Genomic DNA, 144,179 nt, shown 5'->3' on the forward strand with positions numbered 1-144,179 from the left:
TCAATGGATTAATTAATGGACTATGATATCACAGTGACTGTGTTCAGAACAAGTGTTTAATGGATGAATTAATGTACTATGATATCACACTGACTGTGTGTTCAGAACAAGTGTTCAATGGATTAATTAATGGACTATGATATCACAGTGACTGTGTGTTCAGAACAAATGTTTAATGGATTAATTATTGTACTATGATATCACAGTGACTGTGTTCAGAACAAATGTTCAATGGATTAATTAATGTACTATGATATCACAGTGACTGTGTGTTCAGAACAAATGTTCAATGGATTAATTAATGTACTATGATATCACAGTGACTGTGTGTTCAGAACAAATGTTCAATGGATTAATTAATGTACTATGATATCACAGTGACTGTGTGTTCAGAACAAATGTTTAATGGATTAATTAATGTACTATGATATCACAGTGACTGTGTGTTCAGAACAAATGTTCAATGGATTAATTAATGTACTATGATATCACAGTGACTGTGTGTTCAGAACAAGTGTTCAATGGATTCAAATAATGTACTATGATATCACACTGACTGTGTTCAGAACAAGTGTTTAATGGATGAATTAATGTACTATGATATCACACTGACTGTGTGTTCAGAACAAATGTTCAATGGATTAATTAATGTATTATTATATCACACTGACTGTGTGCTCAGAACAAGTGTTTAATGGATTAATTAATGTACTATGATATCACAGTGACTGTGTGTTCAGAACAAGTGTTCAATGGATTCAAATAATGTACTATGATATCACACTGACTGTGTTCAGAACAAGTGTTTAATGGATGAATTAATGTACTATGATATCACACTGACTGTGTGTTCAGAACAAATGTTCAATGGATTAATTAATGTATTATTATATCACACTGACTGTGTGCTCAGAACAAGTGTTCAATGGATTAATTAATGGACTATGATATCACACTGACTGTGTGTTCAGAACAAATGTTTAATGGATTAATTAATGTACTATGATATGACAGTGACTGTGTTCAGAACAAGTGTTTAATGGATTAATTAATGTACTATGACATCACAGTGACTGTGTGTTCAGAACAAATGTTCAATGGATTAATTAATGTACTATGATATCACACTGACTGTGTGTTCAGAACAAATGTTTAATGGATTAATTAATGTACTATGATATCACAGTGACTGTGTGTTCAGAACAAATGTTCAATGGATTAATTAATGTACTATGATATCACAGTGACTGTGTGTTCAGAACAAATGTTTAATGGATTAATTAATGTACTATGATATCACAGTGACTGTGTGTTCAGAACAAATGTTTAATGGATTAATAAATGTACTATGATATCACAGTGACTGTGTGTTCAGAACAAGTGTTCAATGGATTCAAATAATGTACTATTATATCACACTGACTGTGTGTTCAGAACAAATGTTTAATGGATTAATTAATGTACTATGATATCACAGTGACTGTGTGTTCAGAACAAATGTTCAATGGATTAATTAATGTACTATGATATCACAGTGACTGTGTGTTCAGAACAAATGTTCAATGGATTAATTAATGTACTATGATATCACAGTGACTGTGTGTTCAGAACAAATGTTTAATGGATTAATTAATGTACTATGATATGACAGTGACTGTGTTCAGAACAAATGTTTAATGGATTAATTAATGTACTATGATATCACAGTGACTGTGTGTTCAGAACAAATGTTCAATGGATTAATTAATGTACTATGATATCACACTGACTGTGTGTTCAGAACAAATGTTCAATGGATTAATTAATGGACTATGATATCACACTGACTGTGTGTTCAGAACAAGTGTTTAATGGATTAATTAATGGACTATGATATCACACTGACTGTGTGTTCAGAACAAGTGTTTAATGGATTAATTAATGTACTATGATATCACACTGACTGTGTGTTCAGAACAAATGTTCAATGGATTAATTAATGGACTATGATATCACACTGACTGTGTGTTCAGAACAAATGTTTAATGGATTAATTAATGTACTATGATATCACAGTGACTGTGTTCAGAACAAGTGTTTAATGGATTAATTAATGTACTATGATATCACACTGACTGTGTGTTCAGAACAAATGTTCAATGGATTAATTAATGGACTATGATATCACACTGACTGTGTGTTCAGAACAAGTGTTTAATGGATTAATTAATGGACTATGATATCACACTGACTGTGTGCTCAGAACAAGTGTTTAATGGATTAATTAATGTACTATGATATCACACTGACTGTGTGTTCAGAACAAGTGTTCAATGGATTAATTAATGTATTATTATATCACACTGACTGTGTGTTCAGAACAATTGTTTAAAAGATTCAAATAATGTACTATGATATCACACTGACTGTGTGTTCAGAACAAGTGTTTAATGGATTAATTAATGTACTATGACATCACAGTGACTGTGTGTTCAGAACAAATGTTCAATGGATTAATTAATGTACTGACATCACACTGACTGTGTGTTCAGAACAAGTGTTTAAAAGATTCAAATAATGTACTATGATATCACACTGACTGTGTGTTCAGAACAAGTGTTTAATGGATTAATTAATGTACTATGACATCACAGTGACTGTGTGTTCAGAACAAATGTTTAATGGATTCAAATAATGTACTATTATATCACACTGACTGTGTGTTCAGAACAAATGTTCAATGGATTAATTAATGTACTATGATATCACAGTGACTGTGTGTTCAGAACAAATGTTCAATGGATTAATTAATGTACTATGATATCACAGTGACTGTGTGTTCAGAACAAATGTTTAATGGATTAATAAATGTACTATGATATCACAGTGACTGTGTGTTCAGAACAAGTGTTCAATGGATTCAAATAATGTACTATTATATCACACTGACTGTGTGTTCAGAACAAATGTTTAATGGATTAATTAATGTACTATGATATCACAGTGACTGTGTGTTCAGAACAAATGTTCAATGGATTAATTAATGTACTATGATATCACAGTGACTGTGTGTTCAGAACAAATGTTTAATGGATTAATTAATGTACTATGATATCACAGTGACTGTGTGTTCAGAACAAATGTTTAATGGATTAATAAATGTACTATGATATCACAGTGACTGTGTGTTCAGAACAAGTGTTCAATGGATTCAAATAATGTACTATTATATCACACTGACTGTGTGTTCAGAACAAATGTTTAATGGATTAATTAATGTACTATGATATCACAGTGACTGTGTGTTCAGAACAAATGTTCAATGGATTAATTAATGTACTATGATATCACAGTGACTGTGTGTTCAGAACAAATGTTTAATGGATTAATTAATGTACTATGATATCACAGTGACTGTGTGTTCAGAACAAATGTTTAATGGATTAATAAATGTACTATGATATCACAGTGACTGTGTGTTCAGAACAAGTGTTCAATGGATTCAAATAATGTACTATTATATCACACTGACTGTGTGTTCAGAACAAATGTTTAATGGATTAATTAATGTACTATGATATCACAGTGACTGTGTGTTCAGAACAAATGTTCAATGGATTAATTAATGTACTATGATATCACAGTGACTGTGTGTTCAGAACAAATGTTCAATGGATTAATTAATGTACTATGATATCACAGTGACTGTGTGTTCAGAACAAATGTTCAATGGATTAATTAATGTACTATGATATCACACTGACTGTGTGTTCAGAACAAATGTTTAATGGATTAATTAATGTACTATGATATCACAGTGACTGTGTGTTCAGAACAAATGTTCAATGGATTAATTAATGTACTATGATATCACAGTGACTGTGTGTTCAGAACAAATGTTTAATGGATTAATAAATGTACTATGATATCACACTGACTGTGTGTTCAGAACAAATGTTTAATGGATTCAAATAATGTACTATTATATCACACTGACTGTGTGTTCAGAACAAATGTTTAATGGATTAATTAATGTACTATGATATCACAGTGACTGTGTGTTCAGAACAAATGTTTAATGGATTAATAAATGTACTATGATATCACAGTGACTGTGTGTTCAGAACAAGTGTTCAATGGATTCAAATAATGTACTATTATATCACACTGACTGTGTGTTCAGAACAAATGTTTAATGGATTAATTAATGTACTATGATATCACAGTGACTGTGTGTTCAGAACAAATGTTCAATGGATTAATTAATGTACTATGATATCACAGTGACTGTGTGTTCAGAACAAATGTTCAATGGATTAATTAATGTACTATGATATCACAGTGACTGTGTGTTCAGAACAAATGTTTAATGGATTAATTAATGTACTATGATATGACAGTGACTGTGTTCAGAACAAATGTTTAATGGATTAATTAATGTACTATGATATCACAGTGACTGTGTGTTCAGAACAAATGTTCAATGGATTAATTAATGTACTATGATATCACACTGACTGTGTGTTCAGAACAAATGTTCAATGGATTAATTAATGGACTATGATATCACACTGACTGTGTGTTCAGAACAAGTGTTTAATGGATTAATTAATGGACTATGATATCACACTGACTGTGTGTTCAGAACAAGTGTTTAATGGATTAATTAATGTACTATGATATCACACTGACTGTGTGTTCAGAACAAATGTTCAATGGATTAATTAATGGACTATGATATCACACTGACTGTGTGTTCAGAACAAATGTTTAATGGATTAATTAATGTACTATGATATCACAGTGACTGTGTTCAGAACAAGTGTTTAATGGATTAATTAATGTACTATGATATCACACTGACTGTGTGTTCAGAACAAATGTTCAATGGATTAATTAATGGACTATGATATCACACTGACTGTGTGTTCAGAACAAGTGTTTAATGGATTAATTAATGGACTATGATATCACACTGACTGTGTGCTCAGAACAAGTGTTTAATGGATTAATTAATGTACTATGATATCACACTGACTGTGTGTTCAGAACAAGTGTTCAATGGATTAATTAATGTATTATTATATCACACTGACTGTGTGTTCAGAACAATTGTTTAAAAGATTCAAATAATGTACTATGATATCACACTGACTGTGTGTTCAGAACAAGTGTTTAATGGATTAATTAATGTACTATGACATCACAGTGACTGTGTGTTCAGAACAAATGTTCAATGGATTAATTAATGTACTGACATCACACTGACTGTGTGTTCAGAACAAGTGTTTAAAAGATTCAAATAATGTACTATGATATCACACTGACTGTGTGTTCAGAACAAGTGTTTAATGGATTAATTAATGTACTATGACATCACAGTGACTGTGTGTTCAGAACAAATGTTTAATGGATTCAAATAATGTACTATTATATCACACTGACTGTGTGTTCAGAACAAATGTTTAATGGATTAATTAATGTACTATGATATCACAGTGACTGTGTGTTCAGAACAAATGTTCAATGGATTAATTAATGTACTATGATATCACAGTGACTGTGTGTTCAGAACAAATGTTTAATGGATTAATTAATGTACTATGATATCACAGTGACTGTGTGTTCAGAACAAATGTTTAATGGATTAATAAATGTACTATGATATCACAGTGACTGTGTGTTCAGAACAAGTGTTCAATGGATTCAAATAATGTACTATTATATCACACTGACTGTGTGTTCAGAACAAATGTTTAATGGATTAATTAATGTACTATGATATCACAGTGACTGTGTGTTCAGAACAAATGTTCAATGGATTAATTAATGTACTATGATATCACAGTGACTGTGTGTTCAGAACAAATGTTCAATGGATTAATTAATGTACTATGATATCACAGTGACTGTGTGTTCAGAACAAATGTTCAATGGATTAATTAATGTACTATGATATCACACTGACTGTGTGTTCAGAACAAATGTTTAATGGATTAATTAATGTACTATGATATCACAGTGACTGTGTGTTCAGAACAAATGTTCAATGGATTAATTAATGTACTATGATATCACAGTGACTGTGTGTTCAGAACAAATGTTTAATGGATTAATAAATGTACTATGATATCACACTGACTGTGTGTTCAGAACAAATGTTTAATGGATTCAAATAATGTACTATTATATCACACTGACTGTGTGTTCAGAACAAATGTTTAATGGATTAATTAATGTACTATGATATCACAGTGACTGTGTGTTCAGAACAAATGTTTAATGGATTAATAAATGTACTATGATATCACACTGACTGTGTGTTCAGAACAAATGTTCAATGGATTAATTAATGTACTATGATATCACAGTGACTGTGTGTTCAGAACAAATGTTTAATGGATTAATTAATGTACTATGATATCACAGTGACTGTGTGTTCAGAACAAGTGTTCAATGGATTCAAATAATGTACTATTATATCACACTGACTGTGTGTTCAGAACAAATGTTTAATGGATTAATTAATGTACTATGATATCACAGTGACTGTGTTCAGAACAAATGTTTAATGGATTAATTAATGTACTATGATATCACAGTGACTGTGTGTTCAGAACAAATGTTCAATGGATTAATTAATGTACTATGATATCACAGTGACTGTGTGTTCAGAACAAATGTTCAATGGATTAATTAATGTACTATGATATCACACTGACTGTGTGTTCAGAACAAATGTTCAATGGATTAATTAATGGACTATGATATCACACTGACTGTGTGTTCAGAACAAGTGTTTAATGGATTAATTAATGGACTATGATATCACACTGACTGTGTGTTCAGAACAAGTGTTTAATGGATTAATTAATGTACTATGATATCACACTGACTGTGTGTTCAGAACAAATGTTCAATGGATTAATTAATGGACTATGATATCACACTGACTGTGTGTTCAGAACAAATGTTTAATGGATTAATTAATGTACTATGATATCACAGTGACTGTGTTCAGAACAAGTGTTTAATGGATTAATTAATGTACTATGATATCACACTGACTGTGTGTTCAGAACAAATGTTCAATGGATTAATTAATGGACTATGATATCACACTGACTGTGTGTTCAGAACAAGTGTTTAATGGATTAATTAATGGACTATGATATCACACTGACTGTGTGCTCAGAACAAGTGTTTAATGGATTAATTAATGTACTATGATATCACACTGACTGTGTGTTCAGAACAAGTGTTCAATGGATTAATTAATGTATTATTATATCACACTGACTGTGTGTTCAGAACAATTGTTTAAAAGATTCAAATAATGTACTATGATATCACACTGACTGTGTGTTCAGAACAAGTGTTCAATGGATTAATTAATGTACTGACATCACACTGACTGTGTGTTCAGAACAAGTGTTTAAAAGATTCAAATAATGTACTATGATATCACACTGACTGTGTGTTCAGAACAAGTGTTTAATGGATTAATTAATGTACTATGACATCACAGTGACTGTGTGTTCAGAACAAATGTTCAATGGATTAATTAATGTACTATGATATCACAGTGACTGTGTGTTCAGAACAAATGTTCAATGGATTAATTAATGTACTATGACATCACACTGACTGTGTGTTCAGAACAAGTGTTTAATGGATTAATTAATGTACTATGATATCACACTGACTGTGTGTTCAGAACAAGTGTTCAATGGATTAATTAATGTACTATGATATCACAGTGACTGTGTGTTCAGAACAAATGTTCAATGGATTAATTAATGTACTATGACATCACACTGACTGTGTGTTCAGAACAAGTGTTCAATGGATTAATTAATGTACTATGACATCACAGTGACTGTGTGTTCAGAACAAGTGTTCAATGGATTAATTAATGTACTATGACATCACAGTGACTGTGTGTTCAGAACAAGTGTTTAATGGATTAATTAATGTACTATGACATCACAGTGACTGTGTGTTCAGAACAAATGTTCAATGGATTAATTAATGTACTATGATATCACACTGACTGTGTGTTCAGAACAAATGTTCAATGGATTAATTAATGTACTATGATATCACAGTGACTGTTTGTTCAGAACAAGTGTTCAATGGATTAATTAATGTACTATGACATCACAGTGACTGTGTGTTCAGAACAAATGTTCAATGGATTAATTAATGTACTATGATATCACAGTGACTGTGTGTTCAGAACAAATGTTCAATGGATTAATTAATGTACTATGACATCACACTGACTGTGTGTTCAGAACAAGTGTTTAATGGATTAATTAATGTACTATGATATCACACTGACTGTGTGTTCAGAACAAGTGTTCAATGGATTAATTAATGTACTATGATATCACAGTGACTGTGTGTTCAGAACAAATGTTCAATGGATTAATTAATGTACTATGACATCACACTGACTGTGTGTTCAGAACAAGTGTTCAATGGATTAATTAATGTACTATGACATCACACTGACTGTGTGTTCAGAACAAGTGTTTAATGGATTAATTAATGTACTATGACATCACAGTGACTGTGTGTTCAGAACAAATGTTCAATGGATTAATTAATGTACTATGATATCACACTGACTGTGTGTTCAGAACAAATGTTCAATGGATTAATTAATGTACTATGATATCACAGTGACTGTTTGTTCAGAACAAGTGTTCAATGGATTAATTAATGTACTATGACATCACACTGACTGTGTGTTCAGAACAAGTGTTCAATGGATTAATTAATGTACTATGATATCACAGTGACTGTGTGTTCAGAACAAATGTTCAATGGATTAATTAATGTACTATGACATCACACTGACTGTGTGTTCAGAACAAGTGTTCAATGGATTAATTAATGTACTATGACATCACACTGACTGTGTGTTCAGAACAAGTGTTTAATGGATTAATTAATGTACTATGACATCACACTGACTGTGTGTTCAGAACAAATGTTCAATGGATTAATTAATGTACTATGATATCACAGTGACTGTTTGTTCAGAACAAGTGTTCAATGGATTAATTAATGTACTATGACATCACAGTGACTGTGTGTTCAGAACAAGTGTTTAATGGATTAATTAATGTACTATGACATCACAGTGACTGTGTGTTCAGAACAAATGTTCAATGGATTAATTAATGTACTATGACATCACAGTGACTGTGTGTTCAGAACAAATGTTCAATGGATTAATTAATGTACTATGACATCACACTGACTGTGTGTTCAGAACAAGTGTTTAATGGATTAATTAATGTACTATGATATCACACTGACTGTGTGTTCAGAACAAGTGTTCAATGGATTAATTAATGTACTATGATATCACAGTGACTGTGTGTTCAGAACAAATGTTCAATGGATTAATTAATGTACTATGACATCACACTGACTGTGTGTTCAGAACAAGTGTTCAATGGATTAATTAATGTACTATGACATCACAGTGACTGTGTGTTCAGAACAAGTGTTTAATGGATTAATTAATGTACTATGACATCACAGTGACTGTGTGTTCAGAACAAATGTTCAATGGATTAATTAATGTACTATGATATCACACTGACTGTGTGTTCAGAACAAATGTTCAATGGATTAATTAATGTACTATGATATCACAGTGACTGTTTGTTCAGAACAAGTGTTCAATGGATTAATTAATGTACTATGACATCACAGTGACTGTGTGTTCAGAACAAGTGTTTAATGGATTAATTAATGTACTATGATATCACACTGACTGTGTGTTCAGAACAAGTGTTTAATGGATTAATTAATGTACTATGATATCACAGTGACTGTGTGTTCAGAACAAGTGTTTAATGGATTAATTAATGTACTATGATATCACACTGACTGTGTGTTCAGAACAAATGTTCAATGGATTAATTAATGTACTATGACATCACAGTGACTGTTTGTTCAGAACAAGTGTTTAATGGATTAATTAATGTACTATGACATCACAGTGACTGTTTGTTCAGAACAAGTGTTCAATGGATTAATTAATGTACTATGATATCACACTGACTGTGTGTTCAGAACAAATGTTCAATGGATTAATTAATGTACTATGATATCACACTGACTGTGTGTTCAGAACAAATGTTTAATGGATTAATTAATGTACTATGATATCACAGTGACTGTGTGTTCAGAACAAATGTTCAATGGATTAATTAATGTACTATGATATCACAGTGACTGTGTGTTCAGAACAAATGTTTAATGGATTAATAAATGTACTATGATATCACACTGACTGTGTGTTCAGAACAAATGTTTAATGGATTCAAATAATGTACTATTATATCACACTGACTGTGTGTTCAGAACAAATGTTTAATGGATTAATTAATGTACTATGATATCACAGTGACTGTGTGTTCAGAACAAATGTTTAATGGATTAATAAATGTACTATGATATCACAGTGACTGTGTGTTCAGAACAAGTGTTCAATGGATTCAAATAATGTACTATTATATCACACTGACTGTGTGTTCAGAACAAATGTTTAATGGATTAATTAATGTACTATGATATCACAGTGACTGTGTTCAGAACAAATGTTTAATGGATTAATTAATGTACTATGATATCACAGTGACTGTGTGTTCAGAACAAATGTTCAATGGATTAATTAATGTACTATGATATCACAGTGACTGTGTGTTCAGAACAAATGTTCAATGGATTAATTAATGTACTATGATATCACACTGACTGTGTGTTCAGAACAAATGTTCAATGGATTAATTAATGGACTATGATATCACACTGACTGTGTGTTCAGAACAAGTGTTTAATGGATTAATTAATGGACTATGATATCACACTGACTGTGTGTTCAGAACAAGTGTTTAATGGATTAATTAATGTACTATGATATCACACTGACTGTGTGTTCAGAACAAATGTTCAATGGATTAATTAATGGACTATGATATCACACTGACTGTGTGTTCAGAACAAATGTTTAATGGATTAATTAATGTACTATGATATCACAGTGACTGTGTTCAGAACAAGTGTTTAATGGATTAATTAATGTACTATGATATCACACTGACTGTGTGTTCAGAACAAATGTTCAATGGATTAATTAATGGACTATGATATCACACTGACTGTGTGTTCAGAACAAGTGTTTAATGGATTAATTAATGGACTATGATATCACACTGACTGTGTGCTCAGAACAAGTGTTTAATGGATTAATTAATGTACTATGATATCACACTGACTGTGTGTTCAGAACAAGTGTTCAATGGATTAATTAATGTATTATTATATCACACTGACTGTGTGTTCAGAACAATTGTTTAAAAGATTCAAATAATGTACTATGATATCACACTGACTGTGTGTTCAGAACAAGTGTTTAATGGATTAATTAATGTACTATGACATCACAGTGACTGTGTGTTCAGAACAAATGTTCAATGGATTAATTAATGTACTGACATCACACTGACTGTGTGTTCAGAACAAGTGTTTAAAAGATTCAAATAATGTACTATGATATCACACTGACTGTGTGTTCAGAACAAGTGTTTAATGGATTAATTAATGTACTATGACATCACAGTGACTGTGTGTTCAGAACAAATGTTCAATGGATTAATTAATGTACTATGATATCACAGTGACTGTGTGTTCAGAACAAATGTTCAATGGATTAATTAATGTACTATGACATCACACTGACTGTGTGTTCAGAACAAGTGTTTAATGGATTAATTAATGTACTATGATATCACACTGACTGTGTGTTCAGAACAAGTGTTCAATGGATTAATTAATGTACTATGATATCACAGTGACTGTGTGTTCAGAACAAATGTTCAATGGATTAATTAATGTACTATGACATCACACTGACTGTGTGTTCAGAACAAGTGTTCAATGGATTAATTAATGTACTATGACATCACAGTGACTGTGTGTTCAGAACAAGTGTTCAATGGATTAATTAATGTACTATGACATCACAGTGACTGTGTGTTCAGAACAAGTGTTTAATGGATTAATTAATGTACTATGACATCACAGTGACTGTGTGTTCAGAACAAATGTTCAATGGATTAATTAATGTACTATGATATCACACTGACTGTGTGTTCAGAACAAATGTTCAATGGATTAATTAATGTACTATGATATCACAGTGACTGTTTGTTCAGAACAAGTGTTCAATGGATTAATTAATGTACTATGACATCACAGTGACTGTGTGTTCAGAACAAATGTTCAATGGATTAATTAATGTACTATGATATCACAGTGACTGTGTGTTCAGAACAAATGTTCAATGGATTAATTAATGTACTATGACATCACACTGACTGTGTGTTCAGAACAAGTGTTTAATGGATTAATTAATGTACTATGATATCACACTGACTGTGTGTTCAGAACAAGTGTTCAATGGATTAATTAATGTACTATGATATCACAGTGACTGTGTGTTCAGAACAAATGTTCAATGGATTAATTAATGTACTATGACATCACACTGACTGTGTGTTCAGAACAAGTGTTCAATGGATTAATTAATGTACTATGACATCACACTGACTGTGTGTTCAGAACAAGTGTTTAATGGATTAATTAATGTACTATGACATCACAGTGACTGTGTGTTCAGAACAAATGTTCAATGGATTAATTAATGTACTATGATATCACACTGACTGTGTGTTCAGAACAAATGTTCAATGGATTAATTAATGTACTATGATATCACAGTGACTGTTTGTTCAGAACAAGTGTTCAATGGATTAATTAATGTACTATGACATCACACTGACTGTGTGTTCAGAACAAGTGTTCAATGGATTAATTAATGTACTATGATATCACAGTGACTGTGTGTTCAGAACAAATGTTCAATGGATTAATTAATGTACTATGACATCACACTGACTGTGTGTTCAGAACAAGTGTTCAATGGATTAATTAATGTACTATGACATCACACTGACTGTGTGTTCAGAACAAGTGTTTAATGGATTAATTAATGTACTATGACATCACACTGACTGTGTGTTCAGAACAAATGTTCAATGGATTAATTAATGTACTATGATATCACAGTGACTGTTTGTTCAGAACAAGTGTTCAATGGATTAATTAATGTACTATGACATCACAGTGACTGTGTGTTCAGAACAAGTGTTTAATGGATTAATTAATGTACTATGACATCACAGTGACTGTGTGTTCAGAACAAATGTTCAATGGATTAATTAATGTACTATGACATCACAGTGACTGTGTGTTCAGAACAAATGTTCAATGGATTAATTAATGTACTATGACATCACACTGACTGTGTGTTCAGAACAAGTGTTTAATGGATTAATTAATGTACTATGATATCACACTGACTGTGTGTTCAGAACAAGTGTTCAATGGATTAATTAATGTACTATGATATCACAGTGACTGTGTGTTCAGAACAAATGTTCAATGGATTAATTAATGTACTATGACATCACACTGACTGTGTGTTCAGAACAAGTGTTCAATGGATTAATTAATGTACTATGACATCACAGTGACTGTGTGTTCAGAACAAGTGTTTAATGGATTAATTAATGTACTATGACATCACAGTGACTGTGTGTTCAGAACAAATGTTCAATGGATTAATTAATGTACTATGATATCACAGTGACTGTGTGTTCAGAACAAATGTTCAATGGATTAATTAATGTACTATGATATCACAGTGACTGTTTGTTCAGAACAAGTGTTCAATGGATTAATTAATGTACTATGACATCACAGTGACTGTGTGTTCAGAACAAGTGTTTAATGGATTAATTAATGTACTATGATATCACACTGACTGTGTGTTCAGAACAAGTGTTTAATGGATTAATTAATGTACTATGATATCACAGTGACTGTGTGTTCAGAACAAGTGTTTAATGGATTAATTAATGTACTATGATATCACACTGACTGTGTGTTCAGAACAAATGTTCAATGGATTAATTAATGTACTATGACATCACAGTGACTGTTTGTTCAGAACAAGTGTTTAATGGATTAATTAATGTACTATGACATCACAGTGACTGTTTGTTCAGAACAAGTGTTCAATGGATTAATTAATGTACTATGATATCACACTGACTGTGTGTTCAGAACAAGTGTTTAATGGATTAATTAATGTACTATGACATCACAGTGACTGTGTGTTCAGAACAAATGTTCAATGGATTAATTAATGTACTATGATATCACAGTGACTGTGTGTTCAGAACAAATGTTCAATGGATTAATTAATGTACTATGATATCACACTGACTGTGTGTTCAGAACAAGTGTTCAATGGATTAATTAATGTACTAAGACATCACACTGACTGTGTGTTCAGAACAAGTGTTCAATGGATTAATTAATGTACTAAGACATCACACTGACTGTGTGTTCAGAACAAGTCTGCCGTCCAAAGGCTAAGCGCAGTAACTACACATTTGGTCAAAATTGAGTTAAGATTTGAAATGGGCTTTGTGACATCTGTTCTGTCTTGTGACAAAGTTTGCTGGTTCAATTTTGTCCCGTTTTAGAGAAATGAGAGTGTCAAAATTGCAGTAACTACAAAATCCAAGCCAATACCAAGGCAAACCGCAGTAAGTGAAGTTACTGCGTTCTAGCTTTGTTTCCCCGTTTTTGACACCGCAGATACTGCGGTCTGCCTTGGTAGCCTTGTCACGAAGGAGATTGTATGCGGTTTGCCCCGATCGTAACACACAGAAACAACAAGCCAACCATGGCACAATCCCGCGGCCAAATGATGGTTGAACTCGCGTTAAAACGCAAATATTCAAAGACTGGTAAGGATGATAGCAAAATAATAACTCATAGTAAGGCAACTGACAGCTTTATAATCAGTTAACATTGACTAGCCAGCCAGCAAATTTTGACTTACCTGTGCTGCTCCATTGAAGGCAATATCCTCTGACAATGTAATGATAATCCGATTTAATCACGTTGGTGTTTGTTGATTCGGATATCTCTCCGTTTCAGGCAGCTAATCCAATTGTATTGACAGGGGTTACTCCTTCAAAAGTTAGCTGGGTCTGGTAAAGTTATCTTGTTAGGCAAAGTTACGCTAAAAGTTAGCGGCGCCAGTCAGCAGGTGACAACCGGACGTGCGCAGCGCAGCCGGGTCGACAGCAAGCACACTAGGTGAAAAAGTACACTTCCATAATGTACTGAAAGTGCTCTATTTTCACGCACTAATTTTGTAGGCTACTTAATGTACTAAAAAAAAAGTTAAGCTTCGTACTTTAGTACTTTGTTAAGCTAAAAGCACATCTTATTTCATATTCATGATGTCTCAAAATAGTATTCAAAATAGATATTCTTAAGATTAGCTTAAGAAGTAGGCTAACTTAGGAAGAATTTTTTGTATATTAAGTACAACATTAGTGTGTGAAAATAGAGCACTGTAAGTACATTATGGAAGTGTAGCCTACTTTTTTTTAATATAGGTAGTTTAAATTTCTTTGTGTTCAGCAGAACAAAGAAATTCATACAGGTTTGGAACATCATGAGGGGAAAAAATAATGACAGAATCTATTTTTTTTTTTGTGAACTATCCATTTAACATATTCAAATAAATAAACTAAATAGGTTACTTGATAAGGCTACTAATTGTAATACAATCACATTCATCATTCATGATTTATTGCAGGACATTGTGAGGAAACTACTTCAAAAAATCCTAGAACAGAAGCAGATAGTGAAGAGGAGAGGATGAGAAAACTACATCTGGAGGAGTTGTTTGCCTCAATGGATGCAGATGTTCAGACAGGCAGTTACACTGAGGAGTTAGATAATAATAATAATAATATATTATTAGATCATAGCTTCTGTCTTCAAGAATCTGTAACACAATGGAACGAGCAGGATGAGTGCAGGGTGATGAGGGCTGATGACAGTGATGAGGAAGATGATGTGGAGGATGATGATGTGAGGGATGCTACCTATGTACCGGAGGATGAGGGTGATGAGGAAGATGATGTGGAGGATGATGATGTGAGGGATGCTACCTATGTACCGGAGGATGAGGGTGATAATGATAAAGATAGTGAGGATGTCCATAGCAGCCACATTGGTTTTCAAGAGCAGTCTGAAGCTAGTGAACAAAGACAAAGTAAGATTCCACAGATGGGGAAGCCTTGTGGTCCAATGTGTAGGAAGAAATGCATTCAAAAAATAACTGAGGATCAAAGGAGACAAATATTTACAGCATATTGGAACATGTCCTACAGTGAGAAAAAGAGCTTTATTTTCCACATGGTTTTACAGTGCCAGACCATGCGCCACACCTCAGCTGTTCCTAGCAGACGAACCAGGTCTCTCAAGTACCATCTGAATGATGACCTTGGCCAGCATCAGGAAGTCTGTAAAACTACATTTTTAACAACTTTGGGCTATCATCCAAAAAACGATAGACTGATAGTCACTGTTATTGGAAATACAATCTCCTCAAGTCTAACACCACCACAAGAACGCAGAGGAAGGCACACTCCCATCAATAAAATTGACATGGCTCCAATATTTGAACACATTGAATCATTTAATCCCACTTCCAGCCATTACAGACGTGAGCATGCCCCACATAGGAGGTACCTGCCGAGTGATGTCAGCATTCAGTTAATGTTCAAAGATTACAAAGAAAAAGAGGCTCTCAAATGTTCCTATGAAACATATCGGAAGGCCGTGAAGGAGAGGAACATTAGCTTCACTAAGCTGGGTGAAGAGGAGTGTGAGAATTGCTTGAGGCAAGATGTCCACGTCAGAGCAGAGCACCAGAATGAAACCGGCATTCAGGAATGTCACTCCTGTCAAAAGTGGGAGGAGCACAAGAGGAGAGCAGAGAGAGGAAGGCATCACTACAGGTTGGATGCAGAAAGGGAAGATCTTATTGACCTCTCAATTCGCAGTGTTGACCTCCAAAAAGTCATCATGCTGCCCCGAATGCCTGGGGTAAAGACTGCAGTCTTTACCAAACGCATCTCAGCCTTTCATGAAACCTTCGCCAGTGTGGGGAAAAAGTCATCTTCCAAGAAGAATAGTATTTCAGTGATATGGCACGAAGGCATTGCTGGAAGGAAGGCAGAGGAGGTGACATCTGCTTTTGTCACAGCACTTAATGAGGAGCGGGATGTAAAACATGTAGTTTACTGGGTTGATAATTGCACTGCTCAGAACAAAAACTGGTGCCTCCTTACATCCTTAGTCTGTGTGGTGAATGACCCGATGTCCCCACTTGAGTATATAACTTTAAAATACTTCGAACCGGGGCACACCTTCATGAGTGCAGACAGTTTCCACCATGGAGTGGAGAAAGAAATGAGGAAGCGACCTGGAGGTGCTGTCCTGGATTTTGAAGATTTCAAGAACGTCATTGCCTCCTCCAACTCTGGGAAAGTCAAAGTGGTGGAGATGAAGAGTACCAACATCTTGGCATGGAGGGCTGGCCACTCACAGGTTAAGATAAAGAAGGCACCAAATTTGTCTGGAATGGCTGTTATTCAACTGAGGAGCGGGTCAAGAGCAATGTACTTCAAACTTTCGCATGATGAAGAGGAGTTTACACAGTTGGACTTCCTCATGAAGAAGGTAAGAGAGAATAAGAGCAAGAGTACATTTTATTTGTCACTTACAGAGTTATGACAGTGTGCAACTAGCAATAAAATGTAAATTCTGGTTGACTCAAGGTGACACTGGAGTATCCAAAAGAAAAGCGAGCTGTAGACAAAGGGATAGAGAGGGAGAAGAAGTGGGAGATAATCTCCAAACTTTGCCCAATGATGCCCCTGAACCGCCGTCAGTTTTGGGAGAACCTGGCTGAAGAGAAATGAAGGAGAACTTTACACACACACACACACACACACACACACACACACACACACACACACACACACACACACACACACACACACACACACACACACACACACACACACACACACACACACACACACACACGTATATCTTACTTACCTACTTGTTGTTCTATTGCTTTTGTTAAGATGAATGGTTAAAACAAATGATTTTAAAGCATTCTTGGTCTGAAGAAACTGATATCTCTGCCCGAATCTACTGTTAGTTGTGGGAGAACCTGCATTTGGGAGAACAACTTTGTTGTTCTTCTATTTTTTTAAATTGTGTTAATTTTGAACTACTGTTTTTAAAGCAACCTTGGTCTAATGAATTATTTTTTAAATAAAATGAGCAAAAAATTATTTGTGGTAAAAGGAGCATTTTTAACATTCACAACATGCAAACATCAATAAAAGTATTACAGTTATTAAAAACAATCAACATGTATTAAGAAGCATGAAAAAAAGTTGGATGAACACATTAAGTTTGTAGATACTGCACTTTGCCTTTGCAATAGTGTTTTAGTTGTTTAAGGTCATCCAAAGGCAGAGTGCAGTATCTGCATTTTGGGGGTCAAAGATCACATTGGTGGTCATGGTTTCTATCTATAAAAAATTTCTTCCAAAGAAGGCAATACATGAATGCATTACCTCTAATCTACCCACAACATGTTTGACTGGCTGGTGTAAAAACTTTAAAGCCATTTTTCTCAGTTTCAGTGTTTGCGTAGTTACTGCACTTAGCCTTTGTAGGGCAGAAGTGTTCAATGGATTAATTAATGTACTTTGATATCACAGTGACTGTGTGTTCAGAACAAGTGTTTAATGGATTAATTAATGTACTATGATATCACAGTGACTGTGTTCAGAACAAATGTTCAATGGATTAATTAATGTACTATGATATCACACTGACTGTGTGTTCAGAACAAATGTTCAATGGATTAATTAATGTACTATGATATCACAGTGTCTGTGTGTTCAGAACAAATGTTCAATGGATTCAAATAATGTACTATGATATCACAGTGACTGTGTTCAGAACAAATGTTCAATGGATTAATTAATGTACTATGATATCACAGTGACTGTGTTTTCAGAACAAGTGTTTAAAAGATTCAAATAATGTACTATGATATCACAGTGACTGTGTGTTCAGAACAAGTGTTTAATGGATTAATTAATGTACTATGATATCACAGTGACTGTGTGTTCAGAACAAGTGTTCAATGGATTAATTAATGTACTATGATATCACACTGACTGTGTGTTCAGAACAAGTGTTCAATGGATTAATTAATGTACTATGATATCACAGTGACTGTGTGTTCAGAACAAGTGTTCAATGGATTAATTAATGTACTATGATATCACAGTGACTGTGTGTTCAGAACAAGTGTTCAATGGATTAATTAATGTACTATGATATCACAGTGACTGTGTGTTCAGAACAAGTGTTTAAAAGATTCAAATAATGTACTATGATATCACACTGACTGTGTGTTCAGAACAAGTGTTTAAAAGATTCAAATAATGTACTATGATATCACACTGACTGTGTGTTCAGAACAAGTGTTTAAAAGATTCAAATAATGTACTATGATATCACAGTGACTGTGTGTTCAGAACAAGTGTTTAAAAGATTCAAATAATGTACTATGATATCACACTGACTGTGTGTTCAGAACAAGTGTTTAAAAGATTCAAATAATGTACTATGATATCACAGTGACTGTGTGTTCAGAACAAGTGTTTAATGGATTAATTAATGTACTATGACATCACACTGACTGTGTGTTCAGAACAAGTGTTTAATGGATTCATTAATGTACTATGATATCACAGTGACTGTGTGTTCAGAACAAGTGTTTAATGGATTAATTATTGTACTATGACATCACACTGACTGTGTGTTCAGAACAAGTGTTCAATGGATTAATTAATGTACTATGATATCACTCTCAAGTCATTATTTTTGAACGAACACTGTCTCCATAGCAACCAGAGTTTTTAATGCCTGCTGAGATGACGCAAGGACTTTACCAATCAGCTATTGGCTCTTCTATTTAGAAGGCGCGAATCGCACGTTATACAGGTGTATCACTTTGAAGTCATTATTTTTGAAAGAACACTGTTTCCATAGCAACCAGAGTTTTTAACGTCTGCTGAGATGACGCGATGACTTTACTAATCTGCCATTGGCTCTTCTGTTTAGCGCAATATCCATTAGCACTTGCCATTGCGCGTTATACAGTGAGTGCACTTTCTTTCACACTTGGAAAAGGAGTGTGTGAAATGAGCAAAAATGTCGGTTAATTGTCCATCCCTGTCGAGTTTTTCCACTGATTAAAGGTCCCGTTCTTCGTGTATTTTTGAAGCTTTGATTGTGTTTACAGTGTGCAATATAACATGTGTTCATGTTTCGCGTGTAAAAAAACACAGTATTTTTCACACAATTTACTTATCTGTGTACTGCTGTTTCCACTGTCCTAAAAACGGCTGGTGATTTCCTTGTGCTATGAAGTCCCTCCTTCAGAAACACGTAACGAGTTCTGATTGTGCAAGCGGTTCCTGTGCTGTGATTCGACCACAGTTTAGCGCACGTGAAAGCGGTTCCTGTGTTGTAATTTGACAGCAGCTTAGCGCACGTTGGAAAGGTCACGCCTCTTAACGGAGAGATGTATGCGTTCAATAATCTCTACAGCGTCCCTGGGAAAGCCAAACAAAGGTGATTTGACTCCTGGATGAAAATAACAGCGTCTCGATGACATGGCGATAAACACACTCAACGCAACAGTTTCTTTTCTCCACGCGACCGTCTGCTTCTCCACGTGGGACAGCAACAAGACCGCGCCCCCTTTTTCGCGTTTCTTTGTGGGCGGAGGTTAGTCTGTTCTACTGCTCTACTGACGTAATTAAAGAAGGAAGTACCAGGATGTAGTCCAAGCCAGCCGTTCGCTGTAGGCTTTGAAAGGGAACTTCTGTTAAATAAAATATCTCGCTTGGCATTGAACTTTGAGCTTTATAATTTTACAGGTATTATTTATGCTCTAACAGCAACATTACACACTAACTAAAGTTTGAACAATGGAATCGTGAAGAAGGGGACCTTTAACTAATTCAGAAAATAATTGAAGCTGGAATACAGGTTAACGAAGATGAGGCAAGGAAATTCAGGGGTAAGTAACCGAATCTTGATTTTTCTGTTCATGGTATGCTACTGTTAACTATGATAACATTACAAGCATAACGTTAACTTAAACGTCTCGGTTACGTATGGTAACCCTCGTTCCCTGAAGGAGGGAACGGATACGTATGTCGGACGTACCGACGAATTGGGATCACTTCAGGGAGCCCCTATCAGCTTCGAGATATAGAGAACAGGCCAATGGGCCATTGGCGTGCGAGATTTGCATCTCGCGCTCCGCCCCGCGCCACGGGTATAAACAGGAAGCGAGAGCGAATGCACGCTGTTTTTCACTGAGGAGCCGAACTTAGTGGCTCAACCTGCAGTGATGGTACAGCAACTGTATAATAACTACCGCTTGCGGTAGGTCACCTAGAACCTCTGCGTCCCGTCCAGGGACCAGCCATGGAATTTCCAGAGGTCTGGACGCAGGTGCCATAGGGTGCCCCGTCTCTGAGTCAGGAGGTCCTTCCTCAGAGGAATGGGCCAGGGAGGTGCTGTCGCAAGGAGCACTAGTTCCGGGAACCAAGTCCGGTTGGGCCAATATAGAGCGACCAACAGGACTTGCTCCTCGTCCTCCCTGACTTTGCACAGTGTCTGCACAAGAAGGCTCACTGGGGGAAACGCATACTTGCGTTCTTCCCGGGGCCAGCTGTGGGCCAGGGCATCCGACCCGAGGGTTCCCTCGGTCAAGGAATAAAACCACTGACAGTGGGTCGTCTCTGGGGAGGCAAACAGGTCTACCTGTGCGGCCCCGAAACGACTCCAGATTAGCTGGACCGCCTGGGGATGGAGTCGCCATTCTCCCGGAAGCACCGGCTGACGTGACAGCTCGTCGGCTGCACGATTGAGCAGGCCCGGAATGTGAATGGCACGAAGCGACCTCAGATGCTTCTGACTCCATAAGGGGAGATGGCGGGCGAGTTGTGATATGCGACGAGAGCGTAGACCACCCTGTTTTTTGACGTACGCAACGGTCGCAGTGTTGTCCGTACGGACCAGAACGTGCTTGCCTCTGAGCGGAACTTTGAAGCGGCTGAGTGCAAGACGAACTGCTAACAACTCGAGGCAATTGATATGCCATTGCAGTTGAGGCCCCGTCCACAGACCCGAAACTGCAAGCCCGTTGTACGTGGCACCCCAACCCGTGGATGAGGCATCCGTGGAGACAACGGAGTGCCTGGACACTTGTTCTAGGGGAACTCTCGCCCGTAGAAACAAAGGGTCCGACCATGGGCCGAAGGTTTGGCGGCACCTCGGAGTCACTTGGACACGGAGGGAACCGCTGTGCCACGCCCATCTCGGGACTCGATCGTGTAGCCAGCGTTGAAGCGTTCTCATATGAAGCAATCTGAGCGGCGTTACTGCGGCTGCGGATGCCATATGCCCCAGGAGCCTCTGAAAATGTTTCAGTGGTACCGCTGTCCTGCCTTTGAACGAATTCAAGCAGTTCAACACTGACTGGACGCGCTCCTCGGTGAGGCGCGCTGTCATGGCGACCGAGTCTATCTCCATACCGAGAAAAGAGATCCTCTGTGTGGGACAGAGTTTGCTCTTCTCCCAGTTGACCTGAACTGGCTGAGGTGACTGAGCACCTTGTCCCTGTGTTCGCACAACTGCTCTCACGACTGGGCAAGGATCAGCCAGTCGTTGAGGTAGTTGAGAATGCGAACACCATGCTCTCTCATGGAGGCAATGGCCACCTCCGCAACCTTCGTAAAGACGTGGGCGACAGGGACAGGCCGAAGGGCAAGACGCGGTACTGACATGCCCGTCCTTCGAACGCGAAGCGCAGAAAGGGCCGGTCGAGGGGAAACGAGAATGAAAGTACGCGTCCTTCAGGTCGATCGCTGCAAACCAATCTTGGGGACGGACGCACCTGAAGATGTGCTTCTGCGTTAGCATTCTGAACGGCAGCCTGTGAAGGGACCGGTTCAAGAATCGCAGGTCCAAGACCGGCCATAACCCGCCGCCTTTCTTGGGTACAATGAAGTACGGGCTGTAGAACCCGGACCTCATATCGGCTGGAGGGACCGGCTCCATCGCGTCCTTCGCCAGTAGGACTGCGATCTCCGCCCGGAGCACGGGGGCGTTCTCCTTCGCTACTGGGAAGTGAACGCCCCCAAACTTAGGGGGACGCCTGGCGAACTGAATCGCATAGCCGAGTCTGATGGTACGGCCCCGAGACGGGCTGGGAAGCTCTAGCCAGGCTTCCAGACACCGAGCAAGGGGATTAACCACAGACGTACCCGCAGCGGGGCAGCGACGTGGAATGCAGGGATCCGACTCGGACGGCATGGAGCGGCCCGAAGTGGGATCTGAGTGTGCTGTGCAACACTTACCTGCGTCCGCGGAGGGGGCGTGCGAGTGTGGGGAGGCCGCTTGAGTGCGTTCCCACAGCCGGCGCCCCCTGCCTGCGAAGGGAGAGGCGTCTGAGGGTGGCGAGGCATGGGAGCGTCGACCACCGCCAAGCGCGCTCCCAAATGAAGGAGGGGCTGAGCGTGGCAAGGCTTTGTGGCGTTGCGCACGGCCTGCCTCACCTCCTTCCTCAGCGGGGAACAAGAGTGGCGAGGCATAGCGTCGCGCACTGTTGTCCACGCACCGCTGAGAAGAGGGGAATGAGAGTGGCGAGGCTTTGTAGCGTCACACACTGTCATTCTCGCCCTCTTGTGGGGAGGGGAATGAAAGCGGCGAGGCTCTGTAGCGTCACACGCTGCCATTCCTGAACTCCCGAGACCCAGAGGTATTGGAACTGCTCTTTTTTTTTGTTTTTGGGTACCACTGGCTGTTTTTAACATCAGTGGCGGAACAGAATTACTAATGGTTTTCCACCCGGCCCTCCTCCGGGGAAGAACAGTTCCAGACCAAATCCGGGTCAATTATGTTTCTGGACCAGGGTGGACATCGTCTAGCCAAGGGCCAGCGCTGTGCGCAGCTCAACCTCAGCTCAGAACTACCCTCGTGCACTAAGCGTTCAGCGCGGAGGTGGCCTGCCAGTGGCACTGCCACCCCACCGATGAGGGTAGTGAGAGAGAGGAAAACTTTATACAGATTATGGCCCTATTGGTGTTCCATATTTTGGCACCAATAGTTCCACAATGCCAAAGCCTTCCAATGCACATCCGAAAAAAGGCAAGGGGCAGGCAAGGCGATTTACGCGTTGCACTATGCCTCAGCCATCCGGGAAAGCATGGCTGTCAAGTATGAATCTGATTCAGCACGAGCGCCCACTATTACGGTGGGAATCTCAGCATCATCTTCATTTTCAACACATAACAGCCCTCTCTCCGATGCAGCGATTGACATCTGTCCTCTGCTAGAGCCCCAAATGAAATGCTAGGTCCCCTTCCAAGGACCAGCAATCCCATCTGTAAGCTACCAGCAGACACGTGAGACCGTGGGCGTGGCCGTGAGACGGCACACGGCGCGCTGAACACTCAAGCCCTTATGAAAAAGGCAAGACGAACAGCGCGCCGACGTGGCTATGCTCTCATGAGAGAGCATAGACCACCCACGAACACAGTCTCAACATGCTTGCGATGCGATAGAGGAGTGAGGGGCCCACAGAGATGTACGCGGCGGGGAAGCCTCACTGTAATCCTCAGGCCACCCAGGCTTATCAGCCAAAATAGTCCCCCCTCTGGTGCACCAGAAAAGAGACTAGATCGGGGTATAAGCGAAGGGACTCAACCCCGTTTGAGGCATCATAGTCTCGACCGTGCATCGGAGGCGCTGAGTGACGCGCGCAGAGTTGCCGTGGCAACCCGCGCTGTCACCCGGCAGCCAGACGGCACACGGCGCGCTGAACACTCAAACCCTCACGCGGAAGGTGAGATGACCAGCGCGTCGACGTGATCCCGTTCCCCTGAGAGAACATGGATCACCCACGACACAGTCTCAACATGTTTATGCGAGAGGGATCGTGGCCGTCAGGACAGGAAACAACCGCATCCAGAAACGCACGAGTGGAATGACGTCTTGAAAAAGACGCAGTGTCACACCCGTGTTGCTCTTTTGTGAGGAAACGCTCTTTAAACAGTGCTGAAGCACCCAGGGGAAGACCGCGGCAACACACAGGTGGTAAGTGCAGTCCTGTGGTGCACTCACTGAAACAAACGCCCTCACCAAACCGACAGTTGCTGTGAGAACAGCAGTTTGTTATGCTGATGCAGCGGTGAACATGCGGTCGCGCTGATTGTGCCTTTTCGCCAACACAGAGCGTCCTTTTCGTTCTCTGGCAAGTAGAGGTAACTGCAGGCTGGAGCAATGGGCGTGCCATAAGGTCGGAAAGGAATGGGGCGTGCCATGAGGAATGGGGCGTGCCGTAAGGTCTTTTCAATTGGACGCGAAAAGCTTCCTGATCCGCATAAAAGCGAGCCATAAACTTAATCACTATAATTACACAAATAATTATACAAGACAAAATACATTTCTTTAATTGAAAAAAAAAACCAATAATGATATTGAGAATACATTCAAAAGTATGTTACCTTCGAAACCTTCTGTATGGCGCGGGTTACGTGACGTCATCACCACCGCGACTTTTTTAGGATCAATCATAAAAAACATTCATACTGTTTGTGATAAATGCACTTTTTGTAACACATCACTTGAAGATTTTAAACATTTATTTTTGTATTGCCCTTTTTCTATTTCATTTTGGACTGACTTTAAAATAGATATTCTTAAAAAAGAAGTTCCTATTAGAATTTAGAACCTCTTGACATTTCCAAAACCCATATTTTTCTGAAAAACAAAATATAATTACATTTTGCCGAAGTTTTATATGCATGACACAAATAAAAGAAACCCTCCTATATTACCTTTAATAAGACTGATCTCACAGTATACTTTGAAACCCTTTCAAACATGAGATCACAAAACATTTTTCTACCTTGATTCATAAACTTTTATTTTTGTATTTATTTGTATTGTTCATTTTATACTTGTTATTCTCTGATTTATACATTTTGAGCTGTATTTACAATGCTTTGTATTCATCGTTTTTATTGCATTATACTTGAAATGTCTGTAATAGTAAAATTAAAATAATTTGTTTTTTAATTATTTTTTTAAGATAAAAATGTCTCCTGACACTATTAAAGTCATACTAATTTTGTACTTTCATTTAAAGTACATACAAACTAAAACTAATGTTATTTGTATAATAGTACAGCAAATGTTTTTGTTGTATAAAGGCATATATATATATATACGTGTTTGATCAAACACTCACCATATAATTATAAAATGAAGTAAAACCAGTTTAATAAACTTCTTTTGAGTGACATTAATCAATTAAGCAAAACAAAGACCATTTTATCCAAAAAACATTTATTCACAAGTCATTTTTACTTGAATTTACATGTAATTTGTCATCAAAGGCTTGTGTTTGAAGTCAAAACTCATTCCTTCACGGATTCATACTATAGTAGCAGTCCATTGAACAGAAGCCATCAAACTGTCTATCTGAATAGAACGCAGTGAAGACCCCCTTCACACTGCCACAATATCCAGTGGTGTTTTTATAGAGGACTCCGCAGGCATCACATCTGGTAAGCTTAAACTCCACCCTATATTCCTCCCTCACATCCGGATTGACTGACTTCCAGTCAACGATACCTACAAGATAAAAGAAAAAAGGAATTTTTAATGCAAAAAAATTATTTAATATATTAGCTTAACTTGTTAGTTTCATAAAGTACATACTGTCCAGCCAGGCAAAGTGAGCTGGACGGAAACCTGGACGGTGGACTGTTTCATTAAACTTCTTGCACACTAGTGACAAAGTGTGAATGGCTTTGTCTCCTTCTTCATAAACAACATCAAGAAGAATGTGACTGAGCACCTCTGGTGGTAGCTGGAAATGAGAATACAGAAAAACTATTTTAAAATATTACTTTACTCCAATTTGTTTAAAAAAAAAAAAAAAATTCAACAGTACATCAGCAAGGCCTCTTGTTGGGTCCATGGCTGAAAGAAAAAAAAAAGAGTTAATTTTCACTGGCCATTTTTTTTACGTGTTATTTCAAACGGTTTACCATACCAGTTTTGACTTCACATGGGCCTTCAACCTCAGCGTCTTTTCTGTGCCTTTTCTGATCTGTAGGAGACCTAGAGAGAGAGAGAGAGAGAGAGAGAGAGAGAGAGAGAGAGAGAGAGAGAGAGAGAGTGAGAGAGTGAGAGAGAGAGAGAGAGAGAGAGTGAGAGAGAGAGAGAGAGAGAGTGAGAGAGAGAGAGAGAGAGTGAGAGAGTGAGAGTGAGAGAGAGAGAGAGAGTGAGAGAGAGAGAGAGAGAGAGAGAGAGAGAGAGTGAGAGAGAGAGAGAGAGAGAGAGAGAGAGAGAGAGAGAGAGAGAGAGAGAGAGTGAGAGAGAGAGAGAGAGAGAGAGAGACTTCCAAAATGCTAAAATGTCATTACTTTATATTTATATTAGAATTAGAATTTACCCTGATTCTTCAAGTAGCAGTACACACCACCATTTCCTTATTCTTGACATATTAGCCTTGAAAAAACAAAAAAAACATTACAATGTTTAAAATTGTTTTTATGCTGGCTTGCAAAACAAATGTGTTGAACAAATATCAGAAGACTCACCTCTGAAAAGTCAAAAGCCACCCCCAGAGAAATGTACAGGCCATACTGAAATTCAAAAGCTTGTTTAGACCTTTTATTATTTTGTTTCTAAATTAAACTGATGTTACTGTCATATAAAAACTCACCATGAGCACAAAGACTCCACAATTATTGGACAAATGCTGCATTGGAATCTCCTGGATAAGGTTTGCAAGAAAATCAAGAAATGGAAAAAAGCAAGTAAGCAAGAAAGTAATGAATTGAATTGTGTGCTAGAAGAATAAGTGATGAATGATTCAAAAACTTACTGGAAGATCCTTACAGGAGATCTCAGTCCAATGGCCAGGAATAACAGTCTGAGCAACCCTCCTATTAAGTGATTTTTAGAAGTTGAGATATGTTGAAATTCAAAATCAACAAAAAACACCCCTTTTCAAAAGTTATCTCACTGTCATCTGTCTTTATAACTCTGCTGCTAAACTTATGAACACACTACATAACAGTCCCCCATTTTGATTGTGTATGCCCCTTAGGCCTACTGTTGATTGGTTATAAATGTTTTGGTACTTTCAACGTTACTAAAATGACCTCATATAATTCACATCAGACATCAAAAACACGAACATCACAAATGAAAAAAAATGAAAAAATGAAAATGCTGAATGGTTTAGAACTGAACCACCATACAGCAGCTGAGAACATTTGAACAAGAACTGTTCAACTGGAACTTCTGAAAATTAACTTCTGAGCTATGTAAAAGACCTGTACACTTGACTGTATCTTCCATCACTCAGACCACTCGGGCAGAGTGAATCAAGAAAAAACATCCGTTTCAGCTTTGGACGCAAAATCTGAAAATGGTTGTTAAAAACAAAATACAGAAATCAATTTGACATGGATAAAAATGTCTTGATGACTTACACAAAGCATCCAGTGTGACTCGATCCACGATGGAAATAGAATGCAGTCTTTTGTAGAAGCATCAACCTATCACAAATAAATATAATACAAAATGGTACACAATGTTTATTTTGCTCTGTGAAATCTTTTTGGCCGCTTTGAAAGAATGCTAACAACATCGAAACAGTCAATGAAATCCAAAGTATGCATGCTAAACAATAAATCATAACTACAATATTACACTGTTGGAAAAATATATATAATTGCTTACAGGGATGTGTAACATGGGATCTACACAAAGTGGTGGAATCAGCGTTGCATTCACATAGCTGTTAGATGTCCAGACTTGGATGCCCTAATTACAGAAACATACACATTTATTCATAATAGCTTTTTACATTTTATACAAGCAATGACATTTTACCTGCAATTTGCTGAGGTCTTCAATTTTCTTGAAACAGCAATTCAGAATCTGTTAAGATATCACAGCTTCACTTAAAAACAGGAACATTTTTGAAAAGTAAATTGGATCAAAGAAATTTAAGATGATCCTAACTGTTGCCTCCACATTGCGTTCCAATCCCAAGGTCTGAAAATCTTCTCGCATCAGGGTTGTAGAATAAACACGTGCCACATGTTCACGCTCATTTTGCTTTGTGTCTAAAATATGTGTGAGCTATTTAGAAAAAAAAAAAAAAAAACATTATCAACATACATTACAAAATGTTTGAGGCTGCTTGCAACTCGTATTAGTCAAGGGAATAACAGTTTAATATGAAAAAGCGGTGAAGTATTCCTTTAAAAGATTTCAACCTTCAAGGAGCAAATCACCTTTTCTTCGCTGAATGGCTGCTCCCATCCAGTCTTGTTGGGCATTACATCCTTCAGCCATGTCACAGAGGCCTTGTCTGTACTTGGCTCATCATCCATTTCGACTGTGCTTTTACTTAAAGTCCCTAGCAATAAAGCATGTGAGTCATCTAACCCCAGTGTCAAATAACATTTCTGGAGAACCAAAATAATGACATTAAATTGCATTATGAAAAATTAAGTTTACCTGCAAGTGCTTGGCCATGCTCATCCAGGACAACCTGAGTGCAACCAACAGCCTTGGTAAGCTGTTCTGTAAACCTAGTGTTAATTGCAACGTTGTAGTGGTGCAGCAGGTTTCGCATAAGAAACAAGTGATTTGTTGGCTTCATAACATTTAGGAAGTAATTGTTTTTTCTCATTTGAGAAAACAACTGCTCCGCACACTGAGAATTAACTCTTCCAGCCAACTCAGACACAAGCTGTATTTTACGAAGTTTATCACGGGGATCCTTTGTGTTATTTTCATGGAATCTGTCAGAAAGTACATAGTGATCAGATGAGCCAGTTAATGGATGCCCATTCACATCAGCAGGTATTTTCTTCTCTTTGAGCCATTCCAATGAAATTTTAAGTCTTCCCTCTTCTGCTGCTGCAATATTGGCATCATTTGGCTCCAAAAGACGACCCTCATGTGGGCTGAAGGGAATCATGTTTGGACTACGGAGATTTGCATGAGTGGAAAGTCCTCTTGCAAAGTCATAAATTATTACGTTGGGAAGGTGTTTCCAGGACAGCAAAATGTCAGTGAAGTCCCTTGGACTTTCAGCTCGCACCAGGACTTTAATGCTGTTAACGACCCCGCAGGGGCACATAACAACTGCCCAGCCACCTAAGTGATAGATTGTTTAAAATTAATGATTGCAGCACTTTAAAAAAAATAAAAAATAAAGAAATGTGTTTTCTATTATAAATTAAGATATATCTGTGCATACAAACCTGATGCACCCCAAACCTTTTGAAAAATTTTGTCATATGCTGATCTGTTTTGCATTTCACTCCTCAGTCTCATTATTAGGTCCATCTTTGATCCCTTGTTATCTAACCCACATGATGCACATAACTGTCGGACAGCAGCCACCTATGAATTAAAACAACAAAAAAACTCAGAATGTATTAGAAATAAACAATGACAATAGAATACTGTTACAAAAACGTAAATAAAACAACACTACACCTTCAGTGACATCAGCTCATCAATAAGCCTTTCCTCAGTTACTGGAACTTCAGCTGCAGGATTAGGATTTGATGAATGTACTTTCTCCCATTCAGTATTTAAGACAGAGCCAGACTTCCTAGTATTTGGTCCAATCCAGGGAGCCCAAAGGTGATAACTTGGTTTAACTGCAAAAGGATTGGAGTTTCCAGCTGCAAAAACAAAACGTTAAAGTTGTTGCCAGTGATAACTTTTATTTCTTAAGTTTAACAACAAAAAGTTATACATAAATAAAAGTTAATTATTAGGTAATAACTGATAATGTCATGAGATACACTCATAGCAGTTGTTTCTGGGATGTTTTCTCAAATTTGTGTGTGCATGTGGCATCCATGTGTAATGTCTCCCAGTGTAAAAGTTTAGGCATAATACAAGATAAAACAAATGCCCGTGTCTGTGTAGTACTTTGATCCAAATGATTAAAATAACTTACTCTCCACAAGACCTCTAGCAATAATCTCCAATCGCAGTGAATTCCAAAAAGCCTCCACATCCACCTGTCCATCAAAGTTTGCTGGTGGTTCTTCTATTTCACTGACTAAACAAAATAAAATTACAAATACAGTGCCAAATCAAAACTTATGAAACATCACTATTTTTAATGCTTTGAAGAAAGTCTCTTATGATCATCAAGTATGCATTTATTGGAGCAGAAATTGCAATTTAAAATTATGGCATTCTATTTTAATATACTATCAAAAAATATTTCTGTGATGCAAAACAATTTTCAGTGTCAGTCATCAGTGTCACATGATATAAGTATAATTTATTCTGACTTATCAACGTGAAATTATTTTTAATAACCTGTGATACTTTTTCAGGATTATTTGATGAATAAAAGACAGCTCAACTAAAAACTTCAATTGATGATTGATTCTAATAAGTTACATGCAAGTCAGGATATTTCAAATTGTAATTAGATCTGTATCATACCTGGCATGCTAAAAGCTGCTTTTCGATGAGCATCCATGATAACAACAGATGGATGGAATCCACACTTTAAGCAGGAAAACAGGTAGTTGTGATCAGTTAATGCTTCAAAGTGCAAATAAGCAGAAAGCACTGTTTTACTTGGGTAAACCACTCCATTGGATATTGAAAGAGCTTTACAGACTCTTTCAACAGCGGTGTGAGACTAAAGAGGACAAATTACGTATTAGACATTGTTGTGACAATAACATTAAACACTGTAAAGCAGGGGTCGCCAATCCTGCTCCTGAACGGCCACTATCCTGCAGAGTTCAGCTCCAAACCTAATTAATAAAGTCTGGTCCAGCTGATCAAGTTCTTACTAGGAATACAAAACACTTCCTGGCAGGTGTTTTAAGACAAGTTGGAGCTAAATTGCAGGACAGCAGCCCTTCAGGACTGAGTTTGGACAACCCGCAATAAATAAAGCAATCCACAATACCTGCAAAAAACTGCGAAGCATAAGACAAAATTTCAAACTGAGTATGATGTGGTCATCATAGTTATGCACACCAGTGCTCCATTCTTGATAGCGATATGCAAGTCCACACACTGGGCATGTCTTGCAATAGGTTTCAACACCTAAAAACAAAAACAAACAAAATAAGCAGCTAATCTTAACACACATTATTGAAGTAAGAATTTACTAGTAATAAATAAATACCAACCTTCAATTATTCCAACTGTTGTGACAATTTTAGCTTTATTAGAGATGAGCAAAGGATCACTAAGGGGTTCCGAACACGATGAACAGTGCATTTCATCAGGAACCAAAACTTTTGGGAATTCCTTTTCATCTAAATTGGTTGCTGAGATGGGTAGGGAAGAAGGTATTGTTTTCTTTGAAAAGATATATTGCACCATTTTCTTAAGGTTCTCAGTTTTTGGAGAGTACACAATGTTCTCAGTATAATCTTTTTCTGAATCAGAAAGTCCAGTGTCCACTGGCAATGGAGTCTTACAGGTCAAGTCCACCTCTGTGCTCTTCACTCTTTGGAACATTTTTCTGTTGGTTTGGAAAAGATACCATTTGCACACAGCCTTGTGTATACAGGAGCGTCTTGGCCGAGTACAAGGGCAATGCCATGTGTTGTTTTTTGCATTATAAACAACCATGATTCTTTCCAATCGGTTATAGAATGAAACTTTTGGCTCAAAAACAGACACATAGTGCATATAGGATGGACCACCAAGAGTCACATAGGACGCAAAACACACATTTTGTTCTTCAGCTTTTTTCTGAGCATTTAAGCACTGTCTTTTGCGTTCCTCTGAAAACCATTTGTGCTGTACCATTTCTCTTAAAGCCTCTTCATGCAGGACAGCATTTCCAGCATCAGATCTGCAGTAATCCACTGATTTTAAGTGTGTACACTGACAAGATCGCATGCCACTTCTTCTTTTAAAATCCATTACAGAATTGCAAACATCAAGTTCACAAGTCACCTTGTGTGAAATGCCCCATGTTTTATTGATAACATGAATGGGTATACAAGGGCCTTTAGATGATTTTGCTACAGCAAAAACTCCATTTTTTGGGTCAATACACTGACTTTGAAGGTGAGACTGTGCAGTGATATCAGGTTCAATATTCAAGTGTGCCCTTTGTATATGTTTCTTGAGTTTTTTTTTTAAAACGCACAGATTACAGTGGGGACAACATAATCTTTTCCCCTGTTTTCTACGAACACAAAGAGGTGCAAAAGACACCGTTTTTGTCACTTGCGGAGCGGTGTTGTCTCTTTGAGCAGGAAAACTAACTGACTGGACCGGTTTTGGAGCTGCGTCACTACTGGGAGGAGACAAAGATGCAGACTGGACCATCTTTGGAGCTGTGTCACTACTGGGAGGAGACAAAGACGCACACTGGACCGGTTTTGGAGCTGCGTCACTACTGGGAGGAGACAAAGATGCAGACTGGACCATCTTTGGAGCTGTGTCACTACTGGGAGGAGACAAAGACGCACACTGGACCGGTTTTGGAGCTGCGTCACTACTGGGAGGAGACAAAGATGCAGACTGGACCATCTTTGGAGCTGTGTCACTACTGGGAGGAGACAAAGACGCACACTGGACCATCTTTGGAGCTGTGTCACTACTGGGAGGAGACAAAGATGCAGACTGGACCATCTTTGGAGCTGCGTCACTACTGGGAGGAGACAAAGACGCACACTGGACCATCTTTGGAGCTGTGTCACTACTGGGAGGAGACAAAGATGCAGACTGGACCATCTTTGGAGCTGCGTCACTACTGGGAGGAGACAAAGATGCAGACTGGACCATCTTTGGAGCTGTGTCACTACTGGGAGGAGACAAAGACGCACACTGGACCGGTTTTGGAGCTGTGTCACTACTGGGAGGAGACAAAGGCACTGTCTGTTTGACTACTTTGCACATATTTATGTGCTTTATAAAATCAGACTTTTTAATTAGGGTTTTTGAGCAGTGGAAGCAGTGGAAGTGTTTGGTTTGTCTGCATTCCAAGTGGCAGTCAAAGATGATCAAACCTATAAGAATCATACACATCAAACACAATAAAAAAAAATCATATATAAAGCAAAACATGTTTGTCATAAATTTCCAATTATGATACGTAACATCACCATTCACGTTAATATCTTTAACCTTAAAAAGTTATAACATGCTTGCATATCACAACTTAACTTATACTTACGTTCATGGCGAACCGCGCGAAGTCTGTGGCTTTGCAAATGGCTGTGTATCTTGTGATATTCACAAGGTCTAAAAACACTGAGAGCACAGAACGGACATCGATATAAATCGCCGACTCTGATGTCTTCGATGCAAATGCAGTCATTGATTCTTCTCACTGTAACATGCGTCTGTCAACAACAATTAAATAATTACCAAAGCGGAAAAATGTCAAGCAAAGAGACCAACAAATTATATCGCACATATATTACCCCCGTCATCTTTTTTCCTCCTAAAGGAAATAACGATTTTTTTTTTTAGCTAGAGGAAATTACGTATAACTATGGTTACTGCTGATTGGCCAACGCAGTTGCCAGGAGGAAGCTCCTTTGACCAATGAGAAACCTCTTACCACGCCCCTACCTCTTGCCACGCCCATTACTCCAAGCTGCAGCTACCCGTGTCTCTTCTCTGGAGCATCTCTCTTGCAGATAGGCTCTCTTTTAGAAAAGCAGTCTTGCTTCATCATCGCCGTTCGGCTCCGAAGTGAATGACAGCGTGCATTCGCTCTCGCTTCCTGTTTATACCCGCGGCGCGGGGCGGAGCGCGAGATGCAAATCTCGCACGCCAATGGCCCATTGGCCTGTTCTCTATATCTCGAAGCTGATAGGGGCTTCCTGAAGTGATCCCAATTCGTCGGTACGTCCGACGTACGTCGAACGTGACCGACTGAATGGGAACTATCGTTAACTACACTAAGCATGTTATGGCTTGTTGCTAGTTGGGTTACACACGTAACAGTTAGTTATTTTGTTCATTTAGTCAAGTAAAGCTGTGTAAAATGCTGTTTCTTGCCATCGCTATTTAGCCCCTGCAGACTTTTGCTGTGCAACCCATTTTTTCCTGCGTCGTGCAGTCTGCTGTGGAATATCGAAGTCTGCTCAAATTAAATAACATTTTTCACTTTAGCAACATCTTACATGACCTGTCCCATAAATGTTGCCTCTTATGCTCAGCGTTTAAAAAATCAGTCTTTCAGGCTAGACCATCACATTGCATCTTTTGCAGCCTCTTGCAAGAGAGTACAGCGTTTTTATGCTGCCTTCAAGTGCTATATGAATTGGGTTAAATATTAGTAACTTAACTAGCTTAGTTAAAGGGTAACTAAACCCCTGCTCAGAGCTTAACTCCACCCACTGGCAATTTTCAAAAAATGCTGGAAAAGTGGGCAGAGCCCGGCGGACACAGAGGGGACGAACCGAGGGCGGGGCTGAGCGGAGGGTGTGCACCTGAGACCCGCAGTGACGGATTGTTTGATAGCTGTCAGACTCGCGAGTCGCAAAGATGTAGAATGACTGGAGTGACGCCAGCTTTGCAACAGAGCGGTCGTTTCTCCTACCTTCACCTGAAGTGGAGTAGGGTGGATTGTCTGTAACAGACACAAACCCGGAGCCTTATCAATGCGAGCCGCAGCTCAAACTGCGTTAACTCCCGATGCCGACGATGCTAGTTTTTTTTTAATGTTTTTTTTATTTTTATTTTTTATTGAAAGTAAACAAATTTACATACAAAATAGGCATTAAACAAGCAGTAACAATTAACACATTTCCAAGAAGCAGACATAGATGCAAATTACATGTAACAGCAATGAATTCTCAAATCAAACAATCAAGAAAGGTCAGAAAAAATAAATAAATAAATAAATGAATAAATAAATAAAGAAAAAAGATTAAAGAAAAAAAAACAAGAAAAAAAAACAAACAAACTGACATTTATAGAAATAAGTAGGTTCTTGCAAGGGATAGTTACAAGGAGCTATATTGTACATAGCTCATTTAAGAAATCAGCAACTTTGATTGCTTTTTCATTTGAAAGTGTATGAAGTGAAGTAGCAAACACTTTAAGTTTGTTAGTAAAATGAGGGAAAGAGGGTGGGATTTTCAAAAATCTACATTTATGAATGAAGTGTTTACCAAGTTCAAACAGGTTATTAATCAAAAAATATTGTGAACAATCTTTTTTAAGTACACCAAATTTAATTTGCTTGTATTCTAGGGGATTTATACATGTAATAATACATGACAGTTTACTATATAATTGAGACCAAAACAATTTCGAATAATTGCAGGAAAAAAAAATGTGCTCAGTGGTTTCAATATCAGTTTCACAAAATTGACAGGAGTTTTCGTCAATATTAAATTTAGATTTGATAAATTCTTTAGATGGGTATATATCATTTATTATTTTAAAATGAAGTTCTTTCACCTTAGGGACACATGGAAAAGCAAGATAACTCATTCTCAATTCCTTCAATTCTTCCGGGTTAATCTTTGAAAATGTAGTAACGTTTAATTCTATTCGGATGAAGCTTATCAATGAAGATATTTCTAATATATTTATTGTTACATCTATAATCTTTAATAGATAGTTCACCCAGATAAGGAGAGGGAAGAGAGAATGATACAGAGTAGTATGAAAGAATCCCTTTCACCAATAACACCAAGTTTTTTGGTATGGCATTTACAACTGTGAAAAACTCTTTAGGATGACATACAAATCCATGTTTCAAACAAAAATCATTGTAATTAAGAATATTACCATAATTGTCCATCATATCCAATAGGGAAAGAATGTTATATTGAACCCAATTTGCATAAAATAAAGATTTATTATGGTGTAAAATAAAGTGATTGTTCCAAATACAAGTTTTGTGTGGACTGAAATTGTGAGAGAATGCTAATTTCCAATATAAGAGAACTTGTTTATGGAATGCAGATAATTTAAGTGGTAATTTGGACAACTCAAAGTCACACCTAATCAAAAACTCCAAGCCACCTACTTTCCCAAATATTGAAGAGGAGATCGTAAACCATAGGCTATTTGTATTGCAAATAAACGATCTTAACCATTGAGTTTTTAAAACACTATTCATTATTTCTATGTCAATAACATTTAATCCCCCTTCTTCATAGCTGTGAATTAAGTCATTTTTATTAATATAATGATGCTTATTTTTCCAGATAAAGTTAAAAATTGCAGTGTTGCATTCTTTTAGTAGGTGGGGTGGGATAGGTAAAGAGAAGGCTGGGTAAACAAATCTAGATAGAAATTCCATTTTGGTTAACAAAACTCTTCCAAAAATTGAGATATCTCTTTGAATCCAGCTATTGAGAATAATTTTTGCTTTTGAAAATTTTTTAACAAAATTCTCTTGGACACTTTGATTGCTGTCTCTAGTAATAGTTATCCCCAAGTATTTCACAGATGTTTTTATTGGTATGTTACATAAAGAGTCTAATTCACTTCCATGAATTGCAAATAGTTCACATTTATTTACATTTAAGTGCAAACCTGAAGCTTTGGAGAATAAGTTAATTAATTGAGTGGCTTTACTAATTTGATATTGGTCTTTTAGAAAGATCACCGTATCATCAGCTAATTGACTAATACCAACTTGCCTTCCGAACACATTCAATTTATCAAAGTTGCTGTTTCTATCTATCAAGATAGCAAGCATTTCTACTGCTAAGATGAATAGAAAAGGGGAAATGGGACATCCTTGTCTTATTCCTCGCGAGATATTAAATCTTTGGGATGTACCAAAAGACAGTGAAATAGAACTATTGATATCTTTATATAACATTTTTATCAAAGAAATAAATTTATTACCAAAACTAGGGGTGCACCGATCCGACTTTTTCAGTCCCGATACCGATACCGATGCCTGGGCTTTGTGTATCTGTCGATACCCGATACCGATCCGATATATTGTTGAATTAATAATAAACTGTATATCTTCCACCTTATACCTTCCTTGAAGAGACTAAAGGCACCAGACTTTACTAACTAAACATAACTAAGACAAAATAACAGATGTATGTAAGGTGTTGAATTCTTATTTATTTAAAAAACAATTGTGCATTCAAATCTAAAATAGAATGTAATCTAACTTCTTTAAATAAATAAAATGTAGCAGTGGAAACAAAAAACAGTGTATTGGTCAAACATAAATAGTAATCTGACAGTTACCAAACATTTTTTACACTACAGATAATTGTTTTGGTATATAATCATATCAATATTAAAAAGTAGCATTACAAATTAACAAATAGTCTAATTTTCTACCATATGCAATTTAATAAAAATTTTCAGCTAGCTAATAACAACTTTGTTCTGGTTTCACCTCACTCCAGATTAAATGATTGTAGGCTAGGCCTATTTATTTTACTACACATTGTCAACAGAAATAAGATGAAATACTGTTGATAATTAAAAATAATTCTTACTACCCACTCTTGCTAAAATGGGTAAGCACACTTGTGTTCTCATTTCAGTTGCGTTCTGAGTAAATTAATAAACTGAGTTCATGAGTTCAGTGTTGGACAGATCAGTTCTGGCCAGTCGTTAAAATGATTCGGTTCAAAGGAGTCATTAGGTCACGAATCGGACATTAGCAGACGCGTTGTGTGCGAATCCCGTCTGTTAGAACATCGCGAAAGATGTCAACACACAGAAAACACTTCATAACTGGATATAATTTGTCTCCCGCTTATTGAAAGTATGCTTTATGTCAGCTGGTCAGAGAAGAGTCAATGTTTTTTGAGCGCAATTCACACCCAGTGATAATTCAAGGACAAAATTGTCCGAATGTGTCACGTGCAACATGGTTTCGGTCTTCCGAGCTTTTGATTTGGATTAATATGTGAAATATGAGAGCGAACACTGATTATTTTGAAGACCCAGAGAGTGTGCGCGGGGGAGGAATTCTCAGATCGGTCTCTCTGTCACTCAGTCACAAGCGCAGCATCTGTTCTACATCACTCGTAAATCACAATAACTCCTCAAATTAGGCTTTGGCCGTCAAAAAAATGTCAATGCAGGAAAGACCCTGACTTTGCAGTAATACCCTCGAAACAGCGACGAACTAGTTGGCGTGGCAAGCGTGAAATATCTCCTCCACACAGCCGACTCTCTGGCTCGCTCCCTTCTAGCATGCGACACACGTGAAGCTGACGAATGACGTAGGTTCTGCTGCGACGGAAAAAAACACCTGGATCGGCTTGTGGATCTGTTAATTTTTCCGATCCCCGATCCAGCTATTTTGTCAGTATCGCGGCCGATATCCGATCCTAATATCGGATCGGTGCACCCCTAACCAAAACCAAATTTTTCAAGAGAGCTAAATATAAAATTATGTTCAATCGTGTCAAATGCTTTTCTAAAATCTAGAAAAAGAATATAGCCATCATCCTCAATCCATTCACAATAATCCAAAATGTCTAAAATTAATCTGATGTTATTATGTATTGATCTGCCTTTTATAAAGCCAGATTGTGATTCACTAATTATTAGATGTAAAAAATGTTTTAATCTGTTTGAAAATATATGAGCTAAGATTTTATAATCACAATTAAGTAAAGTGATGGGGCGAAGGTTATCTATATGTTGTGCATCTTTACCTGGTTTGGGGATGAGAACAATTAATCCTTGTTTCATAGTTGAAGACAGTGAATTATTTTGGATACACTCGAGAAAGGCTTGAAACATTAGTTCTCTCAAATCTTCCCTAAAGAATTTATAGAATTCAGAGGTGAGGCCATCTGGGCCTGGGGATTTCCCTGAAGATAATTTATCAATTGCTTTATCTACTTCCTCTATTATAATGTCAGCTTCACATAAGTCTCTAAATTCCTGGTCTAATTGTGGTATAGTGTGTATATTATCAAAGAAAAAGTTGCAGTCTGATACAGAGAAGGATGAGCTTTATAAGGAACTATAAAATTGAAAAATCTCTGAAGAAATCATTTTTGGGCAGGTACTTATAACCCCATTCACATAAAGAGAGTTTATGGCATTTTTTTCTTGCCGCCTTTTTTCAACCCTAACCCTAATCAGCATTAAATTTCCAGTAACTCTTGTTATGCGTTTCTCTTTTGCCTGAGTAGAAGGATATAAAAATGCAACAGTGATCTGTTAAAGGTGCTGCAGATATGGAGACATCTTTGATAAAGTCAATTAGGTTAGATGAGGTTAACCAGTAATCAATTCTCGATTTGGAAGTCCCATTGGGTTTGAACCAGGAACATTGTTTAAGGTTTGGATTCCCAGCCCTCCAAGCATCCACTACATTATTATTCAAACAAAAATTAAGAAGGTTAAGATTGGGGTGAGAAGTAGTAAATTTAGGTGGGAAGCGGTCTAGTGCTTCATCTATAACCATGTTGAAGTCTCCTCCTATAATAATATTATCAGTTGGATACACAAGTTTCAATTCAAACAAAGAGTCAAAAATTTCAGACAATAATTTGTTGTTTAGGGGAGCACTATTGTAACCATATACATTGAATAAAATAAACAAAACATCATCAATGTTCAGAACAACTGAAGCCCAGTGGCCATTTGAATCTGTCTTTACCTTTATAATTTTGCCTGGCAGGTTGTTGAACAATATTGCAACTCCTGCGGAATGTGTTGAGGCATGGCTGAAGATGATTTTGTCCCCCCATTGACTCGTCCAGAACTTCACGTCATCGGGGTTAGAATGCGTTTCTTGCAAAAATACGCAATGTGAGTTTTTGTTTTTACAAAAAAGAAATAGAGCTTTTCTTTTGACAGAGTTACGAAGACCCCTTGCGTTTAAAGAAATACAGGAAAAAGACGATTTCACTGAGAACATTTAACTGATAATAAAGAAAGAAAATGAAAAATTAAAATAGATGTGTAAAATAAGAAAATCAGTCAGAAGAATAGTAACCGTGCTCTATAGAACTCAAAGCAACGTCTCTCAAACAGAGCACTGTAACGAGATCTCGCTCAACAGCAAAAACATCCCACTGTCTTTGCAACGCAATAGGAGAACGAATGTGTGCGACGTCGTTGAAATCAGCCGTCCTTAACGATCCGGGTACCCTCTATGTAGCCATACGGACCACGGTAGTATGCTTTCTTCCCTGCAGCTCCAGCCTCACTAATCCTCGGCCATAGTGCCGCGCGGGCTTCTCGATCTGCCTTAGATAAATCTTCGGTGAACTTTATTCCCCTGAATTTACAGACTTCCGAGACTTTGGTGGAGCGCCAGAACTCGTCTCTGTATTTCCGCATGCAGAACTGAATGATCACCTGCCTGGATTTATCCTTCGTTTTGGGACCAATGCGGTGCACTGTGTCCACAATGTCTTCAAGTTTGTGGTGCAGGTGAGGAGCAATTTCGGCTAGCAGCGAGACGATTTCTCTTCGGATGTCTTCACCTGCTGTTTCTTTCATTCCGATTACTCTGAGGTTCCATCTTCTTTTATAGCGTTCGAGCTCCGACGTGCGGTTTATCAGATCTGAGTGCGATGTGACAACAGAGGTGAGTTGTTTGTCGAACAAGTTCACTTTAGTTTTACAGTCCTTTATTTCCGCCGCATTGAATTCCACAGCTTTTGTCAAACTGACGATCATGAGACTGTTCTCGGTTATCTTATGCTCAATGCTGCTCAGCTTCCCGTCTTGTAGGTCAAATCTGGCAACTAAGGTTTCCAAAAGAGCAGCATTGGAGATCTCGGGGCTATCATTACCTTTCTGTTTTTTGGCTGTGGCTTTAGTTGGGGTGTTCTGTGACGAGAAAGATTCTTTGCGTTTCTCATTGTGATCATCGTGGTCGACTTCCATGACGTACTCGTGTTCAGCAAGAGCACCCAAAGTTTTTACAGTCATTCCTTTTTGCCCTGGAATGACTATTTTCGGGTGATTAGAAGCTTTTTTTGCTGACATGGTCCAGATGGTTGTTGAAATGCAACAATTGGGATGGTAAAAAGACGAAAAATAATATAAACGGCAAGATTGCTGAAGAGCCGAGAAAATTACATGTGCTTAGCCCACCATCTTGTTGCCTCCATATGCCGACGATGCTAGTGAAGCAGCCGCGCAAGAGAACTGACCTAATCTATCTGCGTCCGCGGCAACCACTTGCGTGTCAGGGTTTGAAAGCGCGTCTCATGTATGAAAATTATCTGTACACATGTAGGGCGGCAATAATATCGCAAGAAAAGCCTGACGTGTACTGACAACTGCATTATTTAACCGTATTTTCTTCAATACAATGTTATAGCTTTCCTATAGCTCAAACAGTAGAGCATGGCGCTAGCAACGCCAAGGTCATGGGTTCGATTCCCAGGGGAAGCAAGAATTGACAAAATGTAAAATGTGTACCTTGAATGCAATGTAAGTCGCTTTGGATAAAAGCGTCTGCCAAATGCATAAATATATAAATATAAAGCAAGTGTCAAGTGAGTTTCATTCATAATGTTTACTTCATGTAATATGACAGTTCATACTGGAGTGAAGCCGTTCTCATCGTGTGATTGGGGGAAACATTTCTGAGGGCGTGGTGAACTCGTGTCAGGGGCGCGGATAGTGAGCCGTTGGAGGTACCATCCTACGTCATGATGTACCACAACGTCCAATAGGAAAATTCAACTGCAGTAGCCACCGTTCAACCTTAAGAGGGCAGCACTTTGGCGGTTTTACACCATATTTTATAGAATTAAAACACTTTATACTCAAATGTCAAAACATTTACTCGAATCAATGAATAGCATTAATAAAGCCCCAGTATTATAGATCATTAACTAAAAAAAGTTGGTTTAGGGTTTAGTTACCCTTTAAATACTGTTGGTCATAAACACATTCTCTCAAGTTAAAATTTGAACGTGATGAGCTCGTAATCATACGGAGCCCCGGACTTGACATGCAGGGAAAAATCAATAACGTTACTATTTTATATAACGTTACTATTTATAGTTACTAACGAACAAAATATTTTTTTCTTGCCGCATGTCATGTTTCAGGGCTCCGTAAACCCACGATTTCAAAAGTGGGAAGTAGGAATTTTCCTATAGCACATGAAGGCAGCATAATTTAAGCGTGCTTCTAAGGATGCCGTTTCTATAAGTTACCTACAGAAGGCCGAAGCTTCAGTGGCAGCTGCAGTGAATGATAACTTAATTAGTCAGGGAATGTTTTTTGTGTGTTTTTTTTTTCGAATTTTGGGTTTATCGGCCCTATTGCGCGTTGCTCTTTCTCCCATTCATAAGTAATATACGCGCATCGTCTTTGGCTTATCTTCATTTAGGCGTTCATAGAGTTAACTGACATTTTCCGACGATTCTTATTTTCCACACATTTGATTGCACTCAAGTCTGTCTGTGTTTTACAGTTAACGTTATATGTCTATAACGTTAACGGTTTTAATTTTCCGTGTGTTCAGAAAATGATGTAGATGGTGAAACAGTGGATTGTGGACTCACTGAAGTCATGGTTGGCTACCTGTTCGATGGTTCCTTCAAAAAGCAACTAAAATTTAAACAGTTTGTACACCAATACAAGAAAATGAGACCATTGTTGAATTAGAGCCAGTACCAGTTGAAGTCACTCAGTCTACGGCAGAACTCCAGCCTCATCCTTCCACTGATCCAAGGTAAGGGCAGTATTTGGACGGTGCTGTTTTGGTAAATGTGTTCAATAACACAACATCGTATCAAATTTAACGTTATTTAAAATTATAACGGTGAAAAAAAAACTAGATATTGTCGTAATATTTTGTAAAATGTCAATCTTAAATCTATGCATATGCATTTATTTATGCAATATATTGACTCTGCCCACTGTTCAATAGCCCATAAAAAGGAAACTCTGATGTAATGATGGGTGTTTTTTTTAATACATGTAGCACTGCCCTACAATAAAGGCTATTTAAATGAGAATCTGTGTGAGCACCTGGGTGGTGAATTGTTTCTTTGTATGCAATAAGATCAACCTGCAATTGGTTACTGATGTAATTTTGTATTGCAGTGTTGAAGCAGCTCATAGGCGACTACCGGTTGTGACTGTCATTCCAACCTTTCACAAAGATGTCCAGACGAGACTTGACATGAAGGAACCGTGTCACACAGTGCCAAAAGTAAGCAACAAAATAATAAGAACGCTGTATGAAATGATGGCAGAATACTCCCTGTAAGTGTAACCATTATTACCATCTTTGCTACTACAACTGTACTACTTAAAGGGTTAGTTCACCCAAAAATGAAAATTCTGGCGTATTCTCGCGCATGCGTCGTGGAGACACACACGGAAGACAAGAACAAGTTGGATAAAGGTGTTCTTTTGATTTTTTTTTTTGCGCACAAAAACTATTGTCGTCGCATCGTAAAATTATTGTAGAGCCACTGTGGTGAGATGGACTTTGTAACGACGTTTTTAGTGCCTTTTATGGGTCTTGTGATTGTAAATGTACTGAATGCCAATGGAGGCCTATCTGAAGCCTTTCTCAGCATCAGCTTTCAACAAAAATATCTTCATTTGTGTTCTGAATATGAACGGAGGTCTTACGGGTGTCGAACGACATGAGGGTGAGTAATTAATGACAGAATTTTAATTTTTTGGTGAACTAACCCTTTAAGATCAATTCACAATCTATGAAGACTGTTACGCCCGTTTCACACATACTCCGTCTGAAGGGCGTATGCAGTGCATGATGCGTATGTGGTGCAGGAGCAGCACGTGCTGTTGTGCTTTCATATATGCCGCGTTTGCAGCGCGCAACTGATCCGCGGTTGTATAGGCCTACCACAAACACAGCATTTAATCTTTTTTTTGTTTGTTTTTTTCAAATCCAAAAGTTGTTACTGAACATGGCACCTCGGCACTTGGTCAGGTGGAACCGGGGATCGAACCACCAACCTTCCGGTTTGTAGACAACCTACATGAACCACTGAGCCACTGCCACTGCCGTTTGTAAGTGGTTTCAACAAAATATCACACAACGCAGATAACACTCCGCTACAACTGGTGCCGTGATCGTTCCTTCACTCTTCGTGGGACCGGACATTCTGCACGCGAGTGAAGGCGTTGCCGGGGTGATAGGATTGAGTGCACCGCTACAACGTGACTGAGTGGATGAGAGGTTCGCCATTTGTAAAAATTAGATGTGAACTGAAATAACTCTGATCTCAGAAAACTACTGAAGTGTTTAATGGACTAACAATATTAATAAGTGAATTTGATAATTTTGTAGATTTCTATTTGTAATTATTTACAAAAAAAAAAAAAAGACACAAATTGGAAGTGTTATTTTGATTTGAATATCTGATACTGATATGGAGGGGTCTGATGGTCAGATGTATATGGTAAGAGGAAGGGGTGTACTGAGGTTCGTTCAAGCATATCAGATAGGTGGGAATGATAGAATTAGTCCACTTTCCTCAACACCTATTCACTCCAGACGTGTTAATGTGCCAACATCTACAGTGACTCAGTCTTGTGCCGTTTCTGATGATTCTGTGAATTTCTCTGATTTAAATGCTGTGCCAGTGAATCTGATTAATGACATAGTGAAGCAAATAGGCAGCAGCATTGGCCAGAACATTGTTACCTGTCTTGAGTCTGGGTTTTTCGGCCAAAACAAGCAAAGTGATTCGGCTATTAATATGCGTGATTTGTCAAAAGTCAACTTAATTGTTAAACAAGATGTAAATGAGCCCCCGTACTTCCGAGGTGATGGGGAAGAGAAAATTTGTGTTGACGAGTGGGTGGAAACGGTAAAAGTGTACTTGAGAAAGCGTGAAGTGCCCCTGAAAGACCAAGCCGACGAAGTACTGACAAAGATAAAGGGCAAAGCAAGTGATGTAGTGAAGGTTGGACTGAGAAGTAACCCACTGATTGACCTCAGTGATGGTCCAAAACCAATTTTTTTTTATGCCACCTTGCCTCTGAAAAATGAGAAACCATTTGACTACTGGATTAGGCTGCACAATGCTATTGACATTGCTGGGGAGGGACTGAAGAGACAGGGAAAAACTCTTGATGACCCTCTGCGTGAAGCCACTGTGATGTTCATTCGGAACTGCCCTGATCCAGAACTGGCTCTAATATTCAAGTGTAAGCCACTGGAAGAATGGTCTGCAGCTGATGTGCAGATTAGACTGGACGAGTACCAAAGGGAGAATAAGCTCCTACAACGCAAGTCTAATGTGCATGTGATTGGAATTGCGTGTCATGCGCAATCGACTGACATTTCGGGTGCTCATGGCCGAAGTATGGAGAAAAATACAGCAATAGCGTCACCTCAGAATGCTGAGCAGTGTAATCAAGATCAGTCTTTGAGTCGCATGATCAGCCTTTTGGAACGAGTTTTGGACCAGGGTTCTTGTCAGCAAGCAACGAGAGTGTACAGACCTCAACATAAAGTAAGGAGTGGTGTAGCCAAACAAAATGGAACATGTGACATATGTGGCGATGCAAGTCATGATACTTTTTCACACTGTCGAATAAATCGTCTGTGCTTTAACTGCCATGCCCCTGGACACAGAGCTTCAGCTTGTTCTACCGGGACTGCCAACAAACCACAAGTTCAGCAAAGCAGTCCTGACTCTGGTCAGCCGGGAAACTAGATGGCCCACATGAGGAGGGGACTAGTGGTGGGCCATGCGTAATGTCCCCTGGTAATGAAGATTTTGACTTGGCATCTGTTTATTCTGAGTTTTGCAGTAGTTTTGATGACAAGACAAAAGTGATTTTTCAAAATGTGCAGAGACTTAACACAGATGATAATCTGTTCTTTACGGATGTTTTAGTACAGGATGTCGTTTCTCTTCGGGGCATGCTTGACAGTGGGTCCATGGCCTGTACTATGAGTACACAAGCTCTGTCCAAACTCATAGAAGCAAAAGTACTCACCTCAGATGAAATATCTCCAACACTGCTCACACTGATTGGCTGGGGGGGTCAGAAAACGAGTCCACTTGGAGTTTGTGATGTACAGATGAAAGTGTTCAACTGCTCCTTCTCTGTACCTGCATTAATTGTTGATGGGCAAAACACTGACCTAATTTTGGGAAGTAATGTCATAAAACCTCTCATTCATGACATGAAAATATCAGGTGATTTCTGGGGGAGAGTGTCTGACTCACAAGGCAAGGATTCTGATACAGGAGCGCTGTTTCAACTTTTGTGCAATGTTGAGTCATGGAAAGGAATGGATCAACCTACTAAAGTAGGAACTGTAAAACTGAAACATGCCGTCACTCTGGAGCCTATGAAAGAACATATAGTGTGGGGAAAGCTGGTTAGTGATAAAAGCCTGGGGAAAGCTGGTTAGTGATAAAAGCCTATCTGCGGGCAGTACAGTTGTTGTGGAACCCTGCACAGTGCGCACTGCTCCAAGAAATGTGTTGGTGGGTAGGATAGTTGTGTCCTTATGGGGGGATGGCATTACACCAGTTTAAGTTATCAACCCATCAAACAAACCTGTCTGTCTAAAACGAAACTGCAAGCTGGCTGATGTATACACCTGCATGGCTCTGGAAGACTTTGATGTTGACTGTCTTGGCATGTCTGTTGAACAAATGAAAGATTTGCAGTGTAATGATGTGGAGACTGAAAGCCAGACTAAATGCAGTACTAAGCTGTGTGAGACTGAGAGACAACAATGCACGCTGCCTGGTCTGACTGGCTCGAAGCTGTCTAGCCTGGGACTCCAGGATATCGACATAAGCTCAAATTCTTTAACACCTTACTGGAAAGCGAGGTTGGCTGAACTGTTGATCAAGTATGAGTCGATATTTTTGCGTCATGGACTGGACTGTGGTAGGGCCAAAGGCTTTGTTCACAGAATCTGCCTAAGTGATACCAAACCTTTCAGGCTTCATTACAGAAGGTTGTCACCGTCGCACTATGAGAAGCTGCAAGAGGCCTTGAATGGCATGGAGGAACGTGACATAATCAGAAAGTCGATGAGTGATTATGCATCGCCCTTGGTGTTAGTCTGGAAAAGGAATGGTGATCTGAGGCTGTGCACAGACTTCCGCTGGCTAAATGCACGCACCATCAAAGATGCACATCCTCTTCCTCATCAAGCGGATGCACTTGCGGCTCTGGGTGGTAACGCATTCTTTTCCACAATGGACTTAACATCAGGTTATTATAACGTGGAAATGCATGAGGATGACAAGAGATTCACAGCTTTTACTACGCCATTTGGCCTATTTGAATATAATAGGCTTCCACAGGGCCTATGCAATAGTCCTGCAACATTCATGAGGATAATGATGAACATATTTGGCTATCAGAACTTCATGAGCATGCTGTGCTATCTCAATGACATCCTCGTTTTCGCTCCTGATGAACAGCTTGCTTTGGAACGACTAGAAATGGTATTCCAGAGACTTCAGGCTCACAATTTGAAACTGTCGCAAAAGAAGTGTCATTTCATGAAGCCTTCCGTTAAGTTCCTTGGCCACTTTGTGAGTAGTGAGGGCGTAGCTACAGATCCTGAAAAGGTCAGAGCTATTGTTGACATCACAGAACAGGATCTTATGGAAGATGGTACTGACATCCCATCACAGACGAAAATAAGATCGTTTTTGGGGATGGTGGTTTTCTACCAGCAATATATCGAAGGCTGTTCTCGTATCGGTAGACCCCTCTTTGCATTAACATCTGGCACGAAGAAAGCAAGGCATACCAAAGGACAGAAACGAATGACGGCAGGTAGAAAACTTATCTCCTCGGACTGGACCCAGGAATGTAGAGATGCCTTCAATGCACTGAAACAGGCCTTACTTCAAAGAGTCATCCTGGCACACCCAGATTTTAGAAAGCCCTTCTTGCTCTCAGTAGATGCTTCTAGTAATGGCCTTGGAGCTGTGCTTTCTCAGGTAGTGGCGGGTGAAGAGGTTGCTCGGCCCATAGCCTTTGCTAGCAAGTCACTTAATTTTGCCCAATCAAAATATCCAGCACACAGGCTGGAGTTTTTTGCTCTCAAATGGGCAGTCTGTGACAAATTTAGTCACTGGCTCAAGGGTCAGCAGTTCACGGTGTGGACAGACAACAACCCACTGACTTACATTCTTACAAAACCCAAGTTGGATGCGTGTGAGCAAAGATGGGTTGCAAAACTTGCTCCATATAATTTCAACATCAAATACATTCTGGGCCTAAGAATGTAGTCGCAGATGCCCTCAGCCGTGAACCGTTTGTGCGTCCTGCCGTGTTCCACCGACTTACCAGAGTGCCCTATGGTGCTCTCTTGGAGGAGTCTCAGGTACTGCATAGAGAGAATGTCCAAGATGTGTTCCGCTGGTCATGTCACCCTTTCGAGAAACAAGCGAAACAGACAAGAGAACCAGACAACCCCTGTTCAGATATTGAAATGAATGCTGCTTTATCTAGGCAGTCTGGTATTTCTCAGGAGGACATTTCTGCCATTCTATATAGCAGTAGACAACAAGAAAATCATGTTCAGCCATATGCTTACCTGCTTCCTCAACTGCCGGAGTCGATTATTCCATCTCATTCGACTGATGGTCCGGTACTGTCAAGGCAGGAGCTGACAGACTTACAACATGGTGATCCTGACCTGGACAGAGTGCTGTTCTTTGTGGAGCGCAAACGTAGGCCGTCTAGGAGAGAGAGGAACAAAGAATCACCTAGTGTTCTTCGGTGGTTGAGAACCTGGAACAAACTATCAGTGAGAACAGGTTTATTATATCTGTCACATGTCTGTCTTGTCCTGTGTAGCACATGGTGTTTTGGTTTATTTCTGTGTCCTGTGTGCGCCTGTCATCTGTCTTGACCCCACCCCTCGTTATCCGATCATTGGTTAATTTGTCACATCTGCCTTTTTCCCATTACCTGCCTGATTTGTCACCCTTTATATTCTTGGTGTTTCCACAGTCCAGTGCTTAGTCGTTGTCTTCTGTTGTTGTAATCAGGGCTCTGAACCGGTTCAAGGAACGAAAACGAAAACCGGAAACGAACAAAATTTTAAGAGGAACAGAAACGAAAACGAAATCAAAATCAATTTGAATCGTTCTGAACAGAAACGTTAATTTGAAATGACCATTAACCGGTTAATAACGTTATTTTATCGTTCTTTTAATATTTTCATTTGGCAGTGACCAATCATGAATAGAGTAGTACAGCATGTGATGTTGACGGATCAAGCGTGAGTGAAATGTCCGCGCAGCAGTCATCTATGAATCTACCGGTACGCAAGTCAGTGTAGAGCGCGCATTTTCATGCCTCAAGTACATTTCTTTCCCCGCTGAGGTCTACAATGACTGTGCAGGTATTGGAGGACATTCTTTTCAAACGTTTAAATAAGCAGTACGGACTTTAAGCTCAAATAGACTGATTTAGGCTAGTTTATGGATTCCGTTTAAGCCTATCCAAGTAGGCTACTAGCATCTATCAAACATTTTTCCAATAGTCTTTCAGATTGCCAATACAGCTCAATGTTTTCTATATAGACGGTTGATGCTTCGTATTAAATGGTATGTTATATTGCATTAAATGATCAAGCTTTATTAGCTGACTGAATTTGATTATGTGATGAATGGACGTGTTGCGCAGTGTTTGCTTTGAAATTACCAGTTGACAGTGCATTAAAAGAGCAATGGTTATCCAGTTTATTTATTCTTTATTCATGCAATTTTTAAAACAAGTCGTGTTGAAAAAAAGTTATGTACAAAGAATGTTATCACTCTTCTGAAAAGAATTAGGCATAAGAGCTAGGCCACTTTCGATTGTCTAACGCTCCATTAAAACAGGTCCGCTATGCTTTGTAATTAATGCATGTATTTCTGTTGTGGTTTTAAAAATGTTATGAAATACATATTCAAGTTTAATTACCATGCGTTATATTATTATTGAGGGAAAAATAAGTCTATTTATACATATTTGTTTAAAGTATAGGCTAAATTAAAATAACATTATTAACTGGTATTTTTTCTTATCAAACCGTTTTCGGAACAGTAATGTTTAATGAGGAACGCAAAAACGGAAACGCTATAATATCGATTCTGCTCGGAGTGAACCGATTGATATTTTTTTCCGTTTTTAAGCCCTGGTTGGTATGTTTTCCTGTTCTCAACCCTGGTATTCTGTCTTTGTTATGTTTGGTTTTCCCCACTGTGGGCTTTGTTTGTTGCTTATTATTATTTTGTATTTATTAAACACTAATTTTCTCCTGCACTTGAGTCCTCGTCCCTTTTGCACATGCCGAACGTGACAGAACGACCAAGCCAACAGAGGACTCAGCAGGAGAAGGATGTCTTTCTTTGTCCATTTCCTCCCATGGAACCTCTTACCCGACTGCAAGTTATGTGGTATGTTAACTCCCATTACATACGCCAGCAGGGAGTTAACGTGAGAGAGTTTGCTCGTGCCTTCCTCATCAGGGTTGATCATTTGGACCTAAGTGAGGAAGAGAGCAAGGAGGTTTTTAATCTGTGTCTGGACATGCCCCTCAATCTGGAGGAGATGGGGAGGATGGGGGTTTTTGGCTTCTGGGAGTTCATAGACCATCTTGACCCCAGCCCTCCAGTGGCCCCTGTTCCGGTGGTTCCGAAACGGAGGAGGAGGAGAAAGGCTCCCTCCATGCCTGTTCCAGTAAATCGTGTTCCGGTGGTCCCTGTTCCAGTGGATCGTGTTCCGGTGGATCGTGTTCCGGTGGTCCCTGTTCCAGTGGATCGTGTTCCGGCGGATCGTGTTCCGGTGGTCCCTGTTCCGGCGGATCGTGTTCCGGTGGTCCCTGTTCCGGCGGATCGTGTTCCGATGGTCCCTGTTCCGGTGGTCCCTGTTCCGGTGGTCCCTGTTCCGGTGGATCCTGTTCCGGTGGATCGTGTTCCGGGGGACCGTGTTCCAGTGGTCCCTGTTCCGGTGGATCGTGTTCCGGTGGTCCCAGTTCCGGTGGATTGTGTTCCGGTGGATTGTGTTCCGGTGGATCGTGTTCCGGTGGATCGTGTTCCGGAGGTCCCTGTTCCGGTGATCCCTGTTCCGGTGGTCCCTGTTCCGGTGGACCTTGTTCCAGGGGTCCATGTTTCGGTGATCCGTGTTCCGGTGGGCCCTGTTCCGAAACGGAGGAGGAGGAGGAGGAGGAGAGGCTGCTCCGCCAGCGCCAACCTGGCCCCCTGCTCTGTCAGTGCCGCCCAGGCGTCCTGCTCTGCCAGCGCCGCCCAGGCGCCCTGCTCTGCCCGCGCCGCCCTGGCCGCCTGAACTCCGCGGCCCGCCCTGGCCGCCTGAACTCCGCGGCCCGCCCTGGCCACCTGAACTCCGCGGCCCGCCCTGGCCGCCTGAACTCCGCGTGCCGCACTGGCCGCCTTAACTCCGCGACCCGCCCTGGCCGCCTGAACTCTGCGTGCCGCCCTGGCCGCCTAAACTTTTTGTTTCCCCCGTTCCTCCCTGGTCTGTTTCCCCTGTTCCTCCCTGGTCTGTTTCCCCTGTTCCTCCCTGGTCTGTTTCCCCTGTTCCTCCCTGGTCTGTTTCCCCTGTTCCTCCCTGGTCTGTTTCCCCCGTTCCTCCTTGGTTCGTCCCTCCCGTCCCGCCCTGGTCAGTCCCTACAGTCCAGCTCGGGTCTGTTTCGCCCTGGTCTGTCCTCCCGGTCCCGCCTTGGTCTGTCCCTCCCGCTCCGCCCTGGCCTGGTGGAGCGTCTGGTAGCCACTCCGTAGGGAGGGGGTAATGTCACATGTCTGTCTTGTCCTGTGTAGCACATGGTGTTTTGGTTTATTTCTGTGTCCTGTGTGCGCCTGTCATCTGTCTTGACCCCACCCCTCGTTATCCGATTATTGGTTAATTTGTCACACCTGCCTTTTTCCCATTACCTGCCTGATTTGTCACCCTTTATATTCTTGGTGTTTCCACAGTCCAGTGCTTGGTCGTTGTCTTCTGTTGTTGGTATGTTTTCCTGTTCTCTGGCTCCCTGTTCCCAACCCTGGTAATCTGTCTTTGTTATGTTTGGTTTTCCCCACTGTGGACTTTGTTTTGTGCTTATTATTATTTTGTATTTATTAAACACTAATTTTCTCCTGCACTTGAGTCCTCGTCCCTTTTGCACATGCCGAACGTGACAATATCGAGTCTCCAAAGATGTTATCACAAGGAAGAAGACTTTTCAGTTTGTAATTCCTGCTGCTCTTAGAGATGTGGTGCTCAAGGGAGTGCATGATGAAGCCGGACACCAGGGGCAACACAGAACACTCTACCTGACCAGACGTCGATTCTACTGGCAAGGGATGGAAAGGGATGTAAAAGAATATGTGAGATGCTGCAGAAGATGCGTTGTCAGCAAGTCGCCAGAGCCTGAGGCCAGAGCTCCGCTTGAAAGTGTCAAAACATCAAGACCACTTGAGCTGGTTTGTGTGGATTTTTGGTCTGCTGAAGACTCTTCAAATAAGTCTCTGGATGTATTAGTCGTGACAGACCATTTTACAAAGCTGGCGCAGGCTTACCTTTGTCCTAACCAATCTGCAAAGGCAGTTGCAAAACAGCTATGGGAGAACTTTTTCTGCATTTACGGCTTTCCCGAGCGGGTGCATTCTGATCAGGGAGCCTGTTTTGAAAGCAGCCTGATTTCTGAAATGCTTCAGCTTGCTGGTGTAAAAAAATCCCATACGACTCCTTACCACCCAATGGGTAATGGGACTGTTGAGCGATTCAACCATACATTGGGTAACATGATTCGTGCCTTACCACCTAAAGCGAAGCACAGATGGCCTCAAATGTTGAAGTCTCTCACTTTCTGCTATAATGCAACAATTCACGAGACAACCAGTTTTCCTCCATTCCAGTTGATGTTTGGTAGAACTCCCAGACTGCCCATTGACATGATGTTTGACTCTGCACTTCTGGAAGAGCAGGTTGTTGATTATAACCAGTATGTGCAGTCTTTCAGAGATGATCTTGCTCAAGCTATGAAACTGGCTCAAAGTTCTGCTGCGAAACAACAACAGAGGCAAGCAAATCTCTACAACAGAAAGCTCCAGAAGGTGCTCCAGTGAATATCGGCGATAGAGTGCTGCTGGCCAATAAGGGCGAGCGTGGCAAGACGAAAACTGCTGATAGATGGGAGAGTCACATCTACATAGTGACGGGAATGAACAACGAGGTTCATACATTCCGTATCAGAAATTGTGTGACTGGTACTAAGAAAGTTGTTCATAGACATCTCATCATGACTCATTTCTGATGATGAGTCTTGCGAGAACGTTGCCTTGAGTACGTCCAGTCTGTCTGTGAGCGAAAATGCAGAGCTGAGATTGTCTGTCAATGGACCAGATGAAAGAACTGTGGCGTGGGTGTCTGAACTCCCAGCTTCTGAAGAAGTTTGTCTTTCTGAATCTGATGCTGTCCAGTTAAATGCAGATGAACTGTCTACTATCTTAACTGCACCACATGCTGCAAGTCTCACTGGACAGTTGGAAGGCAAATCTTTGACATGTGAACCTGATGTCGATAGGAACGTTACTCAGGTTGATGAAGATGTGTTTGCTGACACTGTAGCCACTGACCATTTATTGCAGTGTTCCAGAGCACCTTCTAGTCAGGGAGGATCATTAACTGTCAGAACCAGATGTGGGAGGGTGGTTAAACCAGTGATTAGACTGATCCAGAACATGCATCAGAAGGTTTTGTCTGGGTTGTAGTTTTTCAATTCGGTGATTTAACTTTTTGAATATCTGTGATTGTAGTACCTTGAAGGAAGAGAATTTGAGAATGATCTGAAAGTAGGAATGATTTTATGAAATACTGTGTAAAAATGACCACTAAATGTATGTGATATGTAACAGGCATGTTATTTCTGTGAGTGTTTAGAGGTTTTGCAATCCTCTTACATTTCTAATTCTGGAAAAAATGGTCTTATGACTGGAGTATTTAGTGTCATGTGTCATACAGTATTATCTCTTGGTACAATGGTACAGATTTTGTTTCTTTTGCTTTCCTTTATTTTTATTTAAAATATGGTTACATGTACCTGGTTGTTTTGTTTGGGTGACTTTGTAGCATTTTGATGTTTTATGTTGTATTCTTTTTTTTTTGTGTCATGTGCAAGTGGAAGTCAGCAGGGGAGAGTGTAGCAGGTGTGCATTAAGAATATTGTGATTTCACTTGCCATGACCATTTTTGGTCTTTCCTTTATCTTTCCGGCCTCCATGCTGATTTGGGGGGTGGGCGCGCTTTGCTGCTTCCCAGTCTGCATGAGATATCACAGCGGTAGGTCATATAAATTTGGGTGGAGATTTATTAAGGGCCACATATCGTGTAATGAATTATCTTAAACATAATACATGTATGAAGTATACCTGTCCCTCTGTGATATGTAATCATATGCTCCATTGCTTTATTTTCTTTCTTTAAGTGGTTTTCCTAACTTTAAATTAATCTTTATCTTTCTCAGCGTCGTGCATTGCTGCCGCACGCTGTTCAAACTGCTGCACGAGTCTTCATATAATGTTTCTGTTACACCAGGTACATTAATTATTGTTAAAGGTTGTTAAAATGTGCATTTGTAAAAGTATATTGTCCCAGCCTGCAAGAGATATCACAGCGCGTCGTGCATTGCTGCCGCACGCTGTTCAAACTGCTGCACGAGTCTTCATATAATGTTTCTGTTACACCAGATAAATAAACGAGGACTTGATGGGACGAATTAACGTGTTTGTGAGTGGTTTCAACAAAATATCACACAACGCAGATAACACTCCGCTACACGTGCAGTGTGAAAGGTGCAATCCGTTAACATGGTTACGGAAAAAAATATGCACCGCATACGCACTGCAGACGGAGTATGTGTGAAACGGGCGTTAGACAAAACCAAGAGATTGATTTGGAGTTTGTTTCTACCTTTGTACTAGGTATCCTACTAATGCAGAGTATATTCAAGTTGCCAAGGCACTGAAAGTGAAATACCCTTTCCTGAGAGATAAGGATGGAAATGGCTTTGTAAGTTGAATGGTTTTAAGCCATTAATTTATCTGTCTACACAATCACACAAGTAATAGTAATTTTATCTTTACTTGTTGGAATATGTCAAGTGTTTTTATTTTTAGCACACCTGGCACATGTCTCTAAAGCGGAAATTTAAAGCAGAATGTGCACCACTTGTCAGTGACAGTGAAGTAAGAAAGCTGAAAGAGAAGTTTGGCCATTCAAAGCAGTCAAGATCCACCAGTGCATCTGCAAGTTTGTGTCAGCTAGTGTAGCATATGTAAGCCCACTGCTATATGCATAATTTATTTTTCAACTTTTAATCCCTTTTACATTTCACTTAGTGCAGGACAATGCAAGGCAGATATTGCAGATATTTAAATATGTTTAGCATACACTTAACTCTTTCATTGACTGTATATTAGGGCCCAGTTTCACAGACAGGGCTTAGCCTAAGCCAGGTTTAGGCCTTAGTTCAATTAGGGGATTTAAGTAGCTTTTATAAATGTTCACTAGAGGAAAAAAAAATTACTTGTGTGCATCTTGACACAAACAATGTCACTGACATATTTTAAGATATGTCAGTATGAATTACTTTCAGTTAAAACAGCTCAAACATGCATTTTAGTCTGGGACAAGGCTTAAGCCTTAAGCCCACCAGGGGTGGGTCTCATTGTTCCTGCAGTTCAGTGTATTGTTTTATTTTTTATTTAAAACACCTTGTTCAATGAGTGTACAGACTTTCACATATGTATCTGTGTCATTATCTGTCACAGTCTAAGCATTATCTGTTTCTGTTGTTCTGACAAAGGAAACTTGTGTTGGGGAGGATTCAACGTCTGTTGAGGCCCATGTGAACGTTCTACAAAGCGAGTATCGGAAGACACATCCAGACATCTCAACTGTCAAAGACCGCATGGCACGAACATTCTCCTGGAGACGTAAAGAAATCATGGAAGGAATGTCTGTGGAGGATGTGGTCAAAAAGTACCCATACTTAAGAACACCTGATGGAGTGAGTATCGAAAACATCTGAATGTTACATGGAAGCAATCTATTAAAGGAATAGTTCACCCAAAAATGTAAATATCTGTCATTTACTCACCCTCAAGTTGGTCCAAACCTGTATGAGTTTCTTTGTTCTACTGAACACAAATGATGATATTTTGAAGAATGTTTGTAACCAAGCAGAGAGAGCAACCATTGGCTACCATAGGGAAAAAAATACTATCTGCTTGGTTACAACCCTAACCCTTTAAAGGGATAGTTCACCCAAAAATGAAAATTAGCCCATGATTTACTTACCCTCAAGTCATCCTAGGTGTATATGACTTTTTTTCAGACAAAAAAGTCCAGGCTAATTTTTCCATAAATTGAACAGGGAAGGCGGTCAGCCGAAATTTACTTTCTAAAGTTTTAAATATGGATATTTTTCTTACACAAACCCATCAATTTAGCTTCAGAAGGCCTTTATTAACACCCCAGAGCCGTGTGGAGCACGTTATTTGATGGACATAAGCATTTTTTATGGACTTTAAAAACAGAGCAACTTTTACTGCTATTCAAATGCTTGGATTAGCCTGTACTTTTGTAATAATACTCAGATTGTATTTGTCTGAAAGAAGAATGTCATATACACCTAGGATGACTTGAGGGTGAGTAAATCATGGGCTAATTTACATTTTTGGGTGAACTATCCCTTTAAGATTTTGGTAGCTGTGAAATTGAAGACATGTCGTTTGCTGTCATGGAAAATAAACATTTATGAAACCTAACCGCATTTTATGAAATAATAATAATACTAATAATGTTAATCATGTCTTCACATTCTACAGTTTTTTGATGAGATTGACCGAATCCATCCTTCACCAAGCAGCTTCTGTCATCGCTTCAGAGAGGGCTTCGCTAGAGTTCTGCCAAATGTGCTGAAACTTGCCAAGGCACAATCCCCCCTAGCAAAACCGTACACTGAAACCAGACAGGATGCCCTGGCTGAAGATTTACCAGGTAGAGACAGTCACTTTGCTAGTGAAACTCACAGTATATGTAATTTGCTTTACCACATTGCAAAATAATTGATTGTTAAAGTAGGATATTTTTCCACATTGCAGGAATTGACATAAGGGCTGGGCTTATCCTCTTGCCATCCATCTTCAGAGAAAAGATTGAACACTACATTACTATGAGGGAGGTAGGCTTCTGAATTATCCTGCAATGCTGGCTGGTGGACCTCATGTTAATACATGAACAGAAAAAGATTTGGGACTGTTCTATCTCCTATAGATGTGCTGTAAAACCCAGCCATCTACAGTATATACAGGGAATTTTCAATATAAGCTAAAAATAAAAAAATATTTACTTGTTTGATTTTTAAAATCTGTTTTCATATGTAGGGGGACCCTTCTACACCCTTTCCAACCATTCAACTGATGGAGAATGATTGGAAGATGGCAATTATTGGAAGAGGGCACAGTGTGGTGAAGGTAGATGGAATGGTCGTGTGCCAGTGCACCAGCCTAGATGAAGCCTTCATGACTGCCTTCTGTATGTATTTTACTTTTAACATCACATATCCACCACACCTGAAGAACACCCTCACTTTCCTTCAGAGGCGCATCATCAACGTCGTGGATGAGGGAGACAAGCCACTGCCAGTCACTTTACAGAGGATGATAAACCTTCTATATTAAATCCTCATGCCTCAAATGTACCATTGCCCAAAGTGCACACGGAGGACATTCAGTCTCGTTAAATTAATCCAACATGTTGGAATCGTTCATGCGCATCAGTCAAATTTTAATATCACCTGTGGTATAGATGAGTGCCAGTCAACTTTTTTGCATTATCATTCTTATAGAAGACATGTGTACAGGAAGCACAGATCCTTTGTTTTTGGACAATCTGATGACAACCATGACTGTCCCAGTGAAGAAGAGTCAGCAGTACAGCAGCACAGTTTGAACCTGGATCTGCAAAATTCTTCTGATCCAAATTCCTCTGATCCCCAAGTTACGCCACTTTTAGATAAACTTTTAGAAGATTTCCAAGAACATCTATTTGGCTTCATTCTAAAATGCAGAGAGAAAAACCTTCTACATTTGTCAGTCCAACAAGACATTGCAGATGATGTCAAATTTCTATTTTCTTTTTTTAAAGAAAACTATGATTCTTTTATTTCTCATCATCTTGAAAATAGTGGTTTTGATATTTCAAAGTGCCCTGAACTTCAGCAGGTTTTGGATTCATCTGATTTCGTTGATAAAGCTTTTGAGGTGGTTCGTTCTCCGCATATGATTAAAGAACACTGTAAGGCCAAGATGGACTATACAGAACCAGTTCGCCTTACACTGAGAGGCCCTTCAGGGAACAAAATAGGAACCTATTCCTATGTACCTATCTCTGAAGTTTTAAAAAAAATACTGTTCACATGAAGATGTCTGGAATCAAATGCTATCTGAAAATTAAAAGGTGCAAGATGAACTGTGTCTGATGGATTATAAAGATGGCCTTTATTTTAAGGAGCATTTGTTTTTTTAGAGAACATCCAGATGCTTTAAGACTTAATTTATATGAAGACAAATTTGAAGTAGTTAACCCTTTAGGTCCTAAGAGAATGAAGTATAAGTTGTGTGGATTTTACTACACAGTTGGAAATTTAGGTGAAAAGTTTCGATCTCATCTTAAGCACATTCATTTAGCTCTGCTGGTTTGTCATTCACATTTGAAGGAGTTTGGTATGGATATCATTTTAAAACCATTGATAGATGACCTAAAACGGCTTTCAACTGATGGCTTCACTGTTAATGTCTGTGGAACAGAACACAAAGTTTATGCTGCTTTAGCAACGTTTTCTGCTGACAATCTGTCATCCCATATGATTGGTGGCTTCCGCATGTGTGAACGACTCCTTCAAACCTCAGGGATCGTAGGAACAGCTACTCAGAAATGGTGTCTCTTCAGATTGTTGCCATTTATAATGGGTCATCGTGTTCCTCCTGGCACCAGATATTGGCATGTTTTCTTGTTGTGTAAAGAGATTGCAGATATTGTCATGGCAGCGAAGTTGAGGAAAGATGAACTAGCATATCTAGTTATATCTAAGTACTTGTACACGCATTCCTTTCAGAGATGACCAAAGTATTTGGAAGTGTTTTAACACCTAAATGTCACTATCTTATACATTATCCCAGATTAATGTTAATGTACGGTCCTCTTCGTGCTCATTGGTGTATGAGATTCGAAGGAAAACATCAATATTTTAAGAATCTAACTTATAACTGTCGAAGTTTTGTAAACATAACAATGACGCTGAGCAATCGGCACCAGTTCAAACAATGCTGGGAACTTTCACCAGTCAATATATTGGGTGATTGTGAAAAGGTGCCAGGCAGAAGTATCTGCACACCCTTATTGTCTCTACCCATTGATCTTCAGACTGTTCTAAGAGGAAGTGGCATATTCAGGGATTTAGAATTTGATGGCAAAATAATGCAACGCGTCTCTCAATTGACTGCAGACAATATCAAGTATACTGTTAGTGATGTGTTGACGTTAGACCTGTTACATGTTGAAAAAATTCCTGTGTTTGGGCAGATCAAGTACATTCTTAATATTGATACCACATGGGTGCTTTGCAGTAAAATCTTGCTTCCATTGTCATTTGATTCACATTTTCATGCATATCGTGTAAGAGTAGACAGTGATTGGAATTTGCTCAAACCTGGAGATGAGTTGGATCACACATCGCTTGACACATATACAGTTGATGATAATCTGTATGTTGGATTGAGACATTTTGTATAAATGCTTGTAGGTTTTTGGCAAGGTCATATGAAGAGGATGCTTATTGTACAAGTATTAATAGAAATGATTGTTCCCCCCTCTTTATACCTGTCATTAGTCATAGTTAAACCAAAAAGTTTGAGGGTAGGATGTGTTAAAATGCTTGAGAGTTTAGTATGTAAATCTGATTAATGAACTGCTCATTGAGCCCGATGATTTCAGTTTTGTATTTAAGCTCTGAATGAATTGAAACACATTGTACATGTTCATTTTAAATATTTTAAGTGTTTTATACAGAATATCCTATATGAGTTTCAATTGAGTTGCTGGAGCTCTGTATTTTATACAAGTATTGTCACGTAAATGCTTGTAAAACCACCTGTGCGCATAAAACTGATGAATTGTTTGAAAACAACAACTGTTCGTTGGACATGATTGGTCCATTTCTGAAAGAATAGAAATTCTGGTAATTCTTGTTAATTTAGTAATACTTTTGTGATTAAAAAAAGTTGTGAAAAATGCACTGCCTCTGTTTTGTATTTACAACTGGTAACAAAATACTTGAAGGAATTGACCCCCCCAGAACAAGTGTTCAATGGATTAATTAATGTACTATGATATGACTTTGTGTTCAGAACAAGTGTTCAATGGATTAATTAATGTACTATGATATCACAGTGACTGTGTGTTCAGAACAAATGTTCAATGGATTAATTAATGTACTATGATATCACAGTGACTGTGTGTTCAGAACAAATGTTTAAAAGATTCAAATAATGTACTATGATATCACACTGACTGTGTGTTCAGAACAAGTGTTCAATGGATTAATTAATGTACTATGACATCACACTGACTGTGTGTTCAGAACAAGTGTTTAAAAGATTCAAATAATGTACTATGATATCACACTGACTGTGTGTTCAGAACAAGTGTTCAATGGATTAATTAATGTACTATGATATCACACTGACTGTGTGTTCAGAACAAGTGTTCAATGGATTAATTAATGTACTATGATATCACACTGACTGTGTGTTCAGAACAAGTGTTCAATGGATTAATTAATGTACTATGATATCACACTGACTGTGTGTTCAGAACAAGTGTTTAAAAGATTCAAATAATGTACTATGATATCACACTGACTGTGTGTTCAGAACAAGTGTTCAATGGATTAATTAATGTACTATGATATCACACTGACTGTGTGTTCAGAACAAGTGTTTAATGGATTAATTAATGTACTATGATATCACACTGACTGTGTGTTCAGAACAAGTGTTCAATGGATTAATTAATGTACTATGATATCACACTGACTGTGTGTTCAGAACAAGTGTTCAATGGATTAATTAATGTACTATGATATCACACTGACTGTGTGTTCAGAACAAATGTTCAATGGATTCAAATAATGTACTATTATATCACACTGACTGTGTGTTCAGAACAAGTGTTTAATGGATTAATTAATGTACTATGATATCACAGTGACTGTGTGTTCAGAACAAGTGTTTAATGGATTAATTAATGTACTATTATATCACAGTGACTGTGTGTTCAGAACAAATGTTCAATGGAATAATTAATGTACTATGATATCACACTGACTGTGTGTTCAGAACAAGTGTTCAATGGATTAATTAATGTACTATTATATCACACTGACTGTGTGTTCAGAACAAGTGTTTAATGGATTAATTAATGTACTATGATATCACAGTGACTGTGTGTTCAGAACAAGTGTTTAATGGATTAATTAATGTACTATGATATCACACTGACTGTGTGTTCAGAACAAGTGTTCAATGGATTAATTAATGTACTATTATATCACACTGACTGTGTGTTCAGAACAAGTGTTTAATGGATTAATTAATGTACTATGATATCACAGTGACTGTGTGTTCAGAACAAGTGTTTAATGGATTAATTAATGTACTATGATATCACAGTGACTGTGTGTTCAGAACAAATGTTCAATGGATTAATTAATGTACTATGATATCACAGTGACTGTGTGTTCAGAACAAGTGTTCAATGGATTAATTAATGTACTATGATATCACACTGACTGTGTGTTCAGAACAAGTGTTTAATGGATTAATTAATGTACTATGATATCACACTGACTGTGTGTTCAGAACAAGTGTTTAATGGATTAATTAATGTACTATGATATCACAGTGACTGTGTGTTCAGAACAAGTGTTTAATGGATTAATTAATGTACTATGATATCACAGTGACTGTGTGTTCAGAACAAATGTTCAATGGATTAATTAATGTACTATGATATCACACTGACTGTGTGTTCAGAACAAGTGTTCAATGGATTAATTAATGTACTATGATATCACACTGACTGTGTGTTCAGAACAAGTGTTTAATGGATTAATTAATGTACTATGATATCACAGTGACTGTGTGTTCAGAACAAGTGTTTAATGGATTAATTAATGTACTATGATATCACACTGACTGTGTGTTCAGAACAAGTGTTTAATGGATTAATTAATGTACTATGACATCACAGTGACTGTGTGTTCAGAACAAGTGTTTAATGGATTAATTAATGTACTATGACATCACACTGACTGTGTGTTCAGAACAAGTGTTCAACGGATTAATTAATGTACTATGATATCACACTGACTGTGTGTTCAGAACAAGTGTTTAATGGATTAATTAATGTACTATGATATCACAGTGACTGTGTGTTCAGAACAAGTGTTTAATGGATTAATTAATGTACTATGACATCACACTGACTGTGTGTTCAGAACAAGTGTTTAATGGATTAATTAATGTACTATGATATCACAGTGACTGTGTGTTCAGAACAAGTGTTTAATGGATTAATTAATGTACTATGATATCACAGTGACTGTGTGTTCAGAACAAGTGTTTAATGGATTAATTAATGTACTATGATATCACAGTGACTGTGTGTTCAGAACAAGTGTTTAATGGGTTAATTAATGTACTATGATATCACACTGACTGTGTGTTCAGAACAAGTGTTTAATGGATTAATTAATGTACTATGATATCACACTGACTGTGTGTTCAGAACAAGTGTTTAATGGATTAATTAATGTACTATGATATCACAGTGACTGTGTGTTCAGAACAAGTGTTTAATGGATTAATTAATGTACTATGATATCACAGTGACTGTGTGTTCAGAACAAGTGTTTAATGGATTAATTAATGTACTATGATATCACAGTGACTGTGTGTTCAGAACAAGTGTTCAATGGGTTAATTAATGTACTATGACATCACAGTGACTGTGTGTTCAGAACAAGTGTTTAATGGATTAATTAATGTACTATGATATCACACTGACTGTGTGTTCAGAACAAGTGTTTAATGGATTAATTAATGTACTATGATATCACAGTGACTGTGTGTTCAGAACAAGTGTTTAATGGATTAATTAATGTACTATGATATCACAGTGACTGTGTGTTCAGAACAAGTGTTTAATGGATTAATTAATGGACTATGATATCACACTGACTGTGTGTTCAGAACAAGTGTTTAATGGATTAATTAATGTACTATGATATCACAGTGACTGTGTGTTCAGAACAAGTGTTTAATGGATTAATTAATGTACTATGATATCACAGTGACTGTGTGTTCAGAACAAGTGTTTAATGGATTAATTAATGTACTATGATATCACAGTGACTGTGTGTTCAGAACAAGTGTTTAATGGATTAATTAATGTACTATGATATCACAGTGACTGTGTGTTCAGAACAAGTGTTTAATGGATTAATTAATGTACTATGATATCACACTGACTGTGTGTTCAGAACAAGTGTTCAATGGATTAATTAATGTACTATGATATCACACTGACTGTGTGTTCAGAACAAATGTTCAATGGATTCAAATAATGTACTATTATATCACACTGACTGTGTGTTCAGAACAAGTGTTTAATGGATTAATTAATGTACTATTATATCACAGTGACTGTGTGTTCAGAACAAATGTTCAATGGATTAATTAATGTACTATGATATCACAGTGACTGTGTGTTCAGAACAAGTGTTTAATGGATTAATTAATGTACTATGATATCACACTGACTGTGTGTTCAGAACAAGTGTTCAATGGATTAATTAATGTACTATGACATCACAGTGACTGTGTGTTCAGAACAAGTGTTCAATGGATTCAAATAATGTACTATTATATCACACTGACTGTGTGTTCAGAACAAGTGTTTAATGGATTAATTAATGTACTATGATATCACACTGACTGTGTGTTCAGAACAAATGTTCAATGGATTCAAATAATGTACTATTATATCACACTGACTGTGTGTTCAGAACAAGTGTTTAATGGATTAATTAATGTACTATTATATCACACTGACTGTGTGTTCAGAACAAGTGTTCAATGGATTAATTAATGTACTATTATATCACACTGACTGTGTGTTCAGAACAAGTGTTTAATGGATTAATTAATGTACTATGATATCACAGTGACTGTGTGTTCAGAACAAGTGTTTAATGGATTAATTAATGTACTATGATATCACAGTGACTGTGTGTTCAGAACAAGTGTTTAATGGATTAATTAATGTACTATTATATCACAGTGACTGTGTGTTCAGAACAAGTGTTTAATGGATTAATTAATGTACTATGATATCACAGTGACTGTGTGTTCAGAACAAGTGTTCAATGGATTAATTAATGTACTATGATATCACACTGACTGTGTGTTCAGAACAAGTGTTTAATGGATTAATTAATGTACTATGATATCACACTGACTGTGTGTTCAGAACAAGTGTTTAATGGATTAATTAATGTACTATGATATCACACTGACTGTGTGTTCAGAACAAGTGTTTAATGGATTAATTAATGTACTATGATATCACACTGACTGTGTGTTCAGAACAAGTGTTTAATGGATTAATTAATGTACTATGATATCACAGTGACTGTGTGTTCAGAACAAGTGTTTAATGGATTAATTAATGTACTATGATATCACAGTGACTGTGTGTTCAGAACAAATGTTCAATGGATTAATTAATGTACTATGATATCACACTGACTGTGTGTTCAGAACAAGTGTTCAATGGATTAATTAATGTACTATGATATCACACTGACTGTGTGTTCAGAACAAGTGTTTAATGGATTAATTAATGTACTATGATATCACAGTGACTGTGTGTTCAGAACAAGTGTTTAATGGATTAATTAATGTACTATGATATCACAGTGACTGTGTGTTCAGAACAAGTGTTTAATGGATTAATTAATGTACTATGATATCACACTGACTGTGTGTTCAGAACAAGTGTTTAATGGATTAATTAATGTACTATGACATCACAGTGACTGTGTGTTCAGAACAAGTGTTTAATGGATTAATTAATGTACTATGACATCACACTGACTGTGTGTTCAGAACAAGTGTTCAACGGATTAATTAATGTACTATGATATCACACTGACTGTGTGTTCAGAACAAGTGTTTAATGGATTAATTAATGTACTATGATATCACAGTGACTGTGTGTTCAGAACAAGTGTTTAATGGGTTAATTAATGTACTATGATATCACACTGACTGTGTGTTCAGAACAAGTGTTTAATGGATTAATTAATGTACTATGATATCACACTGACTGTGTGTTCAGAACAAGTGTTTAATGGATTAATTAATGTACTATGATATCACACTGACTGTGTGTTCAGAACAAGTGTTTAATGGATTAATTAATGTACTATGATATCACAGTGACTGTGTGTTCAGAACAAGTGTTTAATGGATTAATTAATGTACTATGACATCACACTGACTGTGTGTTCAGAACAAGTGTTTAATGGATTAATTAATGTACTATGATATCACAGTGACTGTGTGTTCAGAACAAGTGTTTAATGGATTAATTAATGTACTATGATATCACACTGACTGTGTGTTCAGAACAAGTGTTTAATGGATTAATTAATGTACTATGATATCACACTGACTGTGTGTTCAGAACAAGTGTTTAATGGATTAATTAATGTACTATGATATCACAGTGACTGTGTGTTCAGAACAAGTGTTTAATGGATTAATTAATGTACTATGATATCACAGTGACTGTGTGTTCAGAACAAGTGTTTAATGGATTAATTAATGTACTATGATATCACAGTGACTGTGTGTTCAGAACAAGTGTTTAATGGGTTAATTAATGTACTATGATATCACACTGACTGTGTGTTCAGAACAAGTGTTTAATGGATTAATTAATGTACTATGATATCACAGTGACTGTGTGTTCAGAACAAGTGTTTAATGGATTAATTAATGTACTATGATATCACAGTGACTGTGTGTTCAGAACAAGTGTTTAATGGATTAATTAATGTACTATGATATCACACTGACTGTGTGTTCAGAACAAGTGTTTAATGGATTAATTAATGTACTATGATATCACAGTGACTGTGTGTTCAGAACAAGTGTTTAATGGATTAATTAATGTACTATGATATCACAGTGACTGTGTGTTCAGAACAAGTGTTTAATGGATTAATTAATGTACTATGATATCACAGTGACTGTGTGTTCAGAACAAGTGTTCAATGGGTTAATTAATGTACTATGACATCACAGTGACTGTGTGTTCAGAACAAGTGTTTAATGGATTAATTAATGTACTATGATATCACACTGACTGTGTGTTCAGAACAAGTGTTTAATGGATTAATTAATGTACTATGATATCACACTGACTGTGTGTTCAGAACAAATGTTCAATGGATTAATTAATGGACTATGATATCACAGTGACTGTGTGTTCAGAACAAGTGTTTAATGGATTAATTAATGTACTATGATATCACAGTGACTGTGTGTTCAGAACAAGTGTTTAATGGATTAATTAATGTACTATGACATCACAGTGACTGTGTGTTCAGAACAAGTGTTTAATGGATTAATTAATGTACTATGATATCACAGTGACTGTGTGTTCAGAACAAGTGTTTAATGGATTAATTAATGTACTATGATATCACACTGACTGTGTGTTCAGAACAAGTGTTCAATGGATTAATTAATGTACTATGATATCACACTGACTGTGTGTTCAGAACAAGTGTTCAATGGATTAATTAATGTACTATGATATCACACTGACTGTGTGTTCAGAACAAATGTTCAATGGATTCAAATAATGTACTATTATATCACACTGACTGTGTGTTCAGAACAAGTGTTTAATGGATTAATTAATGTACTATTATATCACAGTGACTGTGTGTTCAGAACAAATGTTCAATGGATTAATTAATGTACTATGATATCACACTGACTGTGTGTTCAGAACAAGTGTTCAATGGATTAATTAATGTACTATTATATCACACTGACTGTGTGTTCAGAACAAGTGTTTAATGGATTAATTAATGTACTATGATATCACAGTGACTGTGTGTTCAGAACAAGTGTTTAATGGATTAATTAATGTACTATGATATCACAGTGACTGTGTGTTCAGAACAAGTGTTTAATGGATTAATTAATGTACTATTATATCACAGTGACTGTGTGTTCAGAACAAGTGTTTAATGGATTAATTAATGTACTATGATATCACAGTGACTGTGTGTTCAGAACAAGTGTTTAATGGATTAATTAATGTACTATGATATCACAGTGACTGTGTGTTCAGAACAAGTGTTCAATGGATTAATTAATGTACTATGATATCACAGTGACTGTGTGTTCAGAACAAGTGTTTAATGGATTAATTAATGTACTATGATATCACAGTGACTGTGTGTTCAGAACAAGTGTTCAATGGATTAATTAATGTACTATGATATCACACTGACTGTGTGTTCAGAACAAGTGTTTAATGGATTAATTAATGTACTATGATATCACACTGACTGTGTGTTCAGAACAAGTGTTTAATGGATTAATTAATGTACTATGATATCACAGTGACTGTGTGTTCAGAACAAGTGTTTAATGGATTAATTAATGTACTATGATATCACACTGACTGTGTGTTCAGAACAAGTGTTTAATGGATTAATTAATGTACTATGATATCACAGTGACTGTGTGTTCAGAACAAGTGTTTAATGGATTAATTAATGTACTATGACATCACAGTGACTGTGTGTTCAGAACAAGTGTTTAATGGATTAATTAATGTACTATGACATCACACTGACTGTGTGTTCAGAACAAGTGTTTAATGGATTAATTAATGTACTATGACATCACACTGACTGTGTGTTCAGAACAAGTGTTTAATGGATTAATTAATGTACTATGATATCACACTGACTGTGTGTTCAGAACAAGTGTTTAATGGATTAATTAATGTACTATGATATCACACTGACTGTGTGTTCAGAACAAGTGTTTAATGGATTAATTAATGTACTATGATATCACACTGACTGTGTGTTCAGAACAAGTGTTTAATGGATTAATTAATGTACTATGATATCACACTGACTGTGTGTTCAGAACAAGTGTTTAATGGATTAATTAATGTACTATGATATCACACTGACTGTGTGTTCAGAACAAGTGTTTAATGGATTAATTAATGTACTATGATATCACAGTGACTGTGTGTTCAGAACAAGTGTTTAATGGATTAATTAATGTACTATGATATCACACTGACTGTGTGTTCAGAACAAGTGTTTAATGGATTAATTAATGTACTATGATATCACACTGACTGTGTGTTCAGAACAAGTGTTTAATGGATTAATTAATGTACTATGATATCACACTGACTGTGTGTTCAGAACAAGTGTTTAATGGATTAATTAATGTACTATGACATCACACTGACTGTGTGTTCAGAACAAGTGTTTAATGGATTAATTAATGTACTATGATATCACACTGACTGTGTGTTCAGAACAAGTGTTTAATGGATTAATTAATGTACTATGATATCACACTGACTGTGTGTTCAGAACAAGTGTTTAATGGATTAATTAATGTACTATGATATCACAGTGACTGTGTGTTCAGAACAAGTGTTTAATGGATTAATTAATGTACTATGATATCACACTGACTGTGTGTTCAGAACAAGTGTTTAATGGATTAATTAATGGACTATGATATCACACTGACTGTGTGTTCAGAACAAGTGTTCAATGGATTAATTAATGGACTGTGATATCACACTGACTGTGTGTTCAGAACAAGTGTTTAATGGATTAATTAATGTACTATGATATCACAGTGACTGTGTGTTCAGAACAAGTGTTTAATGGATTAATTAATGTACTATGATATCACAGTGACTGTGTGTTCAGAACAAGTGTTTAATGGATTAATTAATGTACTATGATATCACAGTGACTGTGTGTTCAGAACAAGTGTTTAATGGATTAATTAATGTACTATGATATCACACTGACTGTGTGTTCAGAACAAGTGTTCAATGGGTTAATTAATGTACTATGACATCACAGTGACTGTGTGTTCAGAACAAGTGTTTAATGGATTAATTAATGTACTATGATATCACACTGACTGTGTGTTCAGAACAAGTGTTTAATGGATTAATTAATGTACTATGATATCACAGTGACTGTGTGTTCAGAACAAGTGTTTAATGGATTAATTAATGTACTATGATATCACAGTGACTGTGTGTTCAGAACAAGTGTTTAATGGATTAATTAATGTACTATGATATCACAGTGACTGTGTGTTCAGAACAAGTGTTCAATGGGTTAATTAATGTACTATGATATCACACTGACTGTGTGTTCAGAACAAGTGTTTAATGGATTAATTAATGTACTATGATATCACACTGACTGTGTGTTCAGAACAAGTGTTTAATGGATTAATTAATGTACTATGATATCACAGTGACTGTGTGTTCAGAACAAGTGTTCAATGGGTTAATTAATGTACTATGACATCACAGTGACTGTGTGTTCAGAACAAGTGTTTAATGGATTAATTAATGTACTATGATATCACACTGACTGTGTGTTCAGAACAAGTGTTTAATGGATTAATTAATGGACTATGATATCACACTGACTGTGTGTTCAGAACAAGTGTTTAATGGATTAATTAATGTACTATGATATCACAGTGACTGTGTGTTCAGAACAAGTGTTCAATGGGTTAATTAATGTACTATGACATCACAGTGACTGTGTGTTCAGAACAAGTGTTCAATGGGTTAATTAATGTACTATGACATCACAGTGACTGTGTGTTCAGAACAAGTGTTTAATGGATTAATTAATGGACTATGATATCACACTGACTGTGTGTTCAGAACAAGTGTTTAATGGATTAATTAATGTACTATTATATCACACTGACTGTGTGTTCAGAACAAGTGTTTAATGGATTAATTAATGGACTATGATATCACAGTGACTGTGTGTTCAGAACAAGTGTTCAATGGGTTAATTAATGTACTATGACATCACAGTGACTGTGTGTTCAGAACAAGTGTTTAATGGATTAATTAATGTACTATGATATCACACTGACTGTGTGTTCAGAACAAGTGTTTAATGGATTAATTAATGGACTATGATATCACACTGACTGTGTGTTCAGAACAAGTGTTTAATGGATTAATTAATGTACTATGATATCACAGTGACTGTGTGTTCAGAACAAGTGTTCAATGGGTTAATTAATGTACTATGACATCACAGTGACTGTGTGTTCAGAACAAGTGTTTAATGGATTAATTAATGTACTATGATATCACAGTGACTGTGTGTTCAGAACAAGTGTTTAATGGATTAATTAATGTACTATGATATCACAGTGACTGTGTGTTCAGAACAAGTGTTCAATGGGTTAATTAATGTACTATGACATCACAGTGACTGTGTGTTCAGAACAAGTGTTTAATGGATTAATTAATGTACTATGATATCACACTGACTGTGTGTTCAGAACAAGTGTTTAATGGATTAATTAATGGACTATGATATCACAGTGACTGTGTGTTCAGAACAAGTGTTTAATGGATTAATTAATGTACTATGATATCACACTGACTGTGTGTTCAGAACAAATGTTCAATGGATTAATTAATGGACTATGATATCACAGTGACTGTGTGTTCAGAACAAGTGTTCAATGGGTTAATTAATGTACTATGACATCACAGTGACTGTGTGTTCAGAACAAGTGTTTAATGGATTAATTAATGTACTATGATATCACAGTGACTGTGTGTTCAGAACAAGTGTTTAATGGATTAATTAATGTACTATGATATCACAGTGACTGTGTGTTCAGAACAAGTGTTCAATGGGTTAATTAATGTACTATGACATCACAGTGACTGTGTGTTCAGAACAAGTGTTTAATGGATTAATTAATGTACTATGATATCACACTGACTGTGTGTTCAGAACAAGTGTTTAATGGATTAATTAATGTACTATGATATCACACTGACTGTGTGTTCAGAACAAGTGTTTAATGGATTAATTAATGTACTATGATATCACACTGACTGTGTGTTCAGAACAAATGTTCAATGGATTAATTAATGGACTATGATATCACACTGACTGTGTGTTCAGAACAAATGTTCAATGGATTAATTAATGGACTATGATATCACAGTGACTGTGTGTTCAGAACAAGTGTTCAATGGGTTAATTAATGTACTATGACATCACAGTGACTGTGTGTTCAGAACAAGTGTTTAATGGATTAATTAATGTACTATGACATCACAGTGACTGTGTGTTCAGAACAAGTGTTCAATGCGTTAATTAACCCATTTAATCCCCAATTTTTCCCAGACACAAAAATATCCAAATCATGTGTTATTAGTATTCCTTTGAAACAATCAATCATAATTTTTTTTAAATTTTCATGGAAAAGTGTGTGAAAAAGTGTGTTTTATGATCGGTCACAATTGTGACCGGTGGGATACTGTGTTGTATCAACCATTGTACAGACGGAATATAGGTCTATTTGACCTGTGCAGTGTGTTTGTGAGTGTGTTTCTATCTCTCTCTCTCTCTGTGTGTGTGTGTGTGTGTGTGTGTGTGTGTGTGTGTGTGTGTGTGTGTGTGTGTGTGTGTGTGTGTGTGTGTGTGTGTGTGTGTGTAATAAACCCTCATATAGAAAACAAGATCTGTGTGTGTGTGTGTGTGTGTGTGTGTGTGTAATAAATCCTCATACAGACAACAAGATCTGTGTGTGTGTGTGTGTGTGTGTGTGTGTGTGTGTGTGTGTGTGTGTGTGTGTGTGTGTGTGTAATAAATCCTCATACAGACAACAAGATCTGTGTGTGTGTGTGTGTGTGTGTGTGTGTGTGTGTGTGTGTGTGTGTGTGTGTGTGTGTGTGTGTGTGTGTGTGTGTGTGTGTGTGTGTGTAATAAACCCTCATTGTTGGGGAAAAATTTAATCTCAACAGACAGTGTCTGTGGAAACCCAGGGGGTACCAGTGGTGGAAAATATCTAAAGTTGTCAGATAATTTAATTAGTTCTAAGAGAGAGGAAGGACAATTGTGTTTCTTGCTTTTAATTCAAATGAGTTCCAAGACACAAAGGGGACCATTTGTTTATTGTGTCTCACCTCTTACTCAGGGTAAGACCTTCAGTGGTTTTCCACAGATGTATGGAAAATTACAGAGGGGGTTGTTTAGACATTGGGGGTATAAGAAGCTTGTGGCTTCTTTGTGTCTCCAGTTCACACTCAAGGCAGCCCCGAATGGCTGCACTGACCGTGGCTCTTTCTTGCAAGAAAAATAAATCTTTATAAAGACAATTGGATTATGGTTTGTCTCTTATTAGTGATGTCAATGAATTAATTTTTGCCATAACAAACCTTAGAATTATAGTGTAGTACCACTCAATATCTGTACTCAATGCCACTTGTGAATGCACTTTATACTTTTGAAAGCTGTTATTTATTTGCATTTTCTTAGACAGTTTCCAAATATGATAAATGCTAAATCTGATGCAAAGAGAGGCAAAGGTCGGATTACCAGGACAGTGCCTATCAAGTGTACAGACCTTATAGTCTGTGCTCTACCTTCACCAACAACTCTAACACCAAAGCCGCCTCCTGTGGAGCTGGAACTGGCTCAGGCAGGGTTAGGGAGAAAGCTGGGGACAATAGCAGAGGACTGCACACACACGGATGTAAGTGCTTATACAGTTGCAAGGAAAAGTATGTGAACAACTTGCAGAATCTTTGAAAACATGAATAATTTTAACAAAATATTAGAGATCATACAAAATGCATGTTATTTTTTATTTAGTACTGTCCCGAATAAGACATTTTTTTGTCTTGTGGAGTATATGTAAACATCTTTTATGTAAAATATCTTATTCAGGACAGTACTAAATAAATTGTATTTGTATTATCTCTCTTATTTTATAAAAAATATTCACATTTTCGCATATTCTGCAAGTGGTTCATATACTTTTTTTCTTGCAACTGTATGTCTGATGATTTTGTATATTTGTATGTTTTTTCTATTCAAAAAGCTATATGCTATGTTGCAATTTTTCTATTACCTGTTCTAAATTTGAAATATTATGTTTGACTTTTCACTTATTATCCATTTATTGATAGTAGGAATTATGGAGGAAGAGTTCCCAAAACTGTGCCCACTACAAGGACGGTGGATGTTGTATAAAGCAACCGGTAAATATGTGGATTTTGAGCTGGTTTGAAGAGTTCAGTTCACTACAGATGATCTGCCATTTAGGATCCATTCATTACCTGTGTACAATTGTGTTGCAGGAGGAAGTGGCCAGAGTAAAATGACTCTTATCTCCATGGACACAGAGGGTTACTCTGGTCGGCAAATCCGGTCTGTCTCGAACAGTGTTAAAAATGCCCCTTCAGGAGGAGATGGACACCAAGCCTCTTCCCTACAATTCTGCTGAATTTGCCAAGATGCCAAAGGTGCCCTGTGTCACCTGTAATACTACAATGCCACTGCAAATGTTGGCTCTACATGCTGAGGAGTGCAAACACAAGTCAAATGTGAGCAGCAAAATATATATATATATATATATATATATATATATATATATATATATATATATATATATATATATATATATATATATATATATATATATATATATATGCTAGGCACTAAAATGTTATTATGTGAAGGATTTATGCAGTCAAGCCCCTGGTTTCACAAACAAGGCTCTTAAGCTAGTCCCAGACTAAACTGCATGTTGAGCTATTTTAACTGAAAGCAGCTTGCACTGATATATCTTAACATTTATAAAAGCTACTTAAATTCTCTAATTGAACCAAGGCCTTACCCTGGCTTAATCTAAGCCCTTGTCTGTGAAACCAGGCCAAGATGTATTAATATGTCAGGTTATACCTGACATTACAAACAATAAAAGAAGGCATGAATTAAGTTGTTAAGAATGACCCATAGTACTAAATGCTTGAGAGATGGGCCAATGTTCAACAATATTCAATTGTTTAACTGCATCTGTGTTGTATGGTAAATGTTTTATATTTTCCATGGATCTAAGATCATTCAGTACTGACAGAGGTCGTGAAGATGACATGGAGCAGCCAGGGCCATCATCTGCAGCTTCTTCATCTCGTCTGTCAGGACCAGCAACAGAAGGTGAATTAAACTAATGGGAACGTCAACAATCATGGTTATATATTTTTGATTAACTTTTTACTGAGCAGTATTTTATTGATGTACATGTGTGAAAATAGTTGTATGCATTTAAGAGATTGGTGGAAAATAAGTGGAATATTTTTTAAATGCATAAAATGAAATGTTCTGAGATTGAGGTCATCTCAATGCTACTGATTGATTCATACAAATCGAATAAAATGAAACTTGATCTTACATAAAACTTTAACTTTCTCTACTGAAAACTGAACATTGGATGACTCATGTTCTTTGTAGGGGCACATACTCAAACAAAAATGAATGGCTACAAATGATATGCGATATCTTATGGGTTCCAGCTTGATGGTTGCCAAGTCATTGTCTATTTGATTTGATAAAAATAATTTGTTTTTAGAATGGAAAACAGTTGAAAACCCTCAAGAGGCTGTACAGCTCTTCTTTGAGCAATTGCGTGAAGGAGGTAAAAGGCAGCCAAGACTTTTCCTGACACTGGATGGCAGGGATACTGATGAGGAACGGGACAGGTCCCTCATTTCATTTTACAAACAACAACGTGAAAAGAACCAGTGGGCTGCTCCATTTAACTGTCACATTCAAGGTATCAAGTGAAAAACAGATGAGATTCTAATAAACTGTTTAGATATCTAAACCACATAGGATAACATATGGAGTCAAAATAACGCCACATTGATTTGCACAAGAATAAAGTTTTGCACAAAAAAATAAAAGAATTGAGGCAATAAAAACTGTTTTGCAGACAAAAATAAAGATTTGCACATCAAAAATAAAGTATTGAGCAGAAAAAATAAGTTTTGCAAATAAAAATGATGAATTGCAAAATAAAATATAGCAGTGAAAAATAAAAATATAATAAATTACAAAAATCAGTGACAGCTGTAATTCTATTTTATCTTTGCCACATATTTTTCATGCTGAAACCTACTAAATAATTTGCAACGCTCATTTTATTCTGCGTTTTAGTCAAGTGTGCGCTCGCGATACCATTTTTTTCCTGTGCGCTGCACTTTTCTGCGCGCTTCTCTTTGTGGCACTGTTTTGACGTGGGGGTGGAGTCAAGAAATGGGGGCACGCCCCCGCGAAATACGTCATCGGCAGGAGACGCAGATGATCGTGTGATACACACAAAGTATGTATACAATTTTTATTTTTCCTCAACTCTGTATATTGTTATAAGTTTAATAATTACATTATTTTCCTATGCAGTGTGCAAATTAACCGGATGTATATTGAATTATATGAGAAAAAAAGGGGACTCTTATTTTGACATTCTGACCCGGGAGTCGCGAACGGACTGATGAACTGCGCTCCCTCACATTAACAGAGGAGCTGTGAAAAGAGCAGACGCGACTCTCCCGTCCTTTTCATTTCTTCCTGTTTTTTACAGGTAATCTGTCTGACGGGTCTCCGGAGGCGGGGCCTGCAACAATCGCAACAGAATCAGATCAAGCATGGTAGAGCAGAGACAAGTGGGAGAATTCCAGGTATGTAAAGTTGATTGTTTCCTTTTATTTATCGGTAAAATGTGAATTTTTTTTATTATCTTAACTAAACGCGATTAGTATTAACGGCGGTTGCCAAAGAAGTTAGAGATCTTTTGCACGTGAACTTTTAGAAAGTTAGCATCTAACGTTAGTCAGTTTTCGTAATGTGCACGCTTTTATACTGTTGGTGGATTATTCTATTATTATTTAGTTTTTAAGCAGATTGTCAATGTTAGTGTACAATCATTTGGTAATGCCATATATTTATTTTGCCATAACACATTTAGCAGAGCGAGAACCCAGATGTTGCTGCTGCGGCACACAATTTAATAAATCTCCTGACCCAAAGCCTGGGTCAGATTCAGGCAGCTCAGGGTCAGCAGCAGCCTTCTGCTATTGCTCCAAGAATAGAGCAGGATATGACCAGGTTTTCAGAACTCTCCAAACAATTAAATGGTTTCATTTGTCTATCTTTATCACCTTTAAATAAAAGGATCACTGTTTTATAGAGCTTTTCCTGGGATGTTCAAAAAAAAAGAAAAAAACCATGGAAGCCATTTAGCGTTCACATGTATCTTTTAAACAAAGTAACTGACACCTCACCCTCACCATCTGAAGAGCTGGAACTACTCCAGTCTGGGCAAACGTGTTTGTACAATTACTTCAAACATGAACCATTTTGAAGTAAGTACAATTTTACTGTAGTATTGTTAAGCATTTGAACAACTTTGTGGCTATGTTGATGTAAGGTCACCCGCCCCAAAAAATGACACTGTAACATTTTTAGTGTAAATAATATAAAGGTTTACAACGAATAGGAATTGTAAGGGATAGTTTAATCAAGTTGTTTAGCAATCAAGCTCAGTGCCTGCTTTCTTAGTTGCTCATGTATTTCAAACATTGATTTTTATGCTTTAAGGAAAAGATATGTATATGGGTCAAAGACGAAATAGGGGTTTTCAAGCATCAAAAAAATAAACGTGTAATACAGCTTTAAATTTAGTTTTTTCCTGTACATTAGAATGTGTCCTGTTTAATTTTATATTTTCTTATAAAAAATAATGACTATCACACATTTTTTACCATGATTTACAGAAGACACCCACTAAAATGTCATTCAGTGTAACAATATTTATGTATCAGAAAATCTTATTAGGCATATTTAAAACAGGAATCATTTGATGGCATATTAAAGGACTCTATTTAAGTATCAAAGTCCAGCCCACAAATACTAATTAATTGTAATTTTTAAATCTTTATACTTTGCCACTATCCTTCAAACCACTAGGTTTACCTATGTGCCAGCAAGAAGTTTTTGTAAGGAAGTGAAAATCATTTAAAATAGAATACAATTTTGTATGATCACATTATTTTATATATTTTAATGATTACAGGTTAGAATAAGTATATTGTTTAATTTTTTACATAAATATATCTGTTACACTGAATGAAAAAAGCATTACCCTGAATGACGAAATTCTACTTCAGCTTATATTGCAGGCCATAAGCTGGCCATCTATATCAAAAAATGAGCTTGACCAGTAAAGTTAATCACAATTATTCACAACATCTACTTATTTTTAAAAAATTCTAACAATATAAATGTTTTTTTGGCATTTCACTGAATGACGTGTGGTTTTGTAACTTAGATACCACACCATGAAAAGGTGGAATTATCAAATATTTAAGAGCAATGAATTCACTTTTCTGCAGCACCACATGGTCTTCAGGGGGCCTTTTGATGATGTCACAGACTGTCGAATGACTATCTGTTTTTTATATGATTTCAGAATGGCTTCTTGATCCTGTTACACTGAATGATCTCTTACAAACTGGATTTTCGGGACAAAAGTCCCCTGGTTATTTAAATACTTAAAAAAATAAGTAAGACATAGTCCTTTTAATATAACACAGCCAACACATATTTGAAAATGCCAAGAAAACAAATATATTTTTTTACTTGTTATTTCAAACATTTATTTAAAGATGTAATGGCAAAATCAAATTCCGGACCATTACGCTGAATGACAATTTTACACTTTGGAACATTATTTCCCCTAAATGTTGACATTTTATTTTGACAAAAGTTATTTGAAATAGTAAAGTAGACAGTTTACTTGCATTTAACATGTTTTTTATGTATATAAAATGACTTTTGTAAACATAATTTGATGCGGACACCAAAATTGTCACGTCTCGTCTTTGACCCATATAGTCATAATCTGAGGAAAAGGGAACAAAGTAAAGTGCAGCATTTCCATAGATGAGCTGTTTCATTAATAAGCAGTTACTAACCTCTTCTGTGATCACCACAAGCTGTATGTTTGTAATCATAGTTATTGACAAGATAGCAGTAGTATTATTTTTTGTACATATTCTACACAAACCTTAATTCCCATTGTTTTACGAGGGGCCAATCGATGTGACTTGGGTTTATTTCTCTGAATTAAAATCTTATATTAGGATTTGTAATGCTGCATCCATTTCCTCCCATAATCCTAATGTCATGTTTTATCTTGCATATGTATTTACATTACCATTTCTGTGTGTTCTAATTTTGTGCTCTTGTTTGCTTCATGTTTTCTGTAGTTATGCAAGCTTCTTGCAGCTGAATTTCCTAAATTGAGATCACTCGCTGGAGGGTGGCTGCTTTATAAGGCCCCAGGTGCATTATATTAAATACCAGAGCAGACACAAGCATGACTACACAACTGTTTACGTGCAAACTGTACAAGTGATATTTTTAGTGGTAATATAGACACTACAATATACAATATAGACACTATGGGTTACAATTACACATTTTCTCCGGCCATCCCAAAGCTTTCACGTGTGTACATACCCTGTTAGAAGAAGTAATTATTTTATAGTATTGCACAGGGAAGTGATAGAGTATGGATAAAACTCAGGTACTATTTGTTACTAATAATTCTTTTGCTTCCACTTTATGGACATAAGCCTAATTGTACTGTAAGGGCCCCCTAATACTTGATGTGTTGTAATGTATATTTGAATTGGCAGGTGGCAGTGGAAGAAGGCGGCTCATTGTTGTCCCTCCAGACTCAGAGGGCTATACTGGCAACCTTATCAAAATGGCAACAACCACTGGAAGAACGGCACTCTACATGGTCCCTCTTCAAGATGAGTTATGTCTTGATCCACTTCCATTCTCTGCAGAGGATTTTGCGAAGATGCCAAAGGTGGAGTGTCGGACTTGTAAAACAACAATGCCATTACCAGTTTTATACATGCATGTCCAATCCTGTGGTGGCACACAATCAGCTGATGATGAGGTATGTTATTTATACAATAGTGCACAATTGCAACTGTCTAGATTTCCATAAACTTTTGTATTAGGCAGCATATATACCCAGTTTTGTTATTTCAGATTGCTGATGCTGAGGATGATGATGATGATGAACTAAAAATAGTTTCTGTGACTGCCAGTACTGTGGCCACTGCCACCCCAACTTCTAGCCCTGCACCTATCAGTCCTCTGCGACCCTGTTCTCCTACACCTACCACAAGTTATGAGGTGATAGGAATCTGTATTATTAAGTTATCAAATGTTACATATTTTTTACAGCAAAAATGTAGGAGTCCTAAATTTAGTACTGACACGCCCATTATTTTTCAGAGTTTCTCCTAAATCTGCAAGTTAGGAGATACTTTTAGCCTTAAGATGTTTTCTGCATATGGCCCCAGAACTATCATTTTTGCACAATATTGCTTTTATGCCAATAATTATATGAGTGATACATCAATAAATCAATCACAAATTACAGAAAGCCTTTTTTCTTTCAATGTCATATTTCATTGTTTGTTTTTTCTTGATATTGTAGGATGAGGGACAGTGTCCCATATGTTTAGAGATATTTACACACAGACAGTTGCCCATTCATGCAAGCAGGTAATAATTTATAAGTATTTCATTGCCAATAATGGGATTTTTATGGGATTATTGAGTAAAAACATGTTCAGTGTAGTGATAACTAGAATATAACCTTTGGTTAAATCCTCGGTGCATTACAGACGTTTGGTGCAGACAGTCCTACATCTGCCACACCTCAACACCACAACCAAAGCTCAGACCTCCAATGGTAGAGTATTTTAATCAATGCATGTAAACACACGTAAGAATATACAATTTGACTAATCTGTTTTTCTTTTCACAGTCCAGATGACGTACTGAGGTTGTTGGCAAGTAGGGTAGATGACAGCAAGGATTTCCACATCTGTGTGTCTCGCACAGACTTCTTTCAAAGAGCTATGGTACAGTGGCAGCGTCAAAAGAAAGGGACCCCTGGTAACACTTTGCGTGTAACATTTTTGGGTGAAGCAGGTGTTGATTCAGGTGCCATTCGAAGGGAATTTCTTACAGGTAAGTCAGTTTCTCTGTAAGGGTTTTTGTATTCATGAAATAAAGAAATCTTTTTTTATTGGCTGATTTTCTGTTCGTGCTTTATTCTCAAGAATAACATTATTCTTGCCATATAACGTATCTACAAAACATAAGATGTTAATAGCTTGTATTTTTACTTCCTGTATGGGTTACCAAAATATGTGAATTGTATAAAATATTGTATCCGCAAAAACATTCAAATGATCGGCCTGTGTAGGACCCCTTGTCCTACCAAAAAAAGCAGTAGGCCATCTCAGTATAGCTTTTTTCTCACTATTTGCTACACTTAATTGTTAGGGTGAGTTGTGGGCATGGAGGTGGCCTTTAGGGATAGACAATTAGGGAACTGAGAATCTAAAAGATTGTGTGATAAGGATGATTGTTTGGCTAGGCTGTGAGGTTCAACTGTAACACTTTCCATTGTGGAAGTGGAGGAGAAGGGAAACACTTTAAACTTATACAATGACAACGTGTTAATCAATAATCAACACCTGCTTTCTGTTTGTAGTGAAATGTGCTGAGAAATCCATTATGGGAATATTGCTAGTTTAGAAAAGCTTTTTGTTTATAACATATATAGTTCTAACAAAATATGTACATGCATTTATAGATTTGATTGGTGAGATTGAGAAACGCCTCTTTGAGCATCGAGGGCACCAGAGTGGGAAGAGCCCTATCTACTCCTTAAGTGATCTGGAGAAGGGATTTTTCAGGTTAGCAATATTTTAATGTATTTTACCTGTTGTATTTACATGTTATTTGTTTTAACAGGCTTGATCTTTATGTATGTTTGTGCTTTCTCTTCCAGGACTGCAGGAGAGGTGTTTTCAGTCAGTCTTGCTCAGAGTGGACCAGCCCCCCGTTTCTTGAGACAGTGGTGCTTTGACTATCTTTCAGCAGGAGATTTGGATGAAGTAAATCTCAGTAAAGATGATGTGGATGATGCTGAACTTTTTGAATTGATTCAAAAGGTAAAAAGGTAAAATATAAAATAATACATTTCATTATTTCAGGTGGAAGAAGAAACTGATCTCTCTCCACGGACTGATGCTATAATTACATTTACATTTAGTCATTTAGCAGACGCTTTTATCCAAAGCGACTTACAAATGAGAGCAATAGAAGCAACTACAACAGTCAGAGGCTACAGTATGCAAGTGCTGTAACAAGTCTCAGTTAATCTAACACAGAACACACAGGATTTTTTTTTTTTTTTTTTTTTTTTTAAATAAATTAGACAGACAGAAAAATGAATAGAATGTTAAGTGCTATTGTTGATTGGTCAGGTGCTGCTGGAAGAGGAAGAGATTGTGATCATACATAAAGATCACAATTAGTTGTGGTTTCACTGGGATCATTAAACCGGAGAACAAAAAGGCCATAATAAGGTAAGAAATAGAAAAATTTATAGTTTTAGTATTATTACATTCAAACGTGTATTAGACCACACATAGGCATATTTCAGCTAATAGGGCAACAATGGATTTATGATGCACACAACTGAGGTCAGTTATGTTACGAACCCCTATTGTAAGATGCTCATTAAATAAGGGGTCCGAACATAAAAGGAAATGCGAGGCCAAAAGCAATTTAACCATTTATTATAAGACTGGAAAATGATTGCACACACTCACATCTCTCCTTCCTTACTCTCCACATGTAACAATAACACTTAACTGTACCATAGTCAACATATACTTCACAGACACTGACAGATAGATCAACCCCAAAAGAACAACACATAGAACACAGCTTGTCTTCAACGGCCGGCTGGACATCATGACGCACACGGGATTCACCGCGGCGCGCCTCATTCTGGTTCAATCCTCTCTTATATACTCTGGCAGGAGCGATTAGAGCGATGGGACACAGGTGTGCAGGGGCGGAGCCTAACACTCAGAAGAGAAAAAACTAATCAGACCACAAACACACAATTCAAATACAACACTCATAAGGCTTAGGCCGTAACACTTCTCCCCTTAACGGAAGAATCAGGGATTTTCCTCTTTCCTTCCTTAAAAGGGAACAGGAAGCTGATTCTGAAACAAAAACATACAAAACCCTAAACCAATCCACGAGACAAAGCGTCCTCCACCACGTTGTCCAATCCTCTTTTGTGCCGGATCTCTAAATTATAGGGCTTAACTATTAAAGCCCAACGCATCAGCCGTTGATTATGGTTATACATTTTACTCAAGAATACCAACGGATTGTGATCCGTGTACACAACAACTGGACAAGAGCTAGACCCCACATAAACGTCAAAATGTTGCAACGCCAACAACATAGCTAAGGTTTCCTTTTCAATTGTTGAGTAATTCAACTGAGGACGGTTAAACTTAGCTGAAAAGTACGACACGGGGTGACCGATTCCATCAGCACCCTCCTGTAGCAGGACAGCTCCTACTCCAACCCCACTAGCGTCCACCTCAAGCTGGAACGGACGAGTCACATCTGGGGCAGACAGCACAGGTGCACTGCAAAGAAGAGATTTCGCAGAGAGAAATGGCGAAACACATCAGATAAGGTCAACATGTGTTCAGCCCATGTAGACGAATAAATGACTACATCATCCAAGTAAATATTGCAATTAGGAACCTCGCCTAAGACCGTTGCCATTAAACGCTGAAACGTTGCCGGTGCGTTCCGCAGACCGAAAGCCATTCGTGTATATTGCAGAAAAGCGTCAGGTGTTACAAACGCGGAGACCTCAGAAGCGCGCTCCGTTAGAGGCACCTGCCAATAGCCTTTCAGCAGGTCTAACTTAGTGATATATTTTGCGCCCCCAAGATTGTCAATGCAATCATCAATACGCGGTAACGGGAAAGCATCAGCCACGGTGACAGAATTCGTTTTTGTACTGACTTTAGAAAGGTCAATTCTGTCACCGTGGCTGATGCTTTCCCGTTACCGCGTATTGAACGCGTATATACCACCTGGGCACGTCGGACGTCCCGATGAATTGGGATCCCTTTGGAAAACGCCATAGTTACTACCACTTCCAGTGCCCAGCGATGAGCCCCTCAGACCCCGTTCTGAAGCAGGCGGGGAAATTCACGCAGGGAGAGTCAAAGCTGCTGTTCCGCAAGACCCACTCAGCTGACTGTATTGGATAACGCTGGGAAGCGTGCCTGTGAAGGCCGCTGCGGAAGCCACATCATGCCCAGAGGGAGTTACCATATGGAGAATACACGTATGGGCTGGCCGTGGGCAGCACAACATACGGAAGTCCCAGGTGTGGCCCCGGCCAATTAGAGGAGGGGGACAACACCTTCCTGAGACGGAAAGACACGGGCTCGCCGTAGGGAGCCGTACCGTGGAAGAATACACATATGGGACCGCCGTGGGAGTCACTTCATATGGAACCCAGCCTAACACAAGTTCCACCAATGCATACGAGTGTTAGACCTGGCGTCGAACGCTCCGCCACGTCCAACTGCCGTGGGTTGCGGAGGACTCAACAGGGTTCGCCGTTCCGGGGAACTCGACTGGAGCAAAATAAGCGCACGCATCCATCTACCATAGGGGAGGGAATGGCGCAGCAAGCCGACACTAGAACAGGCACTTCGGTGTTACTGACTATGGGAAGTGAGCACACAGGAAGATACCGGCTCTACACGGAGGCTATAGAATCTAGCGAACGTGTTAGGTGTCGCCCAGCCCGCAGCTCTACAAATATCTGTCAGCGAGGCGCCACGAGCCAGCGCCCAGGAAGAAGCAACACTCCTAGTGGAGTGGGCTCTTAACCCGAGCGGGCAGGGCACGTCTTGGGACTCATAAGCCAAGACGATGGCATCCACTATCCAGTGGGCCATCCTCTGCTTGGAGACAGCCTTTCCCTTCTGCTGTCCTCCGTAACAGACGAAGAGCTGCTCTGAGGTCCTGAAGCTTTGCATTCTGTCCACGTAAGTCCGGAGAGCACGGACGGGACAGAGAAAAGCTAGGGCTGGGTCTGCCTCCTCCGAAGGCAGCGCTTGCAGGCTCACCACTTGGTCCCGGAAGGGAGTAGTGGGAACCTTGGGCACATATCCAGGCCGGGGTCTCATGATCACATGAGAGTTACCGGGCCCGAATTCCAGGCACGATTCGTCGACCGAAAATGCCTGCAGGTCCCCTACCCTCTTGATGGAGGCCAACGCAGTCAGGAGTGTTGTCTTTAACGACAAGATTTTCAACTCAGCTGACAGCAGAGGCTCAAAGGGTTCTCTCTGTAGTGCAGTTAGCACCAGAGTTAAGTCCCAAGAGGGTATGGAGGGAGGACGAGGCGGATTTAGTCTCCTCGCCCCCCTTAGGAACCTGACGACCAGATTGTGCTTACCTAGAGATTTTCCATCTACTAGCTCATGATAAGCGGCGATAGCGGCAACATAGACTTTAAGGGTGGAGGGAGACAGCCTTCGCTCCAACCCATCTTGTGGAAGCACAGACCCGATCGAACATCTTCGGGGGTCTTCTCGGCGAGAAGAGCACCAATCGACGAACAGGTTCCACTTCAACGCATAGAGGCGCCTCGTAGAGGGGGCTCTAGCGGAAGTGATGGTGTCAACTACCGCTTGCGGTAGGTCACCTAGAACCTCCGCGTCCCGTCCAGGGACCAGACATGGAGTTTCCAGAGGTCCCGACGCGGGTGCCATAGGGTGCCCCGTCTCTGAGTCAGGAGGTCCTGCCTCAGAGGAATGGGCCAGGGAGGTGCTGTCGCAAGGAGCACTAGTTCCGGGAACCAAGTCCGGTTGGGCCAATATAGAGCGACCAACAGGACTTGCTCCTCGTCCTCCCTGACTTTGCACAGTGTCTGCGCAAGAAGGCTCACTGGGGGAAACGCATACTTGCGTTCTTCCCGGGGCCAGCTGTGGGCCAGGGCATCCGACCCAAGGGTTCCCTCAGTCAAGGAATAAAACCACTGACAGTGGGTCGTCTCTGGGGAGGCAAACAGGTCTACCTGTGCGGCCCCGAAACGACTCCAGATTAGCTGGACCGCCTGGGGATGGAGTCGCCACTCTCCCGGAAGCACCGGCTGACGTGACAGCTCGTCGGCTGCACGATTGAGCAGGGCCGGAATGTGAAAGGAACGAAGCGACCTCAGATGCTTCTGACTCCATAAGGGGAGATGCGGGCGAGTTGTGACATGCGACGGGAGCGTAGACCACCCTGTTTTTTGACGTATGCAACGGTCACAGTGTTGTCCCAACGGACCAGAACGTGCTTGCCTCTGAGCGGAACTTTGAAGCGGCTGAGTGCAAGACGAACTGCTAACAACTCGAGGCAATTGATATGCCATTGCAGTTGAGGCCCCGTCCACAGACCCGAAACTGCAAGCCCGTTGTACGTGGCACCCCAGCCGGTGGATGAGGCATCCGTGGAGACAACAGAATGCCTGGACACTTGTTCTAGGGGAATTCCCGCCCGTAGAAACGAAAGGTCCGACCACGGGCTGAAGGTTGGCGGCACCTCGGCGTCACTTGGACGCGGAGGGACCGCTGCGCCACGCCCATCTCAGGACTCGGTCGTGTAGCCAGCGTTGAAGCGGTCTCATATGAAGAAATCCCAGCGGCGTTACTGCGGCTGCGGATGCCATATGCCCCAGGAGCCTCTGAAAGTGTTCAGTGGTGCCACTGTCCTGCCTCTGAACGAATTCAGGCAGTTCAACACTGACTGGACGCGCTCCTCGGTGAGGCACGCTGTCATGGCGACCGAGTCTATCTCCATACCGAGAAAAGAGATCCTCTGTGTGGGACAGAGTTTGCTCTTCTCCCAGTTGACCCGAAGTCCCAACTGGCTGAGGTGACTGAGCACCTTGTCCCTGTGTTCGCACAACTGCTCTAGCGACTGGGCAAGGATCAGCCAGTCGTCGAGGTAGTTGAGAATGCGAACACCATGCTCTCTCATGGGAGCAATGGCCACCTCCGCAACCTTCGTAAAGACGCGGGGCGACAGGGACAGGCCGAAGGGCAAGACGCGGTACTGACATGCCCGTCCCTCGAACGCAAAGCGCAGAAAGGGCCGGTGTCGAGGGGAATCGAGAAATGAAAGTACGCGTCCTTCAGATCGATCGCTGCAAACCAATCTTGGGGACGGATGCATTCGAAAATGCGTTTCTGCGTGAGCATCTTGAACGGTAGCTTGTGGGGCTCCGATTCAGGACTCGCAGGTCCAAGATTGGCCGTAACCCACCGGTTTTCTTGGGTACAATGAAGTACGGGCTGTAGAAGCCGGTCTTCATATCGGCTTGAGGGACCGGCTCTATCGCGTCCTTCGCCAGTAGCACAGCGATCTCCACACGCAGGACATGGGCATCTGCGGCATTCACCGAGGTGAAGCGGACGCCCTTGAACCTGGGGGGGCGCCGGGCGAACTGAATCGCATAGCCGAGCCTGATGGTCCCAATGAGCCAGCGAGACGGACTGGGGAGCTCTAGCCAGGCTCGCAGAGACCGTGCAAGTGGGACAATAGGGACCACCGGCATACCCACCGTGGGGCAGCGAGGTGGAATGCAGGTACCAGGCTGGGGCGGCTGTCTCGTGGAGGCGGCCCGCAGCGCGGTTGTGAGTGTGCGGTGCACACTTACCTGATTCCACGAGAGGGCAGAGGGTACGTGAGAAGGCTAGGTTGCGTCCTCAAACCGTCCACTACTGTCCACTGGCGAAGGAGGAGGATGAGTGTGGTCCGGCGTTTGACCGTCCACAGCTCTCCGAACCCCCTTGGGACCCAGAGATGGGAGGAATTTGGGTACCACTGGTTGTGACACCAGCGGCAGAACGGAATTTTGACTCAAGATTTTCTGCCCGGCTCAGAGGTGATGTTTCACCGACCGCTTAAACAGCAGCAGAGACAGGTAGCGTCATCTTCCTGCGGGAGACACAGTAGAGCAGGCTGTGCCAAGTGTGTTTTTTTTTTTTTTGCAGGGGACGACACCTTTGGCGACAAGCAGACTGAGGGGCGGCCCACGAGGCACTCTGATGGTACGTCGGGGGAGGCTCTTGATTGCCTCAGCCTGCTACCGACTGCGGAGAACTGCTGGGCCCAGTTCTCAACAGTGTCGCCCAAGGCCACCTTGTGAGATGGGAGCATCGAGAAAGCGTACTTTGACGACCACTCACATCTCAGCAAGGCAAGCCAGGAGGTTTTTCTGGACTACTGAGGTGGACATCGTCTGGCCGAGGGCCTGCGCCATGACTTTGATCACGGTTAGTCAACATGCACAGCTCAACCTCAACTCAGAACTACCCTTGTGCAGGCAGGGGTGGTCTGCGCACAGCCACCCCACCATTGAGGGTAGTGAGAGAGGAAAAACTTATGCAGTGCGCTAGAGGGGGAGGGGCCCTAGGGGGTTGGTTCCCCAAAGGAGAAGCCCTCCTCTCCTCAGGTCACCCCAGCTATTTCACTGAAGTAGACCTCTCCTGTTGCCAGGGAGGGCGCTACAACGAGAAATAGGCAAGGGGACAGCGCACCTAGAGCGCAGAGCGAGCGTGACAACCCGCGCTACAGCCTAGCACTCAACGGCACACGGCACGTAGAGAAGCGAGAGATCCGTCCGGGTTTCCCCGACGGCAACTCTCGCTGATCTCCGCGGTCTCCCAGAGTGTCGAGCAGACCCGCGGCTGTGCTTTTACACACGAGCCGCAGCTGGCCAACAACAAAGGGGACTCAAGCTTCCTGGAGAAAGATGAGTCGCGACCGACGTGCCGACGTGGTCATGTTCTCATTAGAAAACATGACCACCCACAAACACAGTCTCAGCATGCGCCCAGACATGTGAAACAGTGTTCGTGGCCATCAGTGAGGACAGGAAACAACCGCATCCAGAAACACACAGATAGAATGTCATCTTTAAAAAGACACAAGCTCTATCTGTGTAGCTCTTTTAGGGAAACTGCTCTCCGCGGTGCTGAAGCACACAGGGGAATAGTCGCGGCGACACAGACAGGGAAAATGTGCAGCCTGTCATGCACGCTCTCTCTCTCTCTCATAGAAGGCGATCTCTTACCAGCCGTGAAAACGGCTTTTCAGCACTCTTAACAGCGCACCGAACCAGCTGTGAGAACAGCCTTTTGTTTTTGCTCAAAAAACAAAATAGAAAAAGAAAGAGAGAAATCAACCCCGCTGCAGTGCCGTCACTCCAACACCAAACGAGGAGAGGTCCACCAAAGAGCTTGACTCGTTATAATGTTAACACACGCTTTGTAGAGAGTGATTTCAGGACAAACCATTCACCACTCGGCTCCGAAGCAAAAGGTTGATTTGATGCAATCACCTGTGTCTCATTTATACCCGCACGGCGTGGCATGAGCACCTGGTGCAATCATTGCATGCCAATGTGCATTGGCTCGTTTAGTTACACTCGAAGTAGATTGGCTCTCGCGAGCAAGATTCCTATTCGTCGGTACTCCGATGTGGCGTCGAGAGTGACCGACTGAATGAGAAATAATGTTTGCTGTATCTGCTCTCCTCATAATATAATATAATGTAACTAATATAATATAGTATAAATATAATGTTTGCTGTAACTGCTCTCCTCATAATATAATATAATTAATATAATATAGTATAAATATAATGTTTGCTGTAACTGCTCTCCTCATAATATAATGTAATATAATATAATTAATATAATATAGTATAAATATAATGTTTGCTGTAACTGCTCTCCTCATAATATAATGTAATATAATGTAATTAATATAATATAATATAGTATAAATATGTTTGCTGTAACTGCTCTCCTCATAATATAATGTAATATAATGTAATTAATATAATATAGTATAAATATAATGTTTGCTGTAACTGTTCTCCTCATAATATAATGTATTGTTCAATTCAATTCAATTCAAATGTATTTGTATAGCGCTTTTCAAAATACACATTGTTTTAAAGCAGCTTTACAGAAAGTGCATTTCATAAATGTACATTGAAAAATGTTAGAAAGAGAATGTTAAAGAAAAATGTTGTTAAAGAAAAAAGTTAATCAATCATGTATTAATTTAGGCCATAACAACGCTGGCGTTGAGTCGTCTCTTCACAGGCGTCGAGTCGTCTCATCACAGGTGTTGGGGCATCCGAAGTATCCATGAGAGGCTGGATACAAACTGGAGGTTTAATTTGCTAGGTTATTATAATCTAATTGTGGCTTCTTAATGAGAGGTTTTATGACTGCCAACTTGAATATTCTTGGAACATGACCTAAAGATAAAGATGAGTTAATAATATTGAGAAGAGGCTCTTCCACTACAGGTAACAACTCTTTCAGTAGTTTAGTGGGTATTGGATCTAATAAACATGTTGTTGGTTTAGATGCAATGATAAGTTTATTTAGCTCTTCCTGTCCTATAGTTGTAAAGCGGTGTAGTAGTTCTTGAGGGGCGATAATTGCGGTTGAATCATAAGACATCATTAAAGATTGTACATTTAAAATTTTGTTTCTGATGCTTTCTATTTTCTCAGTGAAGAAATTCATAAAATCATTACTACTAAACTGTAACGGAATATTTTGCTCAGGCGATGTTTGTTTATTTGTTAGGCTAGCCACAGTGTTAAATAAAAACCTTGCATTATTTTGGTTATTTTCTATTAGTTTGCGGAGATGCTCAGCCCTGGCTGCTTTTAGGGCCTTTTTATTACGTGACATACTATCTTTCCACGCGATTCTAAAGACCTCTAAATTTGTTTGTTTCCATTTACGCTCTAAGTTACGAGTTTCTCTCTTGATAACATGTGTAGCACTGTTGCACCATGGTGCTTTAGTTTTCTCTCTAACCTTTTTTAATCTAATTGGTGCAACAATTTCTAATGTACTAGAGAAAATGGTGCTCATACTGCTAGTCATTTCCTCTAGTTCATCTGTTTGTTTGGGTTCACTGAGCAGCTGAGACAGATCAGGTAAGCTATTTGAGAATCTATCTATAGTGGTTGGAAGGATTGTTCTGCCTGGTCGATAACGTGGCGCAACATGACAGATTTCAGCAGTACGCAGTATGCAAGTTACCATGTAATGGTCAGTGACATCATCACTTTGCGGTATAATATCTATATCGGTTGGGTTGGTTCCAAGTGATATAATTAAATCTAGTGTGTGATTAAGACGATGAGTGGGACCAGTGACATTTTGCTTGATCCCAAAGGAATTTAATAGATCTGTAAACGCAGCCCCTAACGCATCATTTGTGTTATCTACGTGTATGTTAAAATCTCCAACAATTAATGCTTTATCGACGTTGACCAATAGATCTGAGAGAAAGTCTGCAAACTCTTTTAAGAAATCAGCATAGGGCCCTGGAGGTCTATATACAGTAGCCAAGGCTAGAGATAATACGGATTTCTTTCTTACATCTAAGAGCGTAACATTTAGCACTAGTACTTCAAACGAATTAAACCTGTGAGCTGTTTTCTGGGTAACATTAAGAATATCTCTATAGATTGTTGCAACACCGCCGCCACGACCAATCAGACGGGGCTCATGCTTATAACAGTATCCTGGTGGAGTAGGACCGAATTTAGACCGAAATAATCATTTGGCTAAAAATAGCGCTTCAACCCGTGCACGCGCTCATGAAGCTTAAGGAGTTAAGCCAGGTTTCAGTAAGGCAAAGTACATCGAAACTATTATCTGTGACCATTTCATTTACAATAACCGCCTTAGGTGTGAGCGATCTAATGTTTAGAAGACCTAGTTTTAGAAATTGTTTTTGTTCACTAATATTGAGATTTTCTGGTTTAATCACAATTAGATTTTTCCTAGATCCTACAGTAGATTTAATGTTTGACCTCACTAAACGAGGAATAGACACAGTTTCTATATAATGTTCTACATTGGTACTTATGTCAATTAAGTTAGGACAGCAAAGACTGTGATTTGGACTTTGACTTACTACTCATATGGGGGTGTGTAACGCCCTGGAGATGTTGTCCGACAGAAGAGCCGCTCCGATTCTGCTGGGGTGAAGGCCATCAGGACGGAAGAGCCTAGGTCGCTCCCAGAACAGATTCCAATTATTTACAAAGAGCAGCTTCTGTTCATTACACCATGACATTAACCATTCATTTAGAGCAAATAATCTACTGTACTTTTCATGTCCTAGTCGGTACGTGGGAAAGGGTCCAGACACGATGATCGTTGCTTCAGGCGATGTTCTGCGCACCGTCTCGACCAGACTCCTGTAGTCCTTCTTCAGAGCCTCCGTCTGCCGCAGCCTGGTGTCGTCATTTACTCACCCTCATGTTTCAAACCTGTATACCTTTCTATGTTCTGCTGAACATAAAGATGTTTAACCCTTGTTTAACCCTCTTCATTTGGGAATTACACTCAGGGTCTTTGGGGTCTCCACAGACCCCAGGCAACAAAATGTAATTTTGTAATAAAATTGTAATTTTACTCTATTTATTTATGTTTTAACTCAACATCTGTGCAGTTTTTGGAGTATTTATAATAACTGTAAAATTTATATAAATAAATTAAAAGTTTTTTTTCAATGGATTTTCACACAAAATTAGTTTATACAAAATTCACTTTATAAAAGACCCAAATTTCTAACCGTCATTCGTGGGGATAACATGGATAATTTGACAATGTTTAGTGTAAGATTTTTGCCCATCCTTTGGAAAATACAGTTTTATAATAATAAAAAAAAGACTTTTACCAGTAAATGGCTGCAGAGCTCCACTGTTTGCTATGTGCTATTTGACTGACTGAAAGACATCTTTCACAAGTATTTTTCAATTGGATTCCTATCTAAATGTTATGAAATCACAATTATAACAATTCAAATTAATTAATTTTGTCAAAGTTTAGTATTTTTTAGTACTAAAAAAATATTTTGATTATTATGATATTATGATTAGAATCAAACGGAGTCTTTAGAGTTTATCATTTTATTTCAAACATCTGAATTTCTTATAATTCTACAAATTTAATGTACACTTCAGTTACTAACTGTAACAGAACAAAAATTTACAGAAATTAAGTTATATTACATATTGAGTAAAAAATACACAACATGAACATCAAAATGCTATGAACTGAACAGCAATAACAAATTAAACAAACATTCCTGTATGTGTGTTCGAGCATGATCATTTTGCATTGTGGATGTTTTATGCATTGTTGGAAGTGTGCCACTTCATTTCTGTATGTGTGTTCTGTTGTTTTTGAGGATGAATTTTGTCCATTTTCTAAGCAGCCTGAGTGTGACTTTTTTTGTCACACGAACATAAAAACAGATATCAGTCCAATGAATTTTTTTTATTTGTAGATTTAGAGAGTGTTGACAACCGTACAAAGTCCATTTTGGAACAAAGGGAATTTTTTTTTTTTGAGCAAACGTCCCTTGGGGTCAAGAAGAATGTTTGTAACCAAGCAGTTCTCACCTCCCATTAACTACCATAATCATTTTTCCCTACAATGGTAGTTAATGGGAGGCAAGACCTGCTTAGTGACAAACATTTTTTTAAACATCTTTGTGTTCAGCAGAACATAGAAATGTGGAATTCATAGGTTTGAAACGTGAGGGTGAGTAAATTAATTTTCATTTTTTGGTGAACTATTCCTTTATATAATGATAATTTTGTAATTGTTATTTTAGTTTGGTTAATGGATGTTAAACATTAATGAAAGAAGAACATCTGTGGCTGTTCAAAAACAATCAAATGTTTTGCTAAATCAGAACATGCTTCTTTTTGCTTATGTCCACAAATGTGTTCTTGTCTGTGATGTACACGTGATTGAAACGTTTCATGGACGTTCAGGTCTGACGGGACCGATTTTGAACCTTTTTAGAACCTGTAAAAATGTGTAAACCAAGACATAATTGACTGCATTTCACGATGTTACACAATGGGTGTGTGATTATTTTATATGCAGGCTTACACACTTAAATTATGCAGCAACACATTTAAACATCCAGAAGACGACGCATTTAGACATCCAGGGACGCGCAGAAAAGACGTGGTATTCACGGCCAGATGACGTCGAAGACGTCCGTTCAACTTTCATTTTGGAACTATTTTTCAACCATGACGGGACGTGTCGGAGGGACGTCTTTTCAACGGTCATTAAACGTCATAATGTTTGCTGGGATTTTTCTTTTCGATACGGAACAAAACGAAAGTGAAACTAACGGATGTTACTGCAGCTCAATATGTTATAAAACACAAACAGAATTAAACTAAACGCATGTGTTAGTGTTGTATCTCACATTCACATGTCAAATATCTATGTATATGTGATATATTTACCTGTTTGTTCCATTATGTGCAGAAGAGCTCCCTCCGTGTGGCAGGAAGGCGTTTATTAATGGAGTCAGTCAGTCTGAACAGGAAATGGGTGCGACTAAAGCTGTAAAAGAGTCACAAGAGCAGCAAAGAAAACATCTTGTTTATGTATGTAACCCTTGTTCCCTGAAATGAAATATCGAAGCCATAAACCGATTTGTAAACCACAAACGAAACATTTGAAATCTCATTTTCCATGTATTAATCTAAACAAAACAAAAAATGTATAAAAAAATAAACAAGCTGTCTTATCTTTCCTCATTATTCAATTCCAAATAGGAAATGAAATTATCAGATGATACACGGACCCTGCAAATATTTAACGTGAGAATCCTGATAATGGCGCAACACGTGACTCGAGGTCTAGTTACACCACTGATAATATTCCAGCATCTCCTGTAGTCTACATGTTTCATGTACAGTTAGAGAACTTGAACATACAACAAACACTTCAATTATTTCTGTTTCTCAACACTGAACAGCTACACAGAGATCCCAGCAAACATTGGTCCGACGGCAACGTCGCCTGGCCAAAATAGTCACGGTAGGACGGCATAAATCGGTAAAAGTATGTAACACAGAACATTTCTTTAAAATGCACTCAGATACATTTGTACATGTCTACAGTTCTCTCCGGTTGCATGTATAATAGTTACTTTGACTTTTAGCTACGTGTAGTTCAATATATACCCTGTTGTGAATCCGTCGTGAGAGGACGTCACTATGGTGACGTCTTTTACACGTGCATTTATAGTCCATGATGACCCTCTATGAAATCATTGTGAAATATGTAGAAGCAGCTTACACCTTGCATGGTAAATACTGCAATAATTAATTTAAGTGCCCCAAGTAGTTTTTAAGAGGTTGTGAATAGACGTCCACTGACGTCCCGTAGCTACTCGTCCAGTCAAGACCCATAAAAAAAAACCTTTATGAAATACAAGATTTAGCCTATATTTAATTTATTTTTATTATAGGCTAAATATATATTTAAAATCACAAAGTGCTCTGTGTGGTTAAGTGATTGTGAATGTGAACCCACTGCATTTGAGTCATTATTTCAACCCGTTTTATGTATTCGTTGTTATTATTTTTATGGAATGTATGCATATACATATGTAAAACAGTAATATATCCTATCACCACACTGTAAAAAATTTATAATCTTCCCAACTCAAAATTTTCTAGTGACTGGTCACATCTAAAATTTTCAATTAGCCAAATTGAATTTCTGTGAATTGAATTTTATCCATTGTGGCAACAGCCTGTTAACATGGGCTCAATTAGAAATATGTTGAGCTAATGGAAAAATGTAATTTACCAACACTGTAAAAAATGTCAGACCTCTCCAATTAAAAATTTTCTAGTGACCGATCACATCTAAATTTTTTAGTTGGCCAAATTGAAAAATTTAGATGTGATCAGTCACTAGAAATTTTTGAATTGGAGAAATGTTTTACAGCGAAACTGTGTGGTTGGTCCAATTAAATATTTTAAATTGTAGTAACAATTGTTTATTTCTCACTGTCCCAAAAGACAAAAATGACTAAAAACATAAATATATTAAGCAAAATACAGAAACAGACAACAGGGTTGACATTTTATCACATTACTTTATTAACAAGTAAATTCCAACACAGGATATTTGGGTGAAAATACCTTATTTTCAATAAGGAAAAACTCTGAATACATTCAAGAAGTCTTCTGCAGAACAGGATGTCTTGTTGTGGTGAAGAAAACACGGCACGGCAAGCTAAAAACCTGCAAATAAAAATAAAAACTAACATTAATGACAAAGCTCCCCTGCATCACATCTGGCAAGAGACAGAACAGAAGTTTCTTCATTATATAATGAGGATGAGACGAATGAATGGACATAAGAAAATCACGAGCTTGACGTGTTTGATATTAAAAGGCAATAACTCAAGCCCTGAAAGAGGCCGATGCCAAACGCACCGTGTTCAACAGTCGCATGCCGCACATATCACACAAATGACTTAATTTCCTTATTACCTATTGTTTTAGACATATAAGACATGAGGAAAATAAAACTATTGGCTACAGGCTACCATTAGATAATTATGTGGTAAACGAGAACACACTCATGAAAACAATGAATGCATGAACTCGTGATTCTACAAAATGTCTTTTAAACTTCATACCCGGTCATAAAGCAAAACTCTGGAGAATAATTTCAGTGCTAAATACTCACCAACGTCTTTGTGAGATGAATATCTCTATTCTCTCGGGAATGTGTCTCGGTGTTCAGCACCTGCTGGTTCGGCTCCGCTTGCGCTGCCGCTCCCGCGTCTCCGCGTTTGAAATCTCCACACAAACGGTTTTCTTCAAGCGCATTTTGCGCATGCGTATACCGTTTTTCGGACGGAGGACTTGTTCAGCCAACATGGATTTTTCACTTCGACTTCATAGATTGACTGAGCACAATTAAATATGTTCGGTGAATATACAATTTTAATTTTTAGTGAAGACCTTAAGCTATGATTAGTACAATGCATCTTTTTGCATGGCGATAATTATTTGGAAGTCATTTATTGGGCCAATATGTAATGATCAATTTACACAATTTTTCCCCCCAATTTTTTTTTACAGTGCATTAAGTCTGACTTGAACTGTGCTGCCAAGATGTAGTAACAAAAGATATTAATAAATCTAGCGATATTTCAAAATCCCGCGATATTATAGATTATCTCGCGAGATAGCGTCCATGCGTTCTCCCGTTCCTTTCTACAACCACGAGGAGAAGAGGACTTGAGGAGAGAGTTTGATATATTATTAAAAATCTACTGTTGGGTGAGTACATTTTGTAGTATTTGATACATTTATTTGAGTTTTACTTGTTTAACATGAAGGAACCGAAAGAAATGATGCGCACGTTGTCAACAGAGAATTACTTGAGTTTTGTCTAGAATTAGCTAGCAGGCTAAACGTTACTTTCAACTTAAACACGTTTAATTATACAGTACAAGTTATTACTGTAACCTATTAATGTAGCCTTTTGAAAGTTTCTTTCAGAAAGTAATGCTTCCATCCCCCACTAACACCCATTTAGAGCAGAACATCTTTTATAGAGTAAAATAAAATGTAATGCATGTTGATTATATTTTTCTAATGTTTAACTCATGATTCATTCATCTTGTTCCATGTTATTTATTTTTTTATTGAGCTGTGAGATCATTTTTTCAATACATTTTGAAAATAAGTGCATGTCATTTATCTCAAATTTTTCCTGTTATTTTAAAAATAAATATATTCTCTTCCCTCAGATGCTGTGAATAGGTGGACTCTGATTGAGATTGATGCAGCAATGGCAGAACACCTGAATCCCTCTCCAGGAAGAGCTGTTGGTGATGGTTACAAAAAATTACAAACAAAATAACTACTTTAATGTGTTTAAGGGATAGTTCTCCCAAAAATGAAAACTGTCGTCATTTATTCACCCTCGTGTTTCAAACCTGTATACCTTTCTATGTTCTGCTGAACATAAAGATGTTTAACCCTTGTTTAACCCTCTTCATTTGGGAATTACACTCAGGGTCTTTGGGGTCTCCACAGACCCCAGGCAACAAAATGTAATTTTGTAACAAAATTGTAATTTTACTCTGTTTATTAATGTTTTTACTCAACATCTGTGCAGTTTTTGGAGAATTTATAATAATTGTTAAATTTATATAAATAAATTAAAACACAAAATCAGTTTATGTAAAATTCACTTTTTAAAAGACCCAAATTTCTAACTTTCATTCGTGGGGATAACATGGATAATTTGACATTGTTTAGTGTAAGATTTTTGCCCATCCTTTGGAAAATACAGTTTTATAATAATAAAAAAAAAGACTTTTACCAGTAAATGGCTGCAGAGCTCCACTATTTGATTACTATTTGACTGACTGAAAGACATTTTTCACAAGTATTTTTCAGTTGGATTCATATCTAAATGTTATGAAATCACAATTATAACAATTCAAATTAATTAATTTTGTCAAAGTTTAGTATTTTTTAGTACTAAAAAAATATTTTTCAATGTTACATTATGATTAGAATCAAACGGAGTCTTTAGAGTTTATCATTTTATTTCAAACATCTGAATTTCTTATAATTCTACAAATTTAATGTACACTTCAGTTACTAACTGTAACAGAACAAAAATTTACAGAAATTAAGTTATATTACATATTGAGTAAAAAATACACAACATGAACATCAAAATGCTATGAACTGAACAGCAATAACAAATTAAACAAACATTCCTGTGTGTGTTTGAGCATGATCATTTTGCATTGTGGATGTTTTATGCATTGTTGGAAGTGTGCCACTTCATTTCTGTATGTGTGTTCTGTTGTTTTTGAGGATGAATTTTGTCCATTTTCTAAGCAGCCTGAGTGTGACTTTTTTTGTCACACGAACATAAAAACAGATATCAGTCCAATGAATTTTTTTTATTTGTAGATTTAGAGAGTGTTGACAACCGTACAAAGTCCATTTTGGAACAAAGGGAATTTTTTTTTTTTTTGAGCAAACGTCCCTTGGGGTCAAGAAGAATGTTTGTAACCAAGCAGTTCTCACCTCCCATTAACTACCATAATCATTTTTCCCTACAATGGTAGTTAATGGGAGGCAAGACCTGCTTAGTGACAAACATTTTTTTAAACATCTTTGTGTTCAGCAGAACATAGAAATGTGGAATTCATAGGTTTGAAACGTGAGGGTGAGTAAATTAATTTTCATTTTTTGGTGAACTATTCCTTTATATAATGATAATTTTGTAATTGTTATTTTAGTTTGGTTAATGGATGTTAAACATTAATGAAAGAAGAACATCTGTGGCTGTTCAAAAACAATCAAATGTTTTGCTAAATCAGAACATGCTTCTTTTTGCTTATGTTCACAAATGTGTTCTTGTCTGTGATGTACACGTGATTGAAACGTTTCATGGACGTTCAGGTCTGACGGGACCGATTTTGAACCTGCACGCATTCATGCCAAACTACGCACGCGGCAGCCTATTGCTTTTCTGTTAAAAGTAGTTTCTGGAAATTGATGCTTTAATAACAAGTATTTTATCGGGAGCGTTTATGTGGCAATGTGTAGGCTAGTAACTTGAAACAATTTCATGGATTTTTCATGGACATACAGAAAATAATCTATTTATAGCCTACGTTTATGTGGGCGGGAGTGGGACAAAACGTGAATGTTGCGGGCGGGAGAAGTTAACATAGCCTATATTTTTGATGAGTGAGACCGAAAAATCAGAGGTCATAAAGACATGGACATGGCCAGCAACAATACTAGGCTGTGGCGTTTAAATGATGCTCAAATGGTAAGAGACCCAAAGTGTGCCAAGAAAATCTCCATCACACCACCAGCACCTGTTCACATCAATCCAACATGCTTAGATGTGAAAGATGGGTTTATACATCACCAGAGTTATTTTTGGGAACATAAATTATTATTATTATTATTAGGCCTATTGTTATAAATAACATCCATCACCATCCAGATGGACGACACATCGTTTTATTAATATATTTGATGCATGAAACAACAATCAGAATGGTAAAAAGAGAGAAAAAAATACAGCCATACTGATACAGCAAACAATAATCATTAACAGCTTGTCTAAGATTGTTTGAGAGTAAAATAACCTGTTGTAAACCACCGCTCACTTCAGTACTTCAGCAGACGTGTTAAGGTGCACGAGCCAGGCACGTTTTCTGCGAGACGTTCTTCTAACCATAAATATCTCTGGTTCTAATAACATGCTGGTCTAACAGAACAGTCACTGACAGACACGCGTGATCATTTCTGTGTTCTCGCTCCACTTCATCTGCCAGTAAACCTATCGCTTTAACAGCTCTGCTGTCGCCATGTTTCCAACACCTGGCCCGCCTTGATGCGATGATTGACAGGGCGGGGCGGGGACTTGATCGGCTCGGATTGCATTTTCAATTCCACATTGAATTTTGCTACATTCATTGCAATTAAGAAAAATTACATTTAAATGATCATTTTGCTACAATATTTGCTTGAACATGTTAAACACATTTAATGAAATAGCAAATGTAAATTATATTATTCAATTTGAATTATCATTTTGCAACAAATGTTGCACACATATAATGCAAAATGTAAATTGAAATACTGAAATGCATTGCCATTTTACATATTACATTGCAAATTGAATTCTGCTACACTTAAGCTTCCATAGATAAAAGCACCGTTTGTTGGCATTTTTGCCGTTTACTTAAAGATTTAAAACCCAAGCATTGATGTTTTACCACAGTTTTACAATAATAAGTGATACATTGATCATAATTAAACTTAAGAGATTACACATGAAAGATGACACGTACTTATTCAGTTTATTTGTAGTCTCTGGACGGTTTATCACATCTAGAAAGAATAATCACTTCAACATATTTTCCACCAAAAATACGACCTGAGCAGCTTTAGCACTCTCTCCAGTGACAGTCCCAATACAGTTACATTTTCAGTCAGAGAAACAGAGGAAGCTCCTGAAAAACCAGAGTTGCTTTATTTTATGACATATGCAGAGCTAAATATGGATATCAGACAGTCTGGTATTAATTTAAGAAATGAGACGCCATTCCTCAAGCCCGAGCTGGCCGGCTTTGGACCGAGGTATTCAGTGGGCCAAAAACCCCCTGGCCATTGGCCCCCAAAGCCACGCAACCCTCTACACACACCTTGGCAATAGAATCGCCATTGGCTAGTACATAGTCGCCAGACTGATACTTTATTATATTATATTATATTATACTTATATAAATTCCGCCAAGTTTATCAATACCTTTGTCAAATGGCACAGCTTTTTAAATATCTGAATGTACACCCTTAACATCAGTCAATCAAGCATTAGACTATAACCCTTTAACCCTAACATATATGTTATGATATTATGATAATCAAGCACTATTTAATGATAGAACTTAAGTAATTAAAACTAAGACCATTGGTAACCATGTATGAATGCATATTTGTCATTTAACTGAACTTTGGACTGGTGGTGGTGCTTAAAGCTACACTGTGTAACTTTTTTAGTTAATGCTTAGCTAAAAACACTTAGTTCTTTCAAAAATATATGTGCTCATTAATGCATATTTACTTCTTTCAAGTAATAAAGTATTCTCTTAAGTTTATAATATGCCATTGAAAATACATACGGGTGAGGGTTAGAATGCGGGTCGCCATGTTGCCCCTCCATCTTGAAAGTACATTAGCCAAAGAGGGACATACCCGTGAATTCAAGCTTGGCCTTTGGCGTTTTAACACTCGATGGCACCGTGTCGAATGTGGACGAGGTCGAACTGGAAGCCATGTTAATCTTGGACTAAATCGCCGAAATCACTTCGGCTTGGGCACCCCTGTCTGTTAAAGATCAGAGCCTCTGGACATTCGCCTCCCAGAGAGGCATCCAGACTAAGGTACTGCGGACTGGCAGTATCCTCCTCAGACCGGATCTCAGAGACGGGTATCCTGGAGAGCAAGACTCAGCGTAGCGCCTTCCAACCCTTGCTAGCGAGGGGAGTTCATCTGCTCTATCCTAGGATCTACTGAGCTCGTATCTTTATAGAAACACTCAGGAGGCCAGATTGGCCTACAAGCTGATCTAATCGGGAGGCCTCACAAGGGGCCTACGACCATCTGATCAGACCCAGGCAGCCTCAGGCTCACAGACGACCCTCAACTAGAGGGGAGCTTAAAAAAATCTGCCCAGTAGGTAACCAGGTTGTAGGCCAAATACAAGCGGGTCCCCTCCTGTGGGGACCAAGTAGCAGAAGTGACACTTGTCGCGCTAGGGTATGAGACCACCTTCAGATGCTGCCAGCTAAAAGGCCAGATCACTGATAGCAGGTCCCAACTAGTTGTCAGTGTTATGCCAGTTAATAGTTCTCGAACTGAGAACTCAATCCCTCAGGGAGGCCTGGTGAGGCCTACCACCTGAAAGTAATCCATGCTAGCTGTCCGAGAATCCAAACTTAGGAACTCGTCCTCAGGGAGGCCTGATGAGGCCTACTACCTGATAGCAGTCGAAGCCAACTGTCGAGGTAACTGGAAAACGAGAACTCGTTCTCTCATGGAGGCCTAGAGAGGCCTACTACCTGATAGCAAGCTAAGCTAGCTGCCCGAGTATCCTGACTCGGGAACTCACCCTCAGGGAGGCCTAGTGAGGCCTACTACCTGATAGCGAGCCTTCAGGGAGGCCTAGTGAGGCCTACTACCTGATATCGAGCCTTCAGGGAGGCCTAGTGAGGCCTACTACCTGCTAACAAGCTATGCTAGCTACCTGAGCATCCTGACTCGGGAATTCGCCCTCAGGGAGGCCTGGTGAGGCCTACTACCTGATAGCAGTTGAAGTCAACTGCCAAGGTGGCTGGAAAGATGGGAACTCGTTCTCTCAGGGAGGCCTTGTGAGGCCTACTACCTGATAGCAAGCTATGCTAGCTACCTGAGCATTCTGACTCGGGAACTCGTCCTCAGGGAGGCCTACTACCTGATAGCGAGCCTTCAGGGAGGCCTAGGGAGACCTACTACCTGATAACAAGCCTTCAGGGAGGCCTGGAGAGGTCTACTACCTGATAGCAAGCTAAGCTAGCTGCCCGAGCATTCTGACTCGGGAACTCAACCTCAGGGAGGTCTAGTGAGCCCTACTACCTGATAGAGAGCCTTCAGGGAGGCCTGGTAAGGCCTGCTACCTGCTCGTGCTAACTGTCAAGTGACTGAAGCCCAGGAACGTGCCCTCAGGGGAGGCCTGGTGAGGCCTGCTACCCCACGGCAAGCAGGTATGTGAAACTGTCTGCTATAACCCTGGACTGACAGTAGTTTCTCTGCTGGCTGACAAAAGTAACATCCAACTACTAACTAGGGTTATTAGTTGGGGATTTTTCTGCTACTTGAAGCCGACATCGTTGAGGAGTAAATACATATCGCAATACACAGGTGGCCGATTTTGCAAGAGGCCTACCAAGACTGACTACTTATCTAGGTTGCAGCTATTAATTTGCTAACCTCCACAAATGTCGGGACTCACTCGCTACTTTTATTAGCCGCCATTCCGTGCGAGGGCATCAACAATGGAAATGCTCTGGCTTCAAGGGAGCTTACTATCAAACCAACATATAACAAAGGTTGCGAAGTGCTGCTCAACCCGAGCCATGGGTGAGGCAGAATGATACAGGAGTGGGATACTCAAATCTACTCTGCCTTATCAGAGGAGTACTACCACCTGGCCAGGGCATATAAACAGGGCCAGGGCCTGCCAAAAGCTAGCGGCTTTTCTAAGAAACTAGCTCTGGGGGGCAGGGTTGAGCTACGCATACAATCTCTTCGTATTTTTACGAAAGATGGCCTAAACCCTGCCCCACGACCACAGGCTAAGTCGCTATCAATTCTGCACAGCACTAACCTGCATTACTAGTGAAGACCCCAGAACGCAGAGAAGGGGGCGGGCCTTGGCCGGACAACTCCTCATGAGAGGAAGCTACATTAGGGATAATAAAAAACTACATTCACTCAGTGAAGGTTGCCCGGGGCGCCATCGCTTTTAGCGGACGCCTCCGCAATCCCTAGAAAGCCTAGGCCAACATAGATATATACCAGAGGTCCGAGAGGGCAACTTTTAACCAGACAAAGGCACTCGGGCAGAAGTGCCAGTCATATACTAGAGCTGGCTCTAGATCCAACTGTAGTTCTAGCGTTAGTCTGAACCTGCATTCACGAAAAACTTATACTGAGAGAGGATGCAAACCGCCTTACCCCGAGGTGGCTACCAGTCACCAGCTTAAAACTAGGAGAAAATATACGCCTAGCAATACGCTACATATCCGCAGGAATGAGTGGTGCCTTCCCAGAGCTACTCACACATTTATAAGGTCTTGGGAGATCTATAAACGGTTTTCCACCCACAGCGAGCAGAACGGCTCTTTTATATATTTCTCATTCCCTTGCTGGCTCTCTACTAGCAACACTAGCTCACCATGGAGCCCAAGCAACTGGTATGTAATGATCGTTCTAGCCAACTAACAGGGGAACTACAGGCCCTACAGAAATCAGGAAGACATCCCCTGATCGAGATCCCTCAGCAGATCTGCCTGGTGCACACGAAACACCGCCATGGTGTAAAAAGTAGCACTGGGCTGACCTGCTGCCGTGTATGCCCTGCCATAAAAGCAACACATCGTTTAGGTGGCAGGGTTGGAGCTCTCAGTGTCCTTGCCCACCCAGATGCGAGATTGCAAACATCCCGTTAATCGGTGGCGACAACACATACCCATATTCTCTTATCCTCCCGACATCAGCGACATACCGCTGATGTCAGTGAATATGAGCCGAATATGGGTTATTTCATGCCCTCTCGATCTAAATAGGAAGACCAGGAAGGAATGAAAGCCCAACTGAGCCGATGCTTTATGGCCGGGGAGAAATCGATCGTTTAATCTAACACAAGCAATCTCTCCTCTAACGGGCCAACATGGCGGCCGCAGCGCTTTTCATAACATTCAACGGTTCAGCAAACACAGTCCGGATGGCTGAGAAAATTAATCCTCCTTCTCACAGCCATCCCTAGAGCACTTGCAGATAAGTCTCGTCAGCCACCATATCGTCTGAGGGAAGAACGCCTCCCCGTGACGATTTCAGCGAGCTTTATCCGAGAAACCGGTCACGTGTGCCCACGCTCAGCCTCGGCATGAGCGGGACCGCATCACTAGTCTCGGATGCCAAACCCTCTTCCCTCAGGAAGAGAACCAGACGAGAGCGGAGCGATCTCGGATTGACAAACGCTCACATTACACAAACAAACAACTCCATAAGAGCTGACTGTGCATGCTCTTGATCCCAGGCAGAAACACACGGCTCATGTGTATACAATAATGAATTTGGATTACCTTAACTCGAAGCATTCAGACAAAAGAGTCCCTGAAGACGAAAAAGCAGTGTCATGTTTGCAAGGCGCCCTTATATACTTCCTGGTCGCACATTGATGACATCATGGGCTGTCGCCGGTCAATAGGATTGATGTGATTCGATAGTATTTCAGACACCTGTAACGCTGGAGGCGTTCCCATAGCGTCAGCTGACGTAGCGTGAGTTCCCTTTTCGAAAGGGAACAGACACTACAATTAAAAACTGAACGCGTCTTTTCAATCAAGTGTGAGTGAGCTGAACGAAAGTCACGTCACAGACACAGCAGGAGTCAGATCTCATTCATCACGAGAGAAGAGCTGAGCAGAGCTGAGGTAAGCGCGGCTGCCATTCTCGACGCGTGTTCAGTCTGGTGCGTTTTCAGATCATGCCTATGGAAGCTTAACTTTCATAGGAATTCATTGAAAAGTTGAAACACTCACTTTGCTCTGCACCACTCCGTTATGAATGCAGAGGCCGAGCGCATTTACATTCTGTGAGTGAGATCCCACCCCTGTGGGTGGGTTGATAACATGCAGAACAGCTCCTTCTACTGGCTGTAGTCTATAGCCTCTGGCCAAAAAATCCCCCGATGAGACAAAATGATGATATTTGCGTCATCTGAGGATTTTTTTCCAGAAATAAAATGCATAATTCTCTCGTCTCAGGGGGACATGATGGGGGAAAGTACGATAATTCAAATATAATACCGGGTTTCTACTGATACAAAGCTTAATGCTAAATCGCTGAAGTAACCCTTTAACAAAATTAATCTAGATGAATTTGTGCTTTTAGGAAAAACTAGTATTTGACATGAAACACATGCTGCTCACTTGCAACATTTTCTCATATGAGCGTGAAGGAATGATAATCGTGTAAAACTCTTCTCACACTGAGTACAGTGGTACGGCTTCTCTCCAGTGTGAACTCGCTCATGTGATTTCAGGGCTCCAGACTGAGTGAAACTCTTGTCACAGTATGAGCACTTGAAAGGTTTTTCTCCAGTGTGAATTCTTTGGTGCTCTTTCAGCTGACTAGATGTAGTAAAGCTCTTCCCACAGTCACAACACACATGATCTCTCACTCCATCATGTGTTTTCTGGTGCTGTTTAAAACTGCTCAGCCATGAAAAACTCTTTCCACAGAGAGAACACACATGAGGCTTCTCATCTGAATGAACTATCAGGTGTTGTTTTAGATCTGATGATGAAATAAAACCTTTACCACACTGATCACACTTAAATGTTTTTTTCCCAGAGTGACGGAGCAGATGTTTAGTGAGACTTGATGCTTCAGAAAAACTCTTTCCACACTGAGTGCATGTATATGGTTTCTCTCCAGTGTGAACTCGCTCATGTGATTTCAGGGCTCCGGACTGAGCGAATCTCTTGTCACAGTATGAGCACTTGTAAGGTTTTTCTCCAGTATGAATTCTTTGGTGCTGTTTCAGATCACCAGCTCTGCTAAAGCTCATCCCACAGTCACAACACACATGATCTCTCACTCCATCATGTGTTTTCTGGTGCAGTTTAAAACAGTCCAGTCGTGAAAAACTCTTTCCACAGAGAGAACACACATGAGGCTTCTCATCTGAATGAACTATCAGGTGTTGTTTTAGATCTGATGATGAAATAAAATCTTTTCCACACTGATCACAGTTAAATGTTTTTTCTCCAGAGTGAATGAGCACATGTCTACTGAGAGCTGATGCTTGAATAAAACTCTTTCCACACTGAGAGCATGTATACGGTTTCTCTCCCGTGTGAATTCTCATGTGTATGTTAAGGTTATGTTTTTGTGTGAAACTCTTTCCACACTGAGAGCAGGTGTGCAGCTTTTTGGCTTTTGTTTCTTGAGTTTTGAAGTCACAGAGTTTCTTAATGTCATTTAGTTTGTGTTGTTGCTCCTTCTCTTCCATCTGGTCTAAAATAAACATATAAATTAGTCAGAATCAGTTCAATGAGGTTAAATATGAAAATTAAAAACACTTAGCAGAAAACAAGACAGTCTGTGTGAGTATAAAGTATTGGTAACGCTTAGGTTTCATTAGTTAACAGGAACTAATAATGAACTGCACTTCTACAGCATTTATTAATATTAGTAAGGATGCACCAATAAGATTTTTTTGGGCTGATACCGATTTTAACAGACAATTATTGGCCGATTCTGATATGTCATTGCCCTCTTATTAGTGATGTCCGGTTCACGAACAAATTGTTCTTTTGAACCGGTTCTCTTTAGTGAACCGGTCAAACCAGTTCACCACATCGGACTGAATCGTTCTAAACGGTTCGCGTCTCGAGTCAGCACTGATCCATATGTAACTAAAGTTACTAACTTTCTGACATGAGTGACAGTCCCTCCAACTGGAAATAAACTAATATCCTGAAGTGTATGTTACTCTAGTGACTCCAACAGTTCACTGAACTGAGACATGTTGTGCTGAGAGAACTGATGAGAACTAAGCAGCTGATACTGAGCATGCACGTGTACTACCAAATGTACAGCGATTCTTGAGTTAACAGTTCTCGAATTCTTTTGGACACGTTCGATACTGAGAACCGATGATCCGATGAGCTGAGCATGCATGTAATACCGGATCACCAGTACGGAATCGAGAACCGTTTCTTTCGGTTCGTTTCTTTCGAACACGTTTCGATACTGAGAACCAATGAGCTGAGAGACTCAGCAAAATGACAGGGCGAAGACCAAGAAGTTTTCTTTAGATAGTTTGTTAGTTAGCATGTAGGCTTCTTTAATTTCAGTTTTGAGTAATTGTTTCAAGGACATTGATAACAATTAGGGGCCGGTAATGTAGGAGCCTAAATGCAGTTAATAGATCATTTTAATTTATGCATTAAATAGTAATTTACATGATTAATTTATGTGGAGGAAATTGAAGGAAAGATGTACAGTATGTACATGCAGTTAATATTTACAGTAATGCAAGGAGTTAATTGTGTAATTATCTAAAATGTGTGTGGATAATTAGAGTGCATTTACATTGGTGATATTTTGGAATAGAGGACTGTTATCACATTTTTACCTTTAACCGCATGCACCTTTAATTGCTGGGAATACTCTGGCGAGTTTGGTGAGGGGAAGTGGTGAAGTTATCTGAGTCAGGCAAGCAGAGAGTGGAGTCTCACAGTTTTTTACCTTTTCTCTCTGTCTCCCCTTTTTTTTTTTTAAGTAAACGGATTCATTTTTGCACGAGTGGTTGTGTGGATTTATACGAAGAGAATGGACAAAGTGTCATGCTAGGGCTTCCTTCAGTGGAAACCTACAAAATGTATTGTTGATTGTTAGTTAATACATTAATTAATGTTAACAAATGAGACCTTATTTTAAAGTGTTAAAGTATCTTTAATGTGCAAAGGTCAGTTCTGTCATTCACTACGATTAAAACTGATAAAATATGATCATTTAGATGCATTTCTCTATCATTTATCATCCATATACTGATTATTATTTCACAGCTACTTAAAGCAGTCAATAATGAAGAATCAAGAATGGACACCAACCTATTTGTTCCTCAGTCTCTTCATGTTTTATTCTGGATGGTTCTGGATAACTCATGTCTTCAATCTCCTCTTTAATAAACTCCATCTTTAACAGTCACACTGATTTCAGCTGCTACACCTGGAGTTTGTCCTTCTCTTGTAGGATGATGGGAATATTACCAGTATTTATTGGTTAATTGTTGTGGGAGGGGCTTCACTGGTGGGAGGGGCTTCACTGCAGGTGTGAACTGTGATCACTGTGAGATACTGACGCCCACAGGACCAGATCTGGACAAATCAAAATCAAGTTATTAGGGGTGCAACGGTACACAAAACTAATGGTTCAGTACGTACCTCGTTTTTGAAGTCACGGTTCGGTATAGCAGTTTTACAAAATTGCTTTTTATTTATTTGTATTAAACAGTGGTTTACTGAAGAAGAAGAAAAGTGTCTGTCCTTGAACTAATTAAATTATAACTAAAATGTATTGTAGATATTGCTGTAAACTATATAGGGAGCCCTTACTTGCACATTAATATTAAAGGTTAACAACAGAGCCCAAACTATTAGCCTAAATTCAGTTGCTATTTTTTTTTTTTAGGTATAATAATCAACACTCAAATAACACACAGTACGCAAACATGTAAAAATCTCCAATTCGTTGTTGAAATATAATAATTTATACACAGTGTCTGTCATTTTCATGACAGGTTTATTTAAACATACATGAAATAATCAAGACATCACTAACAGGTTCAGTAGAATATAATGAATATAACGGCTAATATAGAGCATATATTTAGTGACAGAGTTGATTTCTCTGTGGACACTGAATGACTGCCTGAGGTAAATGTGATGCTAAATGACATTGTTTAATTTAGTTGTTTGTTATATTGAGGTCTTTCCGCCGTTGAAACACTGATTTAGCAATTACACCACATATATACATGACAGTAAGTTGTAATGTATCCTCAACATACCTTCAGATGTTCATTCATGTTTATTCTTTAGGAAGAGATGATCGATCGCGTTCACAGATGATCACGTTCATGCGCGCGTCGCAAGGCCGCTTGATCAGTGATCAGTAACGGCACATTAAAGAGTGTCAAAACGGCTGTTTATCGTTTGAATGTCGTGATAAAATGGACTGAATACTTAATATTGTATTAACCGGACTGTTAACTGTTAAAGACTATTCGGAAACCGTTCGGTACACGCGTGTACTGAACCGAAAACCCTGTACCGAAATGGTTCGGTACGAATACGTGTACCGTTTTACACCCCTATAAGTTACTGAATTTATACTGAATTACCAGAGTTGACCAGACCTGGCTAAAAAAAATAAAACTTATCTGAAGAAAGACAAACATCAATATTGATGAAAGCCAAAATATTAAATGTCATGGATGTATATTTACTGAGTAATCTACAATTCTTTAGAGGGGGGTCAATATGACAATTTTCACTTGAGATTCTGAGCCAAATTACAGGAGGGTAAAAATGACTTTGAAAAAGATGGCAGCTTTATTTTACTTTTAAACAGAGATTGGTAGGACTTTTAGTAAAATCTGTCGACTTTCGTTTGTTTGGCTATCACCAGACCAAGCTCAATATTTTAAGACTGGTCTGGAGAGTCTGCTCTTTATTTTCTACTGCACAAGAGGTGTGATCAACCATCGTGTTAAACCCCCCAATAGCACGCCATGTGGATAAGCCGGTTTGTGATTGGTCCCCACAAATTTGTAACAGAAGCAGGATAGAAATATGTACAGGTTTCCAGCCTGAGATGCAGGGCGAAAACAAATCGCTGGCAGATCGGGCTGGGTTTCTAGATTTCTGTTGCATTATATGCCAACAGTGACTGTTCAAAAATGGGAAAAAACACTTATTGTGTTTTGTGCCCCAAGCTTGCATACCTGGAACTCAAGAAGTATTAATGATATCCTAATAGTCTGGTTCTTATCAAGCATTTATTTAGGTTTCTTCATTTTAAAGGCCCCATATGGTGAAATGCCAGAGATATGGGAGATCTTAATGTGGTTTCATGAGCAAATTGATCAATTGTTCCTTTTCTGTGGTCAAGAACCAAACGTGGGTCACTTTACATACAGCTGATACTTTTGTCTTTTACAGAGGAATATCTGAACAACAAATAATGTTGAAAAGTATTAAAGGTCCCATGGCATGGCATTTTTCTATTATTTTATAATGTTTCCTGAGGTGTACTTATATTGTTAGTATGATTTTTACATCATAAAATGTCATAATTTAGAAATAAAAGGCATTTTGTCTATACTGCGGTTTGCCCTGTGGCTAACTGCCCTGTTTCAAGAGGCGTGTCTGCTGTGAGACTTCAGTAAAAGCGCCCACTGTTGTGATTGGCTGACATCTTTGCATTTGAAATGAGCAGAGGGGGCGTGGTTTAACGAGGTCTACGACGCACGAGCTGCTGCCAGAGAGACGGATGGACCTGAGTTGGATGGACCATGCCCGGCGGAGGTGCAAAAAAAAAAAAACGCCATAGTTTTCGCTCTCTTAACACCACAAAGACAGTTCACCCATCAAAATAAACCCATTACATGTAGAATAAAGGTGTATCAAAGCACATTTCCCTCCAGTCCTATGTAAACTACGGCACACAAAGTTTTTATTTAATACGTTATCGTATCGTGAGATGGTGGAGCACAGGAGATCAACGGAGTCTGAAGTAACTGATCGCTTTTGTGATCTCGCTCGCCTCAATCTGCTTAATCCTGGTGATGTCAGAGCCCTAAACGATCATATAATGGATTATTTCACATCCAGAGATGAAGGATCGGATGAGGAAGTTTCTGAAGAGGAGTTAGTTTAGCTGTGCTGCAGGTGCGCTTGACTTTCTATTCTAAAAATATACACTAGCTGTGCGATCTAAACATACAACAGATGATCACAAGTTCAGAGACAGCCCATGATAAACAATAGAAAACGTATTTCACTACTTACTAAATTGCTGTTCTCTTCAGAGTAACGTTAGCCTTCGTTACGTCCCCTTGTGTAGAGATGCAGCTGATAAATTCTAGTTTTCATATTCAGTTCAGACCTTTATTTTGAAATAGCGATAAACACGGAAAATTATAACATCCAGTCAATTTTTTGAGATAAAAAGTTCTGGAAATGTTTTAAATATAAAGGGGAAAATGATATAGAGTTGCAATTTGAGATGCAGCAGTGAGCTATAATGCACATGTTCTTTTATATTTACTAGAGGTTGAATTAAAATCAAATACTGATAAACTGCCTATATACTTCTGAATAGTGTGTCTACTTCATAAAATGTATGAAAATTATGGAAATATATGGTTCAGATCACTCAAACCATATGGAAATGGAGGAGCCCTTATGTTAGTAATGGAGCTTGGATACTCTAGAGGAAAGGTTTGGTACTGCGCCCAAACAAACTCTTACTGAAAGCTAATTTTCTGATATATCAACCTAAACCTTTGAACACAACTTGTTCATATTTCTGGCTTTGATTGTCTTGTAGTTTTAGAGTAAATTTTTTTTTGTAAAATACATATAAAATATTATTGTAAAATATATTTTTTACATTTTCGTAAACTTAAACTTTTATAACTTTTTTTCTATTTTACTTTCATAGTTTGATTTTTTGATTTGATTGATAATATGAAAATAAACAATAATCTGCCAAGTGTCGTCTTTAAAACAAGACCAACCTTAGGTCTATATTCCAAAGCATGCTTGAATTACAGCCATTTAAGTTTGTATAGTGCATTTTCATGTCTACGCGAAAAAAGGGGTGGTTTTTATTTAATCCGGTTTTTCTCAAAATTCTGTTCCTAAAAATCATAGCGATCAGCCGACTTTAGAAAACCATAACTTCTGTTTCAGGCAAGTTTAGAAAGAAATGAAAACATATTTGAAACGGTCTTGGCCTCAGCTTTCATATGGTATAAAAAGCTGTAAAAGGTAAAATTTCACCATGTGTTGGGTTTTCGTAGATCACATCACATATGGAGTATTTTGATACAAGTTAGATATTAATTGCATTAAAACAATGTTTGTTGAACTCCTGTCCAAAGTCTGAGAGAAACAACACGACCATCATGTTTATCTGAGCTGCTGAAAAGCCTCTTTGTCTCCTAAAGTTCCCTGTTTTCCCCTCATTCATTATGCTGATGTCTGAGATCTTCAGTAAAGTGGCACATTAAGCACATGTTATTGGTGTAATAGAGTCAGAGTCTGTGAAAAACTCTCTGCCAACATATTTTTACACTCATAATAAACCGCATTTCATTACATTGGTCCTTAAACGTGTAAACTCTGGAGCTGATCAATGTTAAACTCTGTAATCTGAGAAACATCTCTCACCTGCAGACTGGAAATATAAGGCATCCGGAGAAAATATTACACTTTTGTCCTTCATTCACGATCGTTAACAGCGTCGCTTTCAGCTTCAACTGATCTCAGCTCGTCTCTCGCGCTTCTCTCTTCTGCGCATGCTCAGTGCGCGTCATTTTTCTTAAAGGGGCCGCATATTCTTAAACAGGCCCGTTCCAGAATCAAATCACGCGTCCGAAAACCCCAATAGGTTGTTTGCATGTGGCGTCACTGCTGCTGCGTAACTGGAGCGTTTTGGGTCATTCTACGAAAATGGTGGCTTTCCTGTCCCGGCCTTAACCACCAGAAAAAACACTTAAAAGTGTCAGATAATGACACAAAATATATGTTTTTTGTTTTAATTGAAGTGTTTTATTGTTAAAAAAACATATGTAAGACAGTTATATTGCAAACCATTTTTTTTATATATTGTATAACACAGTCAGTACCATGAAATTGGCTTGTCCCTCGGGTCAGGAGTCGTGGTTTAGTGACATATTTTGAGTTAAAAAATATATTTTTCTCCCCCTTTAAATGTCATAATACAAAGGAAAGTAGTATAGTTATTTAGTGGACTGCTTAAAAAACTAAAATATCAACTAAATATTATAAATAATTTACAGGGAATAGCTGTCCCTCAATTTCATGTCACTGGTGTTAAAATTTATAAAAACCACCACTTTGAAAAAATGCAACATCCTTGCCAACTTCTTCCTGGGTCAAAGGTTCATTGGAGGCGGGGCTGAAAAGGACATGGTTAGTGTGCACTCTCTCTTCATCTTTTAGCAATTTGATAATTAATTTGATAATTTCATGCGAGGACTTAAGATGTGTCACTGGTGTTATACAGTTTATAGTAAGGGGAAAGGAAATTTGATTAAAATAATTGATCAAATTGCATGATTAAGTGATTTATTTACAATTTAAGAAGTGCGGTTTGAGCTACTGTGGCCGCCATCTTAGATATGCCATCTTGTCTGCAGATTTGTCACTGGTGTTACTGTTCCTGCTGGTAACACCAGTGACATGACGATAACACCAGTGACAATCAATAACACCACTAACTTTTTTCTCAACATAAGGTTTCATAAAAGCCTCAACAATTATATTAATAAAGACTTATTAGCATTTTATTACTGTTTCAATATTGTAAACACATAATATGGCTTTCCTTTTGATAGATATGGCGAAATTAAGTGCTGCTGAAAAGCAAAGACTCTACAGACAGCGCAGGGATGCTGACCCAGACCGCAGAGCAGCCTACCTTAAACAAAAACAACAGACTTACTTAAAGGATTTAGAGAGTCAAAAAAGAAAGAGAGTGAAGGATCTCACAGAAAGGGAAAAAAGACAGGAGCGAAGGAAATGGCGGGTCAGACAGGCAAAACACAGAGAGAGATTGAGAGCAGGAAAGACAGTGTTGACCCCACCATCCACTCCAGACAGTCAACCCAGTACTACAAGGTCAGAATTTAAGACAATGTGTCTGTAGGAAGACAAAAGTACTTATCTACAGAGTTACTTAAAGGGATAGTTCACCCAAATTACAAAATGACATATTGGTTTCCTTATCGTGTATGCAGTCTACACTCTAAAAAATGCTGGGTTATTTTTTTAACCCAACCGCTGGGTTGAGACTGTTGGGTCATTTTATTGGGTTATTTTCTCAGTGTTGGGATGTTTTTTGTGTAACCCAACCGCTGGGTTACCGGTTGGGTCAAGTATTCTGACAGTTGAAACAGTGAACTCACCCCTCCCCCATCAACGCCTCAAACAAGACTTCAGACCAACAACTCTACCTTCGCGGCCATTTGAATCACCTCAGCACTCAGGAGGTATCGTTTTTCAGCGAGGACAGCTGTTATTCTGAGAAAAAAGGTATGTTTTAGAGTATTTAATCTAGAAAACTATTACTGTACCCCAGAAAAATGCAAAAGTATGCAAAATAGGGCGATTCACACGACACAACAGTCTTAAAAAGTACGTTAACCCCTAGCTTCGTTCTTTGGTTTGTTAAGCCTATACTTTGTTATACAGCTTTTTCCTGCCTTTTGAATAATTCACATGTCTCTTTTGGCCAACATTTCCCCAGAAATATGTGACTTATGTGAGTCATTTAGTTCGCTAACATTATGTGTCTTCATAATGGGTTTTTTAAGGTCGATAGTCGACAGACACGCGAGCCTCGTTTGCTTTGTGATAAGACACTCGCGTCAGGGGTTTATCGCATTTTTTGTTTAAAATTAACAATATTAGAGAGTACATCATGAGTCCATCTTCCAAACCGTGTTTTTGTCCAGTCATGAAACACTAGAGTGAGTCTTGAATAAGAGTCAAGAGGACTTTATTGTCTGACTTTCTCTACTGCAGAGTAACGTTAAGTTACCTACAGCTAAACGTATGTCATATATTCGTATCTATAAACAGAGAGAAGGTTCTTCAGACAGAATAATATACAGTTTTACTTATTAACCGTTAGACCAGTGTTTCCCAACCGGGGTGGGTGCCGTCTGACGAGAGCAGGGGTGCCGTGTAAAAGTCCTTCATATATATTTGATTGAATAGCTTTTGTAAGTTTAATAGGATTAATCTTTGATTTATACAGTCAAATATGCAATGCTATTTTACATTTGATCAATTTCTGTACCTGAAAACTAATGTTAGACGTACCTGAAAAGCTAATAAAAGTTTATTAGTATATTAAAAGTATATTAAATAGTTTATTTTATTAGTATCTTTGCTCAATAGTATTTATATGTGCTGCTGCTTGTATTTAAATTATTTGTTCTTATTATTTTCTTTATTTTTATTTGACAGTAGTCCTTTTTTCCCTGAACATAGCAAATACTGAACCGTACCAAAACGAACCTAAAACCGTGATACAAACCAAACCGTGAGCAATCTGTAGCGTTACACTCCTAGTGTAACGTATGCGAGGGGGGGCCACAAAATGGAGAACATTTTCAAAGGGTGCCATGACTGAAAAAAGGTTGGGAAACACTGCTCTAGACCAACAAGCTACAACACACACACACACACACACACACACACACACACACACACACACACACACACACACACACACACACACACACACACACACACACACATTAATATCTCAAGATGTTGAGACATGGCTTTATACAAAGCATATGAGTGAGTTCATGTGTGACATATCTGTAATGTTAGAAGGTGCACTTGCGTGGAAATTTAAAACCATAGTCATATGGTCATATCTACACAGACATAACAAAGTGATAGTTTATTAATGAACTACGAGAAGGCACTGAATATGTCTGTTGCATAATCCAACGTTTCTCTCTGTGTAAAACACAATTAAATCTGTACAAAATACATTTTATATATTATAATAATAGTAATAATAATAATAATATTTGCCTCTTGGGTATTAAATGGATCCTGGAAAAATGGATTCAGTGAAACAGATTTGAATATACAGCAATAAACTAGCCAGTCTATATCTCAAAGGGTTAGTTCATCCAAAAATGAAAATTCTGTTCTGTCATTAATTACTCACCCTCATGCAACGCAACTACCATGTTCAAGGCCCAGAAAGGTAGTAAGGACATTGTTAAAATAGTAGTTGCGTTGCTGTCTATGCAGGGTAAGAAAGCTCTCAGATTTTATAAAAAATAACTTAATTTGTGTTCTGAAGATGAACAGAGGTCTTACGGGTGTGGAATGACATGAGGGTGAGGAATTAATGACAGAATTTACATTTTTGGATGAACTGTCCCTTTAATGCATGTGTTTTTGACTTTTGATTATTTAAAACATGAACAAAACAGTTATGTTTTAATGACAAAAGTTCAAATAAGTGAGCAAATGGAAAATATCTGTATAGGCCAAAAATAAATAAATCTTATTGTTGTATAGTGCACAGTTGTCTTTTTTGTCAGTCATTGATTTAAAAAAAAGTATTTGCTCAAAAGTTAAGTGTATTCGAATTTCTCATATTCTCATCTGTTTGATATACAGTCATTTTGTCTCATTTTAAATGTTTTAAGAAACGTGATGACTACTGAAAACTCACAGCCTCTGTCAATTTGCCCATTTTCCCACTGACAGGTTGCAGAAAAACAGCTTATGATAATGGATCATTTTGTACAGGAGAAGCTGAAAGAATGGAACTTGGATGTCTTGATACCAAGCTTTAAAGGTAAACTTTAAGTAAAATTAAAATGCACTTCTTTATATGTTCATTAAAACCCATTGAGCTCTGAATAGGTCAGTTTTCTTATATTCTTCTCTTGTCTCTTGTTTCCTTCTCTTTACAGATGAACAAATTGATGAAGAAACCCTCCTGCTGCTTGATGAAAAATCACTTGAAGCAATGATACCAAAGATAGGCCTACGTCTGAAATTTAAAAAGCACCTGAGAGAGCTCCTTGTTGTGAGTGAAGAAATCCACATTTAAGATGGGATATATCTGCTTTAAGTGTAAAAAAACAGTTGGGGCCCATGTTCGTTTTTTGTTTTCTCACCTAAGGAGAATGCATAATGTACATAGTTCATCAAGTTATTTTGAGTGTGGCCAAGCTGGGTGTCACAGGACATTTAATTACAGCAGATCTTTTAAGCGACATCTGCTCCAGCACCATATAGAGGCTGAGACAGAAGAATCCAGTCATTCAACACACTTGCCTGAGACATTGACATTGAGGTCTGACAGCAGACCTCTGACTTCTCACAGTCAGCCTTTCGAGGAGGAAGATAATGCTCGCGAAGATAATGCTGCTGATGACATAGAATGGGATGAGTTAGAGCAGAACAATATCACAGATAGAGTGGCCTTGTTTCTATCGAAGTTGAAAGCAAAATCGTCTATGACCCTATCTACTGTCAACTTTGTAGTTCAGCAAACATCTAGTCTGGTCTTTGATATTGTTAGTGCTTTACAAAGACAGACAATGTCTTTCTTAAAAAGGATTGGCCAAAGTGAGACCCCTGAAGGCCAACAGCTGAATCAGCAATTTGAAAATGCAGCTAAACCTTTTCAATGCTTGGATACTGAACACAAGCAGATGAAATACTTTGTTCAAACTGGGTACCTAGTTCAGCCAGTGGCGCAGCCTCTCCCTGGTGTCTCGTACACCCAACAAAGGGACTCACAAACAGGAACTGTAAAACAGGTGGCAGTGCAGGATACTTTCCAAAGGATTCCTTTACGTCCACTACTGAAAATCATTCTTGAGAGTCCAGGGACGATGGAGAAGATAATGGAGTGGAAAAGGAAGCTTAGTGACTCAAACAGTCTGGATGACACCACTGTGTTGAAAACAAGTTCTGTTTTCCCCACTGAGCCCTCTGTTCCTCTTCTGCTGTATAATGACGACTGTGAAATGGTTAATCCACTAGGCTCCAAGACGTCAATCCACAAGTTGGGATTCATCTATTTCACTCTTAAATGTCTTCCTCCAAAGTGTCTTTCCAGTCTTGATTCTCACTTTCTTTTGGCAGTGTATAAAGCAGATGATGCCAAAACGTATGGTATAGATGCTGTCCTGAAGTCAATTGTTGATGATATCAATGACTTGGAAACAAATGGTGTGGAAGTAGACACGACTCACTTCAAAGGCACATTAAAGGTTTGGGTTGCCCAAATTTGTGGTGATAATTTGGGGCTAAATTCAATCCTTGGCTATACAGAGAGCTTCTCTGGGAACAGTGTTTGTCGCTGGTGCCATGTGAAGAAACCATTATTGCGAACACAAACAATGGAAGATCCTTCACTGCTTAGAAATAAGGATGGCCATCTTTCAGATCTGGTACAAAGTAATCCAACAGAAACTGGCCTAAAAAGAGAGAGCATTTTGAACAACCTGAAATACTTCCATGTGACAGAAAATGTAGCACCAGATGTCATGCATGATATCCTTGAAGGAGTAGGGGCATATGAAATTAAATTGGTATTAGGCTCTCTCATCTCACAGAAGGTGTTAACCTTAGACCAGGTTAATTACCGAATCACAAGTTATGATTATGGCTTCTGTGACTATGCCAACAAGCCATCCACAATCCGACCTCAAGAACTAAAAATACCTGACAGTTCGATGAAGCAGACGGCAGCACAAATGTGGTGCCTGTTAAGGCTACTTCCTTTGATGATAGGAGATCTCATTCCAGAGGGAAACAAATACTGGGACCTCTTGCTGCTTTTGTTGACCTGTATGGAATACATTTTTTCTCCAGCCTTAACAGAAGATGCAGTATTATTTCTCAGACATCTCATTGATGAGCACCACAGCCTTTTCCTAGAACTCTTCCCTGATAGACATCTAAAGCCAAAACATCATTTCATGCTGCATTATCCAGGTGCCATAAGGAGACTGGGCCCTCTGGTGCACTACTGGTCCATGCGCTTTGAGGCCAAGCATGGTTTTTTTAAAAGGCTTGCCCACGTCACATGCAATTTCAGAAACATTTGCAAAACAATGGCCTTCAGGCATCAAATGTTGCTGTGTTACAATCTTTTGTCTGAACACATATTTTCACATCACAAAGAACTTGGTCCTGGTTGCACTACTCAACTTGCATCCATTGAGGGATTTGATCGAGTCTGCCAAAGATTTGAGCAATCTCCATTGACTGAAGTGTACATACCCTCTTGGGTGAAGTGGAAAGGGACAGAATATCGTCCAGGAATGACCCTCCTTATGTCTCATTCTCCAGATGGTGAACCTCAGTTTGGAACAATTCAGGCGATTGTGGTTTTTGAGTCTGTCATCAAGTTCATTGTTAGGAAATGGGACACAGTAGGATTTGAAAGACACTATTTCGCATGCTGTGTCATTCCCACTACTGTCATTGACTCCATTGATGTTGACTCCATTGATGATTATCATCCTCTACATGTAGTGAGGTCATACAAGGAAGGGGACAGCAACCACTATGTGTCCATACGCTACAGGTTGTTTTAAATGTCCCCTTTTTCAACTTGAGCTTCCAAAGAACAATTTTTTTTTATTTTTTGGACTGTACCTGTGAAGAATATTGGAGATGCAAGCTTTTTTCACGAAGGAGGCTATCTTTAATTCACAATTTTATAATTGACCATGCTTTGCGTAAGTATATGTAGAATATATTACAATACTATACTATTTTCAAATTAAGATATAGCATCCAAGCACTATTATTTGTAGAATAAATGTCAATATGAAAAATGCATGTCAGATTGTAGCTTAATATTTGCTACAAGAAATTAAACCATTTATTTAACCCTTTTTTCCATGCAATTTTATAGGAGCCACAACCAGAGCAGACCCAAACTGGATCAACTTCCGGACCTCCTGTGGACCAACAATGTGAAGCAGAAAATCAGATATCAGTGGAGGAAGTGCCAACATTTGTATGTGTTATTGCCTTTTCTGTACTTCAAATTACTTTACATAAAAGAAAGGGGTAAATCAGGTGCAACACAGTTTTATCACGTTTACAAAAATTTACAATGATTTTACTAATTATTTCACTTATTTTATTTGTGTATAGTATGTTCACGAGTTAAAACAAATTAACTGTTAAATGTGAAACTCTGGAAAAGGGATTTGCACTAGTGTCAAAGGGATAGTTCACCCAAAAATAAAAACCGTCTGGCATTAATTAATCTCTTCATGTTGTTCCAATCCCCTAAGACTTCTGTTCATCCTCGGAACACAATTGAAGATATTTAAAATTAAGTCTGAGAGGTTTCTGTCCCTCCATTGACAGCTTAAGCAGCTGACACTTCGAAGGCCCAGAAAGGTAGTAAAAGCATCATGGATGTAGACTATGTTACTCCAGTGGTTCAACTGTAACTTTCTGAAGTGACGGAATGCTTTTTGTGTGCAAAAAAATGCAAAAATATCAACTTTATTCAACATTTTCTTCACTTCCGCTTCAATCACCAACGTGCATTCATGAGAGCTGCTTCTTCTCCCATCCTCAAGAGCACCACAACGCATGCGTGTTGTGCTGACGCTAGAGCACGACTCTCACGATACAACCCGTACCAGAAGTGCTGTTACTGTTTGCAAACAGAGGAAGAGGAACACTACTGTAATAACATTGTCATACTGTAATACAGTGTCCTCTGCTTTCAAAAAACAGTACTGCAGCATACGGGTTGTATAGTGAGAGTCATCGCATCAACAAAAGCACCAGCGTTCTGGTGCTCTCGAGGATGGGAGAAGAAGCAGCTCTCGTGAACACACGTTAGAGATTGAAGCGGAAGTGAAGAAAAATAGTTGTTATTTTTGGGGGGGTTTTGGCACACAAGCATTCCCGTCGCTTCAAAAAAAGTACATTTCAACCACTGGAGTAACATGGTCTACATCCATGATGTTTTTTTCTGGGCCTTTCAAAGTGTCAGCTGCTTAAGCTATCAATAGAGGGACAGAAACCTCCCAGATTTCATTTAAAATATCTTCAATTGTGTTCCGAGGACATCTTAGGAGATTGGAACAACATGAGGGTGAGTAGATAATGACAGAATTTAAATTTTTTGCGTGAACTATCCCTTTAATTTTGTCAGTTATTTTTTAAATTTAGTCCTGTGTAGCCACATTTAGTAGGCTAAATTTTTTAGATGTGCAGCTGGATTTGAAAAGATTGCTTCTTTGTCTTCTACAACAGAATATTTCTGAGGTCTTAATGAGCAGCGAGGAAGGCAAGGAAATTTTGGCCAGTGTCGAGAAGAACACTTTATCTTTAAAACAGCGAAGATGCATGGTCAGAATACTAGTTTCACACCTTATAAGTCGCTTTGGAGAAAAGTATGTATGCATTTGTCCGTAATGAAAAGTATATTTTATTGCATATGGGTTGTACATTCAACTGACAAAAGTGAATTTTGGTCAAATAGTGCATCCAGCTTGCATGAGCTGTCTGTCTGTCTAGCACTAGAAATTCTTTCATGTCTATATTATAATGATGTGCAAACTCCTTAATTCTTTTTTTATTTTTATTACTATTTCTAGCCCATCCTCTAAGAAAAAGATGTGTTTGGCTGTTTCTCTGGTTGAGCAATATCCCTGTCTAAAGGACACCCAGGGTAAAGGCCATGTAAGTACAACTTTCTTGTTGCCATATTTCTAAAGCTTTTCATTTTAAAAGGAACAAAGTGGTCTATGGCCTTATTGCATTCACAGGATACTATGGATGTTCTTGAAGCTGATGGAGCCTCTAAAATGATATGGTGATGGAAAAATTAAATGAGGAGAATATATTTCAATGATTTTGCGTTCATTTTAGCGTTGGGTCGATAGACGATGCCATCGTCCATTGCTGATGGCTGACAGACATCACAATGTTTTGCTAGCATCATGATTCCTCCCCCCACCAAGAAAATCTTAATTAATCACACTATATCGCCCAGTGCAATGCATGTTTTCAATTTCCGTGTGTCCACCAAAGCGTTTTTTCATGCAGCTGACTGGCGTATTCAATTGTTTTCAATGGGAGTGCTGCGTTTTTAGTTTTTTCGAGTATTTCACGCTCAAGCGCTGAGTGCTCAGCGTTTTTTACCGGTCGCCTAGAGTTGAAGAATGTTCAACTTTGAGTAAAACGCAGCGCTCATCACTGTCACTTTTCACCCAGCCGACAGCCGTCCAATCAGAGTGGAGGAGGGGCGGGCGGGACAAATACAACACTGACCAACTGCCACATTCTGCTTGTACTGCACAACGTCAACAGATGACAACAAGCAGTATAATAATGGAACAAAATAATTAAAAAACGCATTTTTATATAGAATCAATACAGAAAAAAAACTATCTGTGAAATGAGATGCTAGTAACACTTCCGCGGATATTCCGTATCATAACAAGCACAACTGAAAAAAAAAACACTACGCTGCCAAAACGCTCTCAAGCACCCACAGCGAGACGTTTTCAGCTGGATAAAAATGCTTTGGTGGACACAAGGCCTTACTTCAATTTTTTTTTCTGCTTAGGTAATAATAACATAATGAAGTTTTTCCCGATCACAATAAATTACATTCAAGACAGTTTGATGAACAATTTGTGTAAAACATCTAGTAGCCTATAATTCTAATAATTTTTGCACAATAAAATCTCTACTGTTTAAATGACTGATATTCAAATGTATAACTTATTGTATAGCCAATATTTTATATTGGTTATCCCCAATCTCTCTTTCTTTAGGGGAAGTTTAAATATGACATTCTGGAAACAATCAACATTTAGCAGGACCTGTCGGGTCGGGAATTAAATCATTATAAGCATTATTTAAGCGGGTACGGGTGGGTGCGGAATAGGGCTGCACGATTAACCTTTATCGCATCGATATTGAGGTTTTAACTCCCGCAATAACCTAACCTCAGGAGTCTGAGGTTTTTTCCCCCGCCTCTGATATTTGAGTGACAAACCTATTAGCCAATCAAAATGGTCGAATCTCACGTTCCTGGCTTGCTGGCCAATTAGAAATAGCAATGGACACAAGGTTGTATAATGCAATGCACCGGGCGCGGCGTGCGGCTTTCTGTCAGCAGCAAAGCAGCTAACACACAACGTGTCATGTACCTCGAATTGTGCCAATAGAAAAAGCTTGTAACTGCGCAGAAATGGCCGAAGGCACTTCTTCGGTGACGGGAGAGGAAGCGGAGCACTTGGTTAACAAGAAGGGTGGTACTTCAGCTGTTTGGACTTATTTTGGATTCGCGAAGAACGACGTGGAGCAAAAGAGTGCTAAATGTAAAATATGTTGACGTGCCGTGGCCAGATCCAGAGGAAACACTACCAATCTATACCAGCATCTTAAAAATATAGTATAGTATATAGTATATATATATATTATAATATTTGTAGTAAAAAACCTTTAATGTAGCACTCTGACACAGTTTCTGATTTTGCGCTTTCTTATCTTGCAGAAGGCTGGATAAGGTGTTGTTTTTAATTGTTATTGTCATTTATTTTAAAATGTCTGCAATATAACAGTTTCATGTTCAGTAAATGGAAGTGGACTACAGAATTATTTTGTTTTTCTAATTGTAAATCTAATAAGAATTCATTTTCTATTTTTCAGTGTTTAAGATTGTTAAATTTAAAAACAAAATAAATGACCAAGTGGTTAAGTTAATTTCCATTATGTCGTCTTATTCTTTGGTATTTAGGTTCAGGTATTTAATAATCACGAAGCATCAAAAAATCTCATTACCTCAATCACTATGTATGTAGTTTATTTAACCCTCTGTGTCGTAAAAGTAACAACATATTGTATTCATAATTTTAGGTTTTATGCACTTAAAAGTATCGAACGCAAAAATCGAAAATCGCACCGCAATCGCAATATTTGTCCGAAAAACCGCAATTAGGTTTTTTCTCAAAATCGTGCAGCCCTAGTGCGGAATAGAACCTTGCGCACTTGGACGGGGAAAAAATTCCCGTGCAGACCTTTCACTGTAAACATTGTCTGATGTCAATTTGATAGACATCGCACAAACCTAGTTTATTTGTTAAACTTTTGTGAGCAAACGCAAAAGCATTGAAACTTAATTTCTCCTCCTATCTCATTTTTTTCCATCACCATGTCCCTTTAGGGGCTCCATAGAATGCGTTATTCATTATCTGTGCCTTTGCAAATAAAGTATTTAGTTTCGGTCACATTCCTAAAGGATACAAACTTATTTTGTGTTTTAGGAAGCATGGTTCAGCCCAGGACGAAGCCACCGTCCAGCCACTGGATTTCTGGAGGAACGCCTAAGAAATGTCAGAAAGAGATCACGCCGTGAAAACAGCTCAAGCTGTAAAAACTGCGCAAGCCGTGAAAACCACGCAAGCCGTGAGAAGGATGATTCTCAAGCCATGAGCAGCATCTTGGTTATACCAGGTAAATGTGTAAATTTTTTATCCTTTACTAAAAACAAGTGCGTATTATTTTGGCAAATGCCCTTAATTTCATTGTTGTTAAAATTATTTTTACTTGCAGAGCCAAGTATTTCACCAGACAGGGCAGTGCAAATTGCTGAATGGCTCAAAAATAACATGTGGCCAGCTAACAAAGTAGCAGAATACATGAAAGAAACAGCCATCCACAGGGCTCAGTGGATAAGAGCTAATGGGACAAAATCGATTGAGGACATAAATTGTGAATTCCCTCGACTCCTTGATACTCCAGGCATGGTAGGTCCAAATCTATGCTTATTTTTTTTCTTCAGAAAGTCAAAATTCCTTTTGGTTGTCATTAAGCAAAAAAAAATGATCATGATACTTTTCCATATTGTTCATAACAATATTTATTATGATATATTATTTGATGATGCTGCCAACTTAAAGAGTATCCCAACAATAACTGAAGCCTGGAAAAAAACAGAGGGTTTATTAATTAAACTATAAAAATATAATTTATAAACAAAAGTAAGATAATGTAAACTTAACTGTGCAAACATGCTTAAACATTCCTTAAAACAATAAAGAACCTGATATCAAAAATAATCAATATTGAATCGAATATTTAATCAAATTGTGAAATTTGTATACCCAACCCTAACTTGAACAATGTACAAATGAACAGCACTTTAAACAAATTTTTTTTTTTTTGATTTTTATTATTATATACAGTATAATTGTGCTTAAAAATATATATATTTTTTTACCTACACCTTATTCTTGTTTAAAAGCATTTACATAATATATATGAATGTATATGGAGGGTGATAAAAAGGTGACCTTGAAATTGTGGCGTTACAGGCAACGCGAGACGAGGAAAAATTTGAGTGCACCTAAATTTTGTGCTGGTGCACCTAAATAAAAAAATTGAGGCACACCAGTGCAACCAAGGCAAAGGTGTGTTCCGGGCTTTAAATGGATAGTTCACTCAAAAATGAAAAGTCTGTCATTATTTTACTCACCCTCATGTTACCATTTAGTCACAGTCTGAAGCCCTGTAACATATTTTGTTTTTTGCAATCTCTCGAGTGGTGTTAGCTGAAGAACATTGTGTCTTGTAGGGATATATTTTAAAATATGGAAATGCCTGTACTGTTCTGGAAAATTAATAGTCTTAAAAACCAACTTGAAAAAGCTTTGAAATGGGTTAAATACATTCAATAAAGACGGAAGACAGATCATTGCCTTTAAAGTGTTTAAAATAAGCTAATGCACTATTGATTTGTCATTTTCAGATTTCACAAGACTTCTCTATATTATTCCCCGACCATGCAGAGAGACTTTGTCAAAATTGGAAATTGAGTTTCAAAGACAAAATCCTTCACTTTGCCAGCCAGGAGAAAAAGGCTCAGGAGCTTCTCCACAAAGTAGACAATTTGTCTCCAGGTACAGTTGTGAATGCAAGAACATAGGTCTTCAACCCATGCTCCTGGGGACCCACCGTCCCGTGGAGTTGAGCTCCAACCCAAACATACCTGAACCAACTAATTTAGCTTTTCAGGATCACTTGAAAATACACAGGCAGGTGTGCAGAAGCAGGTTGGAAATAAACTTTGCAGGACCGGGGGTCCCCAGGAGCAGGGTGAAGACCTCTGCCTTAAAATAATGACAATAAAATAATTAATTGATACAAAATATTAATCTGCACAGAAGCCCAAAGTGACATTGCACTCAGGCTGCTACCTGTGATACTGCCCACCCCTATCTACAAAAACGGGATGAAAATGTTCAAACCAAGCTTGGAAGAAAATATCAAGTCTTTCATTGAATTCAAGAATGTAAGTAATGTAACATTGCACACATCACTATGCAGGCCATTATAAGAGCAACAGTATCAACAGTAATTTCAAAGTATTACATTCTGTATTTGTCATGACTTAGAATCAGAAAATAACTGTTGAAGAAAAACCTGATATGCGGTAACTCATTAATAATCCAAGAATCAATATGCAATACGACCCAGTTATTGCAAGGCATTGCGATATGTACATTTGTGATATTTCAATAATTTCGGTATATTCAACAGCCCTAATGTTATGTAACGTATGTTCTAAATTAATTACATAATGCCACTCAGGGACCACAAACATTTGTCATTACCTGGACTGCTTTAATAGAAAGTTAGTTAATATAAAGATTTCCAATATAATTGCTTTTTTGTATTTTTTATTTTAATACTATTTTTGTGCTCGACCATGGGGTTGAAAACATTTATGAAATACTATTGCAAAGCCATGCGCACTTAGTCTCCTTGTAGGATTTAATACTGAGCAGAATTCTATATCCTAGAAGCCTCCAGAAGGACTGGACTTGGACAGACACAGCCTCACTAGGAGCATTTGAGAAGCATCCTATGAAGACTAAAGGACTAATTATGCAAATTAATGTAAAATGCCATTTGAGTAAACTGCATTATATTTAAAATAAGGATTGATTTTGGATAGGGGTAGGAATCGCATGGAACCTCACGATTCTGTACTATCGTGATATATGGCTCACGATAACGATAATATCACGAAACAGCGATTCTGCGATAATTTGTATATTGCTAAGGAATCCTATAATGATGCATCACAATATCTAACTATGAAAACAAAATGCCAGTACAGTGTTTGCTTTATTATTTGTAACAGAAAAGGCAAACAATTAGGCTAGAAAATACTTTATCATTTACCATCAACATTCAGCAAATGCACATCTACATCATGTAAACAAATTTCTGAATATCTAATAAACATTTAATTTCACAAACCTTGCAGATTTAATCGAATCCAGCTGATATCTTGTGAAGTGTGCATTTTTAGCCTGCATAAACGTGTTACTGCGAGTGACGGTCGGTCCGTGTGAAGTGAGTGAATGCGAACAGAAGATCAGCTTCACTGGAGATGCGATCGAAAAACCTTAAATCCTTCATTTTAAAATATGCTGTGCTGTATCCAGTTGCCCACGGTGTCATATTCATATCGTTTTTACTGTGTGCTGTATGTAAAATTAGAATTACCTTGTCTTTATTTGAAAAAAATATGATTACCAGTGCGCATGAAATTACCAAAATGACTGAGAGCCCTGTTGCAGTGTTTAGCCTACTTCCTTTTTTCCACATATTCATATATTTTTAAACAATTACTTTATTTGTGAAAAATACTGTAACAAGATTGCAGATTCAAGAAGATGCCATCTAAAGTATAAGCATGTTTATTTTAAAGATTTGTTTTATAATTTATAATATATATATATATATATAATATAAATAAAAATCATATATATAATTTTATGTTTGTGTGTGTGTGTGTATATATATATATATATATATATATATATATATATATATATATATATATATATATATATATATATATATATATATATATATATATATATATATATTTAAAAAATATCGGCTTTATATCGGCCATCGACCACCCTGCTCTCTAAGATACCGACATCGGCCATCAATATTGGTCGACTACTAATTTAGAGTGCCTTATTTTGTCAATTAGAATATCGATATTTGGCGCCAGTGTATCGATTCTCGCATCACACTGTGAAGGACAACAATATATCGCCATATCAATATTTTGTCCCACCCCTATTTTTGTATATAATGCTACATTGTGCTGTGAGTTGTATGTTTTTAACATTCTTCTGTTTTTAACAGGTTGGGACCAACATGGTGGAATTTTTGAAGGAGGCTGAGCTCACTAAACCCTTCCCCTTTGTACTTGGTCTTGGGGATGACAGTCAGTGCCATCAGGCCTTTGTAATAGTTGGCAAACAGGCACTACAGGCAAACACTCTCCTTGGTGCTGTGGACACATGTTTTAAAGTTTTTTATGTTTTGGACATTCATTTCCCAAAGCAGTGCGCACCAGTGTGGGAATTTTTGCAAACTGTTGTCTACAAACTCCCAGGAACAGAATCTCCATCAGTAAGACTGCTCCGTGGATACTTGTCATGTTAAGCAGTACTGGAACCACAACCCTCTCTAAGATGTTATGAGTTCATAAATGGAAAATTGTCAAAGTAATGCATACTGTTTCTAACGCATTTTATTGTGCCACTGTGTTCTTGTGCCAATTTGATAAAAGCTATGAGTTTAAGGGTATTTAATGTATTTAAAGTAAATGTTAAAAGTAAAGCTAATGTAATTTATTGATATTATTTATTTTTTTAAATATTTCTAAACAAATTGGAATTAAATGTTCATTGAGCATGAAAATATTGCCTTTTTCTATGAATTTCTCTTATCTTAAATTTGCTCTCTTATTAATAAATCTTCTCCTTTTGATTATTACTGTTTCCTCTGGTAATTCTCTGCACTCATTATTTTCAAACCTATTTCAGGGTTTTATTTAACCAGCAATGTAGTAATTTTTAATCAATAGTTGAGTTAAATAAAACAACCCAACATGTTGGGTTAAAGATTTAACCCAACCAGTTGGGTTAAAATAACCCAGCGTTGGGTTAGTCCATATTTGACCCAGCGTTGGGTTGCCAAAATAACCCAAATTGGGTTATTTTGACCCAGCATTTTTTTAGAGTGTATGGACAAGGTATGACAGCAAGCCATGCTTTTGTTTACCTGGCCACTGTTTCAAATGCTAACTTTTTAGCATTTGTGGCACAAAACCAAAGCATGAGACATACCTTCTCCATAGACTGCTTACACAGTTAGGAAACCAATATGTCATTTTGTAATTTGGGTGAACTATCCCTTTAAGTAGGCCTACACAATATTTGTCACATGGCACGAGAATTGATATATACTGTTTTAACAAGCTGCATAGTTTTGTGTATAGGCATGACAGAAATAGAGTAGGATTTCATGGTTGTATTATGTTGCATGCATCTCACATTGGAAATCTAATACAATTATATATTACATCTTTATGCTTTACAGACAACGAAACCAAGGGCGGAGAGTGCGCAGGAGAGAAGCACAGATAGGCCGAAGAAAATGTCAGGAGTTGCAAGAGAACCTTCATTTTATTGTTCATATTAGATTAACACATTTTATGAAATCTGAAATTATTTGTAATGTAAAATATTACTAATAAATTGATAACATTTGTTTGAAATAATCTTATGTTATGTCATTAGTTTCACATTGCGTCACTGGTGTTACTGCATGGCATATTGGTGTTCTGGCATCAGAGTTGCCCAGTTTCATAGAATATGTTTTTTGTTTCTACCTAACTGTTGCTGCATTCATTAGTAAGCATTTTAAGGATATGATCATTCAATTTTGATCACTCAACCTCAATTATTTCTAATGTTACAACAAAAACACAATGGTAGAAATAGAAAAATGTCACACAATAGAACTTTACACATACCTGTTTAAAGTAAATTATTACTAACCAAGACAATTTCTTAATATTATCATTAACTTTTTCTGTCTTTGATTATATATGCAAATTAAATAGTCAAATTACATTCTGGAAAGCCTGAATTGTCATCTAAAATATAGGTAACACCAGTGACAAAAAGGCAGCACAAGCATTTTTTAATGTAATGTAGTAAAAATATCAAAATACATTAAGCTGTCATTTAAGTTGATTTATAATGTTAAGAGGTTAACTATTATCTGACTATAAGTTTTGGTATAAAAAAAAGAATTACATTTTTTAAAAGTTGTCTGTTCAAAAAGCCACCATTTTCGTAGAATGACCCTTTTCTATATGGGAATCACTAACACAAACTCAAAATGTCTATGTTTTGTGTGGTTTATTGTTGCTCAAATGGATCAAACCGAGAAACCACAAAGAGCTTTTACTGTTTACGTAACTTTTATCACTTTTTTTTTACTTTAAAATGTGCCGCCTTTAATGGCGTTTTGCATCTGCTGATACTGGACTTAATACGGATATCGGCTTACCTTTGTTTTTGACTTTGTTAAATATTCACTTTCTTCTTGGTATCGTTTGCAGGGAAGAAAATATTTTATTATATTGCATGTTCATTTGATGTTTTCACTGACGTTTTGAAGAATTTGGTTCACTGTTGATCTGGTTAATGTTACCGTGAAAACAGTGTCACATGCTGTGGTAGAAATAAAAATGTGTTCATCAAGCTGATAGAAGTCGATCTATTTCTTTGTTGGAAAGGTGTCAATGTAACTGAAGCTTATTGTTGTCATTGTAAATATTCACTTTTCCATATGGCCACTCAGGATAATCTGAGAGGATCACATTCAGCGGACAGACAAAAAAAACTGTATTCTTTTGTAAATATTTATTTAAACAAATTACAACCAAAATCACATCTATGGAAGCTTCCAGAGGCGTAGCAAGCTTTTCAAAAGTGTGGGGGATGGATGTGGTTTGTTTGTTAACAATAAAAATGATGAATACAATGACAGAAGGGTACAAAAGGTATAACATACAAGATATATAATATATATATTATACATACCTCGGTTTTTTTTAACCACAGTGTTTGGTTGGGTTCTGATGGCTTGTCACATCAGTTTTTTGCTATTCTATTCTTAGGCGACGGGAACAGAAAGAGGTTAAGGAGGACAAAAAATGCTTAAAAGACTTAAAAGACTTGAAAAACTTTACTTAAAAAAAACCTTCTACACATTGCTAGTGTATAGTATAATATAGAATAAATATATAAAGACTTACACTGGCAGCTCAGAGCTGTACAGCAGCATTTAAGTATGAAATGTAATGAATAGATGTAAAAATAAAACACTACATAGACTTCACTATAAAATATACATTGATTCTTATTAAAGTTACTGTATTAATGTTTTTCAGTCAAGAACAGAGAGTGCTTTTCTATGTCTTTTGTAGTTTTATTAACATTAAAGTCCCCATAGTAGGAAATAATATGGAAGTCAATGGCTACCATCAACCGTCTGTGTTCAACAGAAGAAATTAATACAGGTTTGGAACAACATTAGATGAGTAAATAATTACAGAATTTTAGAGGTGAACTGTCCCTTTAAGGACAGGTGTTCACTATAGGCTGCGCTGCTGTCAATTTAAGACGTGCATCTAATATACAGACACACGCGAATTTACTTTCACTTTACACATAACCGACTGTGTTTATGTTAACCTTGTGTGTATTTGACACTATTAGCACAGTAAGACTACTTAGTCCAGTAATCAAGTGTTTGACAGGCTTTTAGTGCGCGCGCTCTGCGCGTTAAAACGGTGCATAAGCACGCGAATAACCGGCAAGGCTTTAAAACGCATGCAAATAATGAACTTTGGTGATTTTGAATAACTATAGTGTTCCGTGAGTATAACTCTCTGACACCAGCATTGCAAGCGTGTCTAGCACTGTGTATAGTGATTGGATATTTGCTCATATCAGCGCGTAGACTCACAGGCACACTGCAAAAACAAAACAACAAAAACAACGCAATTCAAGCGCTTATTGAACCGTGAATGCCGTACCGAACGGTTTAATATTATAATGAGAATTGTGGCATCCCTAAAGTGTTTGTGCAAAACGTCTCGGGTTATGACTATAACAGACACTGCGTCATCGTGACGACACTTTGGGGAACGCCCCTCGCGTTAAGCGTCTGAAGAAACAGTAGAATCAGCCCAATCCGATTGGTGTTGCGTGATGACGTCGTATGTGACGGCATACCCGGAAGATACAAAGAGACGTCTGAACGAAACAGAGATAGCGTTCTTTGCGATGAAGCGAGCGCTCTGATGATTGGGTGGACACGAGACGCAGTGTCTCGTTCCCCTTCTCGGGGAACAAGGGTTATAGTCATAACCCGAGACGTTCCCCTTCGAGGGAACTCGAACTGCGTCATCGTGACGACACTTTGGGGAACGAGTACCAACTATCCCGCACCAATCATAACCACCCTAGTGTGAAGCTGGAACCAGGCACAACTAGGGGGCGAGCACTCTCGCGCCAGGCGTCTCAGGGAGATGCAGACTATAAAAACGAATGAAGGTGTGAGGAGTGGCCCACCCAGCTGCCTCGCAGATGTCTAGCATAGAGGCCCCAGAAAGGAGGGCTACCGAGGAGGCCATGCTCCTGGTAGAATGGGCCCTCACGGCTAAGGGTGAAGGCAGGTTGCGCACCCGATAAGCCATGGCTATAGCCTGGACAATCCAGTTACTAATCGTCTGCTTTGACGCAGGCAGCCCTTTCTTGGGTGAACCAAAACACACCAACAGCTGGTCTGACTTTCTCCACTGAGCAGACTTCTCCAGATAAATCCTCAATGCCCGCACGGGGCAGAGGAGGTGAAGTCTGCTCTCTTCCGCCGTCACGTGAGGTGGAGGATGGAATGCCTGGAGAACCACTGACCTTGCCCTGTTAGATGGCACCTTGGGCACGTAGCCCTGGCTGGGATGCAAGATGGCTTTAACCATGCCAGGGGCAAACTCCAGGCAAGTCGGCGTGACTGCCAAGGCCTGGAGGTCCCCCACTCTCCTCAGAGAAGTGATGGCAAGGAGAAAAGCCACCTTGAAGGTCAGTATTCTCGCCTCAGCCGACTCCAGCGGCTCAAAGGGGGCCTCAGCCAACCCCTCGAGCACCACTGCCAGGTCCCAGGTTGGGACCCTGGAATGAGCCGCAGGCCTCATCCTCCGAGCCCCACGGAGGAAACGTACAACCAGATGGTGCCTTCCCAACGTCGCATCACCTAAAGGTGCGTGGAAAGCCCCAATGGCAGCCACATACACCTTAAGTGTGGACGGGGAAAGACCGGCGGAGAAGCGGTCTTGAAGGAACTCCAGCACTGAAGCCACTGGGCAGTTAACTGGGTTCACCTGCCGCTCTCTACACCAAGTGGAAAATACATTCCACTTTAGGCTGTACAACCTCCTGGTGGATGGAGCTCTGGAACTGAGTAGGGTCTCCACAACACCTGCCGACAGGCCCTCTGCTAGGAACTGAGCCCCCTCAGGGGCCAGACCCAGAGATCCCATACCTCTGGCCGTGGGTAGAAAATCGTACCCCCGGCCTGAGACAGCAGATCCCTCCTCAGAGGGACCTGCCATGGGGGACCGTCCAGCAGGTCTATGATGTCGGAGAACCATACCCGAGTGGGCCACCGGGGTGCTACTAAGAGAAGGCTGACGCCCTCCCGGCGGACACGTTCCAGAACTCCCGGGAGCAGAGCGATCGGGGGAAAAGCGTACAGACGCAGCCTCGGCCACGTCTGTGCCATGGCATCCAGCCCCAGAGGGGCCGGATGAGTGAGGGAGAACCACAGCGGGCAGTGGGACGTCTCTCGAGACGCAAATAGATCCACTTCCACTGGGCCCAGCCGCTCGCACATAGCCTCCACCACCTCGGGGTGGAGCCGCCATTCCCCGGGCCTCAGCCCCTGCCTCGACAGGATGTCTGCTCCCTGATTTTGGTCCCCAGGAATGTACATCGCCCTGAGGGATGACAACTTCCCCTGGGACCACAGAAGGACCTGATGCGCCAGTCTGCAAAGAGGGCGCGACCTCAGGCCCCCCTGGTGGTTCAGATACGATACTGCCGACATGCTGTCGGATCGTATCAGGACATGGTGGCCGCGGAGGTCCGGGAGAAAGCTCCTCAGAGCCTTGTAGACCGCCAGCATTTCCAGGCAATTGATATGCCAGGAAGAATGCCGGGTCCCCCACAGACCCCTGGAAAAGCGGCCTTCCATGACCGCGCCCCAACCAGTGAGGGAAGCGTCTGTTGAAACGGACTTCCGGCAACACGACGCTCCCAACACCGGCCCCTGGGACAGGAACCAAGGTTTCTTCCACATGACGAGGGAACGAAGGCATCTGCGCGTTACCCTGATCATGCGAAAAGGATTCCCCCTGGGGGAAAACCCCTTGGTTCTCAGCCACCACTGGAGGGGTCTCATGTAGAGCAGACCGAACGGAATCACGTTGGCTGCTGCTGCCATGAGACCCAGCAGTCTCTGAAACTGCTTCACAGTGAGGCTGCGGCCCAGTTTCACTCTCGAGACCATCGCCAGTATGGACTCCACGCGTGCGGGGGACAGTCGTGCCCGCATCAGCGTCGAATCCCATACAACCCCCAGGAACGTAGTCCTCTGGGAGGGCGTCAACACGCTCTTCTTCGTGTTGAGTCTGAGACCCAAGCACCTTATGTGGGCTAGAACGACATCTCGATGTCGAACCGCCATATCGTACGACTGAGCCAAAATCAGCCAGTCGTCGATATAATTGAGTATACGGATGCCCTGGAGTCTCAACGGAGCCAGTGCTGCATCCATACACTTCGTGAAGGTTCGAGGGGAGAGAGCTAGGCCGAACGGAAGAACCCGATACTGGTACGCTTCGCCCCCGAAAGCGAACCGCAGGAACTTCCTGTGAGCTGGAAGGATGGAGATATGGAAGTATGCGTCCTTCAGATCTATCGTGACGAACCAGTCCTCGAACTGGATCTGAGTCACGATGGCTGGAATTGTGAGCATCCTGAACCTGTATCTCCTCAGAGACCGGTTCAGGTGCCTGAGATCTAGAATTGGACGCAACCCCCCATCCTTCTTGGGAACTATGAAGTACCGGCTGTAGAACCCGGACTCCCTGTCTGGTGGAGGAATATTCTCTATAGCCTCCTTGACCAGCAGAGAGCGTTCTTCTTGCTCCATCACCCGCACCTGCTCGGGACCGACCACAGTTCGAACCACCCCGTTGAATTTCGGGGGAGGGAAACCGAACTGCAGTCTGTAACCCCGTTCCACAGTACGCAGGGCCCACGCAGATATACCCGGAAGGCATGTCCATGCGCCGAGATAATCTACTAAGGGAACTAGCCTCTCGAGGCCAGCCTCGGGTGTTATTCGAGCCTCTACCCCAACGCCCTGAAGCGGCTGACCGGCAGGGTGTCGTCGGGGAAGAGGTCCGTGAGGCGCACGCGGCTGCTGAACTGTCGCAAGTCCTAATGGAGGCGACTGGTTCAGTGCGCGCGCGCAGGGAACCGATGCGGCCCGAAACGTCTTGGACGGCGGGAGCGCAGCAACGATTCCCCGAGAGTCCCAGAGTGGAAACGACCTCGATCGCTCCACCCTGTGGGGGACGACTCTCAGCAGTCCTGCCGAAGCTAGGACCGCTTGGGAGCCTTCTTAGCCTGGATAACGTCCCTCAGGTCGCTCTTAGGCTGGGAAGGCTTCCTGCGAGAGCGCCGCCTCCTTTGCCAAGCTCCCTCGGGAGGGGCGCGGGAGGCGACACTCTGCCTCTGCACATCGCGGTGCGATGAGCTGGATGAGGGTCCGGGCTGCCCACCCGGGCCTGCTCTAACTGCAGAGCCCGAGCGGCGAGGGAAGAACTTCTGGAAGGCGGCTGACTGCTTCCTCGCCTCCTGAAACCTCTCGACGACAGTATCCACTGCCCCGCCGAAGAGGCCAGAAGGCGAGATCGGAGCATCAAGGAGAAAATGTTTCTCGCTCTCCTTGATTCCCGACAGCGTCAGCCAGAGATGCCTCTCAACGCATACCATTCCAGCCATAGAGCGGCCCACAGCGCGAGCCGTCTCTTTGGTAATGCGGAGAGACAAATCCGTTGCCTTCCTGAGCTCAGTGAAGTCATCCGGAGATGGTCCCTCGCCCTCATCCAGCTCTTTGAGGAGGTCGGCTTGGTATGCCTGCAGGACCGCCATGGTGTGCAGACAACCAGCAGCTCGACCTGCCGCACCAAAAGCCCTGCCGACTAACTTGGACGTGTCGCGGCAAGGTTTAGTGGGCAGCGACGGAGCCTTCAATGATGCAGCGGCCCCGGGTGAGAGGTGGCTCGCAAGCGCCTCTTCCACCTGTGGCAACGCTGCATACCCCAACTCAGCCGTCCCCAGCACATTAGCAAAATCGAGTACTGGGGGATTAGCTACACGGGCTGAGAAGGGTTTTTCCCACGATCTACACAACTCGTTATGCAGATCGGGGAAAAAAGGAAGACCCCGCCGTGGAGGTTGAACCCGACGCCTGAAAAAGCGTTCATCCAGCTTAGATGGTGGCTGGATGTCCACTATTTCTTGTGGCCAATCCAAACTCAGTTTGGCCACAGCGCGGGTTAAAACCTCCACAAGCTCCTCAACAGCGGATGCGTGGGGTGGCGAAAGCCCCACATCATCCACCTCGATCCTCAAATTGTCTGATTCCTCAGAATCAGACAGCCTGAGAACCGGATCCTCCGCCCCGCGGGAAGAAGCTGCATCGCGGGCTTCCACACGGGGCGGGAGGATATCAGAATCTTCAGAGGAGGATAGGGAGGATGCCTCAGCAGTCCCATATCCTCTTGAAAGATCCCGCTGTGAGCCCCACGATCTACGGCGCCGCGCTGCCTCAACAGACGCAGGCCCAGAACCGCGGGGCTCACGAGGCTGACCGGTCTCCTCAAAGACGGCCAGCCGCGAGCGCAGCACCCTCAGCGGCAGCAGTTCACAATCACCGCAAGCCGCCCCCTCAAGAGCGGCTTGGGCGTGCTGCACGCCGAGACACTGCACACAAAGCTGATGTGTGTCCGTGCCCGTAATGTAGCGCGGACACGGGTGCACACACAGCCTGAAACTCTCGCTCACCATAATATATATAATGCTTGCTTTCACGTTGTAACAACACCTTCAGACTGAACAAACAGAGCGCTCACGCTGAAGAGCAAAAAAGCTATCTCTGTTTCGTTCAGACGTCTCTTTGTATCTTCCGGGTATGCCGTCACATACGACGTCATCACGCAACACCAATCGGATTGGGCTGATTCTACTGTTTCTTCAGACGCTTAACGCGAGGGGCGTTCCCCAAAGTGTCGTCACGATGACGCAGTTCGAGTTCCCTCGAAGGGGAACTGCGGGAAAACTGCAGAAAAAGTGTGGGTGTTGAACCCTCTCACCGGGAAAAGTGTGGGTGTTGAACCCTCTCACCGGGAAAAGTGTGGGTGTTGAACCCTCTCACCGGGAAAAGTGTGGGTGTTAAAACATCCACATCCCCCACGGGTGCGACGCCCCTGGAACAGTTTTGAAGTGGCTGTGGCAAGTTTTGTTAATTCACAAGCCGAGTGAGAATCATACTCGCAAATGTAATGTTAATTAAACCAAATAAAATACAGACCTTTCAAAAGCAATGTGATTTTTTATTGAGTGACTGGCAGTGGGTTTAATCAGTGACATTATTACTAGATTTGCTATCCAGCATCTGTCACCTCCTCACGCTGTTTTCCACCTGAACGATGGTGTGAGTTCATATGGAAATAGTCGATGCAGCATGAATGACCTACAATTTCAGAATTACGAGTCGACAGAAAATGAAAATAACCTAAACTCACTTGCAGAAAGGCAGCGCGATATAAACAAACCAGCCCAGAACTCAACACGCCGTGGCAGCAGCTTCACATTCTCTATATCAGCCGTCTAGATGGCAGGCAAGTAGAAAAATTGGTCCTCTTCATAACATAAGGATCACGTCCAACATATGTTGTGATTTTCTGTTTATAGCTTTCTAAACCAGCACAATACGGACTTTCCTCCATCTCGTCCATTCTGTTTTTCACTTCCTGCCCTTCATCTGAATTTTGTGCGTCATCAGAACCACGTGATTGCAAACAACCTATAGTATCCAGCAGCAGCCAGTTTCAGAACCGCATTTCCAGAAACCGCATCCACAGAACAGGAAGGGAGCGACCCATATACGTTATTTCAGACGATTGCAGACAATGAATAAGGGTCTTATCTAGCGAAACAATCAGTTTCTGCGAGAAACCCAGCAGTATTTATGCTATCATTTTACCTCTTATCAGACGAACGTGATCATCTCTGAGCTCAGCCATAACTTCCGCTAAGTGAGGTCAAAACGTATACGTCTATGACCAGGCTCGTATTTTGACCTCACTTAGCAGAAGTTATGGCGGAGCTCAGAGATGATCACGTTCGTCTGATAAGAGGTAAAATAATAGCATAAATACTGCTGGGTTTCTCTCAGAAACTGATTGTTTCGCTAGATAAGACCCTTATTCATCGTCTAGTATTGTTTAAAGCCCTTTGAAGCTGCACTGAAACTGTCATTTGAACCTTGAACCGTTTGGAGCCCATTGAAGTCCATTATATGGAGAAAAATCCTGGAATGTTTTCATCAAAAAACTTAATTTCTTTTCGACTGAAGAAAGAAAGACATGGACATCTTGCCCTAACATTCCATTGAACCGTTCAAAAGAGAAGCACAAAAATGAATAAACAGGTCCATAATCTAAAATGCAGCCTTTCAGATGTAAATACAGATGCATGTTAGGTGTGCATTTCAATGGCCCATAGAGCAACAAACTTAGACAAAAATAATAATAATTTGTTACATTTATATAGCGCTTTTCTAGGCACTCAAAGCGCTTTACATAGAAGGGGCGAATCTCGTCAACCACCACCAATGTGCAGCATCCACCTGGATGCCATATTGCGCCAGAACGCCCACCACACACCAGCTTATGGTGGAGAGGAGTGATGATACCAATCGTGTATATATATATATATATATATATATGGGGATGATTAGAAGGACAGGATGGACAGGGGCCAATGGGCAAATTTGGGATTTTTAATGACCACAGAGAGTCAGGACCTCGGTTTAACGTTTCATCTGAAGGACGGTGCTTGTTACAGTATGGTGTCCCCATCACTATACCCACACAGACCACAGGTTGAGCGCCCCCTGTTGGCCTCACTAACACCTCTACCAGCAGAAGCCTAGTTTTCCCAGTTGGTCTCCGATCCAGGTACTAACCAGGCTCAGACCTGCTTAGCTTCAGTGGGAAAACTTCAGTCTTGGGCTACAGGGTGATATGGCTGCTGGTTATGATGTCTGCAAAATGACATCATAAAAAGTCTGCAGATACCCGTCAGCTACTTCTAGCCTGTTTCTGGAGATAACTCGCGGGCATATGATTATGCATGCTTGTACAAAGTCAGACCACATACAATAATGCCTGTCTTCAATCAACCCCTTCAAACAAAACAGAGCATATATAGTAGTCCGTTTTTGAATGGGCCATTCATAACGGTTTATCCAAATACCATTAGTTATTGTTATGAATGGCCCCTCATGCATTAATGTACAGCAAATACAGCTATGTCCAAATTTGCAATAAATAAAAGTTACAATGTATTAACAAGACTCATACTAAAAAAACACACACATAAACTTACTACATTCTGCAAACAAGCAAATCACTAAATGAGTTGAGCGTTTATTTTGTGTGACCAAAGCAGATCATGGACAAAGACATGAACATCTGTGTAATGTTGCACAACATCAGAAAAGATATAAAACAAACTGCTGATGATCACTATATTATTTTACTTCTCATTTGGTTTTACATTCCAAAAAATATATTTAATAACTTACCCAAAGGAATACCAGCATCATCCCAGTCCACAGGTCTCACTTCGGGTGGATGAAGTTCTTTATCACATGCACTCGCTTCCAACTCCGTGTCGTGATATGTCGCAGCTGTAATCCAAGCTCCATTGTGAAAAAACTTTAGAAAAAACGTAACTTTTCACGATAAAAATGTGCATGTGAAACATTCTCGTTGCAGTGGTTGTAAAACCGTCAAGCTCTCTTTCTCATATTATTATCAGCAGCTGGTTGTCCTTCCATATTGATAGCTAGTATGTCTAGCATCATATTTTTTCACAAAATTAAATAGAAAGACCTGCAACGCGTCATACCGAGGCCGTGGTTTGAGTGGTGATTAGCAAGTACACAAACACGCTGCAAAAAGGGGTCGTTTTGAGGACTCACAATAGAGAAGGTGCAACCAATAAGGTCAGTGTATTGCTTCAAGCGCGCAAAAAAAAAAACACTTTAAAAAGGCCAGCATTGTTTCCGGAAGTACAGAGAACGGATTTTTCTTTTTGGTGTTGAGGTTCGGAAACATTATTTTTCAACAGATTTAATATGACGTGTGAAAAGAACCTTAGCTTTTCTACTCCACTGAATAGCGGCGGACAAGCAGGCTCAAGCCCAAGCCCAGTCAGTGTGAATGACTTGATGAAGCAGCTAATCTCCAGCCAGAATGCTATATCTCGTCAGCTTACTTCTTTGATGGCTGCTAGGGGTGTAATGATTCGTTTTAACAACGATACGATTCGTATCACGATTTGAGGTTGTCGATACGATTCAAGGACGATATTGGTTCATTTAGAACGATATGATCCGAAACGATTCAGTGACTTGAAATCGATTCAGTAACTTTTTAGCCAAAAATTGTGTGACTGAAATAAATATCTGGATACTGGTCAGTGCAGGTGCATTCATGTTGTTTCTTGTAAGGGAATCCGGTATATCAATTAATTATGGATATAAACAAACAAGTAAACAACAATTAATGGCAAATGCATTCAAATTTTATTTGAATAAAGTGCAACCAACAGTTTAGGTTGAATTAACAGGAAGTTAATCTTTTCTGCTCTCATTTTCAATATTCAATACATTTTCAATAAAAGCACAGTAAGTGCAACCAACATTTCAACAGTAGGTTAACCTGCTACTTCTGCTTTTGTTTTCCAACATAAAAATATTACAATATTAATATCAAAAATAAAGTCCAACTAACTTCTCTTCAGGTTTAATTAATAGAAGGTTTACCTGCTACTTTTGCTGTTGTTTTTCAACATTAAAATAATACAAATACAATATTAATATCAAAAATAAAGTGCAACCAACATTTCTTCAGGTTGAATAAACTGGCTGAAGCTGCTACTATTCTCAGTTTAATAAACAAACAATATTTAACAAAAGATAAAATGTAACCAACTACTCTTCAATGACTACAGATTTCTTTTTCAAAAATATCAACATGATCTGACCGCAGAACACTTCTCTGTGCGTTCACTATGTCGCCAGCAGTACAAAAACTCGCTCTGCTGGCACACTGGTGTCAGGAATGCACAGGTAACAAGCAAGGGTTGAAAGTACAGGTAGCTCTTTCTCCTGGTGGCTTGATAATTTCACGCTCGTTGGCTTCTCCTCTGCCATGTGCCATGCTATGTTTTGTTTTCTCAAGCCCCGTTCACACCGCCAGCGACACGCAGCGACACGCAGCGACAAAGCGACACGATCCCATTCATTTCAATGAGCGCTGCTGCTGGTGCGTTGCGATGATGTCACAGATAGGCAGACTGAATCGAGTAACGTTTAACGCCTTTATCATTAAAAGTGCTAAGAAAAAACATCCATATAAAGTCTGATGTGCTTAAATCCAATGCGTTATTTCCTATGATCGATACAATCGATTGATTACCTTTTAAAACGATGTTAGATCGATATATGTCGTCCGGAAGGCCAACTTGCCGAGCACAGATCGATGTAGTTAGATCATAGGAAAATAAATCGAAACATCGATGTAGTAGATGAATCGTTACACCCCTAATGGCTGCACATCATGAACAGGCTGATCTTCTCCAAGAGGCTCTCCAGCGTCTTGATGCTCTTGAGCGAAAGGGTTAGCAGCACGGACTACAGGAAGAGCCTAGCAACGCTGCAAAAAGAATTAAAAGGGCACTTAACGTGAGCATTGCGGTAAGTTCAGTTATTGTTATATAATGTGGCTGTAAACCAAAGTTAGCTTACAATTAGCTTGATAACATTATGTATTTTGTCTCTCGTGGTTACTGTGATGGCCAGCTTATTCAAACTGAAAATGTTGTGATTCTTGCAGATTGTGAATCAATTTAAACGCATTTCAAACTTTACAGAAATCTGTAAGGCGCCTCCATAATTCAGAGAACAACCCACACAAATACGATCCACAAACCGAGTAAGACTGCTTCTTCTATACTGTAAATGTTAGTTGAACATACTACTACAGGGATTTGAAATGCCAAAACTGAATTTCATCAATTATAAATGCAACTATTTTCCCCAGAATAAATTTATCACATAACCTGGCTGTGACCACTTTCCTCTTTGAAGAATTAAGGACAACTTTTACAGAGGTTGACCCTGAATGTGTAAAAGGTAATCTTAAAGATTTTGTAATCTTTTTAATGTCCTGTTTTACTTACTTTTATTGGCATTACAATTCTTCATGATTTATTTAGCAGGTTGCAAGACATATTTTGAGACCCTGTGGAGGAAGTATTCTTTGGCTCAGCCTGAAAAGGCCCAAAAAAGAAACACTGTGAAGAACATTGCAAAGAAAGAGACGGGTAAGTTAAGAAACCGGTTAAGCAGTTTTTTTATTCTCTTCAGGAAATAATAGACTAAATAATAAACTTTACCTCATGTAAACGCAATACTTTGATCAAATCTGAGTGTGGTATAACCATACGAATAATGGAAATTGCATGTAAACTGGAGTGAAGAGTCATGTGAACATCTTGCTGCGATTAAGACCTTACTCTGATAATTATACATAGTCGCATTATTGGTGCACATGTAAACATAATCTGTGTTTGTCACGGTTCATGGGTTCACTGACTCGCCCTCGTGTGTTTGTTGTGAGGCGTGGTTGAGTTGAGCGCTGATTATTATCAGCAGCTGCGGTTCCTCGTTAGCGCTCTATTTAACGTGTGTGTTTGCGTGTCCGGTTTGTCAGTTCATTACAGACGCTGTCCGGGTTGGTCTCTGTCCTTTGTTCTCCGTCTCCCAGGACGGGGGTTTCCAGGAGTCTGTATTTTCCCGTGGACGTTCCCGTTTGTGCCTGACCTTCTCTGCCCATTGTGGTCCCTGCTTCACTGAGCCTGCCTGCGATTACCAGACACTGAGCCTGCCCGCTACTATCTTTCTCTGAGTCTGTCTGCGACTACCACTCACTTCAGCCTGTGCACTAAGTGTGGTTCTGAGTATCTGTTAATAAACATTCCTTTGCA

General features: G+C 39.2%; 2 protein-coding genes across 2 annotated transcripts; both read right to left on the minus strand.

Annotated features, from left to right (window-relative positions):
* Positions 1-26,450: 26,450 nt before the first annotated feature.
* LOC307130995 (uncharacterized protein) lies at positions 26,451-94,731 on the minus strand. Its single transcript, XM_079824358.1, has 23 exons — positions 94,634-94,731; positions 92,272-92,648; positions 34,334-34,502; positions 32,328-34,166; positions 32,102-32,241; positions 31,624-31,825; positions 31,124-31,228; positions 30,652-30,842; positions 30,414-30,555; positions 29,662-30,306; positions 29,436-29,560; positions 29,161-29,280; positions 29,029-29,076; positions 28,876-28,959; positions 28,626-28,691; positions 28,013-28,073; positions 27,851-27,901; positions 27,726-27,770; positions 27,578-27,633; positions 27,176-27,243; positions 27,074-27,102; positions 26,839-26,989; positions 26,451-26,751 (listed from the first exon to the last, which is right to left on the minus strand). The coding sequence occupies exons 4-16, from the start codon at positions 34,054-34,056 to the stop codon at positions 28,035-28,037; spliced, it is 3,636 nt and encodes a 1,211-aa protein (XP_079680484.1). The 5' UTR covers positions 34,057-34,166; positions 34,334-34,502; positions 92,272-92,648; positions 94,634-94,731; the 3' UTR covers positions 26,451-26,751; positions 26,839-26,989; positions 27,074-27,102; positions 27,176-27,243; positions 27,578-27,633; positions 27,726-27,770; positions 27,851-27,901; positions 28,013-28,034.
* Positions 94,732-106,331: 11,600 nt separating this feature from the next.
* LOC307131011 (uncharacterized protein) lies at positions 106,332-113,601 on the minus strand. Its single transcript, XM_079824390.1, has 3 exons — positions 113,482-113,601; positions 109,135-109,401; positions 106,332-107,533 (listed from the first exon to the last, which is right to left on the minus strand). The coding sequence occupies exons 2-3, from the start codon at positions 109,217-109,219 to the stop codon at positions 106,440-106,442; spliced, it is 1,179 nt and encodes a 392-aa protein (XP_079680516.1). The 5' UTR covers positions 109,220-109,401; positions 113,482-113,601; the 3' UTR covers positions 106,332-106,439.
* Between the last annotated feature and the right edge of the window lie 30,578 nt (positions 113,602-144,179).

This window comes from Gobio gobio (genome assembly GCF_949357685.1).
Source record: "Gobio gobio genome assembly, chromosome: 8".
NCBI lineage: Eukaryota > Metazoa > Chordata > Actinopteri > Cypriniformes > Gobionidae > Gobio > Gobio gobio.

Bases quoted from the DNA above. Each gene is read 5' to 3' on its own strand.
- LOC307130995 (XM_079824358.1), bottom strand. From the start codon at position 34,056: ATGTGCAAAGTAGTCAAACAGACAGTGCCTTTGTCTCCTCCCAGTAGT. The intron at 31,229-31,623 runs GTATGATACAGA...TATTTTGTTTAG, and splicing joins AGCAGCTTTTAGCATGCCAG to TCAGTGAAATAGAAGAACCA. The intron at 30,843-31,123 runs GTAAGTTATTTT...TTGTTTTTGCAG, and splicing joins TGCTAGAGGTCTTGTGGAGA to CTGGAAACTCCAATCCTTTT.
- LOC307131011 (XM_079824390.1), bottom strand. From the start codon at position 109,219: ATGGAGTTTATTAAAGAGGAGATTGAAGACATGAGTTATCCAGAACCA. The intron at 107,534-109,134 runs GTTGGTGTCCAT...TGTTTATTTTAG, and splicing joins AGAGACTGAGGAACAAATAG to ACCAGATGGAAGAGAAGGAG.